At 43.4% G+C, this 144,179-nt stretch overlaps 3 protein-coding genes and 1 pseudogene across 3 annotated transcripts in view; 2 read left to right on the top strand and 2 right to left on the bottom strand.

Moving 5' to 3' along the window:
- The window catches only part of LOC141271730 (uncharacterized), a 12,425-nt gene extending 8,034 nt beyond the window's left edge, over positions 1-4,391 (top strand). The window contains exon 7 of the mRNA XM_073681825.1: positions 2,146-4,391. Within this exon, the coding sequence (XP_073537926.1) occupies positions 2,146-3,335 (1,190 nt within the window). The 3' untranslated portion in view covers positions 3,336-4,391. The remainder of the gene's footprint in view (positions 1-2,145) is intronic.
- Positions 4,392-17,911: 13,520 nt separating this feature from the next.
- On the top strand, positions 17,912-33,888 carry LOC141271728 (uncharacterized). The gene is made up of 8 exons (XM_073681824.1): positions 17,912-17,988; positions 18,492-18,563; positions 18,994-19,143; positions 19,273-19,452; positions 19,527-19,650; positions 19,734-19,831; positions 20,030-20,120; positions 30,186-33,888. The coding sequence occupies exons 3-8, from the start codon at positions 19,066-19,068 to the stop codon at positions 31,604-31,606; spliced, it is 1,992 nt and encodes a 663-aa protein (XP_073537925.1). The 5' UTR covers positions 17,912-17,988; positions 18,492-18,563; positions 18,994-19,065; the 3' UTR covers positions 31,607-33,888.
- Positions 33,889-62,603: 28,715 nt separating this feature from the next.
- Positions 62,604-131,151, bottom strand: LOC141270823 (uncharacterized; annotated as a pseudogene).
- Positions 90,018-90,494, bottom strand: LOC141270777 (oocyte zinc finger protein XlCOF29-like). The gene is made up of 2 exons (XM_073680887.1): positions 90,363-90,494; positions 90,018-90,233 (listed from the first exon to the last, which is right to left on the bottom strand). The coding sequence occupies exons 1-2, from the start codon at positions 90,438-90,440 to the stop codon at positions 90,018-90,020; spliced, it is 294 nt and encodes a 97-aa protein (XP_073536988.1). The 5' UTR covers positions 90,441-90,494.
- Positions 131,152-144,179: the final 13,028 nt, after the last annotated feature.

The raw sequence follows: 144,179 nt of genomic DNA, 5'->3' as shown, positions 1-144,179 counted from the left end.
ACCCCTTCCTGCAGCCTGTTTTGTGTTCCTATCTGAGCCCATTTTTCAAATCTGACATGTGTCACTTTATGTGGTGATAACTTTGGAATTCTTCACAAAGGATAATAGGAAACAAATGGACCTTACAAATTATATTCCATCTTCTCTTGAATCTGACAATACCCTATATACGGTTATACACTACTGTCTGGGCACATGGCAGGTTAAGAAAGGCAGGAGCGCCATTTAGCTATTTGAATGCAGATTTTGCTGGGATAGTGTGCAGACACAATGTATTGGGGACACTATTCGTTGTCACCTGGCAGCTCAAAAGATTGCTACCACAAACAGGCTTGGCACTATCTACTCCATTTTCCAGATCCCAGGGTTTGCCTTGCTCATCATCCTTTAACCCCTCTACATGGATTTGGACTTAGACAGAGACCCCCCTAAGCTTGGGCCACAGTGTAACCTAATGTTCTGTGGTGTGAGCTGGCAAGAAGAATAGTCAGATAGCCAGGTCAGAACCAGGAGGTCAAAGAAAATATAAAATCACACAAGAGTAGTCAGTAAACGGGCCGAGGTCACAACAGGAAACAAATACTCAAGCCGGGAGCTGAGCACAGAGGACTGAACCAGAGGAGAACAAGGCTGGATCTGGCAGCTTCCGGCAATATGCTTCCAGCTTTAGTAGGGTGCGGTGCTTTCCAGTTGGCTGAAACAAGGAGCAGATTACTCCAGCTGGACAGCACACACACCCATACTGCCAGACTGGATGGTGCTACTGGTCCCAGGCACCCTAATCTTAGTGGCTGGACAGAGCCTGCGCCGCCCAGAGCTTCTGGTTCTGACGTCTCCTCCATCACCAGCGCCGCCTGCAGGATGAATAAGGTGGCTCCTGGTGAGAGAAGCAGACGTCGCAGGAGCAGATCCCAGAGGAGATGGGACCCACCATTTGCAGAAGCCCTAATGTGACCAAATTGCAGAAAACCAGAGCAGTAGAAATCCCCATAAAGTGACACCATTTTGGAAATTATAACCCTCAGTGAAATAATCTATAGGAGTAGTGACTATTTTGACTCCACAGGCACTTTCCGGAAATTAGCACGCAGTGGATGTTGGAGAGTGAAAATTACAAATATATAATTTCATTACCCAACACATTGTGCCCAGATTGTGCTCCAGGAGACACACACCATCAATTAATTGGGTTCTTCTCACTATAGTAATGCCGAATACATGGAGGCTAAATGTGGTTTGAGGACACTGCAAGGCTCAGAAGTGAGGGGGAGATTTGACTTTGGGAGAGTGGATATTGCTGGATTGGTTTATGGAAGCCATGTTGCTTTTCAAAAGCCTTTGAGCCACTAATAATGTGGAAACCTCTGGTTTTCCATTGACAGATGATGGACCTGAGTGGGGACTTGTTTTTTGTGAGATGAGTAGAAGTTTTTATTAATATTATTTTTGCCTACATAACATTGTTTGGTGGCTTTTTATTCCACATTTGGGAGGCAGAATTAACAGTTGAACACTACGCTCCACTGGTTCATGCTATGAGGTTTTCTATTAGACTGTGAACTGTTATTGTCTTGGTGAATAATGATGGCTAACATAGGGCAAAATTAAAAAAAATCACAGAAAAAGATACAGCCTTACCAACACCAAATCATATAACAAATGCACTAGCAGGATGCAGCAGACCCCCATGATAAAGGGGGGGGGGCAACACAGGTGCAAAATACTGGTGGAGCAACCACTCACAAACCTACAAATTCATGCAGGGGGTGGTTGCCTAGTATTAAAGATGCACACAGAAGAAGCTTGCATAGGACGCCACTCACACAGGTAGGTTTGATGCACAGTGTCTGGCTTAGGATAGTGATGATGCCCATACTATTACATCAGGAAGGTTGCCCAGCGCTATATAAGTGCACCCCACATGGACAGACACCCCAGTACACCCAACCAACACTAAAATGCTAATGCATTTGTTATCTGATTTGGTGTTGGTAAGGCTGATTTTTTCTGTGATATGTTTTCTTGGTAGATAATGATACTTTTACATAAAGTACATTTTTACGTAGAGTTTAATTAGAAATATTCAACAATATAAATTTTAAGGATATGTTATTCATAAATAATAATTGGTTTTATTCTTGACAGATGACTGCACCAGGAGATCAGAGGGACAGCTGACATCTTCAGTTTTTAAAACAGATGATCTTGAGATCACACAAGATACAATTGAAGTGAATGTCATTACTCCAGATTTACCATCATCCCTTCACAGCAAAGATTTGTCATCTGATCCTTTGAAACAGGTCCTGTCTTCTGATTCATTACCGACTAATAAGGAAAATCAAAGTCACAAAATAAGCATTAAAAAACAAACTGCTTCTAAAACAAAGAAGCCATTTTCATGTTCAGAATATGGAAATAGTTTTTCCCTTGAAACTTCTTTTCTTAAACATCAAAGCATTCACACAGCAGAGAATAGATTTTTTTGTTTCAAGTGTGGGAAATTTTTTAACCAGAAATCAAATCTGGTTAATCACCAGAGAAGTCACACAGAGGAGAAGCCATTTTCTTGTTCAGAAAGTGGAAAATGTTTTACAGACAAATCAAGTTTAATCAAATATCAGAGAACTCACACAGGGGAGAAGCCTTTTTGCTGTTCAGAATGTGGGAAATGTTTTAGCCAGAAATCAGATTTGGTTAATCACCAGAGGACTCACACAGGGGAGAAGCCTTTTTCCTGTTCGGAATGTGGAAAATGTTTTAGCCAGGAATCAGGTTTGGTTAAGCACAAGAGAACTCACACAGGGGAGAAGCCCTTTTCCTGTTCAGAATGTGGAAAATGTTTTAGCCGGAAAACATATTTGGTTATACACCAGAGAATTCACACATGGGAGAAGCCTTTTTCCTGTTTAGAATGTGGAAAATGTTTTAGCCGGAAAACATATTTGGTTAAGCACAACAGAACTCACACAGGGGAAAAGCCTTTTTCCTGTTCAGAATGTGGAAAATGTTTTAGCCGGAAATCAGTTTTGGTTAAGCACAACAGAACTCACACAGGGGAGAAGCCTTTTTCCTGTTCAGAATGTGGGAAATGTTTTATCCAGAAATCAGATTTGGTTAATCACCGGAGAACTCACACAGGGGAGAAGCCTTTTTTCTGTTCAGAATGTGGGAAATATTTTAGCTGGAAATCAGATTTGGTTAAGCACAAGAGAATTCACACAGGGGAGAAGCCTTTTTCCTGTTCAGAATGTGGGAAATGCTTTAAAGATAAATCAGATTTGGTTAAGCACCAGAGAACTCACACAGACGAGAAGCCATTTTCATGTTCTTAATGTGGGAAATGTTTTACACGGAAATCAACTCTTAACAAACTTCATAGAAATCACACAGGGGAGAAGCCTTTTACATTTTTAACCGAAAATTGTATCTTCATAAAGGGGTTGTCCACTACTAGGACAACTCCTTCTAATTCCTCATGTTTGGCCTTGTTAAAATAAAAACACTCATACGCACTTACTGTTCTGGCGCCATTCCATTGGTGTCACAACTTGCGTTTCCGTAAGGCTGTTACATCACACAATCCTGCTGCCAATCAACGCCACCTTCAGATGTATTGTACATCAACAGGAAGGACATGGCCTGGACATAGCACCAAGAGAATGCACACACTGAACGCACTCTCTTCAGACCGTGTTCTTGGGGGAATTATAAGCAATTTACACCCTCAAACATGACTTTCGATATGGGAAAGAAAGACCAGATCAGAGGTTAATCTGAGGTCCTCCACCTCTGTCAGCATGTCTGGTATGCAGCGTTTCTTATGGAAGGTCTTATCTTCCTGCTCTGGAGCTATTACTGCCTCACCTCAGCGTTCACCTCAGCGTGGAAAAAGAAGCAGTCTTAACCATCATGATGTCAGACAGCTCCAGCCTGTAAGTCCTGCGCCAACTTCTCTCTTAATGTAGGCCCCACAAGAAAACAGCTCCACAAATCTCCCTCTACTCTCACCGAAGCCCACAGATTGAGCAGTGCTTGCTTCACAGGGACATTTACCCCCCAGCCACAGGTTATTCTGATATGGGGAACAACATAACTTATTTCATAGAATGGTAGAATTGGAAGGGACCTCCTGGGTCATCTGGTCCAACCCCCTGCTCAAAGCCGGATACTCTAAATCATCTCAGACAGATGTCTGTTCAGCCTCTGTTTGAAGACGTCCATTGAAGGAGAACTCACCACCTCTTGTGGCAGCCTGTTCCACTCATTGATCACCCTAACTGTCAAAAAGTTTTTTCTAATATCTAATCTGTGTCTCCTCCCATTCAGTTTCATCCCATTGCTTCTAGTCTTTCCTTGTGCAAATGAGAATAAAGATGATCCTTCTACAATGTGACAGCCCTTGAGATATTTGTAGACAGCTATTAAGTCTCCTCTCAGTCTTCTTTTTTACAAGCTAAACATTCCCAAATCATGTTGACGCGCCCCTGGGCCTGAGTCGTGCGGCATCGCGCGCACGGGGGCTTACCCGGAGCCGGATCAGATAGGGGTAGTAGTCTCGTGGCGGTGACCCGGTCCGTGCCCAGGGAGTCAAACTGAGTGGCAGTATTTAGCAGTAGATGTTAGAATGTTCGACTACGCCACCCGTGGATTGCGGTTATGAAACCGCCGCTGCAGGGCAGACCGCTGAGGCTGGTGTTGTTTGTGCAGCTGAAGATGGGATGACTCCCCACGGGAGGAGTATTGCCTCAGGGCAGCTATTGTAGAGTTGATGATGGGGGTGATGGTGCGGATGTCCCAGTACTGGTGGTGCAGGTGCGACGACGAAACACGGAGTCTGGTAGTGCAGTTTCAAAAGCTTTACTCACAGTTCTTTATCAGATCCTTGTGCACAGTAGGACCACCCGAGCCGTGCTGCGTCCACCAGGTCAGGGACTCGGCCAACTCCCAGGCGATTCCAGAGCGTGGTCCAGAGCTCCCATCTCTTCCTTCCTACTGGCCGTCCTCACCAGGGACCCACCTATGTCCGGCTTCCTCGGGCCTTATGGGGCAAAACCTCTCTCTGGCTTTCCTGACCCTATGTGGCGTGCCTTCCTGGTGGATGTGGCAAGGGGTCGTGCCAAAGCTTGACCACGACCTCCGGTTCCTGGCTAAGGATGATTGACCTCCACCAGTTTGGGATCCGGTACCCTTCTCTGCCAACCCTTCACCCGTTTTAGTTCACTCGTGGGATCTCAGGGTTCCCTCTATGCTTGCGTCTCTGGGCCTTTCTTCGTGTTTCTCCTCTTCCTCCTCTCTCCTCTCTGCTTCAGGCCTAGCTCTGGAGCTGGGCCCAGACGGAGCCACAGCTCCCCCTCAGCCCTCTCTGGCTGAACTCCTCTCTCCACTCCTCCAGGCTGAACAGACCCTGTCCTAAGATGGTGCCCACCATATATACTCCCTCTATGTGTGAGCCCAGGTGACTAGCACCCAATGAGCTCCTAGCTTTACCCAGACTATTCCCCCTATCTGCCCCTACACTACTGGGATGTTCCACCCCCCTCCCACTCCAGCCAGGGACAGACGCTGTCGTACCTGCACATATACTGGTGGGAGTACCGTAGTTCTGTCCCCCGGAAATGGGATGTATGTAGTGCATGCAGCCTACTGAGCTCAGTCCCACACTCCATCCTTACCCGGGAGTGGAATACCACACCTCTGGCTTGAGGTGTAATACCCCTGTAGCAGCCGAATCCTCAGGGTGCTACATTCCCCCCTGGTAAATCACAGCACGTCCTCGGGCTGTAAAAGAGCAAAAACATAAAACATACAAGCTTTTTTAAAGTGCACTACATATAAAATATATAAACAGTAACCTTCAATCATCCCTTTATGGGAGGTACTTCTCTTTTAAAATGTTACGGACACATCATAAAATAATATTAACTCTTTCATCATAATAAAACTTTTCATATAAAACATTTTTGACCTCTGGCCACTTGTGCAAATTGTGACCAGGTAAGTGCCACAGTCTCTGGTAGAAAAAAAAACAGTTTCCTATAAAACCGGTAGGGGGCACTTTAGAAAGCGCAACTATTTACAAGGGATATGGCCGCTCTCAGTCCTCGGCCAGTGGGGAAAAAGGGATGGCTGCTCACAGTCCTCAGCCTGTGGGGAGATGGGACACACTGGAACAGTTCACTGGTCCCAACGGGGACTATAATGGTAACAGTTATTGTACCTTCACGGGTAACTATTTACAGTGCTCCTACTGTACATCAGTGGCGACGTCCTCCAGCTCCTTCCTCCGTGTACCCTTCAGACCCGTCCGGGTCCTCTTGCTCCTCCTGACACCTCAGCTCTTTCTCTGTCAGTCGGTGTACATGAAGGGCATAGGGTCCTTTGGCACATTGGTGCCGGGTGAAGGTGACCTCATCACCCAGGTAAAGGTCACGACCTCTGTGTCCCTCCGGTAGGTGGGACTCGACATCTCTTCTGGTCACGAAGACGTCGCCGGGGGTGGGATGATCTCTGATGAAGCCCCAACCGTGCTGCAGTTGGAATTTGATTACAGTCCCGGTGGCACGGGGACCGTGGGCTGCACGGGGGTTCCTTCGGGTCCGGCTCTTTTGTTCTGCACTCTTTACTTGCAGCCGCTCCTCGCGGACCCGTCTCTCTCTCCGTTCTCGCTCAAAGACTTCCAACTGCTGGCGGCAGCACTCCGCACGCTCAGTTGCAGCCGCCCGGGTCTCTTGAGTGAACCCGATGAGGTCTCCTCCTGCGGGGTCCCACTCAAACTGCGCCTCCTCTAACGAGAGCGGGGTCATCTTGACGGGCGCCGGAACCGGGATTAGGGGCTCATCCAGGGGTCTTTCTTTCCGGAGTCGGGGATGGTAGTACTCCGGTGGCTACGCAAAGGGCTGCCCATCCGGGCAAGTGTGCTGGGCAAACAAGTCTTCACCCAGGTGCGGCACAGTGGAAGTTGAGGGCGCGGTGGTGGCAGCGGCGCCCGGGATCACTAGGCCTTGCGACCAGGCTTGGGGTACCCTGAAGGTAAAGGGCACCGTGAAGACGGCGGCGCCCGGGGGCGCTCGGCCTTGCGACCAGGCCGGTGGCGTCTCCTGCTTGGCCGCGCTCAGGGTTGAGGCGCGTGACGTCACAGGGGGCGTGGTCGCGGCTCCTGCTTGGGGCCTAGTCTGGAGCGGTAGCGGTGCGGCAACGGGCACGATCAGTGGGACTTCGGGCTCTGCGACGGGGAGCGGGGGTAGGCTTACGGTGGCTGGGCTCGGGGTAGTAACGTCCCCTTTACTTGCCTCCGTCTCTTCAGCTCCCTCTGCGGCGTCGTCTCCGGCCTCCGTCCCTTCTGCATCCTCTTCAGGGGCAGGCGTGCTCCTCGTTGCGGGTGGTGTGCTCCGCTGGCGGGTTCCAGCCTGCTGGGCCATCTCCCTGCTCCACTCCATCAGCGTTTCTCGCTGCACCTGGGCCATCCTCCGTGCGAGGCCCTCCAGCGCGGTCTGTGCACGCTCCCGGTCTCGGGGGAGCTGTGCCAGGATCTCCACCAGGTCTTGTGGGGTGGTGGCTTGCATCAGGCTCCTGACCACAGGGTCGGTGCTGCCTGCCTCTCCCTCCATCTCCGGCTCCTCCAGACTCCTCCAAGCTGCTCCCATCTTCTCTCTTTTGTTCCCTATCCGCCCCCATTGAGGGTGGTCCCGGGGCAACTTGGTGACAGTCAGTTCCAAGGGCAGCCCCCTCACGCTGATGGACATCTCTATCATTGCAGTCTCTGCTGGTGGGGGCGGTTTCCGCTTTTGGCGCCATTCTTGGACCTGGCCCACGATGGGAGGTGGTCTTTTGCCATCCTCTGGCACGCCCATAATGGAGTCCGCTCTGTCAGGGCGGGAAATCGTCTCAGATGGCGGGAATCGTCTCCTTATGGCGGGAAACTCCGTGGATGGCGGGAAAAGGCTGCAGATGGCGGGCAAACGGCGGGAAGCGATCCGAGATGGCGTCCGATGGCGGGGACCCTCCGGAATTGGCGGGAGACTCCTTTTTACGGTAAATGTGAACTTTTCTTCAGGCACGCAGTACCCGTCGGTTGCGGGCACGTAATCCTGCCGACTACGCCAATGTTGACGCGCCCCTGGGCCTGAGTCGTGCGGCATCGCGTGCACGGGGGCTTACCCGGAGACGGATCAGATAGGGGTAGTAGTCTCGTGGCGGTGACCCGGTCCGTGCCCAGGGAGTCAAACTGAGTGGCAGTATTTAGCAGTAGATGTTAGAATGTTCGACTACGCCACCCGTGGATTGCGGTTATGAAACCGCCGCTGCAGGGCAGACCGCTGAGGCTGGTGTTGTTTGTGCAGCTGAAGATGGGATGACTCCCCACGGGAGGAGTATTGCCTCAGGGCAGCTATTGTAGAGTTGATGATGGGGGTGATGGTGCGGATGTCCCAGTACTGGTGGTGCAGGTGCGACGACGAAACACGGAGTCTGGTAGTGCAGTTTCAAAAGCTTTACTCACAGTTCTTTATCAGATCCTTGTGCACAGTAGGACCACCCGAGCCGTGCTGCGTCCACCAGGTCAGGGACTCGGCCAACTCCCAGGCGATTCCAGAGCGTGGTCCAGAGCTCCCATCTCTTCCTTCCTACTGGCCGTCCTCACCAGGGACCCACCTATGTCCGGCTTCCTCGGGCCTTATGGGGCAAAACCTCTCTCTGGCTTTCCTGACCCTATGTGGCGTGCCTTCCTGGTGGATGTGGCAAGGGGTCGTGCCAAAGCTTGACCACGACCTCCGGTTCCTGGCTAAGGATGATTGACCTCCACCAGTTTGGGATCCGGTACCCTTCTCTGCCAACCCTTCACCCGTTTTAGTTCACTCGTGGGATCTCAGGGTTCCCTCTATGCTTGCGTCTCTGGGCCTTTCTTCGTGTTTCTCCTCTTCCTCCTCTCTCCTCTCTGCTTCAGGCCTAGCTCTGGAGCTGGGCCCAGACGGAGCCACAGCTCCCCCTCAGCCCTCTCTGGCTGAGCTCCTCTCTCCACTCCTCCAGGCTGAACAGACCCTGTCCTAAGATGGTGCCCACCATATATACTCCCTCTATGTGTGAGCCCAGGTGACTAGCACCCAATGAGCTCCTAGCTTTACCCAGACTACTCCCCCTATCTGCCCCTACACTACTGGGATGTTCCACCCCCCTCCCACTCCAGCCAGGGACAGACGCTGTCGTACCTGCACATATACTGGTGGGAGTACCGTAGTTCTGTCCCCCGGAAATGGGATGTATGTAGTGCATGCAGCCTACTGAGCTCAGTCCCACACTCCATCCTTACCCGGGAGTGGAATACCACACCTCTGGCTTGAGGTGTAATACCCCTGTAGCAGCCGAATCCTCAGGGTGCTACACTATAACCGTTCCTCATAGGACATGGTTTGCAGACCGGTCACCATTCTGGTCGCTCTTCTCTGAACTTGCTCCAGTTTGTCAATGTCTTTTTTAAAATATGGTACCCAAAACTGAACACAGTATTCCAGATGAGGTCTGACCAAAGAGGAGTAAAGTGCGATAATGACTTCACGTGATCTAGACTGTATGCTTCTGTTAATACATCCCAGAATTGTATTTGCCTTTTTTGCTGCTGCATCACACTGTTGACTCCTGTTCAGCCTATGATCTATTAGTATACCTAAGTCTTTTTCACATGTACTGTTGCTTAGCTCTATACCTCCCATTCTGTATATGCTTTTTTCATTTTTATTGCCAAGACGTAGTACTTTGCATTTTTATATCATTTGCATTTGTATATCAGATTGCGTCTATCCCTACTAAAGAAGATATGGAGCAATATATTCAGAGGCTGGAGACCACATACAATACTGAAATACGTCCCCTCGCTTCTATCCTGTCACAGCTTACTGACAAGTTACAGAGATTAGAGGATAATGTCGTCCAAGTTAGAGGCCATCATAATGCTCAGAAACTAACACTGGATCTTCACAGCCAGTAAATAAACCATCTGTTTAATATGGTTGATGATCAAGAAAATGGCAATAATATCTGGATAAGGGGTATACCTGAAAGCATCAATGCACAAGTGATTATGCCAACACTACGATCATTATTCAATAATATCCTTGGTGATCCTATTGATAAGGAGGTGGAGATTTATAAGGCGCACTGGGCAATAGGCAATCATGGCCCAGATCCTGAGCGTCCAAGGGACATTATCTGTCGTATACAATTTTTTCAATGTAAAAGAGGCCATTGTGAGGAAAGCAGAGGAGTTGGGTCCTGGTGATTTCAATGGAAAACGCATGTAAGTGCTCTCATACAGTACAGATGAAAAGTTTGGACACACCTTCTCATTTAAAGATTTTTCTACATTTTCATGACTATGAAAATTGTACATTCACACTGAAGGCATCAAAACTATGAATTAACACATATGGAATTATATACTTAACAAAAAATTGTGAAACAACTGAAAATATGTCTTATATTCTAGGTTCTTCAAAGTAGCCACCTTTTGCTTTGATGACTGCTTTGCATACTCTTGGCATTCTCTTGATGAGCTTCAAGATGTAGTCACCGGAAATGGTTTTCACTTCACAGGTGTGCCCTGTCAGGTTTAATAAGTGAAATTTCTTACCTTATAAATGGGGTTGGGACCATCAGTTGTGTTGTACAGAAGTCAGGTGGATACACAGCTGATAGTCCTACTGAATAGACTGTTAGCTGCTTTTTTCTTGCCATAATACAAATTCTAAGTAAAGAAAAACGAGTGGCCATCATTACTTTAAGAAATGAAGGTCAGTCAGTCCGAAAAATTAGGCAAACTTTGAAAGTGTCCCCAAGTGCAGTTGCAAAAACCATCAAGTGCTACAAAGAAACTGGCTCACATGAGAACCGCCCCAGGAACGGAAGACCAAGAGTCACCTCTGCTTCTGAGGATAAGTTTATCCAAGTCACCAGCCTCAGAAATCGCAGGTTAACAGCAGCTCAGATTAGAGACCAGGTCAATGCCACACAGAGTTCTAGCAGCAAACACATCTCTACAATTGTTAAGAGGAGACTTTGTGCAGCAGGCCTTCATGGTAAAATAGCTGCTAGGAAACCACTGCTAAGGACAGGCAACAAGCAGAAGAGACTTGTTTTGGTTAAAGAACACAAGGAATAGACATTAGACCAGTGGAAATCTGGGCTTTGGTCTGATGAGTCCAAATTTGAGATCTTTGGTTCCAACCACCTTGTTTTGGGCAACGCAGAAAAGGTGAACGGATGGACTCTACATGCTTGGTTCCCACCGTGAAGCATGGAGGAGGTGTGATGGTGTGGGGGTGCTTTGATGGTGACACTCTTGGAGATTTATTCAAAATTGAAGGCATACTGAACCAGCATGGCAACCGCAGCATCTTGCAGCGGCATGCTATTCCATCCGGTTTGTGTTTAGTTGGACCATCATTTATTTTTCAACAGGACAATGACCCCAAACACACCTCCAGGCTGTGTAAGGGCTATTAGACCAACAAGCAGAGTGATGGGGTGCTACGCCAGATGACCTGGCCTCCATAGTCACCAGACCTGAACCCAATCGAGATGGTTTGGGGTGAACTGGACCGCAGAGTGAAGGCAAAAGGGCCAACAAGTGCTAAGCATCTCTGGGAACTCCTTCAAGATTGTTGGAAGACCATTTCCGGTGACTACTTCTTGAAGCCCATCAAGAGAATGCCAAAAGTGTACAAAGCAGTCATCAAAGCAAAAGGTGGCTACTTTGAAGAACCTAGAATATAAGACATATTTTCAGTTGTTTCACACTTTTTTGTTAAGTATATAATTCCACATGTGTTAATTCATAGTTTTGATGCCTTCAGTGTGAATGTACAATTTTCATAGTCATGAAAATACAGAAAAATATTTAAATGAGAAGGTGTATCCAAACTTTTGGTCTGTACTGTATCTATCCTGAATGACACTTGCTAAAAGAAGGGTATTGAAACCACTACTTGATGCCATCCGGAAAAATGGCCTGATGTACTCCTGGGGGTACCCATTCCACCTGTATATTTTCAAAGATCCAAGCAACATGAGACGTATTTGTGATGTCCTGGACATTCCCAGAATCCATATATCTGACTGGCCACCTGCTCCACCATTGCCACTGACAGTTCCAGCACTTCACAGAAGGTGTTCAATGGATCAGGAACTTGATGGTGATGCAGCCAGATGGAAAAGGAACCTGCTAATCATATGAGCTCCTGAAATGAATCTTGTCTTCCCTGATGAGAGACAGTTTGCAGATGCTTACTTATTTCTTTAAGCATATAATTAGATATATCTAAATAGAGCATTAGGTGCCACTCTTCCACTATATAGAATGTCTAAGTTCATATAAGATCTTAGACCGGCATATAATTTGAGTTCACATGATACTACTGTAATATCAGGCTGTATTACATTACTTGCTTTATATTCCATGGTTCCACCTAATAGGAATCCTAGAACTGAAAGTTTGACTTACGTCTGTAAAGACAACCCCCAGTTAGGGACTTGCATTGGGATCTGCTTGTTTCGCAATTTCCTACTGTTTTGATATATTCATAATCTATACTTCTTAGACACTGAGAGGTAGACGTTACTATCTACCGTCTATACTTCCTCTTTTAATCTTTCTCTCTTCCATTCCTCCTTTTTTTCATATAATATGGCACAACTCAAAACTTGCTCATTGAATGTCAGAGGACTTAATGTTCCAGAGAAAGGAGCTCAAGTGTTTTATCGTAGGCATAAACAGCACGTACATTTTCTCTTTCTTCAGGAGTCACACTTTAGAGGGGATCATATACTGTACCTCAGATTATTAATAGATATTATTCATCTTGGCGTCCCAGAAAAATGCAGTTTTGAAGTCTAAGGTGCTGAGTATAGGCCGCCACAGATCACTGCTGCATACTATTGTAGAAACACTGTCTGACACGGAGAGGAGGTATGTGTTTGTTAAGATCTCCGTCTACTCCAAAATTTTGACTTTGGCAAACTTCTATCTCCCTAATTGTGACCAAATTAAGACATGTCGTCATTACTTAAACAAACTAAAATATTTTGCGGAGGACCTTATCATCATTGGAGGTGACTTTAATTTTGTCTTGGATCCTTCTTTAGACGCGTCCCAGGGCTGGTGTCACCAATCTTAAACACAAACAAAAGCTTTGCTAATTGTGCTTTGGTCTCAACTGGTCGATGTATGGAGGATACTACATCCAGACGTAAAGGATTATACCTATTGTTCTCCTTTACACAATATGCATAGCCATATAGTCTTTTTCTTAATTAGCCATCACTTGCCTACATGGCAACCTACATCTCGGGTAGGAACTACTGTATGGTCAGATCATGCTCCTGTGTATTGTAATCTGACTATGCCGGACTCCACCAAGGCTTCAGATGTTGGAACCTAAATGATAATCTGCTGAAAGACTCACTCTGTGTCTCAGACCTTCTTGAGACTATAGACTCCTTCAAATATATGAGCATGATGAAACTGCCTTACCATTTAAATGGGAAGCACTCACATGCGTCCTCAGAGGGATAATAACAAAACATAGATAAAGGCTAAAAAAAGGAGAGAACAGCTAAAGTCTCCCATTTGCTTGAGCGGATTGATCTCCTTGACAAACAATATAAATGATCTGCTTCCCTCCAGGTATATGCAGACCTGCTTAACGCTAGAAGGGAGCTAAAGTAGTTTTATGGATGGGTACTTGAAAATATTGTGTAATTTCAGGGCACCTACTTATGGAAGGAACCAAGTGGAAGCTTCCATTCTCGGTACTAGATATGGGGCCTCCTCGAGAAAATGACTTAAAATGTCCTACACTAAAGTTAATATATAAGGCGTGGGATAGGGGTAAAAATATTCTGGGGATTGGAAAGTACACAAACTATACCCCTTTATGGCACAACTATAACTTACCAGAGCTACATAAACTAAAAAATGTTAGTGAGTGGAAGGATAGGGGTATATGTTTGGTGTCACAACTCTTGAGGGATGGATTATTCAAGATGTTTGAACAAATAAAGGCAGATTTTAACCTTCCGCATAGAGTGTTTTATCAATATCTGCAAATACATCTTGCATATAGTACACAACTAGAATAAACGCCATACTGATTGACATCACTCAATATATACCATTACTACATCGTTAGATACAAAAGGTCTAATATCCCTTATTTATAGGCAGTTACTGGCCCTACATTTGGATAAATATCCTTTGATAGTTAAGACAAAATGGGAGGAAGATGAGGGTCCCTTATCTGAGGAGCAATGGGGGAAATACTGGATTTGACACCGAAACTTTCATTGTCGGAGTCACAAAGATTGTCCCGAATTCTTCTCATTCATAGGGTATATAGATCCCCAAGTATTTTATTTAAAATTGAAATACAAACGGATGAAACATGTCCTAGATGTGGTCAAAATGACGTCCACCTGATGCATATGACGTGGGAATGTGTAAATATTGGCGACTACTGGAAGGGGGTGATCGCTCTTGTACTATCTGTATTTGGGATACAACTTCAGTTGGAACCTAAAATCTGTATCCTAGGACTCCTGGGAGAAGACGTAGACCCAGACTCCCATATGGCAGTAGGTAGCTCAAGAATATTATTCCAAGCCAGAAAGTTGTTGGCACTACATTGGATAGACAATTCTCCCCTAACGATAACAGAACTAAACTCCAGGATAAATGACACTCTATGCTTGGAAAGTGGAGCTTATATAAAAAGGAACGCTCTCAAGAAATCTATACACATATGGGAGCAATGGTTAATTACCCCAGGTATTGCTTCAGAAATGCTATACTGGACCATTTGTACATATCCCTGCAGTTAACCAGGAATTTATATCCTTATACCTAAGGTGTCAGCAAATAATAATTGTTTCAGTCCACACAATTGCCCCTTCTTAGATATATTCTTTTTCTTTTGATGTCCCAATAGGGGAAAAAAAGCCGTCAGGAAGTATTCAGATATTTATGTACAAATGTAAAATTACTATTCCAAAACATTGTACTATAGAGCGATATTGGGATTTATATCATTGTAAACCGGTTCTTGTATTGTTTACTTCTTTTTTCTTTCTTTTTATTTTTTTTGTCACAAAGTTTGTATGACAAAAACAAAATGTTGGTCTTTCTTTCTTTTGTTAAATAAAAATGATCTGATTGAAAAAAAGAAAGGAGCGAAGGTCTTTACTAGATCAAACATATACAAAATATCAAGATCGCATGTGAAGGTACTCGTATGAATTCACAGATAAATGTGGTCTCTCATTGACAAGGAAGTTACATCCACGGATGCAAAGGACATACGGCTCCGGCAAAAATAAGAGACCACTGAACAGTTTTCTATTGGAAAGCATGGAAAGACTGGTGGAAAGCATGGCAAGAGGAATGAAAGCTGTGATTAAAAATCATGGTTAGTCCACCAAATATTGATTTCACATTTAAAACATGAGTAATTTGAGGTCTGAAAACACTGTTTCTTTTTAATATTTTGACACTTTATCATTTGCTGCAAATAAATACAAAATTTTTAGCTTTGAATTTCGGAGACAAGTTGTCAGTAGTTTATAGACTAAAACAACAATGTACATTTTACTCCAAAATATACCTATAAAGAGAAAAATCAGAGAAACTGAAAATTTTGCAGTGGTCTCTTAATTTTTGCCAGAGCCGTATGTATCCAAAACAAAAGGAGCACGACTGCTATAAATTCCTAACCCCACTGACATAGCTGACGCATTTCATTGCTGTTATAGCTCACTTCATAATATTCATGGAAAATATATACATTTTCTTGAAACAATAATTGACAAATATATTTTGGACACTACCGTTCCTTCCTTACAGACCCCTGAGCAGGAGATACTAGACAAATCTTTCACTGAACAACAGATAGGGAATGATTTAATGGCCTGTCCTATCGGGAAGAGCCCTGGGCCAGATGGATTCAATAATAGATTTTATAACATGTTTGCACCTCTGTTATTACCATTAGTGTTCAATAATATCTCACAAGACTCCCCCTTTTGCCCCCCAATCACTTGAGGCTCACATAACAGTTTTATCAAAGCCTGGAAAAGAACTAAATGCCTGCCCTAATGTTCATCCAATTTCATTAATTAATATATACATGAAAATATTCTCTAATATAATTGCACCATGGCTCTCCCACTACCTACCCTCAATTGTTAGCAACGATCAGGTTGGCTTCGTTAAGGGTAGAGAAGTGCGTGATAATACCAATAAAACGTTATTAGTTTCACGTGCAAAAAAACGGGATCCCAATGTGCCTTGTTTCTTTGGACGCTGAAAAAGTGTTTGACAGAATGCACTGGACTTTCTTGAAGAGCACCTTACGAAAAATTGGGTTAGGCTCTTTCTTGTTATCTAAAATTCTATCCTTCTACACTGACCCTAAAGCTATAGGGTAAACGGCCTTCTATCTGACACATTTTCTATTAAAAATGAGACAAAGCAAGAGTGTCCCTTATCACCTCTCCTATACACATTGGTGATGGAACATTTCGCGGTAGCATTACAAAAAAATCCAGATATTAGTGGAGTTGCTATAGGCTCACATCACTATAAACTAGCTCTATACGCAGATGACTTGTTGCTCTATTTTCAAACCCAATTATCTCATTTCCTTCTATACTAAAGGAATTCGAAGAATTTGGTCAAGTAAGCGATTTTATAGTCAACTGCTCTAAATCAGAAGCAATAACATAAGACAACAGCTAATTTTTAACTTTCCCTTTAAGTGGCAGAAAGACACACCTAAGTACCTCGGTACACAAATTCCAGGGAACATGGATGATCTGTATAGTTTAAATTATATCACTGTCCTTGAACAAACTCTTTAAAATGTAATGAATTATAACTCCAAACCCTTGTCCTGGTTTGGTTGTATTTATGTGATAAAATGGACATTTTGCCAAAACTTCTTTATATATTCCAGACCGTTCCTGTCTGCGTTCCTCAGACCTTTTTCTCCCATCTCGACAACGCTATTAGGTAGTATGGGGAACGTCGAGGTCTAGGATATGTTTTAAAATATTGTGATGTTCCAAAAATAAAGGGGGGTACTAGTATGCCCGTTCTAAAAAAAATTACCATCAATCTTTGATTCTTATGAGAGCAGTGGACTGGTTCACGTCTGTGGAACATAAGCAATGGGTGAAACTGGAAGAGGACCTCTATCCGTGGATACTCACATCTCTACCTTGGATTGACTAAATACATGTACAAACTAAACAATTATCAATACCCATTCAACACTTTTTGAAAACATGGGATCAAGTCTTAATCTCTTCATCTATATCACGTAGGTTGGGTCCATTAATGCCCTTGTTTGACAACCCAGATTTTCCCTCTGCTTCAGGTACGGACTCATTTCTAATCTGGGACTGATCTGATGGGGTTAGATTGAGACACGTTCTCATGGAATCAGGCTCTTTTCCTTCCTTTATAGAACTTCGTGGCTCCTTTCTAATTAGGAGTCTATCCTGCCTGGCTTATTTCCAGCTCAGGTCATTTATAAATTCTCACATGTTACTAGTATAAAAGATGAACTCACTCCTTTTGAACCCTTAATCACGCAAGTAGGTCCTTGTACTAAACTTCTATCTTGCATACACAAAGCAACACAAATGGACACCAGCAATGACCCTCTACCCTTTACTGGGGTTGGGAGAAGGAATTGGGTAGTCAAATTTCAGAGAAGGATAGGCAAAAAACATACATAATGCCGGAAATGTCACTGACTGCGGAGACGTCTCTATGTAGCGTCTTCACTCCGGATATCACTGTACAGGAGCCGCACAGTTTACACTGTGCATCCACTGAGGCCCCTGATCATGTGACCCCTGACTCCTCCCCTCCTGTGACCTCATCACAGGTCCTGTGCGCACAGAGCAGCCATATATGTGGTGGCGGCTCTGCAGGTGGAGGTATGTGGAGATTCCTCATTACTGGGCGCAGGGGGGCATTAACCCCTTCAGCACGGAGACTCTTGGGGTCTGTGTGGTGTGAACAGTGATGTAACAGCTGTGGACTGAATGCGGCTTAGCTGGTTCCCGTCCACATTAGATACATTCAGACGACTACAGGATGAAGGACAGAAGCCCAGAGAAGTCCTCACACAACGCCATTATTCCTCTCCTAGTTCCAGCACAATAATGTAGATAGTAGTGATAACCGTCCACATATTCTCTTTATACCCTCCGGTACGATGGATTTGGCCTCAGTGTCCAGGAAGCTTCACGGTTCAGCAATGCTCCTCTGCTTTCTCCCCTCCACCTGAACGTTTTACCCTTTCAGTGTCACAAAACTGAAAGTTCTTTCAGTCCCCATTGTGTTTTCTTAGGAAATGTGTGGAAACATTGGAGGGGTTAATGGCTGCGGGATTAGTGGGGTCTCCTATGTGCTCATTAATTCTCTGCCTTATTTACAGGAGGAGCAGCCGACATATCTGACATTACATCCCAGACACTGAATACAATATACTACAAATTCTCTGCTGCAGGTGATACATTGTGTAATGAAATGTTTTATTTAATGTGATTAAATTTATTTCTTGTGTTTGGCATATTTACATGGTGGACATTTATCAATGAAAACCCAGAGGTGTAAGCCAGGTTCTCGTTATGTGTTTCTCTAACGATTAAACTAGGAGACAGGAGTTGTGAAAGGGTCGGGGCCGAGAACAAACATCCATCTCATAAAACCATCAAACCACCATCTTGTGAGAAACAGATTCAGCTGCAGACTCCGAGGAAGAAACTTCTTGTTGTCTGTGGCCTAAAATAAATAGGTTTTATTACTAGATGTAAAGAAGAAAACTAAATACTGTAAAATAATGAATCTCCTCATATGTTTCCCTTATTGTCTCCAGTAATTGTATTATTACACAGGATTTTTATTATGTTACATCGGCTCATCATCTACTCATTCAGGTCCCTACAATATCAGATCCTCTCAGTGAAGATCTTCTGTATAAGAGAATTTTCTTGATTTACCAATCAAGGATGGATATGGACAGAGACAAGATGGTGGAGAGGATATTACACCTCACCCTAGAGATCCTCTTCCGGCTTACTGGAGAGGTGAGAGATTCTGATGACGTCACATTACATCATTCTTATCTATGGGAATAACAGATGGACAGAACTGGAGAGGTGAGGACTCTGGAAATGTCTGTAGTGAGATTTATTAATGTGTCTCTCCATAACCAGGATTACACAGTAGTGAAGAAGACCTCTAGTGAGCGCTGTCAGGACCCTGTGTCTGAGGGATGGGGAAGACCCCTGAGCCCAATCACGGGGCCTCCACCTCATCCTCTGATATATGAGGGCATTAACGACCAGAAGATCCTAGAACTCGCCTACAAGATGATTGAGCTGCTGACTGGAGAGGTAACACTGCTGGGACATTATACAGTAACGCTATGGAGGGATCTGGGGGATGATGGTATCATTGTATGTGTCAGGTTCCTATAAGATGTCAGGATGTCGCCGTCTATTTCTCCATGGCGGATTGGGAGTATTTAGAAGGACACAAAGATCTGTACAAGGACGTCATGATGAAGGTTCCCCTGCCCCTCACATCACCAGGTAATAGACAGGACTAAATACACACGGCCTATAATTATCTGTATGTAAAGAATGAATTCAGTCCCTGTATGTGTTTCCTCCAGATCTATCCAGTAAGAGGACAACACCAGAGAGATGTCCCCGTCCTCTTCTTCTACTGGACTGTAAACAAGAAGATCCCAATGTTCCTCAGGATCATCAGGTAGATGGAGAGAAGGTGTCATGAGATCTCCCCTATGATGTGTAGACGGCTGTGAAGGTCTTGTGTTCAGTCTTGTTTTATCCCCCAGTATTATATATTTTATACTTGTGTAATGAGAACAGTGGAGATGGCAGGATTAGAGCTGATCATAGGTGTGACTTCTCCATCTGTCTGTGACTTTTACAATATTTGTTTCAGGGTGAAGATCTGACCCATATTAATACTACAGAGACATATGTGAGGGATGATGAGCGGTGTAAGAAGGAGATTCCTACATATGACTACCCAGGTGAGTAGTAACCACTAAATGTAGAGAAGTTACTGATTCATCTCAGTCACCGGCTGTGGCTGCTTTATCGGTGGTGTAGTCCGGCCGTATCACAATCATGCGATCACCATTTTACTTCTAGACCACAACATTCTCCTCCATCCAAAACTGTTTAAATGACTTTGGGCATTGAAAGCCCTTTTCTATAGAACTTACAACCGGAAGGATCCACCTACCCCTTGAGATTAGGAGATGCTGACTCTTACCTGCCCAGATCTGTAAACTACAAAGCCGAATGACAGCGTACATAGAATGTGCTGACGAGTTAGAAAATCACATGAAGAAAAATATTATGATGGGACTGTAAGAGAAAGCATAGGGTAATGATGCTGTTGGCTTCCTAGAACCCTGATATCTTATTGGATGAATCTACCTTCTCTCCCTTCTGTGCTGCTGAATGTTCTCATATGGTCCCTACAAGACCAGGTCCAGTGTTTCTGGAAAAATTTCATTTTTATGATCGACAACATTAAATGTGCAGTGAGGACCAAGTGTGAATTTCTGTACAATAACAACAGAGACTCCCTTTATCCTGACTTTTAAATTTCTTTTAAAACCGTCTAACTTCAAGGAGGATTATAATAAACTACATAAAAAAGCATTACCCCTGTGCCTCTGTGATGCTGAGTCACTTTTCATGGCCAAGCCGTGAGACAGGATAGTCAAGGAGTCCTGTAACATCCCTGGCGGCGTGCTTGCATGGTTTACCACCTCCCACCATGCAAGACCGCAATCTTACCTATCAGTCCAGGCTGCACACTTTGCTCCAGTGCCTGCTGTTTGCATGTCTCTTGTCCAATTGCTTAGGGCGGCGGCGCTGTTGCTTTCTGATTCTTATAGTTGCAGTGTGCGCACTCCTAATGCGTCCCCAACCTATTGCTGTGAGTCACTGGATACTTAAACCCCCTTCACCCAGTAGGAGGTGCCTGAGCAACACTTTCATTCAGTGTGTTCTGTGCAACTGAGTTGCCAGGTCTTGTCCTGTATCTTGTCTGTTTCTGCCACCCTGGGGGCTGTATACCCAGGCCTGTTACCTGTGACTTCTAGTCAGTTTCCGCCATCCTGGGGGCTGAGTTCCCAGGCTCGTTCCTGTATCTTGTTCCTGGTTCAGATCCTGTCTGAACAGTGTCCTAGCCCTTTACCTATTTGTCTCTATGTCTGTACCTTCCCTTTTCCTGCAGTGTCTGAACCTGCACCTAACTCCAACTCGTTGTCTCTGTACTTCTGTTTGTGAGTTTTGTGTCCACTCGCTACTTCATTGCAAGTACCTTGTGTGTATCTGGTTCTGCTCGTTCTGTTTCCCTGTCTCCGAATCTACTCCTGTGTTCCAGCTATCTTCTTGTGTTTTCCAGTCTGTTCCATGTGAACAGAGCCCTGTCCTGTCTACCGCATCTGCGGGTTTTGCTCTGCTCTGCTTGTCTGCCGCATCTGCGGGTTTTGCTCTGCTCTGCTTGTCTACCGCATCTTTGGGTTTTGCTCTGCTCTGCTTGTCCACCACACCTGCGGTTTTGCTCTGCTCTGCTTGTCTACCGCACCTGTGGGTTTTGCTCTGCTCTGCTTGTCTACCGCACCTGCGGGTTTTGCTCTGTTCTGCTTGTCTACCTCATCTGCGGCTCTGTTCCTGTATCATAGTCTGTCCTGGTTCCTATTTTGCCTGCGTTCCTACCTGCCAGTACCCACCTGTCTGCATATCAGCTGTGCCTGACAGTACCCACCTGTCTGCATATCAGCTGTGCCTGCCAGTACCCACCTGTCTGTATGCCAGCCTAACCTGCCTGTTCCTGCATTCCCTGGTGTGGTTCAACAGCTGTGACCAGGGTCTGATCTGGAGTAGCACCTGGTCCCTCTGCTCGGTTCCTCCCTGGTTTACAGAGTCGATTGAGCCGCCGTGCGACCTTGGTCGAATCGGGTTGATACTTAGTCACGCCCCTCCAGGCACTCCTCGGTTCATGATCCAGTGGGATCACTAATCACGCTCACGCCAGTCAGCCCGGGCGTGAGCGTAACAAGTCCGAAGTCAAAAGCCAGGAGGGTACATCATAAACAAAAGGAAGAAAGAAAGAAGTAGACAGGTAACGTTCCGTTCGTCAGAATACCAGGAGGATAGCGAATCAGAGCATAAGGGGTTAAACATGCGGATGGTCAGAACAAGGTCAGGCAACAGAAGATCAATTCACAGAACATAAGGCACAGAGAAAACCTCATACAAGCTGAATGTACATCTGGCAGAAACAGCCCAGTTAAGTAGCTTGGCAATCACCTGAGATAATGAACACTTTGAGATAGCCAGTTCCTTTTAGTCTCAGATTGGACAGCTGAGCTGTCAATCAACACACTGACAGCTCAGCACAACCCTGCACCAGACTGGATGACCGAATTGTCAGTAACTGCATCCCAGACACACTGAGTGGTATAACCGTGACAGTACCCCCTCTTCTAACGGAGGCCACCGGACCACCAAGCTTCCCAGGAAATTTTAGATGCAAGGTCCTGACTAACCAATCTGCCTTCACATCTCAAGCTATGACCCACGTTCGCTCCTCTGGTCCGTATTCCTTCCAATGGATGAGGTATTGGAGGGAATTTCGGACCCTATGAGAATCCATAACCCACTGAAACTCATACTCCAAGCCACCGTCGACTGAAACCAGAGGAGGCGGGGAAGAGGGAGACAATGCCGAAGGGACAAACTCCTTTAATAGGGATTTATGAAAGACTTTAGTGATGCGAAGAGATGGAGCAAGCTTTAATCTGAATGCCACCGGATTGACCACCTCTAGGATCTCATATTGACCAATAAAATTTGGACCCAACTTTGTCGACAGCACTTTAAGTTTAATTTTCCTATGACAACCAAACCTTATCCCCGATCTTAAAAACAGGACTCTCTGAACGTCTTCTATTGGCCTTCTGTTTTTTGACGAATCTGAGCAGTCCCAATATTCTTTTGAACATCCTTTCAGACATTCCCAAATCTTAGTATTGCGACCTCCACCCCAAGGCATTCAGAAATAATCATAGAAAATTCACCAAAATAAGGATGAAAACCATAATTACAGAACAATGGTGAGGTTCCAGTAGACTGATTCACTCAGCTGTTAAATGGAAACTCAGCAAGTGTAAAAATGAAGACCTCCTGCTGAGCCGCCACAAAGCACCTTAAAACTTATTCCAAAGATTGATTTGTCCTGTCAGTCTGACCATTGGTTTGAGGGTGGTAAACAGATGAAAATGACAAGTCAATCCTGAGTTTACTACAAAAAGCTCTTCAGAATTTAGAGACAAATTGTACTCCCCTATCAGATGCCATGTTAAGAGTGATCCCATGAAACCTTACAATATGAGAAAAACAACCTGGAGAGTGTCTCTGCATTAGGTAATCCTGACAAAGGAACAAAATTAGCTTGCTTGCTGAATTGGTCAACTACCGCTCAGATAGCAGTTTTCCCACGAGACAGAGGAAAATCCGTGATGAAATCAATGGACAGATGAGTCCACTGGCTTTCTGGAATTGTCAATCGAATCAATTCCCCAGCCGGCCGGCTATGACTGACTTTATCATGGGCACAAATTTCACAAACAGATACAAAAATCTTTGATATTATTATGCATGCACGGCCACCAAAAAATCTAGCAATTGCTTTCTGTGCAGCAATAACACCAGGATGATCACTCAAGATGGAATCCTGAAATTCTTGTAACACACGCAATCTTAGGTACACAGGCACAAATAATTTAGATCCTGGAGTAGCGGAAGGAGCCAACGACTGGACTTTATGGATCTCCTCCTCCAATTTCAAGGTTACCATAGAATCCACAATACCGTGAGGAATAATGGAGGATGCAGGTTCTGGAGGAGAAACTGAATCGAGACTACAAGATAATGTGTCAGCTTTCACATTCTTAGACCTTGGCCAGACATAATGTGACGCTGAGTCACCTTTCATGGCCAAGTCGTGAAGCAGGATAGTGAGGGAGTCTGAAGTCAGAAGCCAGGAGGATACATCCTAAACAGAAGGAAGAGACAATGGCGTGGTAGGGTAACGTTCCGTTGGTCAGAATACCAGGAGGATAGCGGATCAGAGCACAACAAGGTCCAAGGTCAGGCAACAGAAGATAAATTCACAGAACACATGGGGCAGAGACCTCACCCAAGCTGAATGTACGTCTGGCAGAGGTCTAGGAGAAACAGCCCAGTTAAGTATACTGGCAATCACCTGGGATAATGAACACTTCGAGATAGCCAGCGCCTCTCAGTCTCAGATTGGATGGCCGAGCTGTCAAACAAAGTACTGACAGCTTCAGCACGCCCCTTTACCAGATTTAGTGGTTGAGTTGGCAGCAACTGCCTCCCAGTCACACTGAGGGGTGGAACTGTGACAATCTCTAAGCCTTTACTGACTTGCCTCTTATTTTACGTAATGCATTTAGTAGTGCAGGGTTAGGTAAAATAGGAGGCAGGTCAGTGAGCGATCAGTGAGCTGTCATAAGAGCATATAGATGAATATGTAAGCAGAGCACCAGATAGCGCACCCCCCACAGACCGCCCCGGAGCAAATGTATATCATTATCTCCAAACTGAAAGTAAAGATAACACAGCAACCACAGGACGGATTTCATCAACCAAGGTATCATATTAATCAGTGTAATGGTGCCCACCAGACAGTGTATGTAGTTTACTGAGCACAATCCCGCTGACAGGTGCGCTTTAAGATCTAGGAAGAGCTATCAATTAAACTCCTTTTGGAAGACCTCGTAATAGGACATATGGGGAAGTGAGAGATAATGCTTTAACTTCTTTTGAAGCATAGGAACCCTGTAGTGTACAGGTAATTAAACAAGAAAGTTATTTTAGGAGAAAACATGCCAAAAGGAGAGGGGTTTACTAGAGGAGAAGTGTGCTTTCCCAGGCACAGAACTTTTATTCATGCAGCACAGATTGTAGCCAGCCTAGCTCCAGACCGGAATATTGGCGTTGGTATCGATCCGATATGTATGAGATATAGATTTTCAGCGTTATAACGAAGAGCGGATGTGACGCATTAACTCACATCGGCGGGGGTGGGGGCACTAGAATCACTCCAATTGAATAATGGTCAGATAGATGGTGCGAACAAGGTCATATTTGATCTTTATGTACAGGTAAAATCATGATAAAAAAATATGACATCAATATCTAGTGCCTGTGATCTTCAGAGGTGAAGATATCTTAAGTTGTGGCTCTCCTAAAATCCTTAAAGGCTGAGAACATCTCACAAATAGTCACACATGAGTTCATAAAGGAGAAGTGTGTGGGCGTAACTTAGGAGCTAATAAAAAGCAAATCCTGGTCTGGATCATTGTCAGCACCTAGGAAGACCTACAGTAGTTCTCTGTGGAGGTTCTGTCCAATTCCAAATCGAAGCGCTTCCCTTCTCTAAGCTCTGAGCCGTTTCTGCGACCAAGTTTAGCAAGTTTCTTGTTTATACCTTTTATGTATTTGTATATATTCTGCTGTTTTGTTCCCATTTTGTGTTATCTTGTATATTGTTTAACCCCTTAAGCCCCGAGGGTGGTTTGCACGTTAATGACCAGGCCAATTTTTACAATTCTGACCACTGTCACTTTATGAGGTAATTACTCTGGAACGCTTCAACGGATCCCCCTGATTCTGAGATTGTTTTTTCGTGACATATTGTACTTCATGATTGTGGTAAAATTTCTTCGATATCACTTGCGTTTATTTGTGAAAAAAAGGAAATTTGGCAAAAATTTTGAAAATTTTGCAATTTTCAAAATTTGAATTTTTATGCCCTTAAATCAGAGAGATATGTCACACAAAATAATTAATAAATAACATTTCCCACATGTCTACTTTACATCAGAACAATTTTGGAACCCAAATTTTTTTTTGTTAGGGAGCTATAAGGGTTAAAATTTGACAAGCGATTTCTCATTTTTCCAACAAAATTTACAAAACCATTTTTTTAGGGACCACATCACATTTGAAGTCACTTTGAGAGGTCTTTATGACAGAAAATACCCAAAAGTGACACCATTCTAAAAACTGTACCCCTCAAGGTGCTCAAAACCACATTCAAGAACTTTATTAACCCTTCAGGTGCTTCACAGGAATTTTTTGAAAGTGGAAGAAAAAAATGAACATTTAACTTTTTTCACAAAAATGTTACTTTAGACCCAATTTTTTTTATTTTCACAGGGGTAACAAGAAAAAATGGACCCCAAAATTGTTTTGCAATTTCCCCTGGGCATGCAGATACCCAATATTTGGGGAAAAAACACTGTTTGGGCGCACGGCAGGGCACGGAAGGGAAGAAGCGCCATTTGACTTTTTGATTGTAAAATTTGCTTGAATAATTAGCGGACGCCATGTTGTGCTTGGAGAGCCCCTGTGTGCCCAAACATTGGAGCTCCCCCACAAGTGACCCCATTTTGGAAACTAGACCCCCCAAGGCACCTATCTAGATGCATAGTGAGCACTTGGAACCCCCAGGTGCTTCACAAATTGATTCGTAAAAATGAAAAAGTGAAAAAAAAACACTTTTTCATTTTTATGAATCAATTTGTGAAGCACCTCGGGGTTCCAAGTGCTCACTATGCATCTAGATAGGTGCCTTGGGGGGTCTAGTTTCCAAAATGGGGTCACTTGTGGGGGAGCTCCAATGTTTGGGCACACAGGGACTCTTCAAATGCAACATGGTGTCCGCTAACAATTTGAGACGATTTTCCATTCAATTTGTTAGCGGACACCATGTCGCGTTTGGAGAGCCCGTGATGTGCCTAAACAGCGGAGCTCCCCCACAAGTGACCCCATTTTGGAAACTATACCCCTAAAGGATTTTATTAAGGTGTATAGTGAACATTTTGAACCCAGAGGTACGACACAGAATTTGTTTACATTAGGTCATCATATTGAATAAGTTGTCATTAGTCTTGAGCGCAAGTGCTCGCTACTTGAGTTTGCATCGGGTACTCAGGTATGCACCATGTACAGCGTGTGCTCGAGTGACATGCTCGAGTCCCTGCTCCGCATGTTTCACGGTTATTAGACACCCAAAAAAAAACATGCGGGGATCGCTCGTGCATGGCAGGCAATCCCCGTAAAGTTTTTTTGGCCGCGAAGCATATGGGGCAGAGACTCGAGCATGTCACTCAAATACCCACGATACTCAATGCATACCAGAGCACCCGATGCAAACTCAAGTAGCGAGCACTTGCGCTCAACACTAGTCGCCATATCGTCATCTTTTTTTCTTACTTTTGAAAAAAATCCCAACCCCATCACAACCCCAACCCCAGCCCTAACCGTAGCACAACCCTAACCGTAGCACAACCCTAACCCTAGCACAACCCTAGCCCTAGCACAACCCTAACCCTAGCACAACCCTAACCCCAAACCCAGCCCTAACCCTAGCCCAATCCTAACCCAAGAGTTTATTTTTGACGCCGTTCCTTGTGCGGTATAAGTGATTAGACGACTTTATTCTTCGGGTCGGTGTGATTACAGAAATACCAGAATCATATGGGGTTTTTATGACTGACAGCTGTCACACACTAAAAGACGCACTTTTTGTAAAATCTAGTTTTTGCATCGCCATATTTTGAGAGCTATAATTTTTCCCGATTTTGGCAGACAGTCATGTGACGGCTCGTTTTTTGTGGGATGAGTTGACGTTGTTATTGGTGCCATTTTCAGGCACGTGACATTTTTTGATCGCTTTCTATTCCGATTTTTGGGAGGCAGAATAAACAAAAACCAACAATTCAGGAATTGTTTTTTTTGTTTTTTTTTTATTCTGTTCCGCGTGTGGTAAAATTGATAAGGTAGCTTTATTCTTCGGGTCAGTACGTTTACAGCGGTACCACATTTATATCGTTTTTCTATGTTTTGCACTTTTACATAATAAAAGCAATTTTATAGAAAAAAATATTTTTTAGCATCGCTTTATTCTGAGAGCTATAACTTTTTTATTTTTCGGCTGATGGAGCTGTATGTTGGCTTGTTTTTTGCGGGACGAGATGACGTTTTCAGCGGTACCATTTTTATTTACATTTGTCTTTTTGATCGCGTGTTAGTCCATTTTTTGTTTGGCGGTATGGTGATAAAGCATTGTTTTTTGCTTCGTTTTTTTTTTTTTTTTTCTTTACCGTGTTCACTGAAGGGGTTAACTAGTGGGACTGTTTTATAGGTCAGGTTGTTCCGGACGCGGCGATACCAAATATGTGTACTTTTATTGTTTTTTTTTTTGTTGTTTTTTTTTATAATAATATTTATTGATGGGTACATTATATTTTTATTTTTGGTGGATTATTTTTTTTATTTTTTTTAAATATTTTTGCAATTTTTTTTTATTTTTTTTTTCACTTTCTGGAAGCTTATATAGTTTATTACTTTGTCCAACTCTGGGACTTTCACTGTTTTTTCTCTGATCGCCTGCATGGCACAGGAATGCAGCACCATCCCTGTGCCATGCAGGCTGTCAGCGCTGGACAGGGAGAAGATTGTTTGGAGATGCACTGCGCATGTCCAAACAATCTTCCTGCTGTCTGGTGACCCGGATGTTGTCATGACAAAAATCGGGTCGTCATGGCAACATCCAGGAAGCCTTTGCAGACAGTGCTGGAAGCCGGAAGAGGAGGTGAGTATCTGCGATCACCTCCCCTTACCCCCGCAATGCTGCGATCGACTTCGATCGACTTCGATCGCAGCATCGCGGGGGTTAATGTGCTGGGAGCGGTGCAGGACCGCTCCCTGCACATAGTACCGGGTGTCAGCTGTGACAATCAGCTGACACCCGGCGGCGATCGCGCCCGCACAGCCTGTGTGCGTGCGCGATCGCCATGACGTACTAATACGGGTCTGGCTCTTAAGTCCCAGGGCACAGACGCGTATTAGTACGTCAGATGTTGTTAAGGGGTTAAACACTGCCTATATTTTGAATTAAAAATATAGTTTAATAGTTCTGTACCTTTTGCTTTGTAAACCTCACCTGAAGCCATATGCTACCTGTAATGGGTGTCCAGTTGGCCTGTATAAATGATTGGTGCTGTTAGTTTCCTAATAACCGGCCTAGTAGTGGAAGCAGCTGCAGTCTTGTCCATCAATCATTGATCAATTGCGTATTTTCCTTACGATTTGGAGGCTGTGGAGTTGCGTTACCCTTGATGAAGTGATAACAATGGGTGGATCTGCATGACCCCTCCGGCTGTGTATCTTTGACACTGTGCCTAATGATAGAAGCAGACTTCGCAGGAGCAGATCCCAGACAAGATGGGACACACCATTTACAGAATCCCTAATTTGACTAAATGGCAGAAAACCAGAGCAGCAGAAATCCCCATAAAGTGACTCCATTTTGGAAATTATAACCCTCAGTGAATTAATCTATAGGAGTAGGGACTATTTTGACTCCACAGGCACTTTCCGGAAATTAGCACGCAGTGGATGTTCGAGAGTAAAAATTGCACATTTGCCATTTTACTGGTTCCCAGATTGTGCTCCAGGAGACACACACCGTAAATTAAGTGGGATCTTCTCACTATAGTAATGTCAAGTACATAGATGCTAAATGTGGTTTGGGCGCACTGCAAGGCTCAGAAGCGAGTGGGAGATTTGACTTTAAGAGAGCGAATATTGCTGGACTAGTTTATGGAAGCCATGTTGCTTTTCAAGAGCATTTGAGCCACTAGTAATATGGAAACCTGTTTTTCCATTGACAATCATGAGTGGGGGCTTGTTTTTTGCGGGATGAGTAGAAGTTTTTATTGGTGTTATTTTCGACTGCAGAACATTGTTTGGTGGCTTTTTATTCCATATTTGTGAGGCAGAATGAACAAACAGTTGAACGCCACGCTCCACTGGTTCATCCTGTGAGGATTTCCATTAGACTGTGAACTGTCATTAATTTGTGAATAATTCAATTTTTGAACATAACTTTTTATAGACAATTTAAGTACAAATGTTCAAAAATATAAAAGTCAAACATATATTATTGAAAAATAATAATGGTTTCTTTTTATTGCCAGATGACTGTACCAGGAGATCAGAGGGACAGCTGACATCTTCAATTTTTAAATCAGATGACCTTGAGATCCCACAGGATACAATTGAAGTGAATGCCATTACTCCAGATTTACCAGCATCCCTTCACAGCAAAGATCTCTCATTTAATCCTTTGAAACAGGTCCTGTCTTCTGATTCATTACTGACTACTATGGAAAATCCAAGTCGCAAAATAAGCATTAAAAAACGAACTGCTCCTAATGCAAAGAAGCCATTTTCACAGTCAGAATATAGAAATAGTTTTCCTCTGAAAAAGTCTTTTCTTAAACATCAAAAAATTCACACAGCAGAGAATAGATTTTCTTGTTCCAAGTGTGGAAAATGTTTTTACTACAAATCACAGCTTGTTAGTCACCAGAGACGTCACACAGGGGAAAAGCCATTTTCATGTTCCGAATGTGAGAAATGTTTTACAAAGAAATCAAGTCTTATCAGACATCAACGATTTCACACAGGGGAAAAGCCTTTTTCATGTTCAGAATGTGGGAAATGTTTTGTAGATAAATCAACTCTTGTTAGTCACCAGAGAACTCACACAGGGGAGAAACCATTTTCATGTTCAGAATGTGGAAAATGTTTTGTGAAGAAATCATCTCTTCTTAGTCACCAGCACTGTCACACAGGGGAGAAGCCCTTTTCCTGTTTAGAATGTGGGAAATGTTTTAGACAGAAATGTAATCTTGTTATACACAAACTAACTCACACAGGAGAGAAGCCTTTTTCATGTTCAGAATGTGGAAAATGTTTTAACCGGAAAGCTAATCTTGATAGTCACCGGAGGATCCACAAAGGGGAGAAACCTTTTTCATGTTCAGAATGTGGGAAATGTTTTAACTGCAAATCAGATGTTATTATACATCAAAGAACCCACACAGGGGAGAAGCCTTTTTCATGTTTAGAATGTAGGAAATGTTTTAAACGGAAAGTGCTTCTTGATAGCCACCAGAGAAGCCACACAGGGGAGAAGCTTTTTTCATGTTCAGAATCTAGGAAATGTTTTAGCTGGAAATCGCTTCTTGATAGCCACCAGAGAACCCACAAAGGGGAGAAGCCATTTTCATGTTCAGAATGTGGAAAATGTTTTAATCGGAAGGCGTATCTTGATGGCCACCATAAAACCCATACAGGGGAGAAGCCTTTTTCATGTTCAGAATGTGGGAAATGTTTTAACCGGAAAGCACATCTTGATAGCCACCAGAGAACCCACACAGGGGAGAAGCCTTTTTCGTGTTCAAAATGTGGGAAATGTTTTAACCGGAAAGCACATCTTGATAGACACCAGAGAACCCACACAGGGGTGAATCCTTTATCATGTTCAGAATGTGGGAAATCTTTTACGCGGAAAGTGCATCTTGATAAACACCAGAGAACCCACACAGGCTAGAAGCCTTTTTCATGTTCAGAATGTGGGAAATGTTTTGTGAAGAAATCATCTCTTCTTAGTCACCAGAGCAGTCACACAGGGGAGAAGCCTTTTTCATGTTCTTAAGGGGGGAAATGATTTACACTGAAATCAACTGTTAATGGGAACCTGCCACCAGAAATAACGCTATTAACCTGCAGATATGGGCTTAATCTGCATGTTACTAACTTGCCTGGTACATGCACATAGCCAAACACTGCTGGGAGAAAATTAACTTTATTCTCCCCGGCAGCATTCAATTTCAGTCACGTGGGCAGTGCCTGTGCGAATTTTGTTACCGCTCGGAGAATACAGAACGGCTGTTGTAAACAAACTCCCAGCTCTGACTGCCACTGACTCTGCATGGGGGCTGGCTGTCAGTCAGTGCCGGGGTGCTGTTACAGTCACTGCTCTTTATACTCAGAGTGATGACTGAACCAGCACCGCCCCTGTGACTGAAACCGAATGCTGCTGAGGAGAATAAAGTTAACTTTCTCCCAGCAGCGTTTGGCTATTTGCAGGTGCCGGGCACGATAGTAATGTTACTAACCTGCAGAGTAAGCTCCTATCTGCAGGTTAATAGCGTTTTTGGTGGTGACAGGTTCTGATTAATAAATATCTGAGAAGTCGCACAAGGAAGAAGCTTTTTTCATGTTCAGAATGTTGGAAATGTTTTAACCGAAAATTGTATCATCTTAAAGGGGTTCATATGTTTTAACCAAAAATTGTATCATCTTAAAAGGGTTGTGAAATACTAGGACAACCCTTTGTCATTCCTCATGTTTGGCCTCGTTAAAGTAAAAACACTCATACTGAGCTCCTGTGCTGGCGCCATTTCAGGCGTTTCTGGGCTCGCATTTCCGGTGTTCATGTGAGGTTGTTACATCTCACAAGCCCTGCACGTAATCAGTGCCGGTTTCACTGTCCCTGCCTTTGAATGTATTGAATATCAACAGGAAGCCAGGGCTGCGGTTGCTCTCTGACTTCCTCATGATGTTTGATTTGTCTGAAGTTGGTGTGAGGCAGTGAGGGGGATCATATTCGAGGGACGGTAGATATTCCCTAGGATGTGCATAGAGGCATATTGGTTGTGTCAATGTTTTGTTTGCAAGCTGCAGAGCAGGAGGCTCTGTGCACTGCAAGCCTGAGTGAAGGCATAACACAGGCTTGTGAAGGAAACAACTGGTGCACCCCAGACTGGAACGGTACAGCCGTCTCCCATGGCATCAGGTTTACACGGACTATTTGGATATCCCAGCTGCAATCTGGAGGACAGCTTTTGCATTTGAGCTTGGAGTTTTGGCAAATAAAGACATTTAAGTTGAACTTTCCTTGGGTCAATGCCTCATTACTGCACAGTCTGAACACCGTCGCACTACAGTGGGGACATTGACGTCAACACTGATTGGGCACAGGGCTCACGTGACATACTAACCTCACATGAGTCCTAGGAATGCAAGTGCTGACACCGCTGGAATGGCGACGGCATGGGAAGTTTGTATTTCTTATTTTATTTTAATAGAACCAAACATGAGGAACGAAAAAGGCTTGTCCAAGTAGTGGACAACGTTTTTAAACATAAAAAAAATGAATTACTGGAAAGTTCTATTTTGTTGACCATCAAAAAGACTCCAATGGGGAGAAACTATATATGTTATTGACAAATTATGCAAAAACATATAACACACAGTTCTATAATTAAATGAGAAAGGGAAATTACTTTAGAACTTACCTTATTGTTTGACTTATAAGACACTTTTTAGCAATAAAAAAATATTGCTAATAAGTGAGTGTGTCTTATAGACTGGAGGCAATTTCCTGTGTCAGAGGAGGACAATGAGACAGTTTCCTTCCTGATCACTGAGATAGCTGCTCTCTCTCCTCCAACCCATACTTATCTAATTGATTGGTGCAGAGTAGGAGGGAAAGGTACCGGGACCTGCACAGAGCCTGTAAGTACTGAGTGAGCAGCTTAAGAACCTTCCACCCAAGTAGCTCATATATGTTTCAGATCATGTAACACTGTTTTACATATTTTCAAACTTTCTCATGTTCAGTTATGAAATGAGCCATTTCTTATGACTTTGACCTGCTTTCAAATATGACAATGAAAATTTTAGTTGTCTCTTGTTTCTATGATATCAAAGAGTTTTCCTTTTACTGCTACATATAATTAATGCATAAAAGTTTCAACACTTTGAAACATTATTATTTTTGAAAATATAAAGATTCAAAATATTTTGTTATTCCAATTTTCTGATATTTATTTAGTGGAAACTTGGCAAGAATTCAAAAACCTAAAATCTGTCTAAACACTATTGTGAATCATCAACAGTTAAAAAATTTGCATTACAAAATTTGTTACTCATTCAGTGACAATTCTTTTTTTGCTTGACTCTTGTCTTCCATCAGCTATTCTCTTACAATTGTCCATCAATAATCTGCAAGCATTGATGGATTCCATTTTCCGTGATATCTTTTCTCCATAGCTGCAATATCTTGGTGAAGTCTCTCAGCTTGCTTGTCACTTACTGCACCGCAGTTTGGTGGACACAGGTGATGTAAGAAATTAATCTTTAAATATGGGACCAAGGAAGAGAAGGTGGCTTGTATGCCAATGATTTGCTCTTCTTCCTAGGGAAGGCTCGGGGGGTCTCTGGAGAGCACGATGTCGACTATCTCCAGCTGACTTATTCCGTCCAAAGACCATTCTGAGGACTAGAGGGCACTTATTACAGGTGGAAGAATGGCCAATCCAGCAAACAGGCAAGAGTTCTTTACAGTTAGAGCAGTCAGACTGTGGAACACCTACTACAAGACGTAGTAATGGCAGACACTATTGTGAAGACCCTATTTCTTCCGTGGGCGTAACACTACTCAGACAACACAGTGTGAGGGGAAAACAGTGTGGTAATACTTTATTGAACCACAAAGTGGACAATAAACAGATAGAATAGTCCCAGCTAGTACCCTAGATGGTGCAAATGACAGAGTCCTCACCCTTCCACTGGCCCACCGGGAATAGAGAAGCTGCGATTTCGGGGCTTCCAGGGTCGACCACACCCACCACTGGCACCCCACTTTTGTAGGGCCCCCAAAGAGAGAAGGTAATGACAAGCTTAGAAAACTATCCGAGAGAAGTGAAGTCTGGGGCCAGGTGACTTGGATTGTTCAAGATGTCTCTGAGGGTTCAGCAATGGTCAATGGAGCCGATCTGTATTCCTCCAGCTGGGGCCAAAGTCCCCTAAGCTGACCAGCTGTAGAATGATACTGAATAGAGGCAGAGACCCCTTTTTATGGACCTTTTTGGAAGTGCATTGAGGTGAAGGGTGCATTGCTGGAAAGGGGAAAAAAAACAAAAAAAAAACTTTAAATCTCTTAGTTTGCGAGTGTGAACGAGCTGCGTGTGTCTGGAGCGTAAGTGCGAACGAAAGTAAGTGTGTGACTTGTTTTTCAGTGACTTTGTATTCAGGGAGTTTGGAAGGGAGGACTTTGGACTGAATTGCTGACTGTATTTCATTAATTCTTTACTTTACTTTTTACTTAACATTTCTGTCTAGTGCAATCCCCATTAGGAAATGAGCTCCATTATTGACAATGCTATCCAGTGTACATCTTGCCACATGTATGTATTCCTTGAACAGCCGGTCGTGGGTGCATACTGCTGTGCGAGATGTGTGCACGTTGTGCGTTTGGAAGCCCAGATACTGGATCTAAATGAGCAGCTGGCAACACTGAGATCCATTGACAACATGGAAAGGAGTCTGCTGCTCACTGAGCAGCAGCTCACTGGGGTAGATGTGGGGGAGGGTGGTAGTCGGGAGCTGCAGGACAGTGAGGTCTCTAGTTGGGTGACAGTTAGAAGGTGGGGTAGAGGGAAGAGTGCCAGGGAGGCTAGTCCTGATCTTGCACACCCCAATAAGTTTGCAAAGTTGGCAGATGAGGGGAGTGACGGTACAGGGGTAGCACTACTACAGCAAGGCATGTCCTCTGAAAGCCGGAGGAGTGTCAGCTCCAGTAAAGAGGGAAATAGGAGAGTAGGGCAGGCTAGGCAGGTGCTGGTAGTTGGGGACTCAATTATTAGGGGAACAGATAGGGCAATCTGTCACAAAGACAGGGATCGTCGAACAGTGAGCTGCCTACCTGGCGCTCGAGTCCGGCACATCGCTGATCGGGTTGACAGATTACTGGGAGGGGCTGGTGAGGACCCAGCGGTCATGGTGCACATTGGCACAAATGACAAAGTTTGAGGTAGGTGGAAGGTCCTTAAAGATAATTTCAGGGAATTAGGCTGCAAGCTGAAAGCAAGGACCTCCAAGGTGGTATTCTCTGAAATACTACCGGTACCACGTGCCACGCCAGAGAGGCAACGGGAGATTAGGGAGATAAATAAGTGGCTCAAGAACTGGTATAGGAAGGAGGGATTTGGGTTCCTGGAGAACTGGGCCGACTTCTCAGTTGGCTACAGACTCTACGCTAGGGACCGGCTGCACCTTAATGGGGAGGGTGCAGCTGTGCTGGTGGAGAAAATGGCTAGAAGGTTGGAGGAGTGTTTAAACTAGGGATTGGGGGGGAGGGTATTCATTTTATAGGTGGGGAAGATAGTGCAGATAGTGACCTGGGCACAAATAAAGAAATTGGGGGTGGGGTTTGAACAGTCAATAAAATAAGAAGGAATAGAGGTACAGAGAGATACATAAAATGCATGTGCACTAATGCCAGAAGCCTCACCAACAAAATGGAGGAATAAGAATTAATTCTGTTGGAAAATAATTATGACATGGTAGGGATATCTGAGACGTGGCTGGACGAGAGCCATGACTGGGCAGTTAATTTACAGGGCTATAGTCTGTTCAGAAATGACCGTACAAACAAGCGAGGGGGGGGGTGTTTATATGTAAAATCATCCTTAAAACCTGTCTTGTGGGAGGATATATGTGAATCTAATGAAAATGTAGAGTCCCTGTGGGTGGAGATAAGGGGAGGGGGAAAAAATAATAAATTACTGATAGGGGTTTGTTATAAGTCTCCAAAAATAATGGAAGTAGCGGAGAATATCCTCGTAAAGCAAATAGATGAAGCAGCGACTCAAGGAGAAGTCATTATTATGGGAGACTTCAACTACCCTGAAATACATTGGGGGACAGAAACATGTAGTTCAAGCAAAGGAAATAGGTTTTTGACAACTATGAGAAACTGGTCTGGTCATGGTTCACAACTGGTTCAGGACCCAACAAGAAGGTGGGCACTGCTAGACCTAATATTAACCAATAGTCCAGACCATTTATCAAATATACGAGTTGGGGGTCACTTGGGTAATAGTGATCACAAAATAATACGTTTTCATGTAACCTTTAATAAGATGTGTAGTAGAGGGGTTACAAGGACACTAAACTTCAGGAAGGCAAATTTCCAACGGTTAAGAGATGATCTTAGTGCAATAAACTGGAACAATATCCTGAGACATAAAGCTACACAAAGCAAATGGGAGACATTTATTAACATCCTGAATAGGACCTGTGCACAATATATACCCCTTGGGAATAAACATGTTAGAAATAGAAGGAAACCACTATGGCTAAATAGAGCTGTAAGGGGCGCAATAAGTGACAAAAAGAAAGCATTTAGAGAACTAAAGCAAGTAGGTAGTGATGAGGCATTAAATAAATCTAGAAAATTAAATAAATTATGTAAAAAACAAATCAAGGCAGCAAAGATTGAGGCAGAGAGAATCATTGCCAGAGAAAGTAAACATAACCCCAAAATATTCTTTAACTACATAAATAGTAAAAAACTAAAAAATGATAGTGTTGGCCCCCTTAAAAATAGTCTGGGTGAAATGGTGGATGAGGATGAGGAAAAGCCAATATGCTAAATGATTTTTTTTCAACCGTATTTACACAAGAAAATCGCATGACAGAAAACATGATTAGTGATAACAAAAATTCTCCATTAAATGTCACTTGCTTAACCCAGCAGGAAGTACGGCGGCGTCTAAAAATCACTAAAGTTTACAAATCCCCGGGCCCGGATGGGATACACCCGCGAGTACTGCAGGAATTAAGTAACGTCATAGATAGACCATTATTTTTAATCTTTAAAGATTCCATAATAACAGGGTCTGTACCACAGGACTGGCGTATAGCAAATGTGGTGCCAATATTCAAAAAGGGGACAAAAACTGAACTTGGAAATTATAGGCCGGTAAGCTTAACCTCTACTGTGGGTAAAATCCTGGAGGGTTTCCTAAGAGATGCTATACTAGAGTATCTGAAGAAGAATAACCTCATGACCCAATATCAACATGGGTTTACGAGGGATCGTTCCTGTCAAACTAATCTGATCAGTTTTTATGAGGAGGCAAGTTCTGGACTGGACCAAGGAAATGCAGTGGATGTTGTGTATATGGACTTTTCAAAAGCTTTTGATACGGTTCCACACAAAAGGTTGATACATAAAATGAGAACAATGGGGATAGGGGAAAATATATGTATGTGGGTTAAGAATTGGCTCAGTGATAGGAAACAAAGGGTGGTTATTAATGGAAAACACTCAGACTGGATCTCAGTTAACAGTGGGGTACCACAGGGGTCAGTATTGGGCCCCCTTCTTTTTAACATATTTATTAATGACATTGTAGGGGGCATACAGAGTAATATTTCAATATTTGCAGATGACACTAAACTCTGCAGGGTAATCAATACAGAGGAGGACAATTTTATATTACAGGAGGATCTATGTAAACTAGAAGCTTGGGCTGATAAATGGCAAATGAGCTTTAATGGGGATAAATGTAAGGTAATGCACTTGGGCAGAGGAAATAAAATGTATAATTATATGCTTAATTGTAAAACACTGGGCAAAACTGTAACTGAAAAAGACCTGGGTGTATTGGTGGACGACAAGCTTACGTTTAGTAGCCAGTGTCAGGCAGCTGCTGCAAAGGCAAATAAAATAATGGGATGCATTAAAAGAGGCATAGATGCTCATGAGGAGAACATAATTTTACCTCTATACAAGTCATTAGTGCGACCACACTTAGAATACTGTGTACAGTTCTGGTCTCCGGTGTATAAGAAAGACACAGCTGAACTAGAGCGGGTGCAGAGAAGAGCGACCAAGGTTATTAGAGGACTGGGGGGTCTGCAATACCAAGACAGGTTATTACACTTGGGGTTATTTACGGTGGAAAAAAGAAGGCTTAGGGGTGATCTTATTACTATGTACAAGTATATGAGGGGACAGTACAAAGATCTTTCTACTGATCTTTTTACTCTGAGGCCTGAGACGGGGACAAGGGGGCATCTTCTACGTCTGGAGGAAAGAAGGTTTAATCATAAACACAGACTGGGATTCTTTACTGTAAGAGCAGTGAGACTATGGAGCTCTCTGCCGCATGATGTTGTAATGAGTGATTCACTGTTAAAATTTAAGAAGGGCATGGATGCCTTTCTTGAAAAGTATAATATTACAGGTTATAAATACTAGATTCCTTGATAGGGCGTTGATCCAGGGAACTAGTCTGATTGTCGTATGGAGTCGGGAAGGAAGTTTTTTCCCCAATGTGGAGCTTCGTGTTTGCCACATGGTTTTTTTTTGCCTTCCTCTGGATCAACAAGTTAGGCTATGGGTTGAACTAGATGGACTTAGTCTTCCTTCAACCTTAAAAACTATGTTACTATGTTACCGTTGTCCTTTCTGCCATAATTCACAGGTCAACCGTCAGAGATCAAGGTGGAAGGGGCCCATGACTCATTGTTTGAGCATTTAATCAACTTGCATAGTTTGTCCTCCATTTCTCAGCAAATCAACAACCCCCTGGGCTGGTGTAATACGTAATCAGCATATTATCAAACTGTATTGCTCCATGACCCTATCTTGCAAGATTTGCAGACAATACAAGTGCTTCTCACTAAATTAGAATATTATCAAAAAGTTAATTTATTTCAGTTCTTCAATATAAAGAGTGAAACTCAAAAGTCATTATCTCAGTAAATTAGACTAATTAACAAAAAACACCTGCAAAGGCTTCCTAAGCATTTAAAAAGGTCCCTTAGTCTGTTTCAGTAGGCTCCACAATCATGGGGAAGACTGCTGACTTGACAGATGTCCAGAAAGCAGTCATTGGATTCTTGTATGTGGCTCATAACAATTTCCTCCTTTATGTGTAATTATGAGTATACAATTTCTCTCGTTGAATGTGAAAGGGTTAAATTCACCTGCCAAACACTCTATGTTGTGGAGGGAGGTGAGAAAATCAAAGGCAGACATTGTGTGTCTGCTGGAGACACATTTATTGGCAGCTGATAATCATAGATTGCATCAGGCACAATTCCCCCAAATATTCTTTGCAAATGCCCAGACTAAGACAGCAGGAATCTGTATTATGATAAAAAATTCGGTGGCCTTCCAGAACATTCAGATGTGTGCAGACCCCATGGCTAGATACTTGGAGTTGGTGTGTACATTGAATGGGACCCCTCATACGATTTCAGCACTATACGCCCCAAATTCTGCCCAGCTCCCATTTGTGCAAAAAGTCCTCTCTACCATTTAAACACTTAAACAAGGGGAGGTTATTGTATGCGGGGATTTTAACATGCCAATGGATGGTACTTTAGACTGCTCATCTAGATCGGGTCGTCCTCGGAGAGAATTGGGCAAGTTGGTCCATGAATTTGGTCTGCACGATTTTTGGAGATACTCTCATGCCAGTGAAAGGGACTATACTTTTCATTCTCTCCGACATGGGTCATATAGTAGGATTGACTTATTCCTAGTAGACAATAGAGCTCTGAATAGATGTATATCTGCGGAGGTTGGAACGATTACGTGGTCTGACCATGCACCGATCTACCTACGTGTACGTCTTGCGCACCAATTCAACCCAAAACCACACTGGCGACTAAACACCTCTCTATTATTGAATGACTCTATAGTGACAAAAGCAACAGCAGAATTGACATCTTATTTTGAATTAAACAACAATAGCACAGTTTCCGACGAGACTTTATGGATAGCGCACAAAGCTGTGATACGGGGAGTCTTCTTACAACAAGCGTTACAATTGAAAAGAAAGAGGGAGCAACACAGGAATGACCTCCTGACTGAGTTGAAAAAGCGAGAAATATTAAATAAAACCTCCCCCTCCCCGGCTACCACTGAGGCCATATATCAGCTCAGATTTAAACTGCGCTCTGATTTGCTGGCAGTATATGAATATAACCTCTGCAAGTTCCAACTTAGTCACTACACCATGGGAGATAGGCCGGGAGCCGTTTTGGCCAGGCGGGTCAAGAAAAGGGCTGCAAAATCCAGAATAGATAATCTATGGGACTCAAAAGGGTTGATAGCCAGAAGTCCGAAGGACATAGCTGCAGTCTTTGCTGCATACTATAAATCTTTATATAACCTAAAAGATGATGTTGATACCCCACAGCCACAACAGGCAGATATTGATCAATATTTGAGTGATTTGAAGCTCCCGAAGATTTCCCGGGAACAGTTACAAATATTGAATGCCCCCTTCACAGAAGTAGAACTGAAAGATGTTATTAATTCATCCAAATGTCACAAGACCCCTGGCCCAGACGGCATGGCTAATGAGTACTATCGTGGTTTCCAAAAAATTCTTACCCCATACCTTATCAGGTTATATAATTCCTGGAGAGACTCGGGAAATGTAGCAGTACCTAATTTGGAGGCTACGATCGCCACATTGCCTAAGCCTGGAAAGACCCCTGATTCTCCAGGTAATTTTATACCAATAGCACTTTTGAATAGTGATGTAAAGATCTTTACCAAGCTCTTGGCTGTTAGACTAAATCGTGTCGTTGCTTCCCTGATATCCTCGGATCAAGTTGGTTTTGTAGCTGGTAGGGAAGCTAAAGATGGTACGAGGAGGATGTTGGATCTGATCAAAGTGGCAGAGTTGAGCGGCCTCCCCAGTACACTCCTGTCGCTAGATGCTGAGAAAGCGTTTGATAGGGTGCACTGGGGATACCTTAAAAGTGTTTTGCTTAAATTTGGACTAAAAGGACCTATTCTGTCTTCGATTAACGCATTGTACTCCACTCCTTCCGCTAAGGTTTTGACGTCTGGTTTCCTCTCTGAATCCTTCCCCATAACAAATGGGACACGGCAGGGCTGCCCCTTATCTCCAGTCATATTTGCTTTATGTATGGAGCCCTTGGCTGAAAAGATTAGAAAAAACTCAGAGATTTCGGGCATCTCGGTGGGGGGGTCCTCCCACAAAATCGGTCTATATGCAGACGATGTGGTTATCCCGTGCACTGATCTGGACAGGTCCTTCTCTGCCATTATGTCCGATCTCACTACGTTTACAAACATCTTGTATTATAAACTGAATGCAACTAAGATGGTTGTCCTGCCGATTCTTGTTCCGTTGTCACTTAGGCAAAGACTGGAAGGGGCATACCCTTTTCAGTGGGTGCAGGAAGGAATGACGTATTTGGGTATCACCTTAACCCTTTCATAACAATTGGTGGAAGTAAATTTTACTAGACTGATAAATACGGTGCGGGAGGAGCTGGCGGTATTACAAAACGTTGTTGCATCGTGGATAGCCAGGATAAATATTTTTAAAATGAAGGTCCATCCAAAAATGTTATACTATTTTAGGTGTATCCCAATTAAAATCCCTTCTAAAATCATAAATACTCTTCAAAGACTGGCTAATAATTACGTTTGGGACAATAGGAGACTGAGGGTGTCTGGTAGACTTCTGTATTATCCAAATGACATGGGAGGGATGGGCATGCCCAATCTCATAGCCTACTATAGAGCGGCGGTCTTGACGGGACTCAGGAACTGGTGGAACATGGACAGCGACCACAAATGGTTGCAAATAGAGTCCTTACTTGCCCGAAACCATTCTACCAGATTGATATTGGAGACAGAAGTAGTGAAGCGAAGCATTATGGTCGCCGTGTTACCAACATCGGAGGCTACTATGCATTGTTGGAGGAATTTGGCATCCAAACTGCTGTTACTCCCCAGGACTGAGATCTCTTTACGAGCTCTAGAATATCATATTCCATATATTAACCTTCAACGTTGGGTGTCAGCTGGAGTTCAATCGCTAGCAGACCTCTTGGAGGACAATGTAATAATTCCTTTTGATAAACTAGTCATGAGATTCCCGGACCTACGGCCCTTGTTTTACCAGTATTTGCAAATAAGGCATTCACTTCACTCTACACAGACATCCCCCTTTTTTATTCTACCTAAGGATAAAAAAGCTATGGGTTATTTTCTCCACTCTAAGACCGGTTCTAAGGGGGTTTCTATACTTTATAGGGCTCTAAACGACCCAGATCTGGACGATAAATTGAGGTATATGACTCGTTGGGAACAGGATCTAAGAATTTCGACGGACCCTCAGGACTGGCGGGATGGTTTGGATGAGGTCCAGCGAGTTTCGTCGTGTTTACACCACCTAGAGCAGCTTAAAAAGACGCACATGAGATGGTACTACTACCCGGCACAGATGGTACACTTCGGGTCATCTTTATGTTGGAGAGGATGCAATGGGGAAGGCTCGTTGGGCCACATGTGGTGGTTTTGTCCAAAACTTCAATCACTATGGGGGACATTGGATAGTTTGATATGGGATGTACTGGGGACTCACCTGGAGATAACACCTAGTATGGGAATACTTCATATAGGATTAATGGATGTCCCCTGGGAAATTATAGGAATTTTGTCACATATTCTGATCGCAGTTAGATCAGCTATCGCGGCTAAATGGAAAGGAGTGGGCATCCCTACGGTGGGGGAGATAGTGACCTTTCTAAACACGAACTGTCAATATGAAAGGGCTCTGGCACACACACTCAAGGCAAAGAAGAAAACTGATAAAATATGGGAACCTTGGTTAAACAGCCCATTGTCTATACATGGGGAACGTTGAGGAAGCGGGATATTTTGTGCGCCGTTCTGAGTTTGGGTGACGCACGGGACGATTCTGGGCCCCTCTCCCTACATTGCACCTCCGATCTTGCAATAGAGCAAAATATGAGCCATGCGACATTCACAGCACTTACGGATATAAATTATTTCTCACAACCATCTAATATATGGGGAATTTAATGTAATGAATCCATTCTTTTTTCTTTTGTTTTCTTTTATGTATATGTAATTTCCTTTTATTTTATTTTTATACTGTTCATTTTGTACATTTTGTAAGCCCAGAGGTTGGGGCACAGTTTTTGGGCATCTGTTGGCCCTATAGATTGTATGTTCTGATTTTTGTGCAAAATTCAATAAACACATTGTTTAAAAAAAAAAAAAAAAAAGAAAGAAAAAACGACCAAGTATGGAATGGACAAGGCAACTGTTAGGTGGATTCATAACTGGTTTAGTGATCGGACTCAAAGAGTGGTCGTAAATAGCTTCACATCCAGTTGGATGAATGTCTCAAGTGGGGTACCACAGGGCTCTGTCCTGGGACCTGTATTGTTCAACATCTTTATCAATGATTTAGATGAAGGAATTGAGGGTAAACTGATTAAATTTGCTGCGGACACAAAGCTAGGAGGAATAGCTAATACTAGAGAAGAGAGAGAGGATTCAAAAAGACCTAAATAAACTGGCGCAATGGGCAGTGTTACGCTCGTGCCCGGACTGACTGGCGTGAGCGTGATTAGTGATCCCACTGTACCATGAGCCGAGGAGTGTCTGGAGGGGCATAACTAAGTATCAACCCGATCTGACCAAGGTCGCACAGCGGCTCAGTCGACTCCGTGAACCAAGGAGGAACCGAGCAGAGGGACCAGGTGCTACTCCAGGTCAGACCCCAGTCACAGCTGTTGACCCACACCGGGGAATGCAGGAACAGGCAGGTTAGACTGGCGTACAGACAGGTGGGTATTGGCAGGCATGGCTGGTATGCAGACATGTGGGTACTGGTAAGCACGGCTGTATGCAGACAGGTGGGTACTGGCAAGCACGGCTGGCATGCAGACAGGCAGGTGCTAGCAGGTTGGAGCGCAGGCTGGATAGGGTCCAGTACAGACTGGGAGACAGGAACAGAGCTGCAGATGCGGTAGACAAGCAGAGTAAAGCGAAACCGCCGGAGCGGAGGACAAGGCAGAGCAGAGCGGAACCGCAGGTGCGGTGGACAAGGCAGAGCAGAGCGAAACCGCCGGAGCGGTGAGCAAGCAGAGCGGAGCGAAACCGCAGGTGCGGTGGACAAGGCAGAGCAGAGCGAAACCGCCGGAGCGGTGGACAAGGCAGAGCAGAGAGGAACCGCCGGAGTGGTGGACAAGGTAGAGCAGAGCGAAACCGCAGGTGCGGTGGAGAAGAAAGAGCAGAGAAGAATCGCCGGAGCGGTGGGCAAAGCAGAGCAGAGCGAAACCGCCGGAGCGGTGGACAAGGCAGAGCAGATAGGAACCGCTGGAGCGGTGGACAAGGCAGAGCAGAGCGAAACCGCAGGTGCGGTGGACAAGGCAGAGCAGAGGGGAACCGCCAGAGCGGTGGGCTGGGCAGAGCAGAGAGGAACCGCCGGAGCGGTGGGCAAGGCAGAGAAGAGCGAAACCGCCGGAGCGGTGAGCAAGCACAGCAGAACAGGGCTGACGGTGCAGGCAGAGAGGACAGGGCTCTGTTCGCATGGAACAGACTGGAAGATACAGGAAGATGGCTAGAACACAGGAGGTAGATACAGAGGAAGGGAAAAGGGACAAGCAGAACCAGATACACACAAGGTACTTACAATGAAGTAGCGAGTGGACACAAAACTCACAAACAGAAGTACAGAGACAACGAGTTGGAGTTAGGTGCAGGTTCAGACACTGCAGGAAAAGGGAGGGTACAGACATAGAGACAAACAGGTAACAGGCTAGGAGACAGTTCAGACAGGAACTGATACTGCAACGAGATACAGGAACGAGCCTGGGTATACAGTCCCCAGGGTGGCGGAAATGGACTAGAAGTCACAGATAACAGGCCTGGGTATACAGCCCCCAGGGTGGCAGAAACAGACTAGAAGTAAGAGATAACAGGCCTGGGTATGCAGCCCCCAGGGTGGCAGAAACAGACTAGAAGTCAGAGATAACAGGCCTGGGTATGAAGCCCCCAGGGTGGCAGAAACAGACTAGAAGCAAGAGATAACAGGCCTGGGTATGCAGCCCCCAGGGTGGCAGAAACAGACAAGATACAGGACAAGACCTGGCAACTCAGAGGCAAGGAGGACACTGATAGATAGTGTTGCTCAGGCACCTCCTTCTGGGTGGAGGGGGTTTAAATATCCAGTGACTCACAGCAATAGGGTGGAGACGCATTAGGGGTGTGCCCACAGCAGCTATAAGAATCAGGAAGTAACCGGGCCGCCGCCCTAAGCAGTGAGACAAGAGACATGCACACAGCATGAACTGGAGCAAGGTTTGCAGGCTGGACTGATGGGTAAGATTGCATCTTGCATGGTGGGAGGTGGTGCACTATGCAAGCAGGCCGCCAGGGATGTTACAGGCAGCAACTAACAGAATGTTTTTTAACAGGGAAAAATGCAAAGTACTACATCTGGGCAATAAAAATGAAAAAAGCATATACAAAATGGGAGGAACAGAGCTAAGCAACAGTACATGTGAAAAAGACTTAGGTATACTAATAGATCATAGACTAAACATGAGTCAACAGTGTGATGCAGCTGCAAAAAAGGCAAATACAATTCTGGGATGTATTAACAGAAACATATAGTCTAGATCACGTGAAGTCATTATCGGACTTTACTCCTCTTTGGTCAGACCTCATCTGGAGTACTGCGTCCAGTTTTGGGCACCACATTTTAAAAAAGACATCGACAAACTGGAGCAAGTTCAGAGAAGAGCGATCAGAATGGTGACCGGTCTGCAAACCATATCCTATGAGGAACGGTTACAGGATTTGGGAATGTTTAGCTTGCAAAAAAGACTGAGAGGAGACTTAATAGCTGTCTACAAATATCTCAAGGGCTGTCACATTGTAGAAGGATCATCTTTATTCTCATTTGCACAAGGAAAGACTAGAAGCAATGGGATGAAACTGAATGGGAGGAGACACAGATTAGATATTAGGAAAAACTTTTTCACAGTTAGGGTGATCAATGAGTGGAACAGGCGGCCACGAGAGGTGGTGAGTTCCCCTTTAATGGACGTCTTCAAACAGAGGCTGGACAGACATCTGTCTGAGATGATTTAGTGAATCCTGCTTTGAGCAGGGGGTTGGACCAGATGACCCAGGAGGTCCCCTCCAACTCTACCATTCTATGATTATGATTCTATGATTATGATTCTATGATAGGTTTGTTAACAAAACAACTAAAAGAAGCTGAGATTGTATTTAGACATGAACAAGGTCATTTAAATGATATTGAACATGAATGGACAAGTATGTCAGGCTCATCTTGTTGGAGGAATCTAGGATGATCAGTAACTAGTTGGTCACAGTCTTCAGCGAAAATGGCAGCAGGAAATGTATTAAATCCAATTATAATCATTTTTATTTTGATCTTGCTGTATATCATTTATCGGATTTTAATAATGTGTAAAATTAAGAAAATATCTAAAAAGATAATGACAGAAATGAAAAAGGAGGATGATATTTTAAGAGAAATGCTAAAAAGAAAAAATGTACTTTTTGAGTGAATTTTTATTTTTATTTTTTAATTTAGAAGTTTTTGAGAACTCAATGACATTCAGTACAGGAGTTGATACAAGGTTTTCAGAATAAAGAATGAATGTGATACGAATGGTGAGACAATGTGTTTAGGATTGATTATGATATTTCTTAAATTATAATCAGGGGGGACTGTAAAATATTAATCTCTTATGATAAAAAATACATAATAAGAAACTTTGAAGCTCTGGTTCGAACCATGTTTAGTTTTAAATATTTTTAGAGAAAGACTGAGGGGTTATTTTGAAGATCTTGGCAGAGACACCTGTTGTGTTTGTCAAACCTATAGGGCCTTTGTCAATATGGGTTATTTGGAGATAACTAATGATCCTTTTAAAGGTCATTAGTAGTGTTGAGCATTCCGATACTGAAATATCGGGTATCGGCCGATATTCGCGGTATCGGAATTCCGATACTTAATTCCGATACTTTTACAATATCGGATACCGGAATCGGAAGTTCCCATAATGCCTGCGCTCTGCAGTGTCTGTGAAGGATGACAAGTTGGATGGCAGCGCGATCCAGCCTGTCATCAGAATGCCATCCCAGCGGGGGAGAATTCTCCTGATTGTTTAAAAGCCGGCGGGCGGTATAAAGCCGCCGGCTTTTAAACAATCACACAGCCCCATACTGCTTCCCCGCAGCCTCCCACCCCGATCCTCCGCTCCCCTCGCCACCTCCCATCCCGATCGTAAGTTAGGACCGGGCGGGGAGCGCAGCTCCAAGGAGCGGGGAGTGAAGGACCCGGGCGGGGAAGCCGGCAGTGAAAAGACTTCACCGCCGGCTTTCCCGTTCTGTGCTGCGCTTTCCCGCCGGTTATTTCAAATGAACAGCTGAGGTATCAGGTGATGCCGATCAGCTGTTCATTTGAAGTCGCCGCGTTGCCCTCAGAGGGTTCATGTGAGTTCATGCTTGACTGCATGAACTCACATGAACTTTCCCACGGCCGCACAGGTCAGCCTCACCTCCCAGACCATCAGCCCGTCATGATTAGTGTGTGTGCGGGGTGTGTGTGCGGGGTGTGTGCGCGATGTTTGTGCGGGTGTGCGCGGTGTCTGTGCGATGTGTGGGGGTGTGTGCGGTGTCTGTGCGGGTGTGTGCGTGCAGGCAGACATAGGCCGATGTGACACTACTACTCCCATCGGCCTATGTCTGTCCCCCGTCCACTCCTGCCAGCAGGATCAGCTCGATGGGAGCAGTAGTACCCATCAGACTGATCCTGCTATTTAAATTGCCCTACTGTGTCCCCAATAAATGTTAGATACATGTCATTGGTGGCCAGTGGTTACCTACAATAAATTAGTTTATACATTACCTGTCCCCGCCGATCGCCACCTAAAATAAAGTAAAAAATAAAAAATTACACCTATACTCACCTAGACACCTAATTCCCCGAAGCCATCGATCTCCTGTAATAAAATATAAAATAATAAACCACAACCTTATCCTTACCCCTCCGTAGCAGTCCACGAGTGTCCCACGAAGATCTCCAGTTCAGAGCAGCCACATAGAATGTGACCGCTCTGAACCGCTGCCGCCGCTAGAATGACGGGGCCGTAAGGGTTCACCGGAGTTCAGGCAGCGCTGCTCCGGTTAGCTCCTTTACGGCCCTGCTGTATCGTGAGAAATTCCCACGGTACAGCAGTGCCGTAAAGGAGGTCTCCGGAGCTGCGCTGCCTGAATTCACTCCGGTGACCTCAGTCAGTGGCTCCCGCTGCCGGGAGCGGACGTGTTCCCGGCAGCGTGAGCTTACAGCAGCCATGCACAGCTGTCACCATCTCCAGATGTGACAGCTGTGCATGGGAGATCAGCGCAGGAACGTGGACAGGTAACTATTATTTTTAGTAAACTAAGAATTAAATAAAATTGTGTGTTTTATTTCAAATAAATTATTTTTTTCTGGGTGTAGTGTGTTTTTTCTTTTTAACACTTTGTAGGTTAGTAATGGGGGTGTCTTATAGACGCCCATCATTACTAACCTGGGCTTCATGGCAGCTGGCGCTGACATGAACCCCACCACTATTACCCCCTGCCACCGCACCAGGGCAGCGTGGAAGAGCGAGGCTAAGTGCCAGAATTGGCGCATCCTATGGATGCGCCATTTCTGGGGCGGCTGACGACTGGTGTTTCTAGCCTGGGAGGGGGCCAATATTCATGGCACCCTTCCTGGGCTATTAATATCAGCCCCCAGCTGTCTGCCTAGCCTTTGCTAGCTATTAAAATAGGGGGGACCCCACGTCATTTTTTTTGGGGGGGTCCCCCATTTTAATAGCTAGTAAAGGCTAGGTATTCAGCTGGGGGCTGATATTAGTAGCCTGGGAAGCTCCGTGGGTTTTACCCCCTTCCCAGGCTTCAAACATCTGCCCCAGCCGTCTGCTTAACCTCCGCTAGAGACTAAAATTATGGGGGATCCCACGCCATTTTTTTTTTAAATAAATCCATTATTTTAACACTAAATGACATTTGAGGAGTTAATAAAGATGCAGTCCCTAAATTATTATTTATTTTTTAATTAATTTTTCCCAAAACTTTTGACGTGGGCTTCGCCATATTTTTGTATGCCAGCCAGGTACAGCATCCAGCTTCTATGAACGCGCCATTTTCCGGGGCGGCTGCGGACTGCAATTTTCAGCGGGGGGCAGAAAGCTTGGGCCTCCCTGCGCTGCAGATTCCATCCCCCAGCTGCCTAGTTGTACCTGGCTGGACACAAAAATAGGGAGAAGCTCCACGTTTTTTTTTTTTTTAATTATTTCATGAAATTCATGGAATAATTAAGAAAAAAAGGGCTTCCCTATATTGTTGTGTCCAACCAGGTACAAATAGGCAGCTGGTGGTTGGGGGCAGCCCGTTCCTGCCTGCTGTACCTGGCTGGACCCAAATATAGTGCAAAGCCCCACGTCAATTTTTTTTTAATTATTTCAGGAAATTCATGAAATAATTAAAAAAAAATTATGTGGGGCTTCGCCCTATATTTGTGTCCAGTCAGGCACAGCAGGCAGGAACGGGCTGCCCCCAACCACCAGCTGCCTATTTGTACCTAGCCGGACACAACAATATAGGGAAGCCCTTTTTTTCTTAATTATTCCATGAATTTCATGAAATAATTTTAAAAAAAAATACGTGGGGCTTCGCCCTATTTTTGTGTCCAGCCAGGTACAACAAGGCAGCTGGGGGCTGGAATCCGCAGCGCAGGGAGGCCCAAGCTTTCTGGGCCCCACCCGCTGCAAATTGCAGTCCGCAGCCGCCCCGGAAAATGGCGCGTTCATAGAAGCGCCATCTTCTGGCGCTGTACCCAACTCATCCAGGGCCCTGGTGCGGTGGCTCACTGGGTAATAAAGGGGTTAAGGCCAGCTTGGCATTATCAGCTGGCCCTAAGCCCGAAATTCATGGGGTCACGCCAATATTAGACATGACCACCATGAATTTCTAGTAAAGTATTTAAAAAAAACACAAACACCCAGAAAAAAGTCCTTTAATTGAAATAAAGACACAATTCTTTATTGTTCTAAATTAAACCATACTTACAGTCACGCCCATTCCAGCTGAAGCCAACGATCTCCTGCAATAAAAGTAAAATAATAAAGCAACCTCATCCTTACCTTTCCATGGTTCCCAGGACAGCTTCAGCTCTGCTACATCGAGATGACAGGCTGGACCGCAGCAGAACGCTGCCATCCAGCCTGTCATCCCGCAGACACTGAGAAGCGCAGGCATGCTTGCGCTCCTCAGTGTCTCGCTGTGACGGCATCCAGATGAGCCGAGGTCATGTCCAATGAACTCAGCTCACCTCATGCACGTCACTGACAGCGTGGGAAAATTCTCCTGCACTCAGCGCTTCAGCGTGAGAATTTTCCCACGCTGTCAGTGACGTGCATGAGGTGCGCCGAGTTCATTGGACATGACCTCACCTCATGCACGTCACTGACAGCGTGGGAAAATTCTCACGCTGAAGCGCTGAGTGCAGGAGAATTCTCCCACGCTGTCAGTGACGTACATGAGGTGAGCCGAGTTCATTGTCGGCTCATCTGGATGCCGTCATAGCCAGACACTGAGGAGTGGAAGTATGCCTGCGCTTCTCAGTGTCTGCGGGATGACAGGCTGGATGGCAGCGTTCTGTTGCGGTCCAGCCTGTCATCTCGATGTAGCAGAGCTGGAGCCGTCGTGGGAGCCATGGAAAGGTAAGGATGAGGTTGCTTTATTATTTTTCTTTTATTGCAGGAGATCGTTGGCTTCAGCTGGAATGGGCGTGATGGTAAGTATGGTTTAATTTAGAACAATAAAGAATTGTGTGTTTATTTCAATTAAAGGACTTTTTTCTGGGTGTTTGTCTTTTTTTAAAATACTTTACTAGAAATTCATGGTGGTCATGTCTAATATTGGCGTGACCCCATGAATTTCGGGCTTAGGGCCAGCTGATAATGCCAAGCTGGCCTTAACCCCTTTATTACCCAGTGAGCCACCGCACCAGGGCCCTGGATGAGTTGGGTACAGCGCCAGAAGATGGCGCTTCTATGAACGCGCCATTTTCCGGGGCGGCTGCGGACTGCAATTTGCAGCGGGTGGGGCCCAGAAAGCTTGGGCCTCCCTGCGCTGCAGATTCCAGCCCCCAGCTGCCTAGTTGTACCTGGCTGGACACAAAAATAGGGCGAAGCTCCACGTTTTTTTTTTTTAAATTCATGAAATTCATGGAATAATTAAGAAAAAAAGGGCTTCCCTATATTGTTGTGTCCGGCTAGGTACAAATAGGCAGCTGGTGGTTGGGGGCAGCCCGTTCCTGCCTGCTGTACCTGACTGGACACAAATATAGGGCGAAGCCCCACATCAATTTTTTTTAATTATTTCATGAATTTCCTGAAATGATTTAAAAAAAATTGACGTGGGGCTTCGCACTATATTTGTGTCCAGCCAGGTACAGCAGGCAGGAACGGGCTGCCCCCAACCACCAGCTGCCTATTTGTACCTGGTTGGACACAACAATATAGGGAAGCCCTTTTTTTCTTAATTATTTCATGAATTTCATGAAATAATTAAAAAAAAAAAATACGTGAAGCTTCTCCCTATTTTTGTGTCCAGCCAGGTACAACTAGGCAGCTGGGGGATGGAATCTGCAGCGCAGGGAGGCCCAAGCTTTCTGCCCCCCCCCCCCGCTGAAAATTGCAGTCCGCAGCCACCCCGGAAAATGGCGCGTTCATAGAAGCTGGATGCTGTACCTGGCTGGCATACAAAAATATGGCGAAGCCCACGTCAAAAGTTTTGGGAAAAATTAATTAAAAAATAAATAATAATTTAGGGACTGCATCTTTATTAACTCCTCAAATGTCATTTAGTGTTAAAATAAAGGATTTATTTTAAATAAAATTGACGTGGGGCTTCGCCCTATATTTGTGTCCAGCCAGGTACAGCAGGCAGGAACAGGCTGCCCCCAACCACCAGCTGCCTATTTGTACCTGGCCGGACACAACAATATAGGGAAGCCCTTTTTTAAAAAAATTATTTCATGAAATAATTAAAAAAAAATTGACGTGGGGCTTCGCACTATATTTGTGTCCAGCCAGGTACAGCAGGCAGGAATGGGCTGCCCCCAACCACCAGCTGCCTATTTGTACCTGGTTGGACACAACAATATAGGGAAGCCCTTTTTTTCTTAATTATTCCATGAATTTCATAAAATAATTTAAAAAAAAAATGCGTGGGGCTTCGCCCTATTTTTGTGCCCAGCCAGATACAACTAGGCAGCTGGGGGCTGGAATCCGCAGCGCAGGGAGACCCAAGCTTTCTGGGTCACCCCCGCTGCAAATTGCAGTCCGCAGCCGCCCCAGAAAATGGCGCGTTCATAGAAGCGCCATCTTCTGGTGCTGTACCCAACTCATCCAGGGCCCTGGTGCGGTGGCTCACTGGGTAATAAAGGGGTTAAGGCCAGCTTGGCATTATCAGCTGGCCCTAAGCCCGAAATTCATGGGGTCACGCCAATATTAGACATGACCACCATGAATTTCTAGTAAAGTATTTAAAAAAACACAACACCCAGAAAAAAGTCCTTTAATTGAAATAAACACACAATTCTTTATTGTTCTAAATTAAACCATACTTACCATCACGCCCATTCCAGCTGAAGCCAACGATCTCCTGCAATAAAAGTAAAATAATAAAGCAACATCATCCTTACCTTTCCATGGCTCCCACGACAGCTTCAGCTCTGCTACATCGAGATGACAGGCTGGACCGCAGCAGAACGCTGCCATCCATCCTGTCATCCCGCAGACACTGAGAAGCGCAGGCATACTTCCACTCCTCAGTGTCTGACTGTGACGGCATCCAGATGAGCCGAGGTCATGTCCAATGAACTCAGCTCACCTCATGTACGTCACTGACAGCGTGGGAAAATTCTCCTGCACTCAGCACTTCAGCGTGAGAATTTTCCCACGCTGTCAGTGACGTGCATGAGGTGAGCTGAGTTCATTGGACATGAACTCGGCTCATCTGGATGACGTCACAGAGAGACACTGAGGAGCGCAAGCATGCCTGCGCTTCTCAGTGTCTGCGGGATGACAGGCTGGATGGCAGCTTTCTGCTGCAGTCCAGCCTGTCATCTCGATGTAGCAGAGCTGAAGCTGTCCTGGGAACCATGGAAAGGTAAGGATGAGGTTGCTTTATTATTTTACTTTTATTGCAGGAGATCGTTGGCTTCAGCTGGAATGGGCGTGATGGTAAGTATGGTTTAATTTAGAACAATAAAGAATTGTGTCTTTATTTCAATTAAAGGACTTTATTCTGGGTGTTTGTGTTTTCTTTTAACTTTGACTATGGGGTTAGTAACCTGGGCTTGATGTCAGCTGGCATTATAAGCTGACATCAACCCCAACCCTATTACCCCCTGCCACCGCACCAGGGCAGCGTGGAAGAGCGAGGCTAAGTGCCAGAATTGGCGCATCCTATGGATGCGCCATTTCTGGGGCGGCTGACGGCTGGTGTTTCTAGCCTGGGAGGGGGCCAATATTCATGGCACCCTTCCTGGGCTATTAATATCAGCCCCCAGCTGTCTGCCTAGCCTGTGCTAGCTATTAAATTGGGGGGGACCCCACGTTATTTTTTTGGGGGGTTCCCCCATTTTAATAGCTAGTAAAGGCTAGGTATTCAGCTGGGGGCTGATATTAGTAGCCTGGGAAGCTCCGTGGGTATTACCCCCTTCCCAGGCTTCAAACATTTGCCCCAGCTGTCTGCTTAACCTCCGCTAGAGCCTAAAATTAAGGGGAACCCCACGCCAATTTTTTTTTAAATAAATCCTTTATTTTAACACTAAATGACAAGTACAGTAATCAACACTGTCACTGTACTTCATATATATGTGACTGACATGTTTCTATCTATCTAATCTATGTGTGAAGCTCTATTCTTTCTGTTGTAAATTGTCGGGTACCGGTGTATGCCGCTGATGAATTGCCGGCTTTTCATGTCATTCTACATTATTCTTAGTTGTTTTACTTCATGTAGAATTAACCTACAAGGAAAGAAAGGGTTTATTTTCATTCCGATATTTGTGTCCCATTGACTTGCATTGGTTTCCGGTATCGGAATCGGCGATATCCGATACTTTTTGGGTATCGGCCCGATCCAATCCGATACGATATTTCCTGATATCGGAAGGTATCGCTCAACACTAGTCATTAGACATATGCCAACATGAAGTAATTGTGCACGTAGTAAAAATACATATTCCATTACTAGGTTTGCCTTAATATGGAGACGCTACGAATATATTAGCAAGTCGCCATATTGGGTTATGAAACTGTAAAAATAATCTTCAATGTATATCTATGGGGCAAGATGGTATTTAAGCAGAGACAGTTGTATGGAGTGGAGATATCTCATACCTTGAGAATCTCCACCACGGATCATCTCATGCTTCTAAGACTGGATACGTAAGAACTTATAATTGCTTCCTTTCTCTTTTTAACCTGATACTTCTTTTTGTGTGTTCTGGACTATTTTTTCCGTTTTTGTAATCACTTTTGAATGAACATTAAATAAGCTTTTGTTTTATCCACACAACTCAAGATTGCTTTTCTTCTATCTTCACCGTGTCCTTACCTAGAGTAAGGAAGTGTTAATTTTTCTAACAAACCAAAGCTTATATTGGACGAGCTTGACCTTAAGGTGAAGTTATCGAGAAGTAAGGATGCTTTGTGTCTCATGTCCGCAGAAGCCGACTTGTTCAAGGTGCAAATCTTACAGGCCGCTCTCTATGTAAAGAGGGTGCAAGTCTCACCGGCTGTCCATATAGGCCACAGCCAGGCACTACTAGCGGCCACCACCTAATATCCACTTGATCGGGCTTGTTTAAAAGTTTACAGTATTCCAGTTGGTACGAGCGTAAGAAACCACGAAAATATCTTCCTCGGGCCACTACCTAAAACCGTTATATTAGGTTTTGTCGATAATGAAGCATTTAGCGGCACAATTAATAAAAATCCATTGCTGTTCCAACATTATAATGTGAACCACGCCGCGCTATACCTGGACGGACAACAGATCCATGCAAGGCCCTTTCGAGCCTTAATTTAATGTCGATTTAACAGTCAGGGAGTATATGGCACTTGCGCACATATCTGGCAAATACAAGTCTAATAGCGGACTGTCAATAGACCGTGAAGAATTTATGGATGGGTTCACCTTGTTTGCATTTGATTTATCACCCGATCAAGAACTGGGAGGTCATTTCTCCTTGATTAAAACAGGTAACCTGCGTGCTGAGGTATGTTTTGCCCTACCGACACCCCACACGGTTAGCATGATTGCAGATTTGATCAGTACGGCCATCTTGGAATTAAATCATCAAAGAGAGGTCTTGTACGATTTTAACTGATAATGGATACTCTAGAACTCACAGTCCTGCTGAAGGCCGACCGCTATACAGAGCGCATATTTGGGGGTGTGCTGCCGTATGACTTGCTGCTGTCTGAGAGAGTGAACAATAGACCCGCCGCCTTCATTATCAACACGGATCCCTTAGGTCGTCCCGGTGGGCACTGAATATTGATAGTGCTTTGCAATGATAAAAAGACCATATTCTTCGATAGTTACGGATTCGAGCCAAATAATATTTTATTTCCCCGTGATTTTGCGACATTCTTGAATAGGAACTCTGCGACATATGCCTATCAAAACCGGCAGTTGCAAGATACATTTAGTAGTGTGTGCGGACATTTCTGTGTATTTTTTCTGAATCATTTTGCCCGGGGGCTGACCTATAAGAAGATATTGAGCTTCTTCAATACAAATTTAAATCAAATTGGGCAAATAGTGACCCCGTTTCTGAAGAATAATCTATGTCCTGCACATTGAACCTATAGAACAAGCTACCTTTATAAGCAGCGTTGTTTGGCCCTTTGTGATAACAGCTAAAATTATCGTTATAGTTGCTAATGCGATAATGAATTCTTTGATTGAAGACATAAATTAGGTTTATTTTCTAGTGAGTAAAAATACACTTTTTCTGTGTTACCCTAGTATGGCGGTGTTTAGCTGACAATGTGATGTGTAATTGCTTTGAGCTGACCACACTGCTGCATCACGCTATCAGATGATAACACTGGACACTATCTGGTCAGGAGGAGGCGTTGCTGGGTTAGTGGTCATTTTATCTGGTAGCCAGGGCACCTAGCTGGTAATCGCTCTAAAAACAGTCTCTGACCATGCTGAAAATGATGCTGGCCCTGCGACATCCTCAATGTGTAGAGGTCAGCGGTCTGAGACGCGCTTGTAAAATGCCTGTGCTACTACAGATTATGAAATACTTTTTATATTATTCTGAACACTTGTAAAACATATTTTTTCAAATTCAACACGTTATGTTATTGTAATGCTTTACATCACTCTGCAATTTGGCAGAAATGTGATGTGTCTGATACATTCTATTTTTTAATAAAATCATTAAAACTTATAAAGTGCCTTTCATATTCACTGTGCAGTACAACAACATACACTGTGCAGAATTATTAGGCAAGTTGTATTTTAGAGGATTATTTTTATTATTGATCAACAACTATGTTCTCAATCAACCCAAAAGACTCATAAATATCCAAGCTTAATATTTTTGGAAGTTGGAGTGTTTTTTTTTAGATTTGGCTATCTTAGGAGGATATCTGTTTGTGCAGGTAGCTATTACTGTGCAGAATTATTAGGCAACTTAATAAAAACCAAATATAATCCCATCTCACTTGTTTATTTTCACCAGGTAAACCAATATCAGTGCACAAAATTTAGAAATAAATATTTCTGACATGCAAAAACAAAAACAAAATAACTAGTGATCAATATAGCCACCTTTCTTTATGATGAGACTCAAAAGCCTCCATCCATAGATTCTGTCAGTTGCTTGATCTGTTTTCAATCAACATTGCGTGCAGCAGCCACCACAGCCTCCCAGACACTGTTCCCAGAGGTGTACTGTTTTCCCTCCCTGTAGATCTCACATTTTATGATGGACCACAGGTTCTCTATGGGGTTCAGATCAGATGAACAAGGGGGCCATGTCATTATTTTTTCTCCTCTTAGACCTTTACTGGCCAGCCATGTTGTGGAGTAGTTGGATGCATGTGATGGAGCATTGTCCTGCATGAAAATCATGTTTTTCTTGAACGATACCGACTTCTTCCTGTACCACTGCTTGAAGAAGTTGTCTTCCAGAAACTGGCAGTAGGTCTGGGAGTTGAGCTTCACTCCATCCTCAACCCGAAAAGGTCCCACAAGTTCATCTTTGATGATACCAGCCCATACCAGTACCCCACCTCCACCTTGCTGGCATCTGAGTCGGAGTGGAGCTCTCTGCCCTTTACTGATCTGGCCCATCCATCTGGCCCATGAAAAGTCACTCTCATTTCATCAGTCCATAAAACCTTTGAAAAATCAAGATATTTCTTGGCCCATTCTTGACGCTTTATCTTATGTTTCTTGCTCAAAGGTGGTCGTTTTTCAGCCTTCCTTACCTTGGCCATGTCCCTGAGTATCGCACACCTTGTGCATTTTGATACTCCAGTAACGTTGAAGCTCTGAAATATGGCAAAACTGGTGGCAAATGGCATCTTGGCAGCTTCACGCTTGATTTTCCTCAATTCATGGGCAGTTATTTTGCGCCTTTTTTGGCTAACACGCTTCTTGTGACCCTGTTGGCTATTTGCCATGAAACGCTTGATTGTTCGGTGATCACGCTTCAAAAGTTTGGAAATTTCAAGACTGCTGCATCCCTCTGCATAACATCTCATAATATTGGACTTTTCAGAGCCCATCAAATCTCTCTTCTGACCCATTTTGCCAAAGGAAAGGAAGTTGCCTAATAATTAAGCACAACTTATATAGGGTGTTGATGTCATTAGTCAACACCCCTCCTCATTACAGAGATGCACATAACTAGATTTACTTAATTGGTAGTTGGCTCTCAAGCCTATGCAGCTTGGAGTAGGACATGTATAAAAAGTATCATGTGATCAAAATACGCATTTGCCTAATAATTCTGCACACAGTGTAATAATAATAGTGAATTTGATAGTGACATACATAATATGCCACAATCAAATTCAACCTAATTCAAAACAACATAATAATAATAATAATAATAATAATAATAATAATAATAGCCCCCGGACATTTAATTGATAGTAACACTATTGAATCTATTTTAATAGTGTCACTATCAATTTCATTGTGCAGCACAGACCCAAAAATAATAATAAACCCCGGAAATTGATAGTAACATTATCAAATCAATTAATTTAATCAAAATTAAATGATTTGATAATGACCCTATCCATTTTAATTGCTACACTAATAACACTATCAATTTCATAGTGTCAAAGGGGAGGGGTCAAGCTCTGCAAAAAGGGGAGGGGTTAGACAGTTTGATACACTTTGTTGGGGACGGGGCACCTGTCAGATTGAGTTTGATGGATTATATGAATTCTCGACTACTAGTATTTTAACTCAGGAGTGGGAGCCAAAAACAGGTGAGGAACAATCAGAGAAAAGGTATATTAGAAACAAGTGCACCACTTCTGAATTTTTGACTCACTCCTGGTTTTGGTTCCCACTCCTGAGAAAAAATACTCACCAAATACTGATAGTGGGGTCGTAGCCTTATATATATAGCCATCCACCTCTCCAGTCGCCTTGGGGGGTTTTCTTGTTAAAAAAGGTTGGAGGGTTCCATTTGTGCTTGGATTTTAGAGCGATCAATAAAATAACGGTTCACAATCCCTATACTTTACCCCTTATACCGGACCAGTTTAACCAATTATCTGGAGCTGCATGGTTTTCCAAATGTGACTTGAGAGGGGCATATAACCTTATACTCGTACTTCAGGGTGACGAATGGAAGACCGCATTCAATACCAGGGCTGTGGAGTCGATAAGCTTAACCTCTGACTCAGACTCCTCAATTTCCATGACACCAACTCCGACTCCCTCATACATGGCTCATGTTTAATTTACTGTAGCACAGATTCATCTCAGCTAAAAGTCTAGACTCTTAGATCAGGGGTAGGACAGATATTTACAGGACATTTCATAACTTTCCCAAATTCTTCTGAATAAAATATTCCCCACAAACTGCATTGAACTACTGTACCCAATTTATTATATATTTTAGGAGTTGGAGTCGGTACATTTTATACCGACTCCATCAAAATGGAATCAGACTCTTACTCCACAGCCCTGTTCAATACTCCTCAGTGTAATTTTGAAAATTTAGTGATGTAATTTGGGTTAACCAATGCTCCTGCCGTCTTTCAAAATTTCATACATTTTTTGCTCACTGGTGGGTAGATTTGTGGTGATTTACCCAGATGACTTTAATTAATTCACATACTCTGGAGGAGCATTGTGAGCATGTCAGACAGTTTCTCCAGGTTCCATATGACAACCATTTATTTGCCAAACTGGAGAAATGTAAATTTGAGATCCAGCACCTAAGGTGACTGCCTTGACCGATCATAAGAACCTGTTGTATATTGATGGTGCTTAAGTGCCTAAACACCTGACAGGCTTGGTGGGCCCTGTATTTTTTGCCCGCTTAGATTTTGCTGTTACTTATCTCCCCAGATCTAAGAATGCTAACATGAAATTCCAGTCAAGATTCTTAGTGAGGTGGTGAAGATCTCAGGCACCATATTCAGGATGCTGAGGACAGTGTGAAGGAAGGTTTACCTATAAACAAACTTTATATACCTCCCTCTTTACGCGTAGATCTTCTTAATGAAGTACATGATTCCGTTTTAGCTACGTGGGTTCGTCTGCCACTTGGAGATCTCTTTCTAGGTCCTTTTGGTTTCAGAATGCTCTTAAGGATATTGAAGAGTATGTCTGTAAATACAAAGTCTGTGCCAGGGCTAAAGCCTCTCATCAAGGTCAGCGGGTTATCTCTTTCCTAACGATGTTCCGTCGCAGCCCTGGACCCACGTCCATGTACTTTGTCACCGATTTGCTGAACACTGGTAGTAATACTGTAGTGTTGTTGGTGGTGAACAGTTTTAGCAAAATGGTTCTTTTGGTCCCTCTTCAAAAGCTGCTTGGGTATCAAGCTGTCTTTTCTCTCAGTCTTTCAACCCGAGACTAATGGACAAACGGAAAGAATGAACCAGGGAATAGAGCAGTATTAGGGATGTATTGTCTCCTCTAATCAGGAAGACTGGGTGGAAATTCTGCCCCTTACAAAGTGTGCGCTAAATAAACATTCCTCAAAGGGTACTTAGACCTTGGCTTTTTTAGTTGCGGTAGTTTTCATCCAGTGTTTGGGAATTTTTCAGGATTACAGTCCTCTATGCCAGAGGAGGAGAGATTTTGTTCCCAATTAATTAAGGTGTGGAGGGAGGTCGAAAGGTATCTTTTGGTAACTGGTGACCAGGCCAAAAGAGGTGCTAATCGCAGACGTAGGAAGGTTCCTGTCCTTAGGGTGGGGGGATTTTGTGTGGTTGTCCTCAAAAACTCTGCGCTTAAAGATCACATCTAGAAAGTTTGCACTTAAATTTGTAAGTTCTTATAAAATTTAAATTTTAAATCCTGTGATATTTAAGTTGCAACTTCCTTTTGCCTGGAAAATCAATAATTCTTTCCATTCTTCTCTTTTAAAAAAAAATTGAGGGGACCTCAAGACATAATTGAGGTGGATTTGGAAGGGTATCGGGAGTATGAGGTAGGGCGAGTTCTTGGTTCCAGGTGGGTCAGGTGCTGTCTGCATTATCTCATTAAGTAAAAAGATAATGGTCCTTAAGATAATTCCTAGAGGGAGCTTAAGGAGATAATTAAGTAGCAGGAAGAAAGGGTTTGGGTTCATGGAGAACTAGGCTGTCTTTTCTGTCAGCTACAGGCTCTACGATAGAGACAGGCTGCAGTTCTAATGGGGAGGGTGCAGCTGTGCTGGGGAAAAACTGGTTAGATGGATGGAGGAGCTTTCAAACTAGGATGTGGGGGAGGGAGGGTAGCTGTGCAAATAAGGGGGTAGAGTAGACAGAGTGACAGTAGGGGTCAATGAGGATTTAGGGGGGCTGGAACATTAAAGGAAAGAAAGAAGGTGAGTAGGAGTAATAAATGTGCTAATAGTATTAAATGTCTGCAGACAAAAGCAAGAAGTCTTGAAAACAAAATGAATGAATTAGAGACTCTTATGTCAGCCACAGATTACGATGTAGTGGCCATTACGGAAACCTGGCTGGATGAAAGCTTGGGTGACAAACAGAGAGGGTTACACTACATTCAAAAGGATAGGAAAGAAAAGAAGGTAGAGGGGTGGGTAATTTTGTTAAATCCAACTTAAGACCTTTTAGCTCAATGACAACATAGGGGGAAGCTTCGACAATGTAGAGCACACATGCCCGACTTTGGGTGATTATATTTGGCCTGCGATACCAGAACCACCACACCTATGTGGGGTTATTATTCTGCATAGAGGACTTTGTGTAGCCCATTATACTGTATGGAAAGCTATGTAGGGCCCATTATACTGTATGGAAAGCTATACGGGGCCCACTAAACTGTATGGAGGACTATGTGGGGTCCGTTATACTGTACACTGGTTGGCCCACGACTTTGTTCAAGTTTTTCAATTTGGCCCTCTGCGTGTTTTGAGTTTTACATTCCTGATGTAAAATCAGTTGGGGTAATGTACATGGAAATGGCAATAATGGAAAGCTGCTAATTGGATTTTGCTACAAGCCTCCTAATATAGCTGAACACGTAGAGGATGATATGCCGCAACAAATTAAAAAGGAAACAAAAACAAGTCATGTTCAAAAGTGTTGGCTCCCTTGAAATTGTTCCAGAAAATGAAGTAATTCTCCCAGAAAATTATTGCAATTACACGTTTTGTTATACACGTTTATTTTCTTTGCGTGTATTGGAACAACACAAGAAAACAGAGAAAAAAAGGCAAATTGAACATAATTTCACACAAAACCACATAAAATGGGCCTGAAAAAATTGTTGGCACCTTGCCAAAATTGTGGGTAAACAACTTTTTTTCAAGCACGTGAAGCTTGTTCAAACGCAATTGTGGCAAGTAACAGGTGTGGGCAATGTGAAAATCACACCTAAAACCAGATAAAAAAGGGAGAAGTTGATTCAATCTTTGCATTGTGTACATGCATGTGCCACACTAAGCATGGAGAAAACAGAAGAAGAAAAGAACTGTCTGAGGACTTGAGAACCAAAATTGTTGAAAAATATCAACAATTTCAAGATTACAAGTCCATCTTCAGAGATCCGGATGTTCCTTTGTCCATGGTGCGCAATATAATCAATACATTTACAATTCATACAGTCAAATAGGGTGGAGGTTCAAAGATGTTTTGGGGTTGTTTTTCTGCCTCTGGCACTTGGCACCCTGACTGTGTGCAAGGCATCATAAAATCTGAAGATTAGCAAAGGATTTGGGGTCACAATGTAGTGCCTAGTGTCAGAAAGCTGGGTTTGTGTCCTAGGTCATGTGTCTTCCAGCATGACAATGACATACTTCAAGAAGAACCTAGAAATGGGTGGAAACAAAGTGCTGGAGCGTTCTGGCCAGCAAGGAGTCAGGAGCTATATCCCATTGAACACATGTGGAAAGATCTTAAAATTGCTGTTTGGAGAAAAATATTAAAATTTGGGAGTCCTCAGTGGTTGATACCTTTTAATGGCTAACTGAAAAGATTGCAAATTGCAAGCTTTCGAGACTACTTAGGTCTCTTTATCAACACGAAATCTGAAGTCTCATATTTATACACAACAGGGCACAGGAAAAATGCAATAGATAAGACAAGTGACGTGAAGCAGAACCATCAGTATGGGAGAGGGAGAAGCAGTTGTGGCCGTAAATATTGGAACAGTTCAAAGATAAGGAGTATGAAAGTTTTATTGTCCTGTGTCTGAGGTTTGGTTCATGATTGTGATGCCCTTAAATGGTCTGAGGAGCACATTCCTTAGCTGAAGTAAAAAGACAAATCCATGTGTCACATTCATTCCTGCTCTGTGTCAAAGGTTGTCATAACTCTGTCTCTCTGAGATTTGAAGTTACCTTTTAATACAATTAGTTTCATGTCCATGATGCCGTGATCAGGGATACAAAAATATTTTGTAACAAGTAGGTCTATTCTTTAATTGTATGGCAATGAGAATTCATCCGTGTTCTAAGTTTTTGCCCTGTCTCCCCTACTTACAGACCCCCAGTTGTACATTTGGTACATATAATTAAGTACACTACATTAGATGTGATGCATCTGAAAGTACCTGGGATCTTGTGGTCCTGATGTGAGTTGAGAATCTTTATCTTGTCCGTGGTCATTATAAATGGACAGGTTTTACATTTACAGTTGGTGAGGATGAATTTTGTAAGTTTCACAACAAAAGTGAAACTATCCTCCCGGTCAGTTTGCTTTCCCTCCCAGTACCTTTTCATTCTAACAATGTTAGGTTTCTGGGAGATTATACTTGTTCCTTTTATTTTAGGTTCTCCTTAGCTTGCCTTCTTTGCCCTATATGAATATGTTTTAGTTTCTCACTCAGGGTTTTCATATATTTCTTCATACTTTCCTTTCCCCTTGTTCACAGTGTTGCGACCTCCCCTCTGGTTCCTCAGGAGGCACGAGAAACTCATCAACGGCCTATTAGGGAGTTAGGTCCATGGTGGCGTTTTTAGTTGTGCAGCTAGGGCCTTTCTAGTCTGTACAGAGACTGGATGTGGCTGCAGCATTCTTACCTGCGTGGTTTCTCCGGTGGCTATCAAGATGCCCTTACTGGTTAAAACATTTTCCACATACTGAACATGAAAAAAGCTTTTCCCCTGTGTGGGTTCTCTGATGTGTATTAAGTTGTGATTTCTGTACAAAACATTTTCCACAATCTGAACATGATAAAGGCTTTTCCCCTGTGTGAGTTCTTTGGTGCTTAACAAAATCTGATTTCTGGTTAAAACATTTTCCACATTCTGAACATGGAAAAGGCTTCTTCCCTGTGTGAGTTCTCTGATGTTTGGTGAGATTTGATTTCTTTGAAAAACATTTCCCACATTCTGAACATGAAAATGGCTTCTCCCCTGTTTGAGTTCTCTGGTGCCTAACAAGATCCGATTTCTGCTTAAAACATTTTTCACATTCTGAACATGAAAATGGCTTCTCCCCTGTGTGAGTTCTCTGATGTGTAATAAGATTTGATTTCTCTGTAAAGCAGTTCCCACATTCGGAACATGAAAATGGCTTCTCTCCTGTGTGGGTTCTCTGGTGCCTAAAAAGATCTGATTTCTGGTTAAAACATTTTTCACATTCTGAACATGAAAAAGGCTTCTCCCCTGTGTGAGTTCTCTGGTGCCTAACAAGATCTGATTTCTGATTAAAACATCTCCAACATGTGGAACAAGAAAATCTATTCTTCGCTGTGTGAATTTTTTTATGTTTATGAAAACACTTTTTAAGGGAAAAACTATTTCTATATTCTGAACCTGAAAATGACTTATTTGCTTTAGGAACAGTTCGTTTTTTAATGCTTATTTTGTGACTTTCATTTTCCTGAGTAGTCTGTAATGAATCAGAAGATAGAACCTGTTTCAAAGGATCAGATGACAGATCTTTGCTGTGAAGGGATGATGGTAAATCTGGAGAAATGGCATTAATTTCAATTGTATTCTGTTGGATATCAAAATTATCTGATTTGAAAATTGAAGATGTCAGCTGTCCCTCTGATCTCCTGGTACAGACATCTGCCAAGAATAAAAACAATTATTATTTTTTAATAAAAAATTGTTGAATTTTATATTTTTGAACATCTCTACTTAAACTGTCTGAAAAAATGGCAAGTTTTGCAAAAAAAATTTACTCCTCACCTCGACAATGACAGTTCACAGTCTAATAGACAACCTCATAGCATGAACCAGTAGAATGTGGTGTTTAATTGTTTGTTCATTCTGCCTCCCAAATATGGAATAAAAAGCCACCAATGTTATGTAGGCGAAAATAATACCAATAAAAACTTCTACTCATCTCACAAAAAAACAAGTCCCCACTCAGGTCCACCATCTGTCAATGGAAAAACAGAGGTTTCCACATTATTAGTGGCTCAAAGGCTTTTGAAAAGAAACATGGCTTCCATAAACCAATCCAGCAATATCCGCTCTCCCAAAGTCGAATCTCCCCCTCATTTCAGAGCCTTGCAGTGTGCCCAAACCACATTTAGCATCTATGTATTCGGCATTACTATAATGAGAAGAACCCACTTAATTTACGGTTTGTGTGTCTCCTGGAGCACAATCTGGGCACTATGTGTTGGGTTATAAAACGACAAATGTGCAATTTTCACTCTAGAACATCCACTGCGTGCTAATTTCAGGAAAGTGCCTGTGGAGTCAAAATAGTCATTACTCCGATAGATTAATTCACTGAGGATTATAATTTCCAAAATGGAGTCACTTCATGGTGATTTATACTGCTCTGGTTTTAGGCCATTTTGTAACATTAGGGCTTCTGAAAATGGTGTGTCTCATCTCCTCTGGGATCTCCTTGTGCGACGTCTGTTTCTGTCACCAGGAAGCGTCTTATTCAATATGTAGGCGGCGCTGGTGATGGAGGAGACATCAGAAAAAGAAGCTCTGGGCGGTGCAGGCTCTGTTCAGCCACTAATAGCCCTAGCCCCCTGAGGAAGCCAGACATGGCGAAACTTGTTGGGGAGGATATGCATATATTTTAGTTAGCACTATGGAACCCTGTGTATGTCCTAAATAATCTGACCAACCAATCTATGAACTACAGGCATAGAGTAAGACTATAATGAATATAATGAGCTCATGATATCAGATGTATTCTAATACTATACAGTTTCAAGAGACTTATTATTATAGTAAGGAAAACAAAAGCAGTTGGAGTGCCAATGGGGAAGAGCCTGACGTTTGGGGGGAATGAAGGGGGAGGATGTTATGACCACTCACCTGGTCCTGTTGTGCAAAGGGGCCCCGCACAACAAGGGAAAAAGCTTCCAGGTGGGAGTCTGTAAGATGACCGCAGCTTAGCAGAGACTGCTGTAAGGAGTTTCTGTCTGCTTCAGCGGTCACATGACCAGGACCATGTGACCAAAGTGGGCGTTCCACAATGACATCACGGCAGGTCCTGCAGTAGGCTAGTTGTAAACAGAGCAGCTTCCACCGCTCTCCACAGGGGAGATTAGCAATCAAGAAAGAAAGAATTGTGCGGTGTTAGGGAAGCGCTAGAACAACTAGACAGGGGATTAGGTTATAACACACCAACCTTTTATTGTTTAATACGCTCTCTAACGCCACGACGCGTTTCGATAGCAGAAGCTATCTTCCTCAGCTAGATACTATCTGATCTACCTGAGGAAGATAGCTTCTGCTATCGAAACTCGTCGTGGCGTTAGAGAGCGTATTAAACAATAAAAGGTTTGTGTGTTATAACCTAATCCCCTGTCTAGTTGTTCTAGCACTTCCCTAACACCGCACAATTCTTTATTTCTTGATTATTATAGTAAGGGCACAGACAAACTAGTGTAGTTTTAATTTACTTCTTTACCACATTTTAGTAAAACAGTAATAAAGGTAATGTTTTAATATACCCCTCAACCATGTTTTTTTTACACACCTCATTTAAATATTTTTCTGTATTTGAATGACTATGAAAATTGTACATTCACACTGAAGGCATCAAAACTATGAATTAACACATGTTGAATTATATGCTTAACAAAAAAGTGTGAAACAACTGAAAATATGTCTTATATTCTAGGTTCTTCAAAGTAGCCACCTTTTGCTTTGATGACTGCTTTGCACACTCTTGGCATTCTCTTGATGAGCTTCAAGAGGTAGTCACCGGAAATGGTTTTCACTTCACAGGTGTGCCCTGTCAGGTTTAATAAGTGGGATTTCTTGCCTCATAAATGGGGTTGGGACCATCAGTTCTGTTGTGCAGAAGTCTGGTGGATACACAGCTGATAGTCCTACTGAATAGACTGTTAGAATTTGTATTATGGCAAGAAAAAAGCAGCTTAGTAAAGAAAAATGAGTGGCCATCATTACTTTAAGAAATGAAGGTCAGTCAGTGCAAAAAATTGGGAAAACTTTGAAAGTCCCCAAGTGCAGTTGCAAAAACCATCAAGCGCTACAAAGAAACTGGCTCACATGAGGACCGCCCCAGGAAAGGAAGACCAAGAGTCACCTCTGCTTCTGAGGATAAGTTTATCCGAGTCACCAGCCTCAGAAATCGCAGGTTAACAGCAGCTCAGATTAGAGACCACGTCAATACCACACAGAGTTCTAGCAGCAGACACATCTCTTCAACAACTGTTAAGAGGAGACTTTGTGCAGCAGGCCTTCATGGTAAAATAGCTGCTAGGAAATCACTGCTAAGGACAGGCAACAAGCAGAAGAAACTTGTTTGGGCTAAAGAACACAAGGAATGGACATTAGACCAGTGGAAATCTGTGCTTTGGTCTGATGAGTCTAAATTTGAGATCTTTGGTTCCAACCTCCATGTCTCTGTGCGACGCAAAAAGGTGAACGGATGGACTCTACATGCCAGGTTCCCATCGTGAAGCATGGAGGAGGAGGTGTGATGGTGAGGGGGTGCTTTGCTGGTGACACTGTTGGGGATTTATTCAAAATTGAAGGCATACTGAACCAGCATGGCTACCACAGCATCTTGCAGCGGCATGCTATTCCATCCGGTTTGTGTTTAGTTGGACCATCATTTATTTTTCAACAGGACAATGACCCCAAACACACCTCCAGGCTGTGTAAGGGCTATCTGACCAAGAAGGAGAATGATGGGGTGCTACGCCAGATGACCTGGCCTCCACAGTCACCAGACCTGAACCCAATTGAGATGGTTTGGGGTGAGCTGGACCGCAGAGTGAAGGCGAAAGGGCCAACAAGTGCTAAGCATCTCTGGGAACTCCTTCAAGATTGTTGGAAGACCATTTCCGGTGACTACCTCTTGAAGCTCATCAAGAGAATGCCAAGAGTGTGCAAAGCAGTCATCAAAGCAAAAGGTGGCTACTTTGCAGTACCTAGAATATAAGACATTTCAGTTGTTTCACACTTTTTTGTTAAGTATATAATTCCACATGTGTTAATTCATAGTTTTGATGCCTTCAGTGTGAATGTACAATTTTCAGTCATGAAAATACAGAAAAATCTTTAAATGAGGTGTGTCCAAACTTTTGGTCTGTACTGTATATGACCGAAAATACCCAAAAGTGACACCATTCTAAAAACTGCACCCCTCAAGGTGCTCAAAACCACATTCAAGACCTGCATTAACCCTTCAGATGTTTTACAGGAATTAATGGAATGTGGAAGGAAAAAAATGAACATTTAACTATTTTTCACAAAAAATTTAATCTACACCCAATTTTTTTTAGCTTTACAAGGAGACAGGAGACAATGGCTGTGTAAACATAAATCCTCTAAAACGTATAATTTTTATTGAGATACTATTAAAAATACCAAACCCATGTGATCAAAGGGATAAAAATCATGTCACTGTATGGTGGTCCTACTAAAAAAACAGTGTCCCCATGGGACTAAATAGAGTCAATGCAATACATAAAGACATGAACACAAGTGTACTATATATGATAATCCCCTTAACTTGCCTTGTCTGTAGCCTGTTCTGATATTGCCTATCATGGGGGTTGGCACCCTAGAGAGCGAGTTTGGCGCCCTCGTTCCTCAGCAGTTGTCCCTCACTATCCCTGTCTTGCCCTGATGGAGTGAGCTATATACAGGAAATGAGTGACGGCCTGCTCTAATACATATATAACACTAAACTAGTGCATAACAATAAACATATCCAGATAGTAAAACTTATCTCTTATTCTGGAAATTTCCCCGTTCTGTCGGTTCATCAGGAGGCCATATAGTGAGTAATCCAGAGATGTCAATATAAATGCATGGTAGATGAAGGCAAGATATATTGAATTGATGGAAGGCTGTGTTTAAATGGGTTAATCCATCCCTCTTTAGTGAGTCCCACATGCTCATTCTCTCTAGCTCTCCCCGTTTAAAAAGGCAGTCTTCTGTCCTCAGATGTGGACTGCGCATGTCACATACCTTTGGGCACTAAAGGCTGCAAATTCAAAAAGGTTTTTAGCGCGTCCATGTCACTTCCGGTCCATTCCGAAAGTGACTGTTGCATCTCACATTGGCGTGCACAGAAGAGATACTGCGCATGCACTAGAACGTCACCTCCACTCCAGAAGTGACCCGTGTGTCTCACAATAGAGCGCAGAGAGAGGTACCACGCATGTGCCATCGCGTCATCTCTGGGATGTGACTTACCAAAAGTGGGGTCCGGATTAGACCAATGCCCCGCATTTGCATACACACCCCCCCGATGTTAGTACAATTTCTCCTTATTTGTAAGAACTGGCCTTTAGGATTACCCCGCTTTAGATTCTCAAGATGATGACTATTCCATTCAAAAGGCTACTTGTTGCAGTAGGTTTGCGATACGTGCATGTGTCTATGGAACCATCCTTCTCCTTTTTTACTTTAACATCTAAGAATATTATGCAGTCTTTATGGCATTCAGATGTAAACCTGAGTCCAAAGGAATTTATGTTGATGGCTTCCATAAATCGCCTAAAGCCGGCCTCTGGCCAGACCAGAACACCAGTATGTCATCGAAGTATCTGGCCCAGCGGCCAACATGGGAGTGCAGCCATCTCTCCTCCTCCCCAAAAATTATGGTTTCCTCCCAGCAACCCAGGAGCAGACTGACATACGTGGGGGCACAGGGGCTCCCCAACACTTTGCCCCTGAGCTGGTGGAAGTACCAAACACTAAGTAGTTATTGGTAAGTGTGAACCGCAATAATTCCTCCACCAGTCTGTTGTGATTGTAGCACTTCACTGCCCTCAATTTTAGGAAATGTCCAACTGTCTGTATCCCCGCCTCATGAGGGATGCTGCTGTAGAGGGCCTCTACATCAATGGAGGCCAGATAGGTGTCCTCCTCCACAGCAACACCCTCAAGTTGAGTAAGCAGGTGAGGTGTATGTCGAACAAATGAAGGCAGGGAGATCTCAAAAGGACGCAATATTCTGTCAATGTAAATACCGATATTTTGTGATAGCGAATCTACTCCACCAACCATAGGGTGGCCTTTTAATGGACTGAGGACCTTATGGACCTTCGGGAGGGCATAGAAGGTAGGTACTGTTGGTGTTTCAGGTTTGAGATATTCAAATTCATTATTTGATAATAGACCTCTTTTTCTGCCCTCTTCTAAGTTATCAAGCAAGATAACAATTCAGGTGTTTCACAGGAATTAATGGTATGTGGAACGAAAAAAAAAAATGAACATTTAACAATTTTTTACAAAAATTTAAATTTACACCCAATTTTTTTTAGTTTTACAAGGGTAACAGGAGAAAATGGACACCAAAATTAGTTGTGCTTTTTCTCCTGAGCACGCCGATACCCCACATGGGGGAAACAACTGTTTGAAGTATGGTGAGCACCTTGAACCCCCATGTTCTTCACAGAAGAAGTTTATAATGTTGAGCCGTGAAAATACAGAAAATCTAATTTTTCCCACAAAAATGATTTTTTTTGGCCCCAAATTTAGCTTTTTCACAAGGGTAACAAGGAAAATTGCACCACACAATTTGTTGTCCAATTTCTCCTGAGTACGCAGATACCCCATATGTGGGGGAAAACATGCCACGCCTCAGGAAGGAGTGACGTTTCTTTGATGGAATGGTCTGTGGGTGTCATGTCATGTTTGGAGAGCCCCTGATGTGCCTAAACAGAGGAAAACCTCCACAAGTGACCCCATTTTGGAAACTAGACCCCTTAAGAAATTTATCTACCATATTTTTTGGACTATAAGAAAAATTAATTAAAAAGTGCGTGCGTCATAGCCCGGAGGCTGCTTCCTATGATGGATGAGAACGCTGACACCGCGTTCTCCCCGATCACAGAGAGCAGCTGTCTACTCTCCTTCTCTGCGCTAATCTATGTGATTGCTGCAGAGCAGGAGAGAAAGCTTAAGGACAGAACAGAGGCTGCAGGAGCTGAGCAGCTGAAGTACCTTCTGCAACAGGAATTCCACACCTTTCAGGTCATGTGACTGATCACATGTCCTGAAAGGTACTTAACTTAATCAAGTGGAATGTCCTGCAGATGCTCTTCTGTTCAAGTCCCGATCAGGAACTGCAGGATGTGGTAATGTATAGTGTGTGTGTGTGTGTGTGTGTATGTGTGTATATGTGCATACAGCAGAGCTGTTTGTGTGTGTATATGTGCATACAGCAGAGCTGTTTGTGTGTGTGTATATGTGCATACAGCAGAGCTGTTTGTGTGTGTATATGTGCATACAGCAGAGCTGTTTGTGTGTGTATATGTGCATACAGCAGAGCTGTTTGTGTGTGTATATGTGCATACAGCAGAGCTGTTTGTGTGTGTATATGTGCATACAGCAGAGCTGTTTGTGTGTGTATATATGTGCATACAGCAGAGCTGTTTGTCTGTGTATATATGTGCATACAGCAGAGCTGTTTGTCTGTGTATATATGTGCATACAGCAGAGCTGTTTGTCTGTGTATATATGTGCATACAGCAGAGCTGTTTGTCTGTGTATATATGTGCATACAGCAGAGCTGTTTGTCTGTGTATATGTGCATACAGCAGAGCTGTTTGTCTGTGTATATGCGCATGTAGCAGAGCTGTTTGTGCGTATATGTGCATGTACCAGAGCTATGTGTGTACATGTGCATGTATTAGAGCTATGCGTGTGTGTATATGTGCATGCAGCAGAGCTATGTTGTGTATGTAGCACTGCAGAGAGACACTAACAATAGATTTATTACCTCCCTATTCTACTCTAGTACATAAAATTTGTGATACTGACCCCTCCATTTTACACCACCAGGGAAGTTTTAATTAATAGGAAAAAAATTATTTCCTATTATATTATTATTAATTATTATAGCACCATTTATTCCATGGCGCTTTACATGTGAAAAAGGGGTATATATAGCAAATACACTTACAATAATCTTGAACAAAATGAGTCAGCGACTGGTACAGGATGAGAGAGGAGCCTGCCCGCAAGGGCTCACAATCTACAAGGGATGGGTGAGGATACAGTAGGTGAGGGTAGTGCAGCGTATGGTGGAGAAGTGGTTTTCTTTTTTCTGCTGTCTAAAGCGGAGGTGCGTCTTATGGTAAGGTGCGTTTTATAGTCTGAAAAATATGTGTGGTGAGCACCTTGAGCCCCCAGGTGTGTCACAGAAGTTTAGAATATTAAGCTGTGAAAATACAGAAAATCAAATTTTTCCCATAAAAATGTTTTTTTAGCCCTAAATTTTGGATTTTCACAAGTGTAACAGGAGACACTGCACCATGCAATTTCTTGTGCAATTTCTTCTGAGTACGCCGATACCCAATATGTGGACGAAAACTAATGTTTGGGCGCACGGCGGGACTTGTAAGGGAAGAAGCATCATTTGACTTTTTGAATGCAATATTTGCTGGAATAATTAGCGGATGCTATGTCACGTTTGGGGAGCCCCTGATGTGCTTAAATAATGGAAATTCCTCACAAGTGACACCATTTTGGAAACTAGATCCCTCAGGGAACTTACTATATGTGTGGTGAGCACTTTGAGCACCTTGAACCCCCAGGTGCTTCACAGAAGCTTATAACATTGAGCCATGAAAATAAAAAAAAAAATACCAAAATGTGTTTATTTTAGCCCCAAATTTCTTATCTTTTCCAGGGTAACAGGAAAAAATGGACTCCAAAATTTGTTGTACAATTTCTCCTGCATATGCAGATACTCCATGTGGGGGAAACTACTGTTTGGGAGCACGGTAGATCTCGCAAAGGAAGGAGTGACATTTTGGAACACAAACTTTGATGGAATGGTCTGCAAGTGTCATGTCGCATTTGAAGAGCCTCTGATTTGCCTAAACAGTGGGAAACTTCCACAAGTGACCCCATTTTGGAAACCTGACCCCTCAGGGAACTTATCTAGATGTGTGATGAGCACCTTGTACACACAAGTGCTTCACAGAATTTTACTTTGATCTGTAAAAATGAAAAAAAATATATTTTTCCCACAAAAATGTTTTAACCACAAATTTTTTTTCATTTTCACAAGGATATATCAGGGGAAAATGGACCAAAAAATGTGTTGTAAAATTTCTCCTGAGTATGCCAATACCACATATGTGGAAGAAAACTACTTTTGAGGCACAGTGCAAAGCTCAGAAAGGAAAAAGTGCCATATTGGATTTCAGATTTTGCTGGACTGGTTCGAAGGTACCATATCACATTGGCAGAGCCCCTGAGGTGCCAGAAGAGTAGAACCCCCCCATTTTACAAACTAAACCGCTCAATGAATTCATATAGGGGTGCAGTAATCATATGGACACCACAGGTGGGTCACAGAATTTAATACTATTGGGCAGTAAAGAAAAAATAATTAAATTTTAGACTCAGATTTTACATTTTCACACTGGGAATGGGTAAAAATTGTACCAAAATTTATCCCACAATTTCTGCTCAATGTAGAAATACATTGTGCAAGACTCCATATAAAGAGCACCTAAGTACTAGAAGAGCAGAATCCCCCCATTTTGGAAAATATACCTCTTTTGGAATTTATCTACAGGTGTAGTGAAGATTTTGACTCCATGGATTTTTTCCAGAAACAAGCAGCAGTGGATGTTGCTGAGTGAAAATTGCAAACAGCAGTTGTAGTGACCAGTACGTTGCAGTGCCTAGTACATTGTAGTGCCTGTACATTGCACCTAGATCATGCTTCTGGAGACATGCACCCGTAAATTAGGTCGACTCTCTTCACTACAAAAACGCCAAACATATGGACGCTAACTGCAGTTTTGGCACACTGTGGTGCTCACTCAGAAGGGAGGGGAGCCTTTGAATATCGGAGAGCAGAATTTGCTGAATTTCTTTTGGGGGGCGAGGAGCCATTTCACTTTTCCAGAGCCTCTGTGCTTCCAGTACCGTGGAAGCTCCAATATTTCCATTGACAGATAATGGACCTGAGTGAGGGCTTTTTTGTGGATTGATTTGAATCTTTTATTAGGAACATGTTACATAACATTTGGGATCACATTTATCCTACATTCTACACTGAGCACTCACATCGGGGTTTCCATATAAATCTCTGAGTGACGGGATTCAGATGAAACCCCCAAGGGATCCATTAACTATAATGAGGCAGCAGAGTTACTCTGGACTCCGTCTGGCGTCTATTCAGCGTCATCCCTTCTTTTCAGAAGTGTACAAAACTGTGGCCGACTGTACTTTTACGCACGCCTAAATAGACAGGACACTGTCGGATCATAGGCTAGACTGCATTCACAGTGCCATCATCTACTTCATTACATTGAGTCTTCCGCCGAGAGTTCTGTCTGTATCACATATTTCAGAGACTTACATGGAAACCCTGGTATAAGCGCTCAGTGCAGGATAAATGTGAGCCGAGCTTTACTGCAATCTTTGAGAGGCAGAATGAACAAATCAGCAGATGAAGAATTAGTTTTATTTATTTTTGCATCGCGCAGCATGAGTGACTAGACGACATTATTCTTTGGGTCGGTGCGATTACAGAAATACCATATTTATATAGTTTTTTTAAGTTTGGCTTTTGTCACACACTAAAAGATGATTATTTTGCAAAGACTAGTATCGCCATATTTTGAAAGCTATAATTTTTCCATATTTCTGCCGGCAGTCATGTAATGGCTTATTTTTGCGGAACGAGTTGATTTTTTTTATTGGTACCATTTTTGGGCACATAACATTTTTTGATCGCTTTCTATTGCAATTTTTGGGAGGCAGAATCAATAAAAAACAGAAATTCAGGAATTCTTTTTTTTTTAAATGTTGTTCCGTATGTGGTAAAATTGATAAGGTAGCTTTATTCTTCGGGTCAGTACGATTACAGCGATACCACATTTATTTCTTGTTTTTTATGTTTTGGTGCTTTTACACAATAAAAACTATTTTATAAAACAAAATATTGTTTTTGCATCACTTTATTCTAAGAGAGCTATAACTTTTTTATGTTTCCACTGAAGGAGCTGTCTGGCAGCTTGTTTTTTGCAGGACAAGATGACGTTTTCAGAGATACCATATTTATTTACATTTCTATTTTTGATCACTGTGAAGAAACAGCACCAGGGGGGCCCCGCAGAATCCTGCTGTCGCCGCTTCTTCTGGTGGATCCACACCCAGCCATCCACCTGATGTCACACTACGCCAGACGGAGCACATGATACGGATCTACCCTTTGCACCGTGACATTCCGCACCCCCCCCCCCCCAAGGACGCGTAAGGTCAGATCGGCACAGTTCTACACCGTCACGTCCTGTCCACGCGGGTACAGAGAGGCACCAGGGAGTGGGACAAGGTGGTCCACTCAGACGCTGATGTGGCCCCACACCCTCCCACACTCTTGACAGGCTGAGAGGCTATTTCACTACTCCAGTGAAGCAGAGCCTTGTTGGCCTGGATAGAGTTGCCACTAGTTTCTATTTGATATAACAGACTTATATCGAGCTAGAAACCAGCCCGGTAGTGCATTCGTCGGACCAAACAACAGACGTAAGGTTCATGGTTCAAGATAAAAGAACAGCCCAAGATTAAATTATATATTTAATCGCCATAAGGGCTCACTAAACAATCTACTATATACATCAGGGTTTATATATACAGCGGGCAGAGTTACAAATACAAAAACATGGTACATCAAGCATAACAGATCTTAAAGTCAATTACTGGTTAGATGGAAAGCATGGCTCAGGGATTGGGTGACCACATGGGGAAGAATGTGTGCCCTACTTGTCCCTCAAGTCTGCATGTCACAAGCTTCCCCAGGGAAAAGACAATAGGCTTTTGCTACACAGACCTTCCAACTCTCTGGGAACTCCCATTACCTGCTGTCACGGGTGTGTCGCCACGAAGATCGTCACGATTACACAGCCTGACTTCTCGCAGCTAACTTTTTGGTGCTTTGTGTTTTCGGCAGTGAGGGAGTTAATTCTCTCTCTCTCTCTGTGCTAGACGAGGTCCAGCCTCGCCCAGCTGCAATCAATGTTGCTGTAGTGAGACTCCTTCAAATGCCTGCTGGTCTGTTTGGGAAGTGTCGGTGAAAGCATTTCATACAGACTAACAGAGCGGATCGTGGTATTTGGAGTTTCTGAGATAAGTGTATTTGGAGTGTTTTTTCCCTTCCTCGCTTTATCATTTATCTCCTTTCCCGTTGGTGTTCCCTCTGTTGTAGTTGTGTAGTTTTTGTATGCAAGGTGGTTTTGGTTTTTCCCTTGTACTGTCTCGTTCGTCTAAGTACTGTGTGTGGGCATATTATTACTTGTCCTCTTTTGTTGTGATCGGGGTCCTTCTCAGGACTAGATTACTTAGGTGCAGGGATCCTCAGGAGGTAGGGGTTACGCTGGCGGCCTGGACCTCTGTACCTTTAACAGTACCTCCAGGTTGAGGGATTAGTCAGGGCCCCAGCTTAGGGTCAGCTTAGGCCCCCTACCTCCAGTATACAGAGACAGCGTGACATTTTCACCGACCCACTTAGTTTTTCTCCAGCTACCATGGATCCAGTAGCCGGTCTAGCTCGGCAGTTGCAGAGTTTGTCCATGGAGCTGGCGGACGTTAGGTCCAAGGTTTTGCATCCTCAGGAGCAAGCCGGACCAGAACCTAAAGTAGCTCTCCCTGACAGGTTCACTGGGGGGCGGGACAAGTTTTTTGTTTTCCGGGAGGCATGCAAATTGTACTTTCGGCTGCGGCCTCGGTCATCGGGGAGTGAAGAACAAAGGGTGGGAATTGTCATCTCGCTCCTACAAGGGGACCCACAATCTTGGGCGTTCTCTCTTCCCCCGGGCTCCCCGGCTCTCCAGTCAGTGGATAGGTTTTTCGCTGCTCTGGGACTCGTATATGATGACCCAGATCGGATCTCCCTTGCTGAGTCTAAGTTACGTAGGATCCAGCAGGGAGATCGTCCGGCGGAGGAATTCTGTTCGGAGTTCCGTAGGTGGGCCACGGACACCCAGTGGAATGACCCGGCTCTTAGGAGCCAGTTTTGTCAAGGTTTATCCGACAAATTACAGGATGTGTTGGCACAGTATGACTCTCCCGCGTCACTGGAAGCCGCTATGGCCCTGGCTATTCGCGTTGACAGACGGCTTCAGGAGAGGTGCGGGATAACTCGACCCCCTGTGATGACTCCACCTCCTACAAGGTCCCCTCATATGGTGGTTCCCCTGGTCAGTCCAGAGGAGCCTATGCAATTAGGAGGGACATCATTTTGGGGGAGGGGACCGGTGGTGCGCCATAAGACAGGAAGGTGTTTCTTCTGCGGGAGAAAGGGACATTTTATTGGGGGGTGTCCATCCCGTCCCTTGCAGAGTGAAGAGTCGTCGGAAAACTGTTGATCCCAGGTTGTGTGGTGGACGGCAATCTGGGAGTAGGTATTTCGTCCCTAGGTTCGTCTCAGTTTCTCGTACCGGCGGAGGTGGTGGTGGGTACAAGAACTGAGAGGATATCTGTTCTTCTGGATAGTAGGGCCGGGGCTAATCTGGTTGATGCTCGATTTGCCCGGGTTCAAGGTATGCGATTGAGTGAGTTGGCTAAACCCATCCCCATATTCTCGATCGATGCCAGGCCTCTCGGTCAGGGAAGTTTTTTGCAAGCTGTGCATGACGTAAAACTTCAAGTGGGGGCGATACATAAAGAACTGTTGTCTTGCTACGTGTTGGAGGGTTTTCCCACTCCTATAGTGTTGGGCCTTCCTTGGTTAACTAAGCATAACCCGGTTATTAATTGGCAAACCAGAGAGATAAGCCAATGGAGTAAATTCTGTAATAAAAACTGCATGAACACGGTCATCGGTGCGGTTACTCCTTGGGTCTTACCTCCATTTCTGGCGGACTTTGAGGATGTATTCTCAGAGAAAGGGTGTCAGGAACTACCTCCTCATCGCGAGTATGACTGTTCTGTAAAACTGCTCCCTGAGGCCAAGTTACCTAAAGCTAGGTTGTATAACCTTTCTGGTCCTGAGAGGCAGGCCATGAAGGATTATATTTCAGAAAGTCTGGCTAAGGGGCATATTAGACCTTCATCTTCACCGGTGGCTGCGGGGTTCTTCTTTGTTAAGAAGAAAGATGGAGGCCTACGCCCTTGCCTGGATTTCCGTGAACTTAATCGGATTACGGTCCGAGATCCGTATCCACTCCCACTTATTCCCGATCTCTTTAATCAGATCGTGGGCGCCAAATGGTTCTCTAAGTTGGATCTCAGGGGGGCGTACAATCTGATTAGGATGAAGGAGGGGGATGAGTGGAAGACGGCGTTTAACACTCCGGAGGGGCATTATGAGAACCTTGTCATGCCATTCGGTCTGACTAATGCCCCGGCGGTGTTCCAACACTTTGTTAATGACATTTTTCGCCGCCTGGTGTGACAGTTTGTTGTCATATATCTGGATGATATCTTAATTTACTCGCCGGATCTGGTGTCTCATCAGGAGCACGTTAGGCAGGTGTTACAGATCTTGCGGGATAATAAACTGTATGCCAAATGGGAAAAGTGTGTGTTCGCCGTACAGGAACTCCAGTTTTTAGGCTTCCTGGTTTCAGCGTCCGGTTTTCGTATGGACCCTGGGAAAGTGCGGGCAGTTCTTGAGTGGGATCGGCCAGAGAATCTTAAGGCACTACAACGTTTCCTGGGGTTTGCTAATTATTACCGGAAGTTCATTCGTAATTTCTCGTCCATGGTTAAGCCTCTCACAGACATGACTAAAAAGGGGACGGATTTTTCTAGGTGGTCTGACAAGGCTTGTCAAGCATTCTCCTCCTTGAAAAAATGTTTTGCCTCGGCACCCATACTCATTCAACCTGATGCGTCACAGCCATTCATTGTAGAGGTAGACGCTTCCGAGGTAGGGGTGGGAGCAGTATTATCACAGGGTTCGTCCCCTGGTAAGTGGCATCCGTGCGCCTTTTTCTCTAAAAAATTGTCGTCCGCTGAGAGGAATTACAATGTCGGCAATAGGGAACTCTTGGCCATTAAGTTAGCTTTTGAGGAGTGGCGCCATTTTTTGGAGGGGGCAGTCCATCCGGTCACCGTCATCACCGATCACAAGAACCTGCTATATCTGGAGTCCGCGAAACGTCTGAATCCCAGACAAGCTAGGTGGTCATTGTTTTTTACCAGGTTTAATTTTGTCGTTACATATCGTCCTGGGTCAAAAAATGTAAAGGCGGATGCCTTATCTCGTAGTTTCCCTGGGGCCGGGAATACGGACGACCCGATTCCTATCCTTCAGGAGGGGGTGGTGGTTTCGGCAGTATGCTCTGAGCTGGAGGAGGAGGTATTGGAGGCTCAGGGGGACGCCCCTGTTGGACCTCCGGGGAGACTGTTTGTTCCAGATCAGTTGCGACAAAAGGTGATCGAGGCACACCATAACTCAGTTTTGGCAGGACACCCGGGGAGTAAAGCAACTGTGGATCTCCTCTCGCGTCGGTTTTGGTGGCCTAACTTACATAAGGAGGTGGTAACTTTTGTCGCGTCCTGTGGGGTTTGTGCGCGCTCTAAGACCTCACATACCCGTCCGTCTGGGGCCCTCTTACCTTTGAAGATCCCGGAGCGTCCTTGGACTCATCTGTCTATGGACTTTATTACGGACCTCCCTCCGTCTTCGGGTAAAACGGTCATACTCGTTGTTGTGGACAGGTTCAGCAAGATGGCACATTTTATCGCTCTTCCGGCTCTCCCTAATGCTAAAACTCTTGCGCAGGTGTTCATTGGGGAGATTGTGAGGCTTCACGGGGTACCCTCCGATGTGGTGTCTGATCGGGGGTCTCAGTTTGTGTCCAAGTTCTGGAAGGCGTTTTGTGCACGGCGGGGGATGCATTTGTCATTCTCATCGGCTTTTCACCCTCAGACCAATGGTCAGACGGAACGTATGAACCAGAGCTTGGAGACATATCTCCGGTGTTTTGTGTCAGAGAACCAGGAGGACTGGGCTTCTTTCTTACCTCTGGCAGAGTTTGCTCTTAATAATAGGCGGAGCGAGTCCACTGGTAAGTCCCCGTTTTTTGGGGCATATGGTTTTCACCCCCAGTTTTGTACTTTCAGTAGGGGGGGCTCTTCGGGGGTTCCTGAGGAGGAACGATTTTCCTCATCACTCGCTTCAGTATGGAGAGGGGTGCTGAAGAATCTGAATACTATGGGGAACCGATACAAACGTATGGCTGATAGGAGGAGAGTGTCTGGTCCGGACCTAAGTGTGAACGATCGGGTATGGTTGTCTACCAGGAATATTAAACTTAAGGTTCCCTCCTGGAAACTGGGTCCCAGGTTCATCGGGCCGTACAGAATCAGTTCTATTATTAATCCGGTGGCATTCCGTCTTGACCTCCCCCCTACGTTTAAAATTCACAACGTGTTCCACAGATCGTTGCTTAAGAGGTATGTGGCGCCGGTGGTACCGTCACCTTTACCTCCCCCTCCAGTGGTGGTCAATGGTAACTTGGAGTTCCAGGTATCAAGGGTCATCGATTCACGTTTTAATCGCCGGTCCCTTCAGTACCTGGTTCATTGGAAAGGGTATGGTCCTGAGGAGAGGATGTGGGTTCCTGCGTCGGATATTAACGCAGACCGATTAGTTCGGGCCTTCCACACGACTCACCCGGATAAACCTGGCCCTGAGGGTCCGGAGGCCCCTCGTAGAAGGGGGGGTACTGTCACGGGTGTGTCGCCACGAAGATCGTCACGATTACACAGCCTGACTTCTCGCAGCTGACTTTTTGGTGCTTTGTGTTTTCGGCAGTGAGGGAGTTAATTCTCTCTCTCTCTGTGCTAGACGAGGTCCAGCCTCGCCCAGCTGCAATCAATGTTGCTGTAGTGAGACTCCTTCAAATGCCTGCTGGTCTGTTTGGGAAGTGTCGGTGAAAGCATTTCATACAGACTAACAGAGCGGATCGTGGTATTTGGAGTTTCTGAGATAAGTGTATTTGGAGTGTTTTTTCCCTTCCTCGCTTTATCATTTATCTCCTTTCCCGTTGGTGTTCCCTCTGTTGTAGTTGTGTAGTTTTTGTATGCAAGGTGGTTTTGGTTTTTCCCTTGTACTGTCTCGTTCGTCTAAGTACTGTGTGTGGGCATATTATTACTTGTCCTCTTTTGTTGTGATCGGGGTCCTTCTCAGGACTAGATTACTTAGGTGCAGGGATCCTCAGGAGGTAGGGGTTACGCTGGCGGCCTGGACCTCTGTACCTTTAACAGTACCTCCAGGTTGAGGGATTAGTCAGGGCCCCAGCTTAGGGTCAGCTTAGGCCCCCTACCTCCAGTATACAGAGACAGCGTGACACCTGCCCCTGTTCATCCCAAGTCTCCACCCCCTGTTCCTTCCTGACTAAGAGACTCCCAGAACTAACGTGGCCCATACCTCCTTACTGGATGGTCCCAGGGAACAGATTCTGGTGTCAACGGACCCGGCCGGGCCCCTGCTACGTGTGGGTACCAAACACAGCAGTTGTAGGAAGGTTCCAAAAGGCTAAGACGTGTATCTCCTCTTCCCTACACGCTAGAGTGGGCTAGGAAGCAGACTGGCATTCACTATCTTCCCCTGAGCTAGAAAATCCATTTTGTGAAGAGCTGGGACATATAGTTCTTCCACTCCACAGCCCGGTATTGAAGTATAGTACCTTACACAACATAGGACATGTTCAGAACAAAGAGAGGATCTCAGCAGGAAGCCTGCCTGTCAGCTCAGCTCACAGCTGCCAGGGGAGGGGGATTTCTCACCCCCCTTTGCTGGCTGCAAAGGAATTCAAGAGAGTCAGATTACACTATGCCTGGAGACCTGACAACCAGGGCACATGTGATTATTCTAGAATATTCTTCACAATCACATTTTATTCCACTTTTTGTTTGGCAGTATGATAAAACATTTTTTGCCTTGTTTTTTTTACATTTTTACGGTGTTCAATAAAGGGGTTAACTGGCGGGAAGTTTTATAGGTCGGGTCGTTCCAGACGCAGCAATACCAATTATGTGTACTTTATTTGTTTATTTTTTTATCATAAAAATATTTATGTACAAAATATATATATAATTTTTTTTATTATTTTGTGATTTTTTTTACTTTGTTCCACTATGAAACTTTCACTTTTTGCAGTCTGATCGCTTATAAAGAATAGCAATGCAATAGCTTTGCTATGCTTTACAAACTGTCAGCACTGCACTGGCAGACAAACTTGCTCTGAGCATGGTGTAATAAGTTTGCTAGCTCTGATGACCCGGATGTCGTCATGATGACATCGGTTCAGCATGGCGCGGGGGGCGCCGATTGGAGGGCAGTGGGGGCTCCCTCCTAAATGCTGCGATGGATATCAATAGCTTTAAGAGGCTAAAGTAGCAGGAGCGGTGCATTGAGAGCCGGGTGTCAGCTGTCAAAACAGTTATTAACTAATTGCAATAAGGAAAATGATCCCTAACTCAAGATTCTCTTAATATATAACGTTTATTTACCAATAACAATAAAAGAAAAATTGTGCAATTTTTAAATGACAGTGAATGTGTGGTCTTTATATAGTCTTGATGTAAAGCGTTCTAATTTATTGATTTGTCACCAGTGAGAGAAACTATATTATTATCTTTTCCAACTTATCGCCTATATTCATTGATAATGAACACATCCACTAGAGGACGTCTCCTACTAGTTTGACGTTGTCTCACTGCCAAAATGTATGATTTTTTTTAAGTATGATTGTTTTGCACATTCTGCACTTTAATATTATATTTTATATTGGAGTTGTTGTGCATGCACTATTCACTTTATGTATTATATCTCATACATCACGTTGCACTTTTTTTTTTATCATGTTTAACCATTGCACTATGCACTTTACAAACTGATCTAATGAACACTCAGCTATGCATATCTTGAATTTTTCTTGCATATATTTTGCACATTTAAGTGTCCCTTATCTTATAATTGCACCATAATGTCTATTCTTCAGGCAGTTATGTACGTGATGAATTCTTCTCAAATGCATTCAGTTTATTTGTGTCATTCGCTCACTCTTGACATATTTGGGCTAGTTTCCCTGGCTACGTGTCCTGCTTTGTCTCTCTCCTCCCGCATTGTGTTTACACGTGTGGGCGGGCGAGGGGTGACACGGGTTTATCCCCTCCTACCTGGATGGGTTGCCATGGTCTGCGTGTCCCTGTCTTTCCTCTCCCCACCCACATTCGGATCTAGTGCGTGGGTGGTATTAGGTGGCTTGGGTCACAGGTCCATTGCTCCCTGCCAGCTGGGCTTCTGTGGTTAGGCATCCCAGCTTTGCCTCTCCCCGCCCGCACTGTGGTCACGTGTGTGGGAGGGCGGAGGTGACAGATCGCCATGGCAACGCATCCCTACCTTGTCTCTCCCCGTCCACATCAAAATTTCTTCCAGTGTGGGTTGGCGGAGGTGACGTGGGACGCCGACCCTGGTTGTTCCAGCGTGGGATACAGGCAACGTGAACATCTCAAACACCTGTCATTGGTAAGCCATGATATATAAGCCTTCTCCTGACACCTTTGCATCACCCCTCAGAGGAAGCTGCACGTGAAACGCGCATCAGGGGTGTCCCATTGGCAGTCACACAGGTCACCTTATATCTTCATATTTTAGGTATACTCTGGGCCTTTTCTTTACTTGGATTCATCCATATAACATATTTCAGGCAGACATTCAACTCTTTTTACCTAAGTTCCTGTGTCACCATATTTGTGTGTTGTTAAGGACACACTGATTCCTTGCTTTATTTTATTTGACTCGCTCAGGTCAGTCGTATATCATGGTTTGGTTTAGTGCATAAGGAAATCTCCTTTGTTAGGATTTATTGCCACCATTGTATTCATTCATTTATTTATAAGCATGAATATGTAGACCATGCATAGTGTTTTTTTGGGAATCATTGTCTATGACTAGGATTGCAGCATTTTTTCCTTCATGATGCTGTTGGTGTCCAACATTCTTCCTGAGTGACATTGCCTATGTCTAATACTCTCTTTTTACCAGTAAATGTATTGTGTTAGTTGTGTTAATAAACAGTCTTATGTTTGGCTTATACTCCTGTGTATTTATTATGATTTTGTAATCTTCTAATCCCAGGGAGTAGGTGGCTCCTCCAGGTTGTAAGTTCTATAGAAAAGGGCTTTTAATGCACAAAGTCATTCGAACAGTTTTGGGTGGAGGAGAACGTTGTGGTCTAGAAGCAAAATGGTAATCACACGATTGTGATAAGGCCGGACTACACCATTGATAAAGCAGCCACAGCCGGTGACTGAGAAGAATCTGTAAATGTTTTGGATTTTCAGATGATTATGAATTTCAGAAATACCTTATGACAGTTTTTCATTAATACTTTTTATGTTTTTGTCTGATATTTGTAGTTTTTATTTTTTTGTCTTTATGCTGTAGTACACACTGATGACGGTCTTGAGGACCGAAACAATTGTACCTGTGTTGGACTGCAATTAAATACTTTAAAATTATGCCTGTTTGATTGCCAAGTTTCATTTGCCTTTTGCATGGTTTTAGACCCTACTTGCGCACCTATTCCAGCAGTACTGCAGTTTTCTACACTATTATCTACTCCAGTATGTAAGCACGCTGAAGTGTCATGTCCTCTTCCACGTTCTCGTATAACGTTGAGGAAACATCAAATATCATTGCACAATATAACCTATTGTGTGATTTCTTAAAAGTCCCCCCGAAGGAGATGCGAGGATGGAACTTATAGCGAGAATTTCGCCACCTCACCAGCATCGAGTTGCATTGTGCCACATTGTTGGAATACTTGAGAGTACAAAGGATCCCAAGGGCATTGAGGGTCCCAATTTGTCCAACCCTGTTTAGCGATCAGTCTGAGTACTGCATAAAATTTGAACATATACTTAATAAATGTTCTTTTGATATTATTACCCTAACAAATGACTACTTACAGAAGGCTATTGTATCTACCAAGGAACAGGTAAAAAATATTGAAACTCAGCTTGCTGCTACTATCTCTACACAAGAACTCATCACTCTACAAAACAAGATGAGCATCAACGAGATACGGAGAGCAAAAAAAGGAATAAGTTTGCGAGATAATGAAGATTATGAGCAAGACTGGGTCTATAGATGGCAAGACAGATACACCTCAAGAAATTATCCTCCCAGATTTGCCAAATCCACTACAGATCCTTCTACCTCCGGTTCGGACACAGGCAGGAGGGACCTTTTCACCACTTCTGCTCGTTTTTTTTAGATCAAGGAAAAAGATATTCCCAACACAGAAGAACAGAAGAGGTGGCCAACACAAGGGAAAACACTGACTTCATCTGAGTGACCCGCTCCCAGGGACACAGCACCCTTGGTGGTAAATATCTCCTCTAGGACTTTGAGTATTGCACAACTTTCTGTACCACAGAAGGGGTTATCTTTTTGTCCCACTAACAAGTACAAAATGTTCAATCTTGATATGGAGTTACAGCGATTTTGTCGCTCACTACGCCTTAGGACACACTTTACCAATGACACACCAGGCAATACCTTGTCTATTCCCTCTACCCTCTCTGATGATAATACCTCCATCACGGCGCCAGTCTCGTCCTACACCCCAAAAGTGCATACAGACCCCCACATGACTCACATGCGCTTGAGACCTTCATTGGTTTCGTGGATAGTGCCTTTACAGACTTACATTCCAAGGTAGACAAAGGGCTGCTTCATTACCAGTCCAATCTTTCTCCCCTTGACCTTCAGGCCCTCAGAAGCCTTCAGGAAGAGAGTAATCTTATCATCAAACTGGCATACAAAGGGGACACCATAGTAGTGATGAATAAAGGGGATTATCTCCTGGAAGTCAATAGACAACTTAACTCCACATACCATAGACTACCCCATGACCCAACACACCAAGTCAGGACAGCAATAGCATCTGTGTTGGAACATTTTCTCACCAGAGGAGTGATTGATAGTAAGACAAGTGATTTTCTCACTAAGCAACATCCTATCACACCTGTCTTTTATGTACTCCCCAAAATTCACAAAAGCCTTGACCATCCCCCCGGTCATCCTATAGTAACCTCGACAGACTTGCTTCTTTAACCTTTATCAATTTTCATAGAGAAAATATTGATACCATTGATTAAAAAAGTCCCTCCTTTTTACTAGATACAGGAGCTTTTCTCAGTTTTATCACCGACCTAAAATGTGTCCCCCCTGAATCCGTCTAGGTTTCTTTTAAAGTCAACAGACTCTATGTTTGCATTCCACATTCCGAAGGTGTACGTGCTGTACAGTCTGTTGCTTGAGTCACAGACATATGCCCTTATCATTGAACTTTGAATTGAACTCCTGACGTTAGTTCTTACCAAAAATAATTTCTTGTTCCAAGATACTTTCTTCCTACACACTAAAGGGACAGTGATGGGCTCTAACGTGGCCCCCGCTTATGCAAACTGTTATATGGCCACCTTTGAGGCCCAAGTAGTTTACTCCAATCCATTCTTTCGTAATCACTCCATCGCATGGAAACATTACATCAATGACATTTTTTGCATATGGGGGTGCCCACAGGAATCTCTAAATGAGTTCTATGACCTTCTGAATTCCAGACCTGGGCTTTACCATGACTCACAGTTCTCATCAAATCAGTTTCCTGGATACCATAGTCCTCAAGGACCAACAAGGATTACTAACCACTGACTTTTACACAAAACCTACCGATCTAACTGGTCTCTTACACTTTAAGAATAATCACGCTTTACAAATGAAACAGTCAATTTCAAATCCCAGCTCCAGCGGGTAAATAGGATAGTGGCAATGATCAATTACGCTCAGAGAGGCTACAGGAAATGTGCCACAAATTTGAGAAAAGGGGCTATTCCCCCGAAATCCTACACCAACATAACACATATTCAGCCCACACCAGTCCTAAACCCATGAACCGGAGTCTGGTTGTCCACACTTACCATCCGTTCGCATACATCTTGCACAAAACCATCCGGAGGCATTGGAACATTCTACAATCCGCTTATCCCCACATCCCAGAGTTCCAACAACCATTTTTTCCGCGTTTCAAACGGGCACCCAGTCTCAAGGATTCACTACTTCGTGCTGACGTGGGCCCCACACATACAGGGGTCAAACAACGTTTTTTACTAATCCCTAAGAGGGGGACCTTCCCCTGCTTGCAGTGCCACCAATGCAACAACGTCCTACATGGGAACACCATTTACCATCCCCATACCAGTAAACAATACCAGGTTAAAGGGTATTTTACGTGTTACACCAACTTCGCAGTATACCTCATTAAATTCCCTTGTGGTCTGGCATACATTGGTGAGACAACACAACCACAAGCATAAGTCCACAATTAGATGTAAGAATCTGCTACTACTCTTGCTACAACATTTCATTATATTAGGCCATAACCAATCTCAACTCAAGTTCCAGGTCATTGAACAGGTGCTTCCCACTATTCGCAGAGGTGACCGTGTACGCCTACTGAAGGGAGGCCTTTTGGATCCATGAACTTCAAGCCCTTACCCCCAGGGGGCTCAATATGGATTATGATTTGTCAGTCCTGTGATAATTTTAGGGAGAACTGCATAAGATGTACCACATTGTTCTTGTTAACCATGAGTTTTTCACTGTTGGAGTGTACATATATGTGTTTTGAGACACAGTATTTGCATGTCATTTAAGAGAGATTAATTTTCTTTCATTATCATGGTACTAATTTTGTATTCTTTATTCACTGATCATCATCCTCCACGGCCCACAGGCTGCTCTACTTACACCTGTTCACCTCCTGTCACATTTCCAGGCTTATTATTCTTTTCTCCACTTCTTGGAACGTTGCACCAGCGGTTCACCCTGATTGGTCTCCTGGGACATTAGTTCCCGCCCTCTGACCACATATACTAGGCTTTCTCCTCCCTTGACATGGCAACCTTAGGAACCAGCGGCAGATGCCACGTTCCACGCCTGTCACACTTCCTACACTCACTACTGGGTATGTTTCTACATATAATTGCTGGTCCCTATTGGATAACCCCTATGGGGCTGATGTTCTTATGGCTGTTTGACTCCCTAGATCCTGTCTTTCCACTGAGACACTGTGTCCTTCCTGCTTTTACCTTTAACTATATTCCTAGTAGTCTGGTAGGTCACACTTATTATACAGCCATTATGTGTACTCTATTGCAATGTTTTGGATTTTCAGATGATTATGAATTTCAGAAATACGACAGTTTGTTTCTAGTACTTTTTATGCTTTTGTCTGATATATGTAGTTTTTACTTTTTTTGTTTTTATGCTGCAGTACACACTGATGAAGGTCTTGAAGACCAAACCAATTGTACCTGTGTTGGACTGCAATTAAATACTTTATAATTATGCCTGTTTGAGTGCCAAGTTTCATTTGATATTGAATGGCTTTGGGCCCTACTTACGCACCTATTCCACCAGTGTTGCAGTTTTCTACACTATTATCTGAGAAGAATCTGTGACTTCTCTGCATTTAGTGGTTGCTACTCACTTTGGCGGTTATCTGTAGGAATCTCCTCTTTACACCGCTCATCATCCCTCACATATGTGTCTGTAGTATTAATATGGGTCAGATCTTCACCCTGAAACAAATATCGTAAAAGTCACAGACAGCTGGAGAAGTCCCATCTATGATCAGCTCTAATCCTGCCATCTCCACCGTTCTCATTACCAAAGTATAAAACATATAATACTGGTGGATAAAACAAGACTGAACACAAGACCTTCACAGCCGTCTACACATCATAGGGGAGATCTCATGACACCTTCTCTCCATCTACCTGATGATCCTGAGGAACATTGGGGTCTTCTGGTTTACAGTCTTGTGGAAGAAGAGGGTGGGGACATCTCTCTGGTGTTGTCCTCTTACTGGATAGATCTGGAGGAAACACATACAGGGACTGAATTCATTCTTTACATACAGATAATTATAGGCTGTGTGTATTTAGTCCTGTCTATTACCTGGTGATGTGAGGGGCTGGGGAACCTCCATCATGACGTTCTTGTACAGATCTTTGTGTCCTTCTAAATACTTCCACTCCTCCATGGAGAAATAGACAGCGACATCCCGACACCTTATAGGAATCTGACACATACAATGGTAGAGTCATCCCCCGATCCCTTCATAGCATTACTGTATAATGTCCCAGCAGTGTCACCTCTCCAGTCAGCAGCTCAATCATCTTGTAGGTGAGTTCTAGGATCTTCTGGTCATTGATGTCCTCATGTATCAGGGGGTGAGGTGGAGGCCCTGTGATTGGGCTCAGGGGTCTTCCCCATCCCTCAGACACAGGGTCCTGACAGCGTTCACTAGAGGTCCTCTTCACTACTGTGTAATCCTGGTTATGGAGAGACACATTAATAAATATGACTACAGACATTTCCAGAGTCCTCACCTCTCCAGTTCTGACCATCTGTTATTCCCATAGATAAGAATGATGTAATGTGATGTCATCAGAATCTCTCACCTCTCCAGTAAGCCGGAAGAGGATCTCTAGGGTGAGGTGTAATATCCTCTCCGCCATCTTGTCCCTGTCCATATCCATGCTTAATGAATGAATCAGAAAAATTTTCTTATTTAGGGGGATCCGATATTGTAGAGACCTGAATAGGAAAATGAGACGATGTAAATTCATAAAAATCTTGTGTAATAATACAATCACTAGAGATAATAAGGGAAACATATGAGATTTACTATTTTATACTATTTAGTTTTCTTCTTTACATCTAGTAATAAAACCTATATATTTTAGGCCACAGACAACAAGCAGTTTCTTCCTTGGAGTCTGCAGCTGAATACGTTTCTCATAGACTCATCTTCCTTATTGCCAATTCTCGTCTCATTTACGGACACTGGAATCGGCATTATCAATACTGCAGGAGATATTCATTACACGTGACATGAGAAATAACTACTTCATGAGGAGGACGACATCTTCATCTTCTACTATGGCTCCAGAAACATATTTGGCCAGAGTCCTGTCACCCACTACATCACCACCGGTCGTCTATATGAATGTTTCCCGTCTTTTCCAGACTGTAATCTTCTATCATGTTAGATCTCAGGTCTGATTCACACACAGAAGTTTGAGACATTATAAAAGCTTGTTTGTAAGAACACCAAGACAGGAGGTATTTGATGCCAAATTCTCCATATACAATGTATATTTTTCTCTGGATATGATAGGATTTTTTTTAGCATTTTCATGTAGGTTTCCAAATATTACATGAAAAACACCCCCAAAAAATACAATTGGGAATGGAGATACTGTGGGAACATTATACAGAGTGTGAGTGGATGGCGGTACTAGGGGAACAGTATTCTGTGTGTGGGGGCCAAGAAAGGGGCACTGTACTATGGGAGCAATACATGATTCCTTCACAAAAACACCCTAAATATAACATTTTTAAAACCATCCCACAATTTGTGCATCTTTAGGGTAAATCGCTTTCTAATCATTTGATTAGAGCTGATACTATTAAGCTAAAGTATCTAAACAGACTTTCTTTCAGATCCATAAAGGGGCACTTTTCCGTGTTTGTCATGCCAGAACTGTTGGAGGATTATTACAGGTGACAGTTTTCCCACCAATTAGAAGGGACACATGTGGATATTGGTGTTTTTTTTTACCAGCTACAGTTCTGATGTGATTTACTCGGTAAAGTGCCTTGTGGTAAAGTGGACAAAAGTCATGATCAATGAAATCAGCCTGAAGGAACATGGCTCCTCTATTCAGCTCTATGAACCTAGGATGAAATCCACTGCGGCCCCTGCAAGAAAAAGAATGAAGAAGAGCAGAAGTTTGGGGAGACCACCGTGGCCAGACATTTCTCGGAGATAGTGATAAAAGTTCTGATCTCCGATGGTCGGTGTTAGAAGAGACGACCGCAGCGGATTCACAATCACAACGCAGTAAACTTCTACAGAGACGTGTTCTGGATTTACTCCCTGGAATCACTTTTGCCCAAAGGGTTAAATGACATCTGTAACTTCCATGTCCTTCTATGAAGCTTCTTCTCTGAACTTTATTCCTCTGTTCTCTGCAGTATTTATATTACTCTCCAGAATCAGAAATGTATTAAGTCCTATAGAAACTGCTGAGAAATAATCATCTAATTCTGTGTTCCCAGGATTATTCTTGTGGGAATTGGCTGCGATATCCCCTGAGTAATATATTTCTAGTATTAACCCCTTTACGTCCTTGCCCGTAATAGTACGTAGCTGCGCCCTGGGCTTTATAGACCAGCTATGTACTATTACGCGTGTGGCGATGGAGCCCGCACACAAGCAGTGCGGGGCGATCGCCGCCGGGTGTCAGCTGATGGTCACAGCTGACAGCCGGTGCTATGTGCCAGCTCCCACAATGCTGCGATTGAAGTTGATTGCAGCATTGCGGAACTAAGCATCGGTACTCACCTCCTCTCCCGGCGTCCCGTGGCATCTGAGTCTGGTCTCGGATGTCGTCATGACAACATCCGGGTCAACAGGAGGCAGGAAGTTACTTTGGTCATGCGCAGTGCATGACCAAAGTAACCTCCCTGGGTGCAGCGCTGACAGGCTGCATAGCATAGGGAGCTGCTGCTGCTCTCTGTGCTATACAGCCGATCAGGCTGCAAAAAGTGAAAGTCCCATAATAGGACAATGTAAAAGAAAAAAAATTGTAAAAATATAAAAAAAAAAAAGATGAAAAAAATAATACCCAAAAAATAAAAATATAATATACCCATCAATAAATATTATTATGAAAAAAACAAAACAATAAAAAGTAAACTTATTTAGTATCGCCGCGTCCGGAACGACCTGACCTATAAAACTGTCTCACTAGTTAACCCCTTTAGTGAACACTGTAAAAAAAAATAAAAAAAAGAAGCAAAAAATGATGCTTTATCATCATAAAACCAAACAAAAAATGGAATAAAACGCGAGCAAACAAACGAATGTAAATAAAAATGGTACCGCTGAAAACTTCATCTTGTCCTGCAAAAAACAAGCCGCCATACAGCTCCATCAGCCGAAAAAATAAAAAAAGTTAGAGCTCTCAGAATAAAGCGATACAAAAAAATTCTTTTTATTGTGTAAAAGCGCCAAAACATAAAAAAACTATATAAATGTGGTACCGCTGTAAATGTACTGACCCGAAGAATAAAACTGCATTATCAATTTCACCATACGCGGAACGGCATAAAAAAAAAAAACAATTCCTGAATTGTTGGTTTTTGTTTATTCTGCCTCCCAAAAATCAGAATAGAAAGTGATCAAAAAATGTCACATGCCTGAAAATGGCACCAATAAAAACATCAACTCGTTCCGCAAAAAACAAGCCGTCACATGACTCTGTCGGCCGAAATATGGAAAAATTATAGCTCTCAAAATATGGCGATGCAAAAAATAGTCTTTGCAAAAAAATGCGTCTTTAGTGTGTGACAGCTGTCAATCATAAAAACCCGATAAGAATAAAGTCGTCTAATCACTTATACCGCACGAGGAACGGCGTAAAAAATAAACTCTAGGGTTAGGGTTGTGCTAGGGTTGGGATTTTTTCATAAGTAAAAAAAATAAAAATAAAAATGATGACGATATGGTGACTAGTGTTGAGTGCCGGGTGCTTGGGTATGCACTGAGTATCGCGGGTGCTTGAATAACATGCTTGAGTTTCCGCCCCATATGCTTAGCGGCCAAAAAAAACTTGCGGGGATTGCCTGCCATGCATGAGCGAACCCCGCGTGTTTTTTTTGGGTGTCAAATAACCGTGAAACATGCGGGGCGGGGACTCAAGCATGTTACTGCACACCTGAGTACCTGGTGCAAACTCAAGTAGCGAGCACTTGCACTCAAGACTGATGACAGCTTATTCAATATGATGACCTAATGCTATCAAATTCTGTGTCGTACTTCTGGGTTCAAAATGTTCACTACACCCCTTGAAAAAATCCTGGAGGGGTGTAGTTTCCAAAATGGGGTCACTTGTGATGGGGTTTCCACTATTTAGGCACATCAGGGGCTCTCCAAATGCGACATGGCGTCCGCTCTCAATTCCAGCCAATTTTGCGTTCAAAAAGTCACTCAGTGCTCCTTCCCTTCTGAACTCTGCCGTGCGCCCAAACACTGTATTTTCCCCACATATGGGGTATCGGCGTACTCAGGAGAAATTGCACAAAAGTTTTTGGGGTCCATTTTCTCATCTTACCCTTGTGAAAATATAAAAATTAGGGCTAAAACATAATTTTTGCGGAAAAAGTTTGATTTTTTTATTTTCACAGCTCCATGTTATAAACTTCAGTGAAGCACCTGGGGGGTTCAAGGTGTTCACCACACATCTAGATAAGTTCCCTGAGGGGTCTAGTTTCCAAAATTGTGTCACTTCTGGGGGTTTCCACTGTTTAGGCACATCAGGGGCTCCCCAAATGCGACATGGCGTCCTCTAATTATTCACGCAAATTTTACATTCAAAAAGTCAAATGGCGTTCCTTCCCTTCCGAACCCTGCCGTGCGCCCAAGCAGTGGTTTTTCCCCACTATCTGCGTACTCAGGGGAAATTGCACAACAAATTTTGTCCATTTTTTCCTGTTACCCCTGCGAAAATAAAAAAATTGGGCCTAAAGTAACATTTTTGTGAAATAAGTTAAATGTTCATTTTTTTCTTCCCCATTCCAAAAAATCCTGTGAAGCACGTGAATGTAAATGTAGTTTTGAGCACCTTGAGGGTTGCAGTTTTTAGAATGGTGTCACTTTTGGGTATTTTCTGTCATATAGACCCCTCAAAGTCACTTCAAATGTGATGTGGTCCCTAAAAAAATAGTTTTGTAAATTTTGTTGTAAAAATGAGAAATCGCTGGTCGACTTTTAACCCTTATAGCTCCCTAACAAAAAAAAATTTTGGATCCAAAACTGTGCTGATGTAAAGTAGACATGTGGGAAATGTTATTTATTAACTATTTTGTGTGACATATCTCTCTGATTTAAAGGAATAACAATTCAAATTTTGAAAATTGCAAAATTCTCTAAATTTTCACCAAATTTCAATTTTTTTCACAAATAAACGCAAGTGATATCGAAGAAATTTTACCACAATCATGAAGTACAATATGTCCCGAAAAACAATCTCAGAATCAGGGGGATCCGTTGAAGCGTTCCAGAGTAATTACCTCATAAAGTGACAGTGGTCAGAATTGTAAAAATTGGCCTGGTCATTAACGTGCAAACCACCCTCCGGGGTGAATGCGCCAATAATGGGGAATCTCCACATACCTCCACCTGCAGAGCCGCCACCACATATATGGCTGCTCTGTGCGCAAAGGACCTGTGATGAGGTCACAGGAGGGGAGGAGTCAGGGGTCACATGATCAGGGGCCTCAGTGGATGCAGGACTCTGCTGTGCTGGTTGTCATGGTGCTGGATGAGCTGAAGTTTATGTGTGGGGTCAGGAGGGGTTTACAGTGTGGATGTAGCAGAGCCGTGTGTGTACGAGGTGTACGGAGCAGAGCCGTGTGTGTACGAGGCGTACGGAGCGGAGCCGTGTGTGTACGAGGTGTACGGAGCGGAGCCGCGTGTGTACGAGGTGTACGGAGCGGAGCCGTGTGTACGAGGTGTACGGAGCGGAGCCGCGTGTGTACGAGGTGTACGGAGCGAAGTCGCATGTGTAAGAGGTGTACGGAGCGAAGTCGCGTGTGTACGAGGTGTACGGAGCGGAGCCGCGTGTGTACGAGGCGTACGGAGCGGAGCCGCGTGTGTACGAGGCGTACGGAGAGGAGCCGCGTGTGTACGAGGCGTACGGAGCGGAGCCGCGTGTGTACGAGGCGTACGGAGCGGAGCCGCGTGTGTACGAGGCGTACGGAGCGGAGTCGCGTGTGTACGAGGTGTACGGAGCGGAGCCGCGTGTGTACGAGGTGTACGGAGCAGAGCCGCGTGTGTACGAGGTGTACGGAGCGGAGTCGCGTGTGTGCGAGGTTTACGGATCGGAGCCGCGTGTGTACGAGGTGTACGGAGAGGAGCCGCGTGTGTGCGAGGTGTACGGAGCGGAGCCGCGCGTGTACGAGGTGTACGGAGCGGAGCCGCGCGTGTACGAGGTGTACGGAGCGAAGCCGCGCGTGTACGAGGTGTACGGAGCGGAGCCGCGCGTGTACGAGGTGTACGGAGCGGAGCCGCGTGTGTACGAGGTGTACGGAGCGGATCCGCGCGTGTACGAGGTGTACGGAGAGGAGCCGCGCGTGTACGAGGTGTACGGAGAGGAGCCGCGCGTGTACGAGGTGTACGGAGCGGAGCCGCGCGTGTACGAGGTGTACGGAGAGGAGCCGCGCGTGTACGAGGTGTACGGAGAGGAGCCGCGAGTGTACGAGGTGTACGGAGCGGAGCCGCGCGTGTACGAGGTGTACGGAGCGGAGCCGCGCGTGTACGAGGTGTACGGAGCGGAGCCGCGCGTGTACGAGGTGTACGGAGCGGAGCCGCGCGTGTACGAGGTGTACGGAGCGGAGCCGCGGGTGTACGAGGTGTACGGAGCGGAGCCGCGTGTGTACGAGGTGTACGGAGCGGATCTGCGCGTGTACGAGGTGTATGGAGCGGAGCCGTGTGTGTGCGGAGTGGAGCCGTGACTATAATCAGCTTTTGGGGGCTAAATGGTTTTTTAACCTTGACCTTAGAGGGGCTTACTACAGTTTGATTTGCACCAAGAACGGTGATGAATGGAAAATAGAGTTTTTATTGTCTGAGGGTTTACTCGATAATCTCGTTCTGCCATTTGGATTCTCCAATGCACCAACAGGATTTCACAGCTTTCTGAATGATATTTCTCAGATTACATTGGGAGATTTGTTGTGATTTACCTTGATTATATATATTTTTTTCTCGTGATTTGGATTCTCACCAGAAACATGTCGGTGTTTCTCCTCCAGAACCTACATCCTCCAGTCTACCTAAAGGCATTGCGGTTTTCTGTGATATCTTTGGAGTTGGAAGCTGAGATCCGTAAAGTCCAGTCATTGGCCCCTTCCACCACTTCTGGGTCCAAATTATTTGTAGCTGTGTACCTAAGATTGCGTCTGTTGCAGGAGTTTCATGATTCCATCTTGAGTGATCATCCTGGGGTCACAGCTATGCGGAAAGCTATTAATAGACTTTTTGGTGGCCATCTATGAATAATGATATTAAAGGTTTTGTATCCACTTGTGAAGTTTGTGCACACGATAAAGTCTGTCATAACTGACGGGCCGGTAATTGGCACCATTGCTAATTCCTGAAAGACAGTGGACTCATCTGTCCATGGATTTCATCATGGATTTGCCTCGGTGTGGTGAGAAGACTGTTATTTGGGTGGTGGTTGACTGATTCAGTAAACAGGCTCATTTTGTTCCCTTGTCAGGGTTACCTAATGCTGAGACCCTCTCCAGGTTGTTTATTTGTCATGTTGTGAGATTGCATGGAATTCCTCTTAACATTGTGTCTGATAGGGGAGCGCAATTTGCTTCCAAATTCTGGAGAGCGTTTTGTAAAACACTGGGGATTGACTTGTCATGTTCCTGTGCCTACCACCCTGAAACCAACGGTCAGACAGAAAGGATAAATCAATCTTTGGAACAAATTTTAAGGTGTTTTGTTGCGGCTCAGCAGGAGGACTGGTCTTCATTCTTACCTATTGCTTATTTCGCCTTTAAGAGTCAGATCAATCAGTCCACTAGAACCTCACTGTTTTTTGCAATTATGGTTTTCATCCCTATTTTGGTGTATTTTATAAGATAAGTTCTGAATGTCCTGGGGTGGAGATCGCTATACAGAAAGTTGGGGATGTTACCAATGTTGAAAAAAGACCTAAGTCCATCAAGTTCAAGCTTTCTCCACCAATTATACATTTGTTGTCACTAAATTATCTATAACCCACAATGTTATGTTTACTGAGGAAATCATCCAGCTCTTTTTTAAAAGTTGTTATAGTGTCTGCCATTATTACCTCTTATAGTAAAGCGTTCCACAGTCTGACTGCTCTAACTGTAAAAAGCCCTTTCCTGTTTGCCGGAATGATCATTCTGCCACCCGTAATGAGTGCCCACTAGTCCTTAGCATCTTTGGAAGAAATAAGTCTGCTAGAGACTTATTCCTTATACCATTGTGCTGTCCAGAGACCACCAAGCATACCCTAGGTATAAGAGTAAATCAACGGCATACAATGGGTCCCATATTTAAATAAATTTATCTAAGATGTTTTACTAATTACTGCAGCAAGAACTTCAATTGCTATTGCAATCACTAAGGAAGACAGGGGGCATCCTTGTACCTCTGTGCAACAAAAAATGATTAGTCATAGAGCCATTCGCTCTTATTTTTGTCTTTGGGTCTGAATAAAGCAATTGCACCCATTATATAAATTTGTCACCAAAGCCAATCTGCCTCAACGTAGCCCACAAGTATTGCCATTCTACACTGTCAAAGGCCTTAGTGGCGTCCAAAGACAGGATCACCCTTTGACCAATATTATCAGCCCTTGCTTGCATATTAATATAAAGCCTTCTGAGATTGATCGTGGTGGACATATTGGGCATAAACCCAGACTGACCCGGATGTATTATTGAGATGACTTTTCAGAGTCTGTTTGCTAGCACCAGGGTCGGCTCCAGGTTTTCGTGGGCCCCGGGACGAAAGAGTCTCGGTGGGCCCCTTTAATACATACCACAATTCATGATGCACAGATAAGAAATATAAATAGTACAATGCCAAAGATTACACTTCTTACATTTCATGTGTGATATTTATTGTAAATTCTACAATAGCTCAGAAACCGGCAAATCCTTCTGGGTCCTCGTCTTCGGGGTCCTCGTCTTCTTCGGGGTGGTCTTCAGGGTCCTCGTCTTCTTCGGGGTGGTCTTCAGGGTCCTCGTCTTCTTCGGGGTGGTCTTCAGGGTCCTCGTCTTCTTCGGGGTGGTCTTCAGGGTCCTCGTCTTCAGGGTCGTCGTCTTCGGGGTGGTCTTCAGGGTCCTCGTCTTCAGGGTCGTCGTCTTCGGGGTCCTCGTCTTCTTAGGGTTGGTCTTCAGGGTCCTCGTCTTCAGGGTCCTCGTCAGGGAGATCCAGAGTGATTACCAAGAACCATTTCAAAAAGCTTGAACTTGGAAATGTAGCAGAAGGTACAAGAAAGCTAGCGAACTACCGAGGACCAGTTGACGGTACTGGAACCCGGATGGGTAGCAGAAGGTACAAGAGCCAATGGAACTGCCGAAGACCAGCTGACGGTACTGGAACTCGGTTACTAAGCAGGAGGTACCTGTGCCAGAAAGCACTACCAAGGACCAGCAGACGTTGGTGGAACTTGGATACCGAGAAGGAGGCACCTAATCCAAAGGCACTGCCGAGAACCAGCTGACGGTACTGGAACCCGGATGGGTAGCAGAAGGTACCCATGTAAAAAAAAGTTCAAGGCCGCGAGCCGGCCGCAGTTACCAAAACCCACAGTCCTACAGGGGGTGCTTGTCCTATTGGCACTATGGAACCAGCCTTCATTGCCAGATCCCGCAGCCCACATAGGAGTCACATAAACTGCAGGCACCATAGAGTCGGCTAACCCGACTGCAACATGACAGGACAACGCATTGGAGGCAAAGTGACGTTGACACTACTCGGAAACAGCTGGCGTGCTGGAACCAGGCTGGGCAGGAGGGAGTACCCGTGCCAAAGTCACTGCCGAGAACCAGCTGACGGTACTGGAACCCGGATGGGTAGTAGAAGGTACAAGAGCAAATGGAACTACCGAGGACCAGCTGACGGTACTGGAACCCGGATGGGTAGTAGAAGGTACAAGAGCCAATGGAACTGCCAAAGACCAGCTGACGGTACTGGAACTCGGTTACTAAGCAGGAGGTACCTGTGCCAGAAAGCACTACCAAGGACCAGCAGATGTTGGTGGAACTTGGATACCGAGAAGGAGGCACCTAATCCAAAGGCACTGCCGAGAACCTGCTGACGGTACTGGAACCTAGATGGGTAGCAAAAGGTACCCATGTAAAAAATAGTTCAAGGCCGCGAGCCGGCCGCAGTTACCAAAACCCACAGTCCTACAGGGGGTGCTTGTCCTATTGGCACTATGGAACCAGCCTTCATTGCCAGATCCCGCAGCCCACATAGGAGTCACCTAAACTGCTGGCACCATAGAGTCGGCTAACCCGACCGCAACACGACAGGACAACGCATTGGAGGCAAAGTGACGTTGACACTACCCGGAAACAGCTGGCGTGCTGGAACCAGGCTGGGCAGGAGGGAGTACCCGTGCCAAAGACACTGCCGAGAACCAGCTGATGGTACTGGAACCCGGATGGGTAGTAGAAGGTACAAGAGCCAATGGAACTGCCGAAGACCAGCTCACGGTACTGGAACTCGGTTACTAAGCAGGAGGTACCTGTGCCAGAAAGCACTACCAAGGACCAGCAGACGTTGGTGGAACTTGGATACCGAGAAGGAGGCACCTAATCCAAAGGCACTGCCGAGAACCAGCTGACGGTACTGGAACCCGGATGGGTAGCAGAAGGTACCCATGTAAAAAAAAGTTCAAGGCCGCGAGCCGGCCGCAGTTACCAAAACCCACAGTCCTACAGGGGGTGCTTGTCCTATTGGCACTATGGAACCAGCCTTCATTGCCAGATCCCGCAGCCCACATAGGAGTCACCTAAACTGCAGGCACCATAGAGTCGGCTAACCCGACCGCAACACGACAGGACAACGCATTGGAGGCAAAGTGACGTTGACACTACCCGGAAACAGCTGGCGTGCTGGAACCAGGCTGGTCAGGAGGGAGTACCGTGCCAAAGTCACTGCCGAGAACCAGCTGATGGTACTGGAACCCGGATGGGTAGTAGAAGGTACAAGAGCAAATGGAACTACCGAGGACCAGCTGACGGTACTGGAACCCGGATGGGTAGCAGAAGGTACAAGAGCCAATGGAACTCCCGAAGACCAGCTGACGGTACTGGAACTCGGTTACTAAGCAGGAGGTACCTGTGCCAGAAAGCACTACCAAGAACCAGCAGACGTTGGTGGAACTTGGATACCAAGAAGGAGGCACCTAATCCAAAGGCACTGCCGAGAACCAGCTGACGGTACTGGAACCTGGATGGGTAGTAGAAGGTACAAGAGCAAATGGAACTACCGAGAACCAGCTGGCGGTGCTGGAACCCAGGGTGAATACTAAAAACAGAGTAGAGCCAGAGGTGTAATTGGAGCAAGTTTTAAATCAGTAGTACAGTGGATGTGGACAAAGCAGGAGAATTTGCCGGACACACAGCAGGGGAACAGCTGACGTTACTGAACCCCAATAACACTGGAGCAAGCGTTGACTGTGCAGACGGCACTTCTGAGCAGCAACTAGCGGTATTGGAGCCCAGGGTAAATACTAAAAACAGAGGAGCCAGAGGTGTATTTGGAGGAGGTTTTAAATCAGTAGTACAGTGGATGTGGACAAAGCAGGAGAAATTACCGTCCGCACAGCAGGGGAACAGCTGACGTTACCGAACCCCAATAACACGGCAGCAAGTGTTGACTGTGCAGACGGCACTTCCGAGCGCCAACTGGCGGTGTTGGAGCTCAGGGATAATACTGAGAACAGAGGAGCCAGAGGTGGATTTGGAGGAGGTTTTAAATCAGTAGTACAGTGGATGTGGACAGAGCAGGAGAAATTGCCGTCCGCACAGCAGGGGAACAGCTGACGTTACTGAACCCCAATAAAACGGCAGCAAGTGTTGACTGTGCAGACGGCACTTCCAAGCGCCAACTGGCGGTGTTGGAGCTCAGGGATAATACTGAAAACAGAGGAGCCAGAGGTGTAATTGGAGCAACTTTAAAATCTGTAGTAGTGAGAATGTGGACAGAGCAGGAGAAATTGCCGTCCGCACAGCCGGGGAACAGCTGACGTTACTGAACCCCAATGACACGGCAGCAAGTGTTGACTGTGCAGACGGCACTTCCGAGCGCCAACTGGCGGTGTTGCAGCTCAGGGATTACAGTTCAGGTGGTAGAAACATGAACAGAACAGGAGACCTGGATACTGTTGCCAACCAATTATTTATTCTGGAAGAGGACTGGCAAATTCATGAGAGATCCAGGCCTTGTTCATTTTGAGAAAAGTAAGCCGGTCAACGTTATCGGAGGATAGTCGCATGCGACGGTCTGTTAGTACACCACCTGCGGCACTAAAGACGCGTTCCGATAATACACTAGCAGCAGGGCAAGCTAGCACCTCCAATGCATACTGACTAAGCTCTGGCCATGTATCCAGCTTACAGACCCAAAACTTGAAGGGAGAAGAGCCGTCTGGGAGTACACTAAGAGGGCAAGACATGTAGTCTGTCACCATCTGACGGAAACGTTGCCTCCTGCTGACTGGAGCCGTCTGTGATGGTGTAGACATTTGTGGCGGCGGGGACACAAAACTTTGCCACATTTCGGCCATACTGGTCTTGCCTTGTGCTGAGGCGCTGCTTCTGCTCCCTCTTTGTGCAGAGCTTCCTCCACTGCCTCGACGCACTGAGCTGCTTTGTAAAGCACTAGCAGCACTGCTCTCGGTTGGAATGGAGAACATGATGGAATGCACCAGTGCGTCTTGGTACTCCCGCATTTTACGCTCCCGGTTCAACGGTGTTATGAGGCTTTGTAAGTTGTCCCGGTAGCGAGGATCTAGGAGGGTGGACACCAAATAATCAGCCGTGTTGAGAATGTGGGCGATGCGGCGGTCGTTTCTCAGGCACTGCAGCATGAAATCAACCATGTGCTGCAGACTGCCAACTGGCCAAGAAACGCTGTCCCCTGCTTGAGGCGTGATCTCTGCCTGCTCTGCATCACCCCACCCTCGCTCTAGATACTGACTACTAGAGCATTGTGTACCTCCCTCCTCTGGACAGATGTCTTCCTCATCCATTGACTCCTCCTCATCCTCCTCACAAAGTGTCCCCTGCCTAGGCCTTTGTGAGGAACCACATTGCGCAGACTGTAGAGAAGCAGATGGCATTTGTGACTCCTCATCCTCCACCTCTTCCAAAACCTCGTCCCTTAGTGCTTGCAGTGTTTTTTCAAGCAGGCAGATAAGGGGGATAGTCATGCTGACTAGTGCATCATCTGCACTCGCCATAAGCGTGGAATAATCGAAGGCACGCAAAACGTGGCTAATGTCCTTCATAGAGGCCCACTCAGTGGTGGTGAAGTGTAAACGGCGCGCACTGCGACTTGTTTGCGCCTGCTGCAGCTGGTACTCCATTACTGCTGCCTGCTGCTCACACAACCTCTCCAACATATGTAACGTTGAATTCCACCTGGTGGGTAGGTCACATATGATGCGATGTTCCGGAAGACGTAATCGGCGCTGCAGAGCTGCAATGCGTGATCTTGCATTGCTGGAACGCCGCAAGTGAGCGCACTCTATTCGGACCTTGTGAAGCAGTGCATCAAGATCCGGATAGTCCCTCAAAAAACTCTGCACGACCAAGTTGAGCACATGTGCCAGACATGGGATGTGAGTGAGGTTGCCTAGGCCCAGAGCTGCCACCAGATTTCGGCCATTGTCACACACTACCATGCCTGGCTGGAGATTCGCTGGCACAAACCACACGTCGCTCTGCTGCTTGATGGCATTCCAGAGCTCCTGCGCTGTGTGGCTTCGATTCCCCAAAGAAATTAATTTTAATACGACCTGTTGACGTTTGGCCACGGCTGTGCTCATATTGGTCACCATAACAGGTAACCGTTCACGGGTCGATGTGGAGGAAGACCGTGACGGCTCCTGCAGCGCTGATTCAGAGGAACTGGAGTATGAGGAGGAGTCAATGTGTACAGACTGGATTCCTGCAATCCTTGGAGTTGGCAGAACACGTACAGCGTCACTCTCAAGATCTGTACCCGGCTCCACAACATTTACCCAATGGGCAGTGAGGGAAAGGTATCGTCCCTGTCCATGCTTACTGGTCCACGCATCGGTGGTCAGGTGGACCTTGCTACTGACGGCGTTTTGTAGCGCATGTTTAATTTTTCCCTCCACATGATGTTGCAGGGCAGGGACGGCTTGCCTGCTGAAATAAAAGCGGCTGGGCACGTTGTATTGTGGGACTGCCAATGCCATAAAGTTACGGAATGTGTCAGTCTCCACCAGCCTGAATGATAGCATTTCAAGGGCCAGTAGTTTAGCAATGCCAGCATTCAGAGCCTGTGCTCGGGGGTGGTTTGCCGAGTATGGGCGCCTTTTCTCCCATGCCTGTGCTAGCGATGGCTGTAGACTGGCATGGGAGTGTGAGGATGACTGGGAAAGTGGTGCTGTGGGTGGAATTACACTGTGTCTCTGTACAACAGTGCCAGAGATTCTTCCATGGCGATCCTGTGAGGAAGCCGAACCAGCTGTGTGTGAGCTGGAGGAAGAGGCTACAACACGAGCTGAATAGGTGGTAGGTGGCGCTGTAGGTTGGCCTAGGTCTTCAATGTGTTTTTGTAACTCCACCACGTGCTTGGTCCACACATGTTTCCACATATTTGTGGTATTGAGGTTGCTGACACTTTTTCCTCTTTTCACCTTCTGATTACACAGCTTGCATTTGACAAAGCAAATGTCATCTGCAACTGTGTCAAAAAAGGACCAGGCACTGCAAGTCTTGGGAGCGCCCGCTTTGGATTTTGGAAGAGCCATGCTCCTAATGGGTGCCGAAGTGGAGGCTACAGGCAACCAAGTCTGCCCCCTCCCTCTCCCTCCTTTTTGGGCTGTTCGGGGAATCTCTTCCTCAGAGCTGCTCCCACCACCTTCCTGTCCCTCACGCCATGATGGGTCAAGGACCTCATCATCTACACCACCCTCTTCAAACAACTGCTTCTCCTGGGTAGTCTCGACAGCACAGTACGCACCAGAAAGTGGCACCTGAGTCTCATCATCAGATGCGTACTGAGGTGTGCTGCTGACCATAGGCACTGGCCCACCCGCCTCTTCAGATTCAGAGAGACAAAACGGTTGCGCATCACTGCATACTACCTCTTCTTCAAATTCTCGAATTCTGCTTGGCTGGCCCCCTCTTTCCAAGCCAAGAGATTCAGAGAACAGAAGTAGAGATGGCTCCTGTCCAGGGCTCTCTGACTGCCTGGGCAATTTGGCAGGTGGAAGAGACAGATGGGTGCTCTTCAGTGCTCAGGACCTGAGAGGATCTGGAACTAATTGAAGTCGATGCGTTAGCTGCCATCCATCCGACAACGGCTTCAATTTGGTCCTCCCGCAGCAGTGGGGTACGGCTAGCTCCTACAAAGCTGCGCATAAAGGACTGTTCCCTGGTAAAACTGGGGGATGCTGAGTCACTGGTGCCCGCAGCAGGCACAGAATCCCCACGTCCTCTCCCTGCAGGCACAGAATCCTGACGTCCTCTCCCTGCAGAAACTCCACGCCCACGACCACATGCCTTACTCCCTGCCTTCTTCATCTTGGTAGACTGATAAAGATAGGCAGAAAAGTACTAAGGGCTTAGTGTGCTTATTCCTGAACAGCTGCTAACAGGTATAAGAAACATTAATTTTATAAAGTGTGGCCTAGACTTTAATATGAGCTAATGTGGCCTACACAACTATAAAGTGGAGTGTTTGGTGAACTTTATTTAGGTTTTTTTTGTCACAAAAAGACACTGGATGTGCCTAAAGATGTAATAACGATAGTATCACAAACTTTTTGTAGCTATTACAATGTAGGAAGGTAACCTACAATGCAATAGATGAGGCTACAAAAAATAGGCTAATACTAATCTGGCTGGGGCTGCAGGGCCCAATGCTGCAGAAAGGCTCCTCTAACTACTCCTATATAGTGTGTTTGGAACCAATTTAGCTAAATACGGATGGAACCACCACACTAATAGGAGATATCAGGAAAAATTATGAATTGGCAAAAAAGGACAATGTATGAGGCAGTGACACACACTGAGTGCACTACAACCAGACGTGGTTGAAGCACACACTACAGGGTGAGCTGCACTCACACACCAGACCTTGCAGACAGCGGTGAACAGTACAGATGCAGAGCACTGTGCACTAGCGCTGCAAGACCAAAAAAAATTCTCTATCTACTCCTATATAGTGTGTTTGGAACCAATTTAGCTGAATACGGATGGAACCACCATACTAATAGGAGATAATAGGAAAAATTATGAATTGGCAAAAAAGGACAATGTATGAGGCAGTGACACACACTGAGTGCACTATAACCAGACGTGGCTGAAGCACACATTACAGGGTGAGCTGCACTCACACACACAGAGACCTTGCAGAAAGCGGTGAACAGCACAGAGAACTGTGCACTAGCACTGCAAGGCACAGCGGTTTATAAAGTAGCTTGGGTAAAGCAGAATAGACCAAATAGGTAGCTAAAACTGTCCCTCAGAACAACAGCGTCCTATCCCTAACTGAATTCACAGCAGAGTGAGCTGAAAATGGCGGCGGCGGCTTTTATAGTGCATCATGACATCATTTTAGCAGCCAATCACAGCCATGCCATTAGTTTAGATGCCTACATGCCTAACAGGATGTGCCCACACTTCTTAGGATCCTCATTGGCTGAATAAAATGAAAATGGCTCATTGCATTATGGGAACTTCCGATTCCGGTATACGATATTGCAAAAGTATCGGAATTAAGTATCGGAATTCCGATACTGCGAATATCGGCCAATACCCGATATTTCAGTATCGGAATGCTCAACACTACTAATAAGTGCTACAGATCATAAGTCTAAGAGATCTGATTTAGTGGTGACAGTAAAAGCCGATGCGAACTGCTGATTAAGGAAGGATATGGTGGAAGACCTATAGGACTAACTAGGAAATAAACGATTACCAACTGTGATCTAAATAGTTTCCTACATATGGAAACTGTAGACTGCGGATTTACTATAGGATCAGTGTTGCTCCATTTGAGCAGTCCCTGTTGGTTATGTACTGCATAATTACCTATATCCTAGTTATGTACAGCACAATTCCCTATATCCTAGTCCCTATATCCCAGTTATGTACAGCATAATTCCCTTTATCCTAGTTATGTACTGCATAATTCCCTATATCCTAGTCCCTATATCCCAGTTATGTACAGCATAATTCCCTATATCCTAGTTATGTACTGCATACTTCCCTATATCCTAGTCCCTATATCCCAGTTATGTACAGCATAATTCCCTTTATCCTAGTTATGTACTGCATAATTCCCTATATCCTAGTCCCTATATCCCAGATATGTACAGCATAATTCCCTATATCCTAGTCCCTATATCCTAGTTATGTACTGCATAATTCCCTATATCCTAGTCCCTATATCCCAGTTATGTACAGCATAATTCCCTATATCCTAGTCCCTATATCCAAGTTATGTACAGCATAATTCCCTATATCCTAGTCCCTATATCCTAGCTATGTACAGCATAATTCCCTATATCCTAGCTATGTACTGCATAATTCCCTATATCCTAGTCCCTATATCCTAGTTATGTACAGCATAATTCCCTATATCCTAGTCCCTATATCCCAGTTATGTACTGCATAATTCCCTATATCCTAGTCCCTATATCCTAGTTATGTACAGCATAATTCCCTATATCCTAGTCCCTATATCCCAGTTATGTACAGCATAATTCCCTATATCCTAGTCCCTATATCCCAGTTATGTACTGCATAATTCCCTATATCCTAGTCCCTATATCCCAGTTATGTACAGCATAATTCCCTATATCCTAGTCCCTATATCCTAGCTATGTACAGCATAATTCCCTATATCCTAGCTATGTACTGCATAATTCCCTATATCCTAGTCCCTATATCCCAGTTATGTACAGCATAATTCCCAATATCCTAGTCCCTATATCCTAGTTATGTACAGCATAATTCCCTATATCCTAGTCCCTATATCCCAGTTATGTACAGCATAATTCCCTATATCCTAGTCCCTATATCCTAGCTATGTACAGCATAATTCCCTATATCCTAGCTATGTACTGCATAATTCCCTATATCCTAGTCCCTATATCCTAGTTATGTACAGCATAATTCCCTATATCCTAGTCCCTATATCCCAGTTATGTACAGCATAATTCCCTATATCCTAGTCCCTATATCCCAGTTATGTACTGCATAATTCCCTATATCCTAGTCCCTATATCCTAGTTATGTACAGCATAATTCCCTATATCCCAGTTATGTACAGCATAATTCCCTATATCCTAGTCCCTATATCCAAGTTATGTACTGCATAATTCCCTATATCCTAGTCCCTATATCCTAGTTATGTACAGCATAATTCCCTATATCCTAGTTCCTATATCCTAGTTATGTACTGCATAATTCCCTATATCCTAGTTCCTATATCCTAGTTATGTACTGCATAATTCCCTATATCCTAGTCCCTATATCCCAGTTATGTACTGCATAATTCTCTATATCCTAGTCCCTATATTCCAGTTATGTACTGCATAATTCCCTATATCCTAGTCCCTATATCCCAGTTATGTACAGCATAATTCCCTATATCCTAGTTATGTACTGCATAATTCCCTATATCCTAGTTCCTATATCCTAGTTATGTACAGCATAATTCTCTATATCCTAGTCCCTATATTCCAGTTATGTACTGCATAATTCCCTATATCCCAGTTAAGTACTGCATAATTCTCTATATCCTAGTCCCTATATCCCAGTTATGTACAGCATAATTCCCTATATCCTAGTCCCTATATCCCAGTTAAGTACTGCATAATTCCCTATATCCTAGTCCCTATATCCCAGTTATGTACAGCATAATTCCCTATATCCTAGTCCCTATATCCTAGCTATGTACTGCATAATTCCCTATATCCTAGTCCCTATATCCTAGTTATGTACTGCATAATTCTCTATATCCTAGTCCCTATATCCTAGTTATGTACTGCATAATTCCCTATATCCTAGTCCCTATATCCCAGTTATGTACAGCATAATTCCCTATATCCTAGTCCCCATATCCTAGTTATGTACAGCATAATTCCCTATATCCTAGTCCCCATATCCTAGTTATGTACTGCATAATTCCCTATATCCTAGTCCCTATATACCAGTTATGTACAGCATAATTCCCTATATCCTGGTCCCTATATCCAAGTTATGTACTGCATAATTCCCTATATCCTAGTTATGTACAGCATAATTCCCTATATCCTAGTTATGTACAGCATAATTCCCTATATCCTAGTCCCTATATCCCAGTTATGTACTGCATAATTCCCTATATCCTAGTCCCTATATCCTAGTTATGTACAGCACAATTTCCTATATCCTAGTCCCTATATCCCAGTTATGTACAGCATAATTCCCTATATCCTAGTCCCTATATCCTAGTTATGTACAGCACAATTCCCTATATCCTAGTCCCTATATCCCAGTTACGTACAGCATAATTCCCTATATCCTAGTCCCTATATCCTAGTTATGTACAGCATAATTCCCTATATCCTAGTCCCTATATCCCAGTTATGTACAGCATAATTCCCTATATCCTAGTCCCTATATCCTAGTTATGTATAGCATAATTCCCTATATCCTAGTCCCTATATCCCAGTTATGTACTGCATAATTCCCTATATCCTAGTTATGTACAGCATAATTCCCTATATCCTAGTCCCTGTATCCTAGTTATGTACAGCAGAATTCCCTATATCCCAGTTATGTACTGCATAATTCCCTATATCCTAATCCCTATATCCCAGTTATGTACAGCATAATTCCCTATATCCTAGTCCCTATATCCTAGTTATGTACAGCATAATTCCCTATATCCTAGTCCCTATATCCTAGTTATGTACAGCATAATTCCCTATATCCTAGTCCCTATATCCTAGTTATGTACAGCATAATTCCCTATATCCCAGGCCCTATATCCCAGTTATGTACTGCATAATTCCCTATATCCTAGTCCCTATATCCCAGTTATGTACAGCATAATTTCCTATATCCTAGTCCTTTCATCCCAGTTATGTACAGCATAATTCCCTATATCCTAGTCCCTATATCCCAGTTATGTACAGCATAATTCCCTATATCCCAGTTATGTACAGCATAATTCCCTATATCCTAGTCCCTATATCCCAGTTATGTACTGCATAATTCCCTATATCCTAGTCCCTATATCCTAGTTATGTACAGCATAATTCCCTATATCCCAGTCCCTATATCCCAGTTATGTACTGCATAATTCCCTATATCCTAGTCCCTATATCCCAGTTATGTACAGCATAATTTCCTATATCCTAGTCCCTTCATCCCAGTTATGTACAGCATAATTCCCTATATCCTAGTCCCTATATCCCAGTTATGTACTGCATAATTCCCTATATCCTAGTCCCTATATCCCAGTTATGTACAGCATAATTCCCTATATCCTAGTTATGTACAGCATAATTCCCTATATCCTAGTCATGTACAGCATAATTCCCTATATCCTAGTCCCTATATCCCAGTTATGTACAGCACAATTCCCTATATCCTAGTCCCTATATCCCAGTTATGTACAGCATAATTCCCTATATCCCAGTTATGTACAGCATAATTCCCTATATCCTAGTCCCTATATCCCAGTTATGTACTGCATAATTCCCTATATCCTAGTCCCTATATCCTAGTTATGTACAGCATAATTCCCTATATCCCAGTCCCTATATCCTAGTTATGTACAGCATAATTCCCTATATCCTAGTCCCTATATCCTAGTTATGTACAGCATAATTCCCTATATCCCAGTCCCTATATCCCAGTTATGTACTGCATAATTCCCTATATCCTAGTCCCTATATCCTAGTTATGTACAGCATAATTCCCTATATCCTAGTCCCTATATCCCAGTTATGTACTGCATAATTCCCTATATCCTAGTTATGTACAGCATAATTCCCTATATCCCAGTCCCTATATCCCAGTTATGTACAGCATAATTCCCTATATCCTAGTCCCTATATCCCAGTTATGTACAGCATAATTTCCTATATCCTAGTCCCTTCATCCCAGTTATGTACTGCATAATTCTCTATATCCTAGTCCCTATATCCTAGTCCCTTCATCCCAGTTATGTACTGCATAATTCTCTATATCCTAGTCCCTATATCCTAGTCCCTATATCCCAGTTATGTACAGCATAATTCCCTATATCCTAGTCCCTATATCCCAGTTATGTACAGCATAATTTCCTATATCCTAGTCCCTTCATCCCAGTTATGTACAGCATAATTCCCTATATCCCAGTCCCTATATCCTAGTTATGTACAGCATAATTCCCTATATCCCAGTCCCTATATCCCAGTTATGTACTGCATAATTCCCTATATCCTAGTCCCTATATCCTAGTTATGTACAGCATAATTCCCTATATCCTAGTCCCTATATCCCAGTTATGTACTGCATAATTCCCTATATCCTAGTTATGTACAGCATAATTCCCTATATCCCAGTCCCTATATCCCAGTTATGTACAGCATAATTCCCTATATCCTAGTCCCTATATCCCAGTTATGTACAGCATAATTTCCTATATCCTAGTCCCTATATCCCAGTTATGTACTGCATAATTCCCTACATCCTAGTCCCTATATCCCAGTTATGTACAGCATAATTCCCTATATCCTAGTTATGTACAGCATAATTCCCTATATCCTAGTCCCTATATCCCAGTTATGTACAGCATAATTCCCTATATCCTAGTCCCTATATCCCAGTTATGTACTGCATAATTCCCTACATCCTAGTCCCTATATCCCAGTTATGTACAGCATAATTCCCTATATCCTAGTTATGTACAGCATAATTCCCTATATCCTAGTCATGTACAGCATAATTCCCTATATCCTAGTCCCTATATCCCAGTTATGTACAGCATAATTCCCTATATCCTAGTCCCTATATCCCAGTTATGTACAGCATAATTCCCTATATCCTAGTCCCTTCATCCCAGTTATGTACTGCATAATTCCCTATATCCTAGTCCCTATATCCCAGTTATGTACAGCATAATTCCCTATATCCTAGTTATGTACAGCATAATTCCCTATATCCTAGTCCCTATATCCCAGTTATGTACAGCATAATTCCCTATATCCCAGTTATGTACAGCATAATTCCCTATATCCTAGTCCCTATATCCCAGTTATGTACTGCATAATTCCCTATATCCTAGTCCCTATATCCTAGTTATGTACAGCATAATTCCCTATATCCTAGTCCATATATCCCAGTTATGTACAGCATAATTCCCTATATCCTAGTCCCTATATCCCAGTTATGTACTGCATAATTCCCTATATCCTAGTCCCTATATCCTAGTTATGTACAGCATAATTCCCTATATCCTAGTCCCTATATCCCAGTTATGTACTGCATAATTCCCTATATCCTAGTTATGTACAGCATAATTCCCTATATCCCAGTCCCTATATCCCAGTTATGTACTGCATAATTCCCTATATCCTAGTCCCTATATCCCAGTTATGTACAGCATAATTTCCTATATCCTACTCCCTTCATCCCAGTTATGTACTGCATAATTCCCTATATCCTAGTCCCTATATCCCAGTTATGTACTGCATAATTCCCTATATCCTAGTCCCTATATCCCAGTTATGTACAGCATAATTCCCTATATCCTAGTCCCTATATCCCAGTTATGTACTGCATAATTCCCTATATCCTAGTCCCTATATCCTAGTTATGTACAGCATAATTCCCTATATCCTAGTCATGTACAGCATAATTCCCTATATCCTAGTCCCTATATCCCAGTTATGTACAGCATAATTCCCTATATCCTAGTCCCTATATCCCAGTTATGTACTGCATAATTCCCTATATCCTAGTCCCTATATCCCAGTTATGTACAGCATAATTCCCTATATCCTAGTTATGTACAGCATAATTCCCTATATCCTAGTCCCTATATCCCAGTTATGTACAGCATAATTCCCTATATCCTAGTTATGTACAGCATAATTCCCTATATCCTAGTCCCTATATCCCAGTTATGTACAGCATAATTCCCTATATCCCAGTTATGTACAGCATAATTCCCTATATCCTAGTCCCTATATCCCAGTTATGTACTGCATAATTCCCTATATCCTAGTCCCTATATCCTAGTTATGTACAGCATAATTCCCTATATCCTAGTCCCTATATCCCAGTTATGTACAGCATAATTCCCTATATCCTAGTCCCTATATCCCAGTTATGTACTGCATAATTCCCTATATCCTAGTCCCTATATCCTAGTTATGTACAGCGTAATTCCCTATATCCTAGTCCCTATATCCCAGTTATGTACTGCATAATTCCCTATATCCTAGTTATGTACAGCATAATTCCCTATATCCCAGTCCCTATATCCCAGTTATGTACTGCATAATTCCCTATATCCTAGTCCCTATATCCCAGTTATGTACAGCATAATTTCCTATATCCTAGTCCCTTCATCCCAGTTATGTACTGCATAATTCCCTATATCCTAGTCCCTATATCCCAGTTATGTACAGCATAATTCCCTATATTCTAGTTATGTACAGCATAATTCCCTATATCCTAGTCATGTACAGCATAATTCCCTATATCCTAGTCCCTATATCCCAGTTATGTACAGCATAATTCCCTATATCCTAGTCCCTATATCCCAGTTATGTACTGCATAATTCCCTATATCCTAGTCCCTATATCCCAGTTATGTACAGCATAATTCCCTATATCCTAGTTATGTACAGCATAATTCCCTATATCCTAGTCATGTACAGCATAATTCCCTATATCCTAGTCCCTATATCCCAGTTATGTACAGCATAATTCCCTATATCCTAGTCCCTATATCCCAGTTATGTACAGCATAATTCCCTATATCCTAGTCCCTTCATCCCAGTTATGTACTGCATAATTCCCTATATCCTAGTCCCTATATCCCAGTTATGTACAGCATAATTCCCTATATCCTAGTTATGTACAGCATAATTCCCTATATCCTAGTCATGTACAGCATAATTCCCTATATCCTAGTCCCTATATCCCAGTTATGTACAGCATAATTCCCTATATCCTAGTCCCTATATCCCAGTTATGTACAGCATAATTCCCTATATCCTAGTTATGTACAGCATAATTCCCTATATCCTAGTCATGTACAGCATAATTCCCTATATCCTAGTCCCTATATCCTAGTTATGTACAGCATAATTCCCTATATCCCAGTCCCTATATCCCAGTTATGTACTGCATAATTCCCTATATCCTAGTCCCTATATCCTAGTTATGTACAGCATAATTCCCTATATCCTAGTCCCTATATCCTAGTTATGTACAGCATAATTCCCTATATCCTAGTCCCTATATCCCAGTTATGTACTGCATAATTCCCTATATCCTAGTTATGTACAGCATAATTCCCTATATCCCAGTCCCTATATCCCAGTTATGTACTGCATAATTCCCTATATCCTAGTCCCTATATCCCAGTTATGTACAGCATAATTTCCTATATCCTAGTCCCTTCATCCCAGTTATGTACTGCATAATTCCCTATATCCTAGTCCCTATATCCCAGTTATGTACAGCATAATTCCCTATATCCTAGTTATGTACAGCATAATTCCCTATATCCTAGTCATGTACAGCATAATTCCCTATATCCTAGTCCCTATATCCCAGTTATGTACAGCATAATTCCCTATATCCTAGTCCCTATATCCCAGTTATGTACTGCATAATTCCCTATATCCTAGTCCCTATATCCCAGTTATGTACAGCATAATTCCCTATATCCTAGTTATGTACAGCATAATTCCCTATATCCTAGTCATGTACAGCATAATTCCCTATATCCTAGTCCCTATATCCCAGTTATGTACAGCATAATTCCCTATATCCTAGTCCCTATATCCCAGTTATGTACAGCATAATTCCCTATATCCTAGTCCCTTCATCCCAGTTATGTACTGCATAATTCCCTATATCCTAGTCCCTATATCCCAGTTATGTACAGCATAATTCCCTATATCCTAGTTATGTACAGCATAATTCCCTATATCCTAGTCATGTACAGCATAATTCCCTATATCCTAGTCCCTATATCCCAGTTATGTACAGCATAATTCCCTATATCCTAGTCCCTATATCCCAGTTATGTACAGCATAATTCCCTATATCCTAGTTATGTACAGCATAATTCCCTATATCCTAGTCATGTACAGCATAATTCCCTATATCCTAGTCCCTATATCCTAGTTATGTACAGCATAATTCCCTATATCCTAGTCCCTATATCCCAGTTATGTACTGCATAATTCCCTATATCCTAGTTATGTACAGCATAATTCCCTATATCCCAGTCCCTATATCCCAGTTATGTACTGCATAATTCCCTATATCCTAGTCCCTATATCCCAGTTATGTACAGCATAATTTCCTATATCCTAGTCCCTTCATCCCAGTTATGTACAGCATAATTCCCTATATCCTAGTCCCTATATTCCAGTTATGTACTGCATAATTCCCTATATCCTAGTCCCTATATCCCAGTTATGTACAGCATAATTCCCTATATCCTAGTTATGTACAGCATAATTCCCTATATCCTAGTCATGTACAGCATAATTCCCTATATCCTAGTCCCTATATCCCAGTTATGTACAGCATAATTCCCTATATCCTAGTCCCTATATCCCAGTTATGTACAGCATTATTCCCTATATCCTAGTCCCTATATCCTAGTTATGTACAGCATAATTCCCTATATCCTAGTCCCTATATCCCAGTTATGTACAGCATTATTCCCTATATCCTAGTCCCTATATCCTAGTTATGTACAGCACAATTCCCTATATCCTAGTCCCTATATCCCAGTTATGTACAGCATAATTCCCTATATCCTAGTCCCTATATCCCAGTTATGTACAGCATTATTCCCTATATCCTAGTCCCTATATCCTAGTTATGTACAGCATAATTCCCTATATCCTAGTCCCTATATCCCAGTTATGTACAGCATAATTCCCTATATCCTAGTCCCTATATCCCAGTTATGTACAGCATAATTCCCTATATCCTAGTCCCTATATCCCAGTTATGTACAGCATTATTCCCTATATCCTAGTCCCTATATCCTAGTTATGTACAGCATAATTCCCTATATCCTAGTCCCTATATCCCAGTTATGTACAGCATTATTCCCTATATCCTAGTCCCTATATCCTAGTTATGTACAGCATAATTCCCTATATCCTAGTTCCTATATCCCAGTTATGTACAGCATAATTCCCTATATCCTAGTCCCTATATCCCAGTTATGTACAGCATTATTCCCTATATCCTAGTCCCTATATCCTAGTTATGTACAGCATAATTCCCTATATCCTAGTCCCTATATCCTAGTTATGTACAGCATAATTCCCTATATCCTAGTCCCTATATCCCAGTTATGTACAGCATAATTCCCTATATCCTAGTCCCTATATCCCAGTTATGTACAGCATTATTCCCTATATCCTAGTCCCTATATCCTAGTTATGTACAGCATAATTCCCTATATCCTAGTCCCTATATCCTAGTTATGTACAGCATAATTCCCTATATCCTAGTCCCTATATCCCAGTTATGTACAGCATTATTCCCTATATCCTAGTCCCTATATCCTAGTTATGTACAGCACAATTCCCTATATCCTAGTCCCTATATCCCAGTTATGTACAGCATAATTCCCTATATCCTAGTCCCTATATCCCAGTTATGTACAGCATTATTCCCTATATCCTAGTCCCTATATCCTAGTTATGTACAGCATAATTCCCTATATCTTAGTCCCTATATCCCAGTTATGTACAGCATAATTCCCTATATCCTAGTCCCTATATCCCAGTTATGTACAGCATAATTCCCTATATCCTAGTCCCTATATCCCAGTTATGTACAGCATTATTCCCTATATCCTAGTCCCTATATCCTAGTTATGTACAGCATAATTCCCTATATCCTAGTCCCTATATCCCAGTTATGTACAGCATTATTCCCTATATCCTAGTCCCTATATCCTAGTTATGTACAGCATAATTCCCTATATCCTAGTTCCTATATCCCAGTTATGTACAGCATAATTCCCTATATCCTAGTCCCTATTTCCCAGTTATGTACTGCATAATTCCCTATATCCTAGTCCCTATATCCCAGTTATGTACAGCATAATTCCCTATATCCTAGTCCCTATATCCCAGTTATGTACAGCATTATTCCCTATATCCTAGTCCCTATATCCTAGTTATGTACAGCATAATTCCCTATATCCTAGTTCCTATATCCCAGTTATGTACAGCATAATTCCCTATATCCTAGTCCCTATTTCCCAGTTATGTACTGCATAATTCCCTATATCCTAGTCCCTATATCCCAGTTATGTACAGCATAATTCCCTATATCCTAGTCCCTATATCCCAGTTATGTACAGCATTATTCCCTATATCCTAGTCCCTATATCCTAGTTATGTACAGCATAATTCCCTATATCCTAGTCCCTATATCCCAGTTATGTACAGCATAATTCCCTATATCCTAGTCCCTATATCCCAGTTATGTACAGCATAATTCCCTATATCCTAGTCCCTATATCCCAGTTATGTACAGCATTATTCCCTATATCCTAGTCCCTATATCCTAGTTATGTACAGCATAATTCCCTATATCCTAGTCCCTATATCCCAGTTATGTACAGCATTATTCCCTATATCCTAGTCCCTATATCCTAGTTATGTACAGCATAATTCCCTATATCCTAGTTCCTATATCCCAGTTATGTACAGCTTAATTCCCTATATCCTAGTCCCTATATCCCAGTTATGTACAGCATTATTCCCTATATCCTAGTCCCTATATCCTAGTTATGTACAGCATAATTCCCTATATCCTAGTCCCTATATCCTAGTTATGTACAGCATAATTCCCTATATCCTAGTCCCTATATCCCAGTTATGTACAGCATAATTCCCTATATCCTAGTCCCTATATCCCAGTTATGTACAGCATTATTCCCTATATCCTAGTCCCTATATCCTAGTTATGTACAGCATAATTCCCTATATCCTAGTCCCTATATCCTAGTTATGTACAGCATAATTCCCTATATCCTAGTCCCTATATCCCAGTTATGTACAGCATTATTCCCTATATCCTAGTCCCTATATCCTAGTTATGTACAGCACAATTCCCTATATCCTAGTCCCTATATCCCAGTTATGTACAGCATAATTCCCTATATCCTAGTCCCTATATCCCAGTTATGTACAGCATTATTCCCTATATCCTAGTCCCTATATCCTAGTTATGTACAGCATAATTCCCTATATCTTAGTCCCTATATCCCAGTTATGTACAGCATAATTCCCTATATCCTAGTCCCTATATCCCAGTTATGTGCAGCATAATTCCCTATATCCTAGTCCCTATATCCCAGTTATGTACAGCATAATTCCCTATATCCTAGTCCCTATATCCCAGTTATGTACAGCATTATTCCCTATATCCTAGTCCCTATATCCTAGTTATGTACAGCATAATTCCCTATATCCTAGTCCCTATATCCCAGTTATGTACAGCATTATTCCCTATATCCTAGTCCCTATATCCTAGTTATGTACAGCATAATTCCCTATATCCTAGTTCCTATATCCCAGTTATGTACAGCATAATTCCCTATATCCTAGTCCCTATTTCCCAGTTATGTACTGCATAATTCCCTATATCCTAGTCCCTATATCCCAGTTATGTACAGCATAATTCCCTATATCCTAGTCCCTATATCCCAGTTATGTACAGCATAATTCCCTATATCCTAGTCTAGGACAAATAAAAATCTCAATACTGAATGATCAGAACGCACGGAATAAGATTGGACTGAGGACTGGTCCCCAAGAATTATAATAATTAATTGATATACAACCATCAATATAGAAGCACAAGCACTTTAGTAGTTATGGGTTATGTAACCCTTCGCTGAAAGAATTCCACTATCCAGCACTGTGTGTTTTTAGTGTGTGTCCTTCCGTTATATCTAATAAGTGAAATAAAAGTTCTGTTTTATTTTTAGGTCTATATTCGGGATCTCTATTGGCCTTTGGCAATCTGTGTGTGTATGAAGTAAACCCTAAGCTGACCTCTGAACAGATTTTGTTAGTGTATGGATAAAATCAATGTCAACCCTACAATTCACAGCCACTTCACATAATGTCCGCTTTTATAATGGATATAACTGTTTGTGTCAACTTTTTAAAAAAAGGTTTTCGTACATATGGAATATTCCTTAATAAACACATTTATATCCAAAAAATTAAAATTTACAAAATCATATAGGGGTGAGAAGGAAATACCCCAATTATTAGAATTCATGTAGCTAATAAAGGATTGCATGTTATTGTTACAATTGTCCCATATAAAGAAAGGGTCATCAATGAACCTTTTATATAAAGTTATATACTTTTTCCATTTATTATTTTGAATAAAAATCTCCTCAAATACCCCTATGAATAGATTTGCGTAGGTTGGTGCGACCTTTGAACCCATCGCATTGCCTCGCGTCTGATGGTAATGTTCACCTTCAAATGTAAAATAATTATTTTTTTAAATAAAGGATAGCCCTGTGTAGATGAAGGATTTGTCTACTGGACAATCTGACATCCGTCTAATATTTTTGAAACATGTCAATCCGATATCCTTTAATATATTTTAATATAAAGATGATACATCTAATGTGAGAAAACCATAATTCGGCTCCCATTGTATCTCTTGTAGAAGTTGAATTAGATGTGTAGAATCTTTTAGATATTTAGGTAATTTTGACACATGATCCTGCATTATTTTGTCAATATATTCTGACAGATTGCTCATCAGAGATCCAATGCCTGATATTATAGGTCTTCCAGGGGGATTGGCAAGACTATTATGGATTTTTGGAAGGTGATAAAAGAAGGGAGTAGTGGGATTTTTGATTAAGAGAAACTTTTTTCTTTTAGATTTAATATATTTTCCTCCATTGCTCTGTTGATCAAACTATTATTTATTAGCATCACTTTAGGTAAAGGGTCTGAAGGAATTGTCTGATAGTATTCCACATCTGATATTATCCTGTATGCTTCTCTGCAATAATCTGTGCAGTTTTGTATTACTATATCCCACCTTTATCAGCAGCTCTAATGACTAAGTTCTCATTATTACGTAAGGATTGTAGAGCTTTTTTCTCAGATATTGAAAGATTATTTTTATTTTTTGTGGTGGGCCTCCTTTAATTGTAAGTTATTTTAATTTATCAAGAACTATATCATGGAAGGTGCTAATGTGATGTCCCTTACTCTCGATCGGATAAAAATGGGATTTTGTTTTTACATTCACATGAAATTGTAAATCAGTTTGTGATGAAGATAAAACAGGCTGTTCTCTCACTTTATTTATTGTAAAATGTATTTTCAGTCAGTCATTTTCCTCGTAAATACCTGAAGATTTAAAAAAAGACCAAAGTCTTTGGGTTTGTTTGTGGGACAAAAGGAAAGTCCTTTTGATAACATTCATTTCTCATCATTTGATAAAAGTTAGTCCGACAGATTAAAAATATTTGTGGCCCCATGGATATGTTGTTTGGGGCTTGGGGTAGGTTTATTTTCCCTCTTTTCTTCCTCCTCGTGTTCCTCTAATAGGTTTTCTCTTTTCCCTGGTTTGGGGGAGAAGTATTGGTTAATTGCCCTTTCTTGGGGGACACAGCCTGGGGTAAAAAAGGTACCAGACCTTTAGTACCAGTTGTGGTATTGTCCACTATGATAATATTGCTTGTTTTTTTAGTAGAGGAAACAATGTCTGATGTAGTGTCATATACTGAGAGGTCCAGTAGTGGAGTAGAAGTGGGATCAGAGAATTTGATTAGAGATTCAATTTCATTAGGTGGAATTAGACTTTTATTTAATTTATTGCCTCTAGTTGTCTCAGTTTTATTTTTACTTACACAAGCACTTTCCCTTTCTTCATTTATTCTATTTGTAGTCTAATGTTGTCTAGATGTTTTTTTTTCATTAAGAACCAAAATGAAGGTAGAGGTTTTCCATTCAGAAGATGGAAGTATTGTATTTGAATTTTGTATAGGAGGAGTGTTTGTCAAATTTGTTCTCCTGCTTACAGTAATTTTTGTAGATTCAACTGATGCAATTGATAAAGGTTCAATTCTATTTGGTAGCACTTTCTCAATTATTTTGTTATTTGTTATCTTCGGTTCGATCTTAATATTTTCATTTTTTTAAATTTTTTTTTGTATCAATACATTCATTAGCCTTGTCCTTTAGTTGTATAGGTAGAGAAATTTTAGATTTTGTTCGATCACTCAGGGCACACTTTGTGTTTCTTTCTTTTTTATAATACGATAATGATCCCTGTCTCTTTGCAGTTTTTTCGATTTATTCATTATTGGCTCATGGTCTAATTGTAATATGGATGTGATAGTGTTAGAATTTTTTTTTTTTTATATTCTGGATGAGATTCAAACCTTAAGGCTATGTGCCCACGCTGCGGAAATGAAGCAGAAATTTTCTGCTTCATTTCTGCATGTCCTCTCCCGGATAAACGCATGTGGAATTCCGCACGCGTTTATCGTACGTTTATCGCACGATTTCCACATGCGGAATTGCCTTGCGTTTTTTCTTGCACTGCAAAGGCAATTCCGCTTGGGGAAACGTAAAATTAATGAACATGCTGTTGATTTTTCCCCACAGCAAAAACGCTGCGGAAAAATCCGCAGCATGGGCATTGAACCTGCGGAATCCCCTTGGGGACCATGGGGGGCAGATTACATAGCGTTTACCAAGCGTATACGCTGCGGAAATTCCGCAGCATATCCGCTTGAAATTCGCTACGTGGGCACATAGCCTAATAGGTCCTTGTGACAAAACAGCTTTTTATCTTAATCAGCCAGAAGTCTACATTTGTTAAACCAAGAGAAATCCACTATTGTGTTTGTGAATGTATGTGTATTTCTGTGGCTGGTCAAGAAGGACATATGATTATTTGCATAAAGCTGAATGTTGAAAACTCTTAGTTTTTAAACAATGATATTTGTTATTATGCTAATTGCATATTTACTAAAGCCATCTTGATGTTGATTTACAAGAGATCACTGCTATACCAACTATATAAAATGATTAAATGCTCAAACAATGAAACATGAGCCCTGTGGAATAATACCCTCCCTAATCCTTGACCTGTGGATGCATACGTGAAAGGACAACTGTAACTATTTAAGGGACATATGCCTCTGTAGCAGTGAGAATTGAAAGAGAGAATCAAAAATCAGTCAGAGTTTTCAGGGCATCAGCTTGGTAGCATGGCTCAATCCAGAAAGACACAGATTTGGATTCTACATGATTCCAGCCTAAGGATGAACGGCCCTGACTGGAAGGATACGGAGCTGCTCCTTTGACCATCAGAGAACCCATGGATACATTTGTGGAGACCAGGTTGGGACGATGAAGTCACCTGGCCCCATGGATATGTTGTTAGGGGCTGCCAGGTGGGACCCTCGGGTCGCCTGGAACCCATGGAAACTCTCAGAGAGGCCAGGGTGGGACCCTTGGGTCTCCTGGCCTTGTACCTCGATGGACTGTCAGCTTCCTAAGCTGGCTGCTACTTCCTCTCTGAGGACGCCCGCCAAAAGCGGGGGCCACTGGTTGAGGTAGTTGGCCCTGGAAGTCCCAAAATCACAGTTCTATCCCTGACGAGTCAGCAGAAGGACAAGACTGTGTAATGTTGTACCATCTTAGGTATTTGTTGGGACTGTTCTGTTTAATGTCCGTTTGGTGGTTCAATAAAATATTGTCACACTGCTTTACCCTCACACTGTGTTGTCTGAGTAGTATTATGCCAACAGAATACCCCAGGTCTTCACAGTCCTTAGCTAAATATAGAACTTTTTCAGTTGCAGTTTCACACAATTGTGTTCTCTTTTTATGTAAACATGCTAACATAATGTGCAGACAATTATTTAAATTAGAGTCCCATTCAAGTGTAAACTTATTGTCATTAGGAAATGTTTGTAGAGCTGTCCATGTCCATAATGGATCCTCCATTTTGTCTAATAGTTTGTAACCCTTGATGATAGTCAATTGTAAAAGTATTCCATGATGTAGATATATAGATAATGCCCTCTGCAGCCGGGCTCTCCTTTGACAATTTCCAGACCGGGAGACGATTCCAAGGTACTGCTGCTGTATCCAAGATAAAACACTAGGGAGAAAGTAGCGCAAATAGGGTCTTACCCAACAAACATTTAAGATTATTTGTATCAGATTGTGCTAACCTGATCCGTATTCTTTTCTTGGCGTTTTAAGTTTGATGTTCAGCTGCTGCAGATTCATGGGTTTGTCAAAACCGATGAATATCAGGATCTGGAGAAATTTGTGGATAATTCTCGTGCTGCTGGTTTATTGCAGACGTCAATTCAGAAAGGTTTATTAAATATAATAATTGAATATGGAACATGCTGATCTCTCAGATGTTTTTTGATATCAATGAATCTGGCTCTTTGTTTCAGTCCTTCTATAGAATAATCTGGAAAGATCTAGATTTTGGACCCACTGATTGTTACATCTGGGTGATCCCTTGCCTGTCGCAGGATAATATCTTTGTCCCGGTAGTGTAAAACTTTAGCCAGCACAGGTCTTTGTGGAAGCCCAGGAGGAAGATGAGCACCCTATGACCTCGTTCTACAGTTTATAGGAGGGTTAAGGTTTCGAGCCTGATTATTCATTTCAGCCAGTTTTCAAAGAATTCAGTAGGAAAGGCGCCTTCTATTTTTTCAGGCACACCAATAAGTGGTATATCATTGAGCCTTGACCTATTTTCAAGATCATCTGTTTCTGCCAGCAGTGCTGATATTTGCTGTTCTGCAAGCCTGTTCTATCTCATCTTTAAGACCACCAAAATGTACATTGAAAGCAGATGGAGAGAATTTACAATGTACCATTGCAATGAAAATGTCTTTAACCCCTTAACAACATTAGATGTACGAATACGCGTCTGTGCCCTGGGACTTAAGAGCCAGACCTGTATTAGTACGTCATGGCGATCGCGCGCGCGCACACAGGCTGTGCGGGCGCGATCGCCGCCGGGTGTCAGCTGACTGTCACAGCTGACACCCGGTACTATGTGCAGGGAGCGGTCACGCACCGCTCCCAGAACATTAACCCCTGTGATGCTGCGATCAAAGTCGATCGCAGCATTGCGGTGGCAAGGGGGGGGTGATCGCAGATACTCACCTCCTCTTCCGGCTTCCAGCGCTGTCTGCCATGGCTTCCAGGATGTTGCCATGACGACCCGATGTCATCATGACAACATCCGGATTGCCAGACAGCAGGAAGATTTTTTGGACATGCGCAGTGCATCTCCAAACAATCTTCTCCCTAACCCCTTCAGTGAACACGGTAAAAAAAATAAATAAAAAACTAAGCAAAAAACAATGCTTTATCACCATACTGCCAAACAAAAAATGCAATAACACGCGATCAAAAAGACAAATATAAATAAAAATGGTACCGCTGAAAATGTCATCTCGTCCAGCAAAAAACAAGCTGCCATACAGCTCCATCAGCTGAAAAATAAAAAAGTTATAGCTCTCAGAATAAAGCGATGCTAAAAAATATTTTTTTCTATAAAATTACTTTTATTATGTAAAAGTGCAAAACATAGAAAAACTATATAAATGTGGTACCGCTGTAAACGTACTGACCCGAAGAATAAAGCTGCCTTATCAATTTTACCACACGCGGAACAGAATAAAAAAAAACAAAAAAACAATTCCTGAATTGTTGGTTTTTGTTTATTCTGCCTCCCAAAAATCGGAATAGAAAGCAATCAAAAAATGTCACGTGCCTGAAAATGGCACCAATAATGAAGTCAACTCATCCCGCAAAAAACAAGCCGTCAAATGACTGTCTGCCAAAATCTGGAAAAATTATAGCTCTCAAAATATGGCGATGCAAAAACTAGATTTTACAAAAAATGCGACTTTTAGTGTGTGACAGCTGTCAGTCATAAAAACCCCATATGATTCTGGTATCGCTGTAGTCTCACCGACCCGAAGAATAAGGTTGTCTAATCACTTATACTGCAGGAGGAAAGGCGTAAAAAATAAACTCTCAGGTTAGGGTTGTGCTAGGGTTAGGGTTGTGCTACGGTTAGGATTGTGCTACGGTTAGGGTTGAGGTTAGGGTTGGGGTTAGGGTTGTGATGGGGTTGGGATTTTTTTCAAAAGTAAGAAAAAAAGATGACGATATGGTGACTACTGTTGAGCGCAAGTGCTCGCTACTTGAGTTTGCATCGGGTATTCTGGTATGCATTGAGTATCATGGGTATTTGAGTGACATGCTCGAGTCTCCACCTCATATGCTTCGCGGCCAAAAAAACTTTGCGGGGATTGCCTGCCATGCACGAGCGATCCCCGCATGTTTTTTTTGGGTGTCTAATAACCGTGAAACATCCGGGCGGGGACTCTCCAAATGCAACATGGTGTCCGCTAACAAATTGAATGGAAAATCGGCTCAAATTGTTAGCGGACACCATGTTGCGTTTGGAGAGCCCCTGCGTGCCCAAACATTGGAGCTCCCCCACAAGTGACCCCATTTTGGAAACGAGACCCCCCAAGGCACCTATCTAGATGCTTAGTGAGCACTTGGAACCCCCAGGTGCTTCACAAATTGATTCGTAAAAATGAAAAAGTGTTTTTTTTTCACTTTTTCATTTTTGCTTTCTGTGTGAGTGGGATAGTCGTGCAAGAGAATATTGCTACAAAAAAAGGGACTGGCCTCTCTGACATTCACTTCAGCAAGGGAGTAAATTGTCCTGAATCCATAAGTTGAGGACCCACCTAGGCAATGGTGGCAACAAAATCTTATCAAGTTGGGCCTAATGAAGAACTTTGTAAAGGCTATGGATAAAAAATTAAAAGCATTCATGCATCTGATTGATAACTTTCCAAGGTTAAGTGAAGCAAATATAAAAGAAGGAGTCTTTATTGGACTTCAGATTCATAAGCTTCTTCAAGATGAGGAGTTTTTTCATTCGTTGCAGGGCAAGGAAAAAGCAGTATGGTTTACATTTACATTTGTGGTAACTAACTTTTTGGGAAACTTGAGCAGATACAGTAACTATGAAGAGTTGGGTGTTATTTCTCCTCAAAACATATAAGGATCATGGCTGTAACATGTCCTTAATGATTAATTTCTTACATTCTAGACTTTTCTTACACCAAACTGTGGAGTAGTGAGAGACGAGGATGGTGAGAGATGTAACCAAGATATTGCAGCTATAGAGAAAAAGATATCAAGGAAAATGAAATCCATCAATGCTTGCAAATTACTGTTGCATAATTTTAAGAGATGATTTGATACAGGAGTACAAGAAACAAGCAAAAAACAGTTGTCACTGAATGAGGACTAATTTTGTAGTGCAATTTCTGTAACGGTTTAAAATTCGCAATAGGGATTAGACAGGTTTTAGTTACTTGAATTGTTTCTAAGTTTCCTCTAAATAAATATCAGAAAATTGGCATAATAAAATATTCTGCATCGGTATATTTACAAAAATAATGTTTCAAAGTACTGAAACTTTTATCATTAATTATATGTAGCAGTAAAAGGAAAACTCATTGTCCAATTTGAATTCAGGAGGTCAAACTCATTAAGAAATGGCACAGTTCATAACGGAACCTAACAACTTTTAAAAATAGGTAAAACAGTGTTACATGATCTGAAAGGTCCATGAGCTAGGTTCTTCAGCTGCTCAGTCAGGACGTGCAGCCTCTGCATAGGTCCCAGTACCTTCCTCTCCTCTTTTGCACCAATCAGTTAGATAGGTGTGGGGCTTGAGGAGAGAGCAGTTCTCTCACTGATCAGGAAGGACACGGTCTCATTGTTCTCGGTCACAGGAAGCTATCTCCAGTCTATAGGACGCACTCACTTATTAGCAAGATTTTTTTTTGCTAAAGGTAAGTCTTTTCAAGTAAAACTTTTTCCACATTAAGGATATAAAAAAGGCTTCTCCCCTCTGTGACTTCTCTGATGTCTATCAAGATGCGCTTTCCGATTAAAAAATTTCACACATTCTGAACAGGAAAAAGGCTTCTCCCCTGTGTGAGTTCTCTGGTGACTAAGAAGATTTGATTTCTGGTTAAAACATTTCCCACATTCTGTACATAAAAAAGGCTTTTCCTCTGTGTGAGTTATCTGATGTTTAACAAGAGCTGATTTGCTGTTAAAACATTTCCCACATTCTGAACATGAAAAAGGCTTCACTCCTGTGTGAGTTCTCTGGTGCTTAACAAGATTTGATTTCCCTGTAAAACATTTCTCACATTCTGAACATGAAAAAGGCTTTTCCCCTGTGTGAGTTTTCTGATGTCTAACAAGAGCTGAGTTGTTGTTAAAACATTTCCCACATTCTGAACAGGAAAAAAGGCTTCTCCCCTGTGTGAGTTCTCTGATGTGTAACAAGATCTGATTTCTGGTTAAAACATTTCTCACATTCTGAACATGAAAAAGGCTTCTCCCCTGTGTGAGTTCTCTGATGTCCATCAAGATGCGCTTTCCGGAAAAAAAATTTCCCACATTCTGAACAGTAAAAAGCCTTCTCCCCTGTGTGAGTTCTCTGATGTCTATCAAGATGCGCTTTCCGGTTAAAACATTTCCCACACTCTGAACATGAAAAAGGCTTCTCCCCTGTGTGAATTCTCTGATGTCTGATAAAACTTGAATTATCTGTAAAACATTTTCCACATTCTGAACAAGAAAATGACTTCTCTCCTGTGTGAGTTCTCTGGTGGTTAACTAGATTTGATTTCCCTGTAAAACATTTCTCACATTCTGAACATGAAAAAGGCTTCTCTCCTGTATGAGTTCTCTGGTGGTTAACAAGATTTGATTTCCCTGTAAAACATTTCTCACATTCTGAACATGAAAAAGGCTTCTCTCCTGTGCGAGTTCTCTGGTGGTTAACAAGATTTGATTTTCCTGTAAAACATTTCTCACATTCTGAACATGAAAAAGGCTTCTTCCCTGTGTGAGTTCTTTGGTGACTAAGAAGACTTGCTTTCTTGTTAAAACATTTCATACACTTGAAACAAGGAAATCTATTCTTTGCTGTCTGAATTTTTTGATGTTTAAGAAAAAACTTTTTGAGGGGAAAACTATTTCCATATTCTGACCGTGAAAATGGCTTCTTAGCTTTAGGAGCAGTTAGTTTTTTAATGCTTATTTTATGACTTTGATTTTCCTTAGTAGTCGGTAATGAATCGGAAGATAGGACCTGTTTCAAAGGATCAGATGACACATCTTTGCTGGGAAGGGATGATGGTATATTTGGAGTAATAGCATTCTCTTCAATTGTATCCTGTGAGATCTCCAGCTCATCTGATTTGAAAATTGAAGATGTCAGCTGTCCCTCTGATCTCCTAGTACAGTCATCTGCTAAGTAAAAAAAATATTATATTTGAATAAAATATTCTTGAAATTCATATTTTTGAACATTTCTACTTAATCTGTTAGTACAAATGGCAAGTTATGTAAAAATATTGAATTATTCACCAAGACAATGACAGTTCACAGTCTAATAGAAAACCTCATAGCATGAACAAGTAGAGTTTGGTGTTCAACTGTTTGTTCATTCTGCCTCCCAAATATGAAATATGCGAAAATGATACCAATAAAAATTTCTACTCATCTCACAAAAAACAAGCCTCCACTCAGGTCCATCATCTGTCAACGGAAAAACAGAGGTTTCCACATCATTAGTGGCTCAAAAACTCTTGAAAAGAAACATGGCTTCCATAAACTAATCCAGCAAAATCTGCTCTTCCAAAGTCAAATATGCTCCCTACTTAACTCAACTGGAAAGCACCACACACTACTAAAGCTCATGCATAATGCTGGAAGCTGCCTGATACAGCCTTGTTCTCCGCTGGTTAAGTCTTCTGGGTTCAGCTCCCATGTTGTGTATTTTCTTCTTAGTTTCTTCTTGTGATCCCAGCTCGTTTACTGACTACTATTGTGTCTTCTGATTTTGTATATTCTCTGCCCTCCTTGTTCTGATCCGGCCACCTGACTATTCTTCTTGTCATCTCACACCACAGAACAGCAGGCAACACCAAGTCCAAGCCTAGGGGTCTCTGTGTAAATCCAGATCCATGTAGAGGGGTTAAAGGGTGATGGGCAAAACTTTGACTATAGACAATAACACATCTAATGAAAAGATCGGAAAAAAAAAGTAACTAGTGGTGAAACCTCTCTGGGATAATTAGAGTATGCTTCTTGGTAGCTCCAGGCAATTTAAACTATAGTAAGGGCCAATATTTTCTGTCAGATGAGTATCAAGAAGAAATATACATTTAATGAGAACTTTTTATAATAGTGCAGAGCTGAGATGTCTTAAATTTAGAACTCGGGCATTTGGAAGAGGCAATGGAGACCTTTGTTGAATGACTACCAGGGAGTTACAGACTCACATATGTGAGGCCGGCCGATCCCACCACCATCAAACTATCATACAGAATGAACAGGTAAAAAAAAAGACAGGATAAAAAAATACATTACATCCCCAACAAGAATGTATGTTTGGGGGGTGGGGGGGACTCCAACACTAAGCCAGAGTTGCACTTATTTATTTATGGTAGACTGTTGGAGATACTATGAGTCCTGACCAGAAGAGTAGAGAAAGTATTAGTGCCCCCCATTTCAGGATAAATTGCATCGAAATTCTTTAGGATCGATAATGTTATGTAATTTATGATGTGGAGTGAATCCATGAAACCAGGGCTCGAGCCAACACATCTCCTGCAGGCGTGAATAAATGTATATTACAGCCATCAGCCACGCACAGCTTAGAGATATATCATGGCACAGGTGTAATGTTTTTTGTATAATTTATCTATTTGAAGTTATTTGGTTTAAAAAGAAATTGAAAAGTCAGGATAAAGGGAAACTCTGTTGTTATTATACAGAAATTCACACTTGGTCCTCACCGCACGTTTAATGTTGCCGATCATAAAAGCGAGGTTTGGTCATAAAGACTGGACCTGGTCTTGTAGGGACCATATGAGCACATTCAGCAACACAGAATGGAGAGAAGGTAGATTAATCTAATAAGATATCAGGATTCTAGGAAGCCAACAGCATCATTACCCTCCACTTTCTCTTACAGGCTCATCATAATATTTTTCTTTAAGTGATTTTCTAACTTGTCAGCACTTTCTACATATGCTGTCATTTAGCTTTGTAGTTTACAGATCTGGGCAGGTAAAAGTCAGGATCTTCTAATTTCAGTTGGTAGTTGGATCTTCCAGGTTGTAAGTTCTATAGAAAAGGGCTTTCAAAGTCCAAAGTCATTTGTACAATTTTTGGTGGAAGAAAAGGTTTTGGCCTAGATGCAAAATGGTGGTCACACGATTGTGATATGGCCAGCCTACATGACCAGTAAACCATCCACAGCCTGTGACTGAGAAGAATCTGTGACTTCTCTTCATTTAGTGGTCACTACTCACCTGGGTCGTCATATGTAGGAATCTCCTCTTTACACCGCTCATCACCCCTTTCATATGTCTCTATAGTATTAATATGGGTCAGATCTTCACCCTGAAAAAAAATATTGTACAAGTCACAGACAGTTGGAGAAGTCCCATCTATGATCAGCTCTAATCCTGCCATCTCCATCGTTCTCATTACACAAGTATAAAACATATAATACTGGTGGATAAAACAAGACAAATAGGGGAGATCTCGTGACACCTTCTCTCCATCTACCTGATCCTGAGGAACATTGGGATCTTCTTGTTTACAGTCCTGTGGAAGAAGAGGACGGGGACATCTCTCTGGTGTTGTCCTCTTACTGGATAGATCTGGAGGAAACACATACAGGAACTGAATTCATTCTTTACATACAGATAACTATAGGTCGTGTGTATTTAGTCCTGTCTATTACCTGGTGATGTGAGGGGCTGGGGAACCTCCATCATGACGTCCTTGTACAGATCTTTGTGTTCTTGTAAATACTCCCACTCATTCATGGAGAAATAGACGGTGACGTCCTGACACCTTATAGGAATCTGACACATACAATGACAGTCATCCCCCAATCCCTTCATAGCTATACTATAAAATGTCTCAGCATTCCCAGCAATGTCACCTCTCCAGTCAGCAGCTCAATCATCTTGTAGGCCAGATCTAGGATATTTTGGTCATTCATGTTCTCATGTACCAGGTGATGAGGTGGAAGCCCTGTGATTGGGCTCAGGGTTCTTCCCAATCCCTCAGACACAGGGTCCTGACAGCGCTCACTAGGGGTCTTCTTCACTACTGTGTAATCCTGGTTATGTAGAGACACATTCATAAATCTCACTACAGATATTTCCAGAGTCCTCACCTCTCCAGTTCTGTCTATCTGTTATTCCCATAGATAAGAATGATGTAATGTGACGTCATCAGAATCTCTCACCTCTCCAGTAAGCCGGAAGAGGATCTCTAGGGTGAGGTGTAATATCCCCTCCACCATCTTGTCTCTGTCCATATCCATCTTTGATGGGTAAATCAGGAAAATTCTCTTATATAGAAGATCTTCACTGAGAGGATCCGATATTGTAGAGACCTGAATGAGAAGATGAGCGATGTAACATCAAAAAATCCTGTGTAATAATACAATTACTGGAGATAATAAGGGAAACATTTTAGATTTATTTTTTACAGTGTTTAGATTTCTTCTTTACATCTAGTAATAAAACCTATATATTTTAGGCCACAGACAACAAGCAGTTTCTTCCTCGGAGTCTGCAGCTGAACACGTTTCTCATAGACTCATCTTCCATAAAGCTAATTCTCGACTCATTTACCGACACTGGAATCGGCATTAGCAAAACTGCAGGAGATATTCATTACACGTGACATGAGAAATAACTATTTCATGATGAGGACGACATCTTCATCTTCTACTACCGTTCTATTAACATATTTAGCCAGAGTCTGTCACAAACTACATCCCCAACGGCCGTCTATATGTTTCCTGTCTTCACCAGACTGTCATCTTCTAACAAGTTAGAGCTCAGGTCTGATTCACACACAGAAGTTTGAGGCATTTATAAAAGTTTCTTTGTTTGCACAAACACCGAGGGCAGAAATGATTTGATAGCAGTCTCACTAAGACGGGAGTTATTTGATGCCAAAGTCTCCATGTACAGTCTTTTATGGAGTCTATTTCTGGCCTTAGGCTGTCCTATATTACAAGAAAAACTCCATAAAAAAGCAGATATTAACATTTTGTTAATTATTTTAAAACAAATGTTTAACATGTTAAAAAGTAACTCTTTTGGGCATCAGAACATAGATGTACAGGCAGGGATGGCACAGGTGCGGCTGCTACACAAACCCTGGCAGTTTAACCACTTGCTGCTGTCAAGGGCAAACATGGCATCTAAGAAGGTTTGACAGAGTTCCACTGAATGCCCCTCCTCTCTCAAGTACTTGATAGTATGGGGATGCCTAGTTACTACGATACTTAAATAACCAATAATGGTGTCTGGGCCTGTAATGTAGAAAAGTCTATTAGGCTGGGCCAGAGGCAATGTCCAATAAGTTACTTTTTAATGCCCCCATACACATTAGACTAAAGTTGCATGAAAGCACTGATTTCCGGGGTTTGGTAGACTATATACATTATTTGGGGGCCTCCCGACAGATGGTGTCAGGGCAGAGAAGGATCTGGCATCCTGAATTTCAGAGGCTAATCCGTTTGTTCTTCCTGTGGATAATCTTCCAATAGAGGAGTCTGGAGGTGACTCTCTCATACAGATCACAGGAAAGCTGGAATATTGGTGCATATGGGGGAGTCGGGAGAGATAGCCGTCTGCCAAATGACCGCTCAGCCAACACTTATCTTGTGTATGGGGCCGTTAGTATTACATACATACATACATACAGATGACACCTATCGGGCAGCAATATTCCCTTATTCCCTTGTTCTCCTGTGTGCCCATCTAGCTCAGAAAGAGGGCTCACAGACAGTATGATTGCCCCCCTAATTCCTGATATTTAAAAAAAAACAACAACAAAAAAAAAACACCACACACACACACACACACAAACGGCTGAATGGTGGATCAGGGACCCTTCAACTCCCTGACTCCCTATTCTATTCAATGGTATCACCATCATGGGAATGTGGATATCACTGAAATTGTGATGATGGGTAAGGAGAGCGTGCTCGGTGCCGAGCCGTCTCAGTTCATGGGCACCATACAGACCGCATGGGCGACCGCTATGGATGATACGGTCTTGCCAACTATTGTGTGGAAAATATCTCATAGATACTGGGTTCATTATTATCTGCACCAAGAATGGGGCTAAGTGAGTATTCATTCATTAGCTGTGGGGCAATACTGTGGGAACACCCCCCTAAAATAAAATATTAAACCTTTTTTAAATATATGAATTGAAAACTGGGACTAACAAGATATATATTTATTTATACTTAAAACTAGCAAAATTACCTGCTGAATGGCTTGTTGTGGATGTACATAAACAGATGTAAGCAATGATGCTGCTGAACAATTGATACAGTCACTACTGTACCCGATCCTGTACCTAAACAAAGTTGATACTGCCTACCTGCGGAGGTTAGCACCCTCAACAATGGTGCCCCCGCTCACTGGTGGCTGTACCTCAGAAGCCGTAGTTAACTCTGACATATATCAAAAAAATACACTGATACATTAAATAGGACCAGATATGTCTCAAGGTATATATAAAGCAAAAGGTATGGTACTCATCAGAGAATGGTTCATCCGCCTCAACGTGTTTCCCCAACAGGTTCATCAGGAGGCTTCATACAGGGATGATAATTCATGATGTTCAGCATAGTGTGCCTAATAGCCAGGTGTCCATGTAAAAATATCCTACTTCATCCAAAACCCCTCCCAGACTAGGAGATCCATTTCCATTCCTAGAGGTGAATTGTCATAGGATATATAGAATGGAGTCGGTCTACAATAATCTACTGCGCTACTTCTCATGAGCTAGTGGTCCGATAATGTCCACCCCCTAGTATGCATGTCCAGGAGTGGCGTGCTTTACACTGAAACGCCAGATAAACTGTTTGTCACCACCCCACTCGTACCAGTGACTGCGCATGACCGTAGTTATGTGTTCCACATGGGAGAGCATAATGGCCTATATGTGTCCGGACCATCACCCTTGTCAGTAGATAAAGTAACATACGGTTAGAGGGTTTCTGTTTGCCTGTGTGTTGTATCCAGTCACCTGATTAAAGGGGCAGAATGTGGGCATCATACATAATGAAAAAGGGGCATAATAGGGGCATTACACTGTGTGGGGCATCATGCATACTGCATAAGGGGCAATACACTGTGTGGGGGCATCATACATCCGGCATAAGGGGCATAATGGGGGCATTACACTGTGTGGGGGCATCATACATCCTGCATAAGGGGCATAATGGGGGCATTACACTGTGTGGGGGCATCATACATACTGCATAAGGGGCATAATGGGGGCATTACACTGTGTGGGGGCATAATACATAAGGGGGATAATGGGGGCATTACAATGTGTGGGGGCATCATACATCCTGCATAAGGGGCATAATGGAGGCATTACACTGTGTGGGGGCATCATACATACTGCATAAGGGGCATAATGGGGGCATTACACTGTGGGGGGCATCATACATACTGCATAAGGGCCATAATGGGGGCATTACACTGTGTGGGGGCATCATACATACTGCATAAGGGGCATAATGGGGGCATTACACTGTGTGGGGGCATCATACATAATACATAAGGGGCATAATGGGGGCATTACACTGTGTGGGGGCATCATACATCCTGCATAAGGGGCATAATGGGGGGCATTACACTGTGGGGCCAGTAAAGGGGTCCTGTACTATGAGAACAATACGTTTCCTCCTTTCTGTCTCCATACTTGGGTCGTATGTATCTATTACAGGAAACAGAACAAAAACCTTATGATTCTTATAAAGGGGCAACACTAGACCCCAAAAGAGTCTCTGTGCTGAAGGGGTTAATGCCCCCTGCACCCAGTAATGGGGTCTCCACATACTTCCACCTGCAGAGCCGCCACCACATATATGGCTGCTCTGTGCGCACAGGAGCTATGATGAGGTCACAGGAGGGGAGGAGTCAGGGGTCACATGATCAGGGGCCTCAGTGGATGCAGGACTCTGCTGTGCTGGTTGTCATGGTGCTGGATGAGCTGAAGTTTATGTGTGGGGTCAGGAGGGGTTTACAGTGTGGATGTAGCAGAGCCGCCTGTGTACGAGGTGTACGGAGCAGAGCCGCGTGTGTACGAGGTGTACGGAGCGGAGCCGCGTGTGTACGAGGTGTACGGAGCGGAGCCGCGTGTGTACGAGGTGTACGGAGCAGAGCCGCGTGTGTACGAGGTGTACGGAGCAGAGCCGCGTGTGTACGAGGTGTACGGAGCAGAGCCGCGTGTGTACGAGGTGTACGGAGCAGAGCCGCGCGTGTACGAGGTGTACGGAGCAGAGCCGTGTGTGTACGAGGTGTACGGAGCGGAGCCGCGCGTGTAAGAGGTGTACGGAGCGGAGCCGTGCGTGTAAGAGGTGTACGGAGCAGAGCCGCGCGTGTACGAGGTGTACGGAGCAGAGCCGCGTGTGTACGAGGTGTACGGAGCGGAGCCGCGCGTGTAAGAGGTGTACGGAGCGGAGCCGTGCGTGTAAGAGGTGTACGGAGCGGAGCCGCGCGTGTACGAGGTGTACGGAGCGGAGCCGCGTGTGTATGAGGTGTACGGAGCGGAGGCGCGCGTGTACTAGGTGTACGGAGCGGAGGCGCTCGTGTACGAGGTGTACGGAGCGGAGGCGCTCGTGTACGAGGTGTACGGAGCGGAGGCGCACGTGTACGAGGTGTACGGAGCGGAGGCGCGCGTGTACGAGGTGTACGGAGCGGAGCCGCGCTTGTATGAGGTGTACGGAGCGAAGGCGAGCGTGTACGAGGTGTACGGAGCGGAGCCACGCGTGTACGAGGTGTACGGAGTGGAGCCGCGCGTGTACGGAGCGGAGGCGCTCGTGTACGAGGTGTACGGAGCGGAGGCGCGCGTGTGCGAGGTGTACGGAGCGGAGGCGCGCGTGTACGAGGTGTACGGAGCGGAGGCGCGCGTGTACGAGGTGTACGGAGCGGAGGCGCGCGTGTACGAGGTGTACGGAGCGGAGGCGCGCGTGTACGAGGTGTACGGAGCGGAGGCACTCGTGTACGAGGTGTACGGAGCAGAGGCGCGCGTGTACGAGGTGTACGGAGCGGAGACGCGCGTGTACGAGGTGTACGGAGCGGAGACGCGCGTGTACGAGGTGTACGGAGAGGAGATGTGTGTACGAGGTATACGGAGAGGAGACGTGTGTGTATGAGGTATTGATATGAACTGCTACAAACACTAAGGAAAGATAGGAAAACTGTCCCTACAATAGGACTAAGCTGATTCCCTACGATGCAGCGGGGGACCTGTTCCTTGTGAACAGACCCGCCTAAGTCCTCGGCTAGTCTGAACGCAGACCTATAGATATAAGGGAGGGGTCCCTACAAGAACTAAGGACTGGGATATAGTTGGACACCTCCTAGCAGAAATTGTAGCAGAGCAAAGACAAAGAAACAAAAGTACTAGTGGTCAAAAGACCAAGCAAACTACAGAGTAAGGTACAAGGCACCTGGCTAGCTTAAGAGTAAAAGTAACACTGAAGTCCAGCAAGGCCAGGAGGGCGGAGCTGGATTATATAGGCAAAAAGTCATGTGACCAGCGAAATAGAAAAAACTAACAGGAGGGTTCTAACAGTACCCCTTCTTCTATGAGTATCCTCTGGATCCTCCAGGCCCAGGTCTATCAGGAAACCTCCTGTGAAACGCTCCGACAAGTCTAGGAGCAGAGACATCATCCGCCCTTACCCAGGAGTTATCCTCGGGAGCGAAACCTTTCCAAGCGACGAGATACTGCAATCTCCCTCTATGCCATCTAGAATTAAGAATGCGAGAAATTTCATATTCACCGTCTTCCTCCACCGGAGGAACAGAGACAGTGGCGTCCCTTTCAGAAATATCACCTTTTTTCAATAAGGAAACATGAAACACCGGATTAATCTTCCAGGAGGTAGGAACCTCCAACCTAACAGCAGATTGGTTAACTACCTGAAGCACCTTAAACGGACCTACAAACTTCGGGCCCAATTTCTTAGAAGGAATCCTCAACCGCAGATTCCTAGAGGACAACCAAACCATGTCACCAACAGTAAACAAAACCTCTTGACATTTCCTGTCAAAGTACCTTTTGGATTTTTTGTTAGCCTCTTGAAGGTTATGATGTACATCAGTCCAAACTCTTTCCAAATCACCGGAAAAATTCTCGTCCTCCGGCACAGCCGATACCAATTTGGAGAATGACCCAAACGACGGATGTCTCCCAGTACAACAAAAAAAGGAGAACACCCAGAAGAAGAGGATGTATGGTTGTTAAGAGCAAATTCAGCCAGTGGCAGAAACTCAGACCACCCCTCTTGATTGTCAGCCACAAAACAACGCAAAAACTGTTCAACATCCTGGTTCTTTCTTTCTGTCTGTCCATTAGACTCAGGATGATAACCAGACAAAAATGACAAATGGACTCCCAACCTGTCACAAAAGGCACGCCAAAAACGAGCCACGAACTGAGGTCCCCTATCGGAAACAATGTCGGTAGGAACGCGATGGAGCCTGACAATTTCTTTAACAAAAGCCTTAGCGAGTGTCTTGGCGCAGGGCAGTTTGATGAAGGGAACCAAGTGACACATCTTGCTAAAACGGTCCACGACCACCCAGATAACAGTGAAACCCTCAGAGGCAGGAAGGTCAGTAATAAAATCCATCGCAAGATGCGTCCAAGGAGCACTAGGAACCTCCAGAGGGCAAAGCAACCCCGCAGCAGGAGCATGTGAAGACTTAGATCTAGCACACACAGTACATTGACGCACCCACTTAATGACTTCCTTCTGCCAACCAGGCCACCAAAAACTGCGACCTATAAGTCTCTTAGTCTTTGAAATTCCTGGATGACCTGCCAACCGAGACTCATGACACTCCACAAACAAATCTCTCCTAAAGTTCCTAGGCACAAACAACCTCCCATGGGGAGTGTTAGATGGGGCATCCTCCTGGGCTTTCAGAATCCCATCTTCCAAAACGGAGTCCAATGCTGCTATCACAACACCTTCCTGTAAAATGCTCTTCTCCTCCTCGGTACCAACCATGGGAGAAAAACTGCGAGATAAAGCATCCGCTTTTACATTCTTGGTACCCGGGATGTAAGTAACAGAAAACTTAAACCGCAAAAAAAAAAGTGCCCACCTAGCTTGACGGGCATTCAAGCGCTTGGCAGCATCAAGATAGATCAGATTCTTATGATCAGTAAAAACCTGAATGGGAAATTTAGCACCTTCCAAGAGATGACCCCAATGTTCAAATGTGAGTTTAATCGCCAGCAATTCCCGATTACCGACATCATAATTAAGTTCGGTCTCAGAAATTTTTTTTTTTTAAAAAAGCACAGGGATGTATTCCATCCTTGTTTTCCTGAGACAAAACAGCACTGACCCCCACCGAAGAACCATCAACCTCGACCAAAAAAGGCTTGGTCTCATCAGGCTGCATAAGGATGGGGGCAGAACTGAACCTCTCCTTGAGATACACAAAAGCTTCAATGGCCTCAGTAGTTCACTGAACCGCATTTGCACCTTTCCTGGTGAGATCGGTCAGCGGCTTAACAATTATAGAAAAATTCTTAATGAATTTTCTGTAATAATTGGCGAAACCCAAAAATCTCTGTATTGGTTTCAAACCAATAGGCCTAGGCCATTCCTGCACCGCCTGAACCTTCACAGGGTCCATCTCAAAGCCCTCACTGGAGATAATGTAGCCCAAAAAACGAATTCTCTGCACAGCGAACTCACATTTCTCCAGCTTAGCAAAAAGTGAATTGTCACTTAACAACTGCAAAACCTCACGTACGCTCTGCCAATGAGACTCCAGATCCGGTGCAAAAATCAAAATGTCATCCAAATACACCACCACATTCTTACCGATCAATGGTCTAAGGATGTCATTAATAAGGTTCTGAAAAAACGCTGGTGCGTTGGTAAGACCAAAGGCCATAACCAGATTCTCAAAATGAACCACTGGAGTGTTAAAAGCAGTTTTCCACTCATCACCTTCCTTCAAACGTAACAAATTGTATGCCCCCCGGAGATCAATCTTAGAGAACCACTTGGCCCCCACTAACTGGTTGAACAAGTCAGGAATTAATGGTAGTGGGTAGAAATTGCGTACTGTAATTTTATTAATCTCACGAAAGTCCAGACATGAACGTAAACCGCCGTCCTTTTTTTTTACAAAAAAAAATCCAACAGTCACAGGTGACTTAGAAGGTCTAATGTGACCGGCGGCCAAGCTTGTCTGTATGTATTCCTCCAAGGCCTTTCTCTCAGGGATAGTAAGATTAAATAAGCGACTCTTGGGAAGAGTAGCTCCAGGGACAAACTCAATAGTACAATCATAGTCCCTATGAGGAGGCAAAACTTGTGACTCCTCCTCAGAAAAAAACTTCCAAAAATCCTGAATAGGTACAGGTAATTCCCCTCTTTCCACAGTAGCAATGCGACCGTTACAACATCTATCAGAACACTTAGGACTCCAAGACTTAATTTCATTGGTAGACCAGTCCAGTACAGGATTGTGCAATTTTAACCAAGGTAACCCCAAAACCACTGGAGCAGGCAAATTATTTAATACCGCCAAATCCAAATTCACTTGGTGGATACCATTAATGGTGAGGGGAAACTCAAAAACCTTGTGAGTAATACCTTTCAAGGGAGAGCCATCAACAGCAACCACAGAAATAGGAGATGACAAAAGTTTGGATTCAAATTTAAATTTTTCTAAAAAACCCTCATCAATCACATTGCGTGTAGAACCACAATCCACAAATACCAGAAATTCAATCAACTCCTCCTGGAATGAGGTGCTTCCAGAAAGAAATACTCCTTTTGAGTTTAAACATGCTATGCGGGCGTAACTGACCTTTTTTTTTTTTTTTTCTTTGTTCAAACGAAGCACACCGTTCTTAATAAAGTGGTCAGATTTACCACAATAAAAACACAATCCTTTTTCCTGAGAGTGGGGTGACATCGCCCCAATCTCCATCGGTTCTCCACCCTCCGAACAGACCCTCTGAAAACTAGGAGCTGCCATAGCAATAGATTTCTCTTCATTACTCCTAGCAGCAGTCTCCTGTCCACACGTATGGCTAATTGCATTGCCTCCTGCAAGGTTCCAGGTTTTGGGAAGGCAATCTGCAGATCCTTAACCCTTTCACCTAGACCATCAAGAAACAAACATTTTAATGCTGAGTCATTCCATTCCACTTCAGCCGACCATCTTCTGAAGTATGTACAATAATTTTCCACATCACCTGATCCCTGCTTCAAACGTCTTAATTCAGTTTCAGCAGATGAGACTTGATCAGGATCATCATACAACAACCCCATAGCAGAAAAAAAATCCTCCACAGATCTAAAACATGGATCATTAGGTTGTAGAGAAAAGGCCCATCCTGGAGGTTCTTTGCGCAAAAGTGACATTATAAACCCAATGCGCTGAGGATCTGGGTCTTAAACGAAAATATAATAAACAAGCGTTTTTAAAGGAAAAAAAAACTTGCCGTTTACCATAAAAAAAATCTGGAAGTCCTACCTTCGGTTCAACAAAATGCGCTCCAGGACAGCTATTCACGTGTTGCTGGAGCTCTGCCACCTCCAAAGACAGTCCCTGCAGGCGTTGAGCCAGCTCCTGAACCGACACCATGCTGAAATCAGGATTTCTTTCCTTAGAGTGTTTTATTTTTGGGCTGGACTTACTGTTATGAACTGCTACAAACACTAAGGAAAGATAGGAAAACTGTCCCTACAATAGGACTAAGCTGATTCCCTACGATGCAGCGGGGGACCTGTTCCTTGTGAACAGACCCACCTAAGTCCTCGGCTAGTCTGAACGCAGACCTATAGATATAAGGGAGGGGTCCCTAAAAGAACTAAGGACTGGGATATAGTTGGACACCTTCTAGCAGAAATTGTAGCAGAGCAAAGACAAACAAACAAACAAAAGTACTAGTGGTCAAAAGACCAAGCAAACTACAGAGTAAGGTACAAGGTATACGGAGAGGAGACTTGTGTGTATGAGGTATACGGAGAGGAGACGTGTGTGTACGAGGTGTACGGAGAGGAGACGTGTGTGTACGAGGTGTACGGAGAGGAGACGTGTGTGTACTAGGTGTACGGAGAGGAGACGTGTGTGTACGAGGTGTACGGAGAGGAGAAGTGTGTGTACGAGGTGTACGGAGAGGAGACGTGTGTGTACGAGGTGTACGGAGAGGAGATGTGTGTGTACGTGGTGTACGGAAAGGAGGCGTGTGTGTATGAGGTATACGGAGAGGAGCTGTGTGTGTACGAGGTATACGGAGAGGAGATGTGTGTGTACGAGGTATACGGAGAGGAGCTGTGTGTGTACGAGGTATACGGAGAGGAGATGTGTGTGGACGATGTGCTCGGAGCAGAACGTAGATAACAGAAGTAGTAAGTGTGGAGCACAGAGTGAAGCACTTGCTGATTGGTGTCATAAGGAAATTGTGAAATGTCTAAAGTCAGTACAGATTTGCTCCGCTAGTCTGGAGGGTCGGCCATGGTACCTGACGGACTGCAGAGATGTGTTCTCGGAAAATGAGGCAGAGATACTACCTCACCATTGTCCTTATGATTGTGCTATTAATCTTCTCCTTAATTCTAAATTACCTAAAGCTCATATCATATAGAAAATGTACTCATGAACCAAGATTCATAAAATATAACAATGCTTTATTAAATACAAGATAAAATACACAAAATACATTACAATAAAAAAATACAGTGGGAAACCGCAAGATCCTGCCTTTTGGATTCTCCAATGCACCAACAGGATTTCACCACTCTCTGAATGATATTTCTCTGATTACTTTGGGAGATTTCTTGTGATTTATCTTGATGATATAGAATTTTCTCTCCTCGTTTGGATTCTCACCAGGAATATGTCAGTGTTGTATTACAAAGGTTGAGGGAGAATTCTTTGTTTGATGAAATTGAGAAATGTTTTTTTCTGTTCAAGAAATTTCATTCCTGGGGATTATTTTATCGGCTGATGGTTTACGATGGATCCTGGGAAGGTGAAAGCCACTATAGATTGGGTCCAACCTAGTGACCTCAAAGTGTTGCAACGTTGTGTAGGATTCGCCAACTATTATAGGAAATTCATTAGGGGTTTTCTCAGATTGCTGAACCTCTTACTGTCATCACACGTAAGGGGGCAGATCTTGTCCCCTATAAAAAATAAAAACACCATATACTCACCTTAGACCTAATCCCTGAAGCCATTGTCTCCTGAAATAAAAAAATAATAAATGACCATAATCTTCACTGTCTGCCGTAGTCCATATTGTGAGTGTCCCACATCGATCTCATGAATAGAACGGCCACATCAGAAAATGTGACGTCTCTATTCTGCAGCCGTGATACACTGACAGGAGCGCGACCTCACTTACGGCACTACTGCTGCGTGGGAATTTTTTGACAGCCTGTGTCAGGCGCAGCACTTCCTGTGATGCTTAAGCAGCCTGTGACATGCGCAGTACGATTTGAGATTATTACTTCAACAAACATGGCGCAGGATACACTCAGGCGCTTAGAGCGCATGCCGGCCAGGAATCTTCCTGGCGCTGACACTGACATGTGCGGTAGCATTTGATAGATGCAGAGTTTTGGCGCTCGATTATATGATCCAATGGGGTGAGTCATGTTATCTTTGATTATTGAAAGCTACGCATCTGGTACTTGATTGCAATTAAATGTAATGTGTGTTTTGTGTAAATCTGCAATCCGTGTATCACCAGCACTTTATAAATATACAAGGAGGTTTGCACATGTCTTTTGTACTAGGCATTTTGGTTCTGTAAAGCACTTATGCACTTTATTTATATCATTGATTATGTGACGGATGACTCTATTTATATGATGTAACTTCACTTATTCACTGCTTGAGAAAGGCTCAAATCAGAGCCGAAATGTCGCCACTAGCCCTTATGGGCCATTAAACCACATTATGTTTTCTACAAGGAGTGCTGTCCTTTATTTTTGGAGTAGATACATGGATAGATAGATATACAGATAATAGATAGATAGATAATAGATAGATACATAGACTAATAGATAATTAGATAAATAGATATATGGAGAGCTGTCTGAAAGCAGGAAAAGCGGGAATCTGTCCTGTGCGCTGACGGCTCCTTGTTATATGGATGAGATGGAGTTACTGTGTCTCCTGGACATCGTGTTCTGGATCCGCACTTCTGATTAGCTACAACACCTAGTCGATGATAAAAATGCCTCAAATAAGAACCTGAAAAGTCCTCTGTATCTGTGTGAATAAAGTCCTCTGTGTCTGTGTGAATAAAGTCCTCTGTATTAGTGATGATTGAGCATACTCGCAAGTACTCGGTAATCGCCTGAGCATCTCAGTACTCAAGATGCTCCGAGCTCGCCGAGTATTTCCGGGGTTGCTCGGGTGGATACTTGGGTCCCCTCCCTGCATGTTTGGCACTCTTTAGCGCGACAATCAACATGCAGGGATTGCCTGCCACTCACTGTAATGCCACAGCCATGTTGGTTGTGGCATTACAGTGATTGGCTGGCCGCACAGTGTCATCAGGTCTATATCAGACCTGGCGCCGCTGTGCTCGTCAGTCTACTCCGCAATCAGGCAGTGTAGGGAGAGGTGCTGCTGAGCTAGGGAGAGATTTGGTTGTATATTAGGTAGTGTAGGGAGAAAACAAGTACATTACACCTATCCATCTCAACAAACAGTCCTTTTGAGGACTAATCCATCTGCAGAGATATCAGACAGGCAGTGTATATAGGCAGGCAGGCAGGGTATATAGCAGACTGCAGTGCATATAGCACAAGAGGCTCCATTCCAGTTCTGCCTTCTGCTGCTGTTAGATATTTCTAGACAAAGGCCCAGGTCTCAGGGGCCAGGAATATTTTTTTGGGGATCTTAATCCTCATTATTTGCTTAAAAAGCAATCCAGAGAACACCATTTTTCTGCGCCATTTGCTTGTTGGCACTGCAGAAT

The sequence above is a fragment of the Phyllobates terribilis genome, unplaced genomic scaffold (genome assembly GCF_046119375.1).
Source record: "Phyllobates terribilis strain yellow unplaced genomic scaffold, ASM4611937v1 Scaffold_5__5_contigs__length_657084704, whole genome shotgun sequence".
NCBI classification, from domain to species: Eukaryota; Metazoa; Chordata; class Amphibia; order Anura; family Dendrobatidae; genus Phyllobates; species Phyllobates terribilis.
Note: the sequence above shows the minus strand (reverse complement) of the source record. Positions and strands in the feature narration are given on the sequence as shown.

What these genes read in the sequence shown, in the direction of transcription:
- LOC141271728 (XM_073681824.1), top strand. Translation starts at nt 19,066, where the DNA reads ATGGATATGGACAGAGACAAGATGGTGGAGAGGATATTACACCTCACC. An exon ending in TCTTCCGGCTTACTGGAGAG is followed by an intron (nt 19,144 to 19,272) that starts GTGAGAGATTCT and finishes CTCCATAACCAG; the next exon opens with GATTACACAGTAGTGAAGAA. An exon ending in ATGTTCCTCAGGATCATCAG is followed by an intron (nt 19,832 to 20,029) that starts GTAGATGGAGAG and finishes TATTTGTTTCAG; the next exon opens with GGTGAAGATCTGACCCATAT.
- LOC141270777 (XM_073680887.1), bottom strand. Translation starts at nt 90,440, where the DNA reads ATGGATATGGACAGGGACAAGATGGCGGAGAGGATATTACACCTCACC. An exon ending in TCTTCCGGCTTACTGGAGAG is followed by an intron (nt 90,234 to 90,362) that starts GTGAGAGATTCT and finishes CTCCATAACCAG; the next exon opens with GATTACACAGTAGTGAAGAG.